At 47.2% G+C, this 104,355-nt stretch overlaps 6 protein-coding genes across 9 annotated transcripts; 2 read left to right on the top strand and 4 right to left on the bottom strand.

Moving 5' to 3' along the window:
• Nucleotides 1-296: 296 nt before the first annotated feature.
• CMTM4 (CKLF like MARVEL transmembrane domain containing 4) lies at nucleotides 297-28,439 on the top strand. Its single transcript, XM_058813654.1, has 4 exons — nucleotides 297-492; nucleotides 17,706-17,882; nucleotides 27,148-27,246; nucleotides 28,117-28,439. The coding sequence occupies exons 1-4, from the start codon at nucleotides 307-309 to the stop codon at nucleotides 28,285-28,287; spliced, it is 633 nt and encodes a 210-aa protein (XP_058669637.1). The 5' UTR covers nucleotides 297-306; the 3' UTR covers nucleotides 28,288-28,439.
• An 11,393-nt stretch (nucleotides 28,440-39,832) lies between these two features.
• Nucleotides 39,833-55,243, bottom strand: CMTM3 (CKLF like MARVEL transmembrane domain containing 3). Its single transcript, XM_058813622.1, has 5 exons — nucleotides 55,018-55,243; nucleotides 46,005-46,160; nucleotides 44,236-44,331; nucleotides 42,919-43,036; nucleotides 39,833-41,484 (listed from the first exon to the last, which is right to left on the bottom strand). The coding sequence occupies exons 1-5, from the start codon at nucleotides 55,126-55,128 to the stop codon at nucleotides 41,456-41,458; spliced, it is 510 nt and encodes a 169-aa protein (XP_058669605.1). The 5' UTR covers nucleotides 55,129-55,243; the 3' UTR covers nucleotides 39,833-41,455.
• A 451-nt stretch (nucleotides 55,244-55,694) lies between these two features.
• LOC131563420 (chemokine-like factor) lies at nucleotides 55,695-59,419 on the bottom strand. The gene is made up of 4 exons (XM_058813465.1): nucleotides 59,138-59,419; nucleotides 58,896-59,054; nucleotides 57,670-57,765; nucleotides 55,695-56,088 (listed from the first exon to the last, which is right to left on the bottom strand). Exons 1-4 carry the CDS (start codon nucleotides 59,297-59,299, stop codon nucleotides 55,984-55,986), a joined length of 522 nt encoding a protein of 173 aa, XP_058669448.1. The 5' UTR covers nucleotides 59,300-59,419; the 3' UTR covers nucleotides 55,695-55,983.
• TK2 (thymidine kinase 2) lies at nucleotides 59,212-70,771 on the top strand. 4 transcript variants are annotated; one of them, XM_058813463.1, is made up of 10 exons: nucleotides 59,212-59,392; nucleotides 60,235-60,272; nucleotides 61,003-61,077; nucleotides 62,416-62,469; nucleotides 64,372-64,461; nucleotides 65,723-65,796; nucleotides 68,253-68,341; nucleotides 68,634-68,713; nucleotides 69,876-69,956; nucleotides 70,351-70,771. In XM_058813463.1, the coding sequence occupies exons 5-10, from the start codon at nucleotides 64,378-64,380 to the stop codon at nucleotides 70,453-70,455; spliced, it is 513 nt and encodes a 170-aa protein (XP_058669446.1). In that variant the 5' UTR covers nucleotides 59,212-59,392; nucleotides 60,235-60,272; nucleotides 61,003-61,077; nucleotides 62,416-62,469; nucleotides 64,372-64,377; the 3' UTR covers nucleotides 70,456-70,771. The 4 variants fall into 4 exon arrangements, with proteins under 4 accessions (XP_058669446.1, XP_058669444.1, XP_058669445.1 ...); XM_058813461.1 differs by having other exon boundaries at nucleotides 59,383-59,524; XM_058813462.1 differs by lacking the exon at nucleotides 59,212-59,392 and adding an exon at nucleotides 59,575-59,686.
• Nucleotides 70,772-72,576: 1,805 nt separating this feature from the next.
• LOC131563688 (spermatogenesis-associated protein 2-like protein) lies at nucleotides 72,577-79,465 on the bottom strand. Its single transcript, XM_058813805.1, has 2 exons — nucleotides 79,142-79,465; nucleotides 72,577-76,796 (listed from the first exon to the last, which is right to left on the bottom strand). The coding sequence occupies exons 1-2, from the start codon at nucleotides 79,463-79,465 to the stop codon at nucleotides 75,378-75,380; spliced, it is 1,743 nt and encodes a 580-aa protein (XP_058669788.1). The 3' UTR covers nucleotides 72,577-75,377.
• A 7,445-nt stretch (nucleotides 79,466-86,910) lies between these two features.
• Nucleotides 86,911-93,789, bottom strand: LOC131563418 (monocarboxylate transporter 1-like). The gene is made up of 4 exons (XM_058813460.1): nucleotides 93,576-93,789; nucleotides 90,064-90,207; nucleotides 88,740-89,600; nucleotides 86,911-88,346 (listed from the first exon to the last, which is right to left on the bottom strand). Exons 1-4 carry the CDS (start codon nucleotides 93,787-93,789, stop codon nucleotides 88,093-88,095), a joined length of 1,473 nt encoding a protein of 490 aa, XP_058669443.1. The 3' UTR covers nucleotides 86,911-88,092.
• Nucleotides 93,790-104,355: the final 10,566 nt, after the last annotated feature.

The raw sequence follows: 104,355 nt of genomic DNA, 5'->3' as shown, positions 1-104,355 counted from the left end.
CTTCTCCGCACCGCACCGCGGCAGCGCTCCGCGCCTCTCCGCACCGCACCGCGGCAGCGCTCCGCGCCTCTCCGCACCGCACCGGGGCAGCGCTCCGCGCCTCTCCGCACCGCACCGCGGCAGCGCTCCGCGCCTCTCCGCAGGGCAGCGCGGCCCCGCTCCGCGCGATGCTGCCCGGGCGCTCCCCGCACCGCAGCGCCTGAGGCGAGCGCGGGGCGGCCATGCAGCCCTCGCTGCTTTAGCTGAGCGCGGCGCTCGGCCCGGAGCCCGCGGCCACCCCCCGGCGGCACCGGCAGCACCGGCACCATGAGGAACGGCGATGACCTGGAAGGCTTCGACGGCGAGGCGTCCAGCGCCTCCATGATCTCTGCGGCCAGCAGCCCCTACCAGCCCACCACGGAGCCCGTCAGCCAGCGCCGCGGGCTGGGCGGCCTGCGCTGCGACCTGGACTACCTGCGGGGCACCTTGGGCAGGCTGAAGCTGGCCGAGGTGGTGAGTACCGCGGCGGGGAGCCGGGCGGTGTGAGGGGCGGGCCCGGCCGGGCCGTGCGGCGCTGCCGGGGCCGCGGGAGCGCGATCCACCGGGGCCGTGTGCCCAGAGAGCCGCTGCGGGGCCGGCACAGCGCGGCGCGGCGGCTCCGTGCCAGCACCGCGCCTGCCGACCCCGCTCCCTGCGGCCCGGTGCCCGGGGCAGCCTCCGCCGCTCCCCCCTGGGACCCGCCCGGTGCTGGGTGCGGAGCTCGCAGAGCCCTCGCTCGCCTGCTTTGCCCTTAGCGGGCACAAGTTCTCCTAAGTGCACCGAGTAAAAAGAAAGAAACCCTTAAAAAAACCCCGAACACCAAACCTGAGGTTTTGTATTGGGAAATTAAACGTGAGCTGGGTTCGTTCGTGTACTTTGGACGCCTGGGCTGGTTCAGTTTGATGGAGCCCGTGCAAGGCTCGGACCACCCCAGCAGTGAAACGCGTAATAAACACCGAAGCATTTCAGCATTTTCTGTGCTGCCAGTGCCTTCATCTGATCTGCTTTCCATTTCTCTATAATATTTATGTTTTTCAAATCAACAAATGTGTTTTTCAGGATCTTAGGAAAAGAGGTGCTTTATGCAAATGATAATCACCTTGAAAGAGATTTTAAAGTAATTTCTTACAGGGTGCTGCAAATTCTTGTAACTTAAGTTCTTTGAGAAGTGTGATGCTAGAAACATTTTAATATTTCGTATTTATAACTTTGGCATTTAAAACCACTGCTGGTTAGTACAAGGCAAAACTTGCACATACAGGTTTCATGAAAAACACATTGGAACTATCCTGGCTTCAGCTGCACACAGGTTTATAGAGGACTCTGGTGATGAGTTCATTTTTTATGAATGCCCAGTACAATCCAGGCTTTGGAAGTGTGATTTGTTTCCATCTCATCTCCTCGGCGCAGGGCAGGATCTGTGCTCTGCGAGTGGTAGCAGTGAGCGTGTGAGCCCAGTAAAACACCCGGGACCAGCAGTGTGTGCAGTGTGTGTGTTCAGGACTGGAGCCAAGGGATCTGTCATCGCTGTGCAACATCTACCTGTCTTCGAGCTGTTAAAAACTGTCCATGTGGTGGAAATCCTGGGCTGGTGCTGCCTGATACGCTGAAATAATCCGCCCTCGGGATTTTTGTTTCAGTTCCTACTGCAGATCCTTTCGGCAGCACGCTAATAACCATGGCAAGTCTTGTTAAAAACTTGTCATTAAAATGACTAATTACTGATTGTAACCGAATCCTTTATTATTAAATCTGACTTGCTTGGAACAAATCCCAAAGATGCTTGGAGTACACCTCATAAGTTTTTAAGTCATGTAAAGAAAGATGGGGGAAAACCACGCTCTGCTGGGGTTAGAGAGGTTTCCTTGTCCCTGGACAAAGACACAAAGACACTGCTGCTCTCAGTCCTTGAGGACATTGGTACTTGCAGAGCAGTGTTTTGAGAGGAGCTGAGCTGTGCTTTGTGCCAATTTCACAAGAATGATCTGAGCTATTGCATGTGGTTCCCAGGGGTGTATGAATGCAGAGGGGCAGCAGTTAAATAGAAATAAGGTTGGTTAGTGTAGGGTGGAAGGCTGTGCACCACCTCAGCCCGGTTACTTGTACTCAAAAAAACTCCTCATTCATGGTAATGGAAGAGCAGACTTCTGACATTTGCAAACCAATGGAAAACTGAGCAGTGTTGGAAAAGAGAGAGAGCACGTTCCACTGTGTACTTAGGTTGCTTATTTGTCAAGTATAATTATTGCAATTACAATATTCAATAATGCCTTTACAAAAATACTGTAGGAACCAAAACGTAACAAAGTCTGTGGTGTAGAACTCTATCTCTTAAAAACAAGAAGGAACTCCTGGCACTCAAATAAACATTACAGAAAGGAAAAATGCAAGTATTGGTTAAGATAGAAGTCTCTAAGTGTATTATAGTAAAAAAGAATGTTACAGGAAAGATTACAATGCATGTGCTTCATTTAGCATCAGGATTTATCTTAAAATACATTTGTGATTGACAGGCAAAATATCAGCTCGAGGCAAACATTGCTGCTGCTTGTTCTAATCTTTGGTTGAAGGGCTTCCCACAAACTGCCCTGTGGTGCTGAGGGAAGGAAAACTGCTGCTCTTTGTGGCTTGCATGGCCCTGCTTCCAAATGCCCATTTTTGACTGTCAAAAACAGAGGGAACAGGGAAAACCCACATCACTTAAAATAGGTGTAAGGCTCTGTTAATTTGTTGTAGATTTATCTTTATGGATTCAAATAAAGGGGTTGTTGCAAGGGGGTAAACCATGATGACATTGTAGGCATATGGAGTAATGTAAGTGCTGCTAGAGGGGACAATAGTTTTAACTCATTAATATTTCAAGACAATATGCCCAAAGTGTCCTTTGGAGGGACACCAGTGTAATGGGTTATGATGATGTTTCATGTGTGTTATTGTGCAGCTTATTTCTCAGCCTTGTTTTGGTTTTTGCTAAGTTTAGATTTGGTTGCAGACTGGAAAACTACAATTTGGGGGTTCCATCTCCTCTTTATGGGCAATGGTCAGTAATAGCAGTGAGGGAGCAAGGGAAGGGGCCCATGTGGAACAGCTTAGTGTTGAAATGACTTCCCTGATTTTGACAGTGCTATTGCCAGGCAGGTGAGCGTTTCAGAAAGGAAGCCTTTAGCTGTGTCTGTGTTCTGTTGAAATAGCTGTGTGTGTGTCAGGATCTGTGAGGGAGCATCCCTCCACACTGGGGCTGCAGCTGTGGGCTCCTTGCAGCAGCAGCTTGGAGGAGGGTGGGGAGTGTTGGACCAGGTCAGAAAAGGAGTGTGCAGGGCTCCTGACACCTGAGGGTGTCCCCAGGCAGGGGGAAAGTGACACAAAGTGACACACAAAGGGCACGAAGGGAAACTGAAGGGGAGAGTACTTAAAGGCAGCTTGCAGCCTTCATGTTTGCTTTGTGCTTTTGGTTTTGTTCTGATGGGACTTTGATCTCAGAAGGGACGTCAGGGACAGCCCAGTGCATTTGTGTGCTAACCAAAGAAATGTTTTTCCTTTGGAGAGGTTGTCTCCATTGACCTCCTGGCATTTAAAAGGAGCAGTACCTTTTCTCATGGAAGGAGTGAGAGGTGGCCGTCCTTGGAGAGCAGAGCAGGAATGTTCTTTAGAGTTTATTCTCGTTTCTTTCTGGCATGAATTTGTTTCTCATGCTTTTGAGTGCTTTAATACTTCCCACAGAGACTGCTGTACGATGATGAAATGGGTATCACTGGAAAACTTTGCTATGGATGTCCTCAAATGATTAGTTTTATTTCAGTACTTTCTCCCCATTCCCTTGAATCTCCTAAGGACAGTCTCTCATGAGTGTGCTTGCTGGAAAGAGATGTTTAGTGTGGGGAGTCAGGAGGGGCCCATTCTGTCATGCCAAGCAGATCAGCTGGTTGGGAGGTACCTCCTCCTCTTTGCTGGAAATACTTTCATTTTAGATGAGACTGTCTGCTTTTTTTCCTGCCTCTTCATTTTAGTTTTCAGCTTTTCCAAATGCATTATTATTATTATTTTTTTTCCTTGGTTATTGTAATTCTGCACCTTCAAGTACCTTACTGTCATTAAGGCTGGGCACAGACACGTTTCCTACTGAGATTCCCATGGCTGGTCGTGGCTGCCCTTTGCTGCTCGGTGTTTTTGGAGGTGGGCTGTGCATAGGCTTGAAGGGAAGGAAAACCAGGCAGGATCCTGTTGGAAACCTGGTTGGCTCTCCCTGTAGCCCTGCCAGGTTTGCCTGATTTAGAGTGACATGTATCACCTTGGGCAGCTGTGCCGGTGGCTGTGAGGAACTGTGCCTGGTCAGCTCCCGTGGCGTGGGCAGCAGGTAGGAATGCTCCACCTGGGACCACAGAGCAGCAGGAGCAGAAACCCCTCAGCTTGTGCTGGCTGGGAGGGTGGATGGCACTTGTGGTGGTTGGTGATGGCTTCTGTGGCTCAGACAGCCCCAGACATTCTTCTCCTCGTGTGCTTGTTCCAAATGCTACAGAAATCCATCAGAGATTCCTTTTAAAGAAGATAATACTTCTGCTTGGGAGGTCTCTGAGCTGGAGATGCTGATGAGTGCACTGGGAAGTCTCACTGCTTTCTTGCTCTTGTCTTCTTGTCTGTAGCATTTGATATTGCCAGGGGAGGCAGCAGTTTGAGCTAAATGAAATCTGCTGGGAATAGCAGTTCAGATGTTCATAGTTTTCAGAATAAAAAGTTCTATCTTCATTGGTGGAGAGTAGCTGTGCGTTGAAAAAAAGTTGTTTTGTGGCTTGCTGTCATTATACATTTCCAGATTCAGAAATGGGTTGCAGAGGCCAGGACTACAGTGGAGCTCAGGGCTGTCAGGTTCTGTTGAGATGAAGAAAACAAAATTTAAAAGTCAGGAATGCGTGCCTACATGGGTAATAAGACTGTTGAGAATTCTTGTTGTTAATTATATTGGAAAATTAAAGTAATAACATTCATGTTCCAAGGAACAAGCTAATTGCTGACTATTGGAATCTGGTTGAAAGCTATTCTGAGGTGTTCATTAATCTCATATTTAGTTACTGCTTTCTTCTTGTGTCTGGAGCCCAGCATCTCAGCTGGAGGGGAGGATTGGATGGAGCCCCCAAGCTCCCCCCGTGTGTGACGTGTCCCTCCTGAGGGCCTGTGTGACTTGGCCCTGCAGTGCTCTGGGTGTGATTCCTGATGGGAATGGGTGGCTGGAGCAGGGAGCTGCCATCTGCAGTCAGGGAACTTCGCTGGCTCAGTGTGAATGAAGGGAGATGGCTTTGGCACTGGTTGTGGTGGAGTTTGGATTTCTGTCAGTGGGTGTTAATTCAGCATGTGCTGAGCTTTGATTTTCGGTGGCATTTGTAGCTGCTTGTTCAGAAGATGTGGGGTACCACACCTTCCCACGTGGTGATCTCTGGTATTTGCTCTTAGAAAAAGGCTGTTATCTCATATTGACAGGAGCAGATTCGTAATGCACAAATATGCTTAGAAATAGTTTTCAGGTGTCTCTTCAGTGCCTCTGAAACTCTTGGCTTTTCTTCAAAACGATTTATCTTTAAATGTTGTGGATCTGCATTGGTGTGTGGTGGCATTTTTATCCTAATATTTACTGTGGAAGAATAGTAAGATAATTCTGTTTAGCTTAGCTTTTTATTGTTTCTGTGAACCCAAGAAACTAAAGAAATTGCTGTGTCTGTCTTCCCACAGAAAGGTGAATGGGTTTTGGTTTCTTTCATGGTGTCTCATAACTACCATCTGGCCATGGCATATCTTCCTGCCAGTAAACTCCCGATTCCTGCTAATTTCCCTCCTAAGATAGTGGATAGTTTTTAAATTCCGATTTCTGAAGAAATTCCTACTATGTCTGTACCAAGTATGCTGTATTTTTTTCCCTTCCATAATGAACCAGTGCAATAGTAATAGATGCACTACACTAATGCAGTTCTCATGGTATTAATAATTGGAAAGCTATCTTTACTTCTTGTAATGTTTCTGGTGATATCTTTTGTTGATGAGGCTCCCTAGTGATTTAATTATCATCTTGAGATAAGAAAGACAAGGACTAGAAATTTAAGAGGTTGTAACATAATCAGTGTTGGAGGAATCTGTTACTTGTGGTGAGAGTTAGTGCATTGTTTTGCAAAATCAACTTGCACGCTTTCCAGTAGCCACCATCATCCTGTGCTCAAAGTTGCATTTCATCAAAATCCCTCTTGCTTCAGGACCTTGACAAATAATTTTGTACTGAAATTTTGTATACAAAGAAAACTAAATGCACAGTGAAGAGACATCTTGATGCCTCAGGATTTTAGCTTTTATATTTTTCAAATCCTGTATTGCATTAGTGTTTAAACTCCATTTAGAGTGTTCGTTAACTCTCTTCATGTTTTGGTCACACAAAACAATTCCTTTAGGCCTGAAACTCAGGGACACCCTGCAGCCTCAGGCCCTGAAAAGTACAAACAAAAGTGAGTTAGAGGGGAGGAAACTGGGGGAATATCACTTCATTACCTGAAGCTGCAATTGGAGGATTAACCCCTGATGTGTGAATGGACCAAACTTACAATTCTCTGAAAAACTCCATTGTCCATCTTGGGTGTAGCCCCTCCCCTCCCAGAGGCTTTTGACTGCCCAAAATGTGCCTTTTGAAGGTCTTTAATAAAAACCTACTTTTATTCTCTTAACCTTCTCCAGCCCCTGTTCTAGGCAGCCACTCCAAGGCATCATCTTACCAATGGGTCAGCTGCTGTTGTTCTGTAGTGCTAAAGTCACCACTTACTAGACCTGCAATTAAGAATACATTCTTATTTTTTTTTTTTAAAAAAAGTAATTCTCAGATGATTTGAATAGTTGCTTCCAGAACGTGGAAGTGATGTTTAGGTTTCCCTGGAACTTGTGCCATCAACTCCAGACTATGGGAGGAGGGAAGCAAAAGCTGGACAACATCAGCCTGCTGTGGAATAGGTGTGAGAACACCTGGCCATGAGTAGAGAGCAGATGGGTCAGAAATATTGCTGGCAATGGGCAGAGAGGTCCTAGAGCTGGTGTAGCTCTCCCCAGAGTGAGGGGCCACTCACAGCCCACAGAGGGGGCTCGGGTGGGCAGAGATCCTCTGATGGTTTAATGTCCCTGTGTGCAAATTGAGCTGGGAACGGTAACTCAGAGTGTCACATTCCTGACTGTGGTGTCTAATGAGCTGTAATCAAGGCTCTGCTGTGTAATGCTTTAACTTGTGGAAGAATATGATGCATTTTCACCCAGACAAGCGTTCCAGCATCCAGTTAAACTTCTGGTAATGTGTAACTTGACATTCAGGTGGTGATGCTTGCATGTCTTTAAATTTCCTTTCGCTCATATCTGCATTCCCCGAGTGTTCAGGCTGGAAGTGAGCTGACCTGGCTGGGGATGTTTGCTTCATTCAGGAGAGCCTGAAAGCCCAGCAGGAGCAGGAAAAGGAGCAGGAACATGTCCTGTGCTTCTGCTGTGGCTGTCACTGAGGCTCACCCAGGGCCTTCTCAAATGCTGCACATCTGCCACTGATACAGCATTGCTCAAAACAGGTCTGGCCGTTTTTTTCCAAATTATTTTATGAATTGACTACAGCCATTTCCATATTAGGAATTTTCTGTACTTTTGTACATTTTTGAACTGAAGTACTTGTGGCAAGAAAGCAACGAGCATGGTTGTGAATATTATTAAATGCTTAAGTTCTCCAAGTCTTTAAAAATCTGTAGTAACTTCTGTCTCAGGAAATTATTTTCATGCTAGAAATTACTTTCATGCTAGAGACTGATACTGCCACTTGAATGTCGTGAGTAGATTACTTAGCTTAATTAGTGTGATGGCAAGCTCTTCTGAACGAAACTAATTGTTGCATTTAATGCTTAGAAACTTTTATCTAATGTAGAGGAAACCTTTTGTAAGCACGGTGATATTTGAAGCAGAGATGCTGCTGTAATTAGTAACATTTGGAATTGCTGTGGTGCAGCTGTGTCAGTCTGTCCTGCACCCCAGTGTCTGTCTGTCCTGCACCTGTCTGTCTGTCTGTCTGTCTGTCCTGCACCCTGTGTCTGTCTGTCTTTCTGTCCTGCACCCCTGTGTCCGTCTGTCCTGCACCCCCTGTGTCCGTCTGTCCTGCACCCCCTGTGTCTGTCTGTCTGTCTGTCCTGCACCCTGTGTCTGTCTGTCCTGCACCCTGTGTCCGTCTGTCCTGCACCCCCTGTGTCTGTCTGTCTTTCTGTCCTGCACCCCTGTGTCCGTCTGTCCTGCACCCCCTGTGTCCGTCTGTCCTGCACCCTGTGTCCGTCTGTCCTGCACCCTGTGTCTGTCTGTCCAGCACCCCTGTGTCCGTCTGTCCTGCACCCTGTGTCCGTCTGTCCTGCACCCTGTGTCTGTCTGTCCTGCACCCTCTGTGTCCGTCTGTCCTTCCCCCCTGTGTTAGTCTGTCCTGCACCCCCTGTGTCTGTTTGTCCTGCACCCTGTGTCTGTCTGTCTGTCCTGCACCCCCTGTGTCTGTCTGTCCTGCACCCTGTGTCTGTCTGTCCAGCACCCCCTGTGTCTGTCTGTGCTGCCCTCCGTGTCTGTCTGTCTGTCCTGCACCCCTGTGCCTGTCTGTCTGTCCAGCACCCTGTGTCTGTCTGTCCTGCACCCCCTTGTCTGTCAGTCTGTGCTGCCCCCCGTGTCAGTCTGTCTGTCTGTCCAGCACGTTCCCGGTGCAGCTGGCGGGGCTCTGTGTCCTGGCCCCATCTCCTGTGCGAGTTCTCCTTCCCCAGGGTGTCTGGGCTCTTTTTGCCTTTTAAGGCATGGCATCCACGGGGGCCGTGGGGTTACAGCCTTGGGAACCTTGGCATTGCAGGGACATTTTGCACCATTTCCTTTCAGCAAAAACAAACCCAAAGAACTGCAGTGGATTCCCTAGGACTGCTTTAAGTTCTTGACTAAACAGTCAAGATTAAAATTCTCATTAAAATTCCTTTCTTGTCTTAGTATTTGTGGGATGTTTGATGGTTACTCATAGTTTGGATTAAATGGGATTTTAAAGGATACAGAGAGATTCTGATAGTGATGAAACAGAACTTCCACTTTTTAAAATAGCCAAACAGGCTAGTTAAACTAGAGGCTGTGCAGACCCAATACTTGACAAATTTTATAATTATACCTTCTTAAAACTAATAAATTACTTAATTTATCTATTTGTTACCATATTTACTGTGTTTTAATATTGTTTTGACTGGACAGGTTTCCAGCACAGGCTGGCCTGTGAACATGGATGGGAGCATGAAGCCAGTTCAGAAGTATTGATTTTTTCTTTTTTAAGAGCTGTACAGAGAATCCTCATGGGTGAGGCAATAGGGATTATTTGTACTTTATTTAAAAATCACACAAGTAGGATGTCAGTGATGTGCTGTATTCCAGCAGTGTGTGTGTGTGTGGGTGCAGCCCTGAGACAGGAGCAGGGCAGTTTTATCTGCCCATTTTGTTTAAATGGCAAAGGTGTGATAAGGTCTGCTTCCTTACAGCCTGACTTAATGGAAGGTGCCAGAAGTGGATGGAGAGGGCACTGGGCAGGGAGAGGTGGGGGCTGCACTGGAGGGACCTCCTGAGAGCAGAAGAAACCTTTTGTTAAGCACAGTGATAGAGCAGAGATGCTCTGCCCTGAGTGACCCACACAGGTGTTACTGCCAACTCATGAGTGTTGGTACAAAACTGGGGACTCTGCTGGCTTCAGTGGCACTAACTATTAAATTAGTCTGTGACACTGACAGGGTTTGGCAGTGATTTTTAAGGAAGGTTTTATTTCCCTGCTTTGGTGCCTGAAAGTGAGGCATGCTAACGGAGCACTTCAGCTGGATTTAGTCTCCATTTTACCTGTAGCCAGTTTTTACTTTGTGTTACTATTGTGGTAAAATCTGCATGAGTAGGACCATAGCAGCAAATGGGACTAATGGGAAAATATTTTATTCTTCCTTCTGCTCCCACTACTTGCAGCTGGCAGTGGCTGAGGAAGATGCAGATGACTCAGTGCATACAGAATTATATTCAGCGTGGCACCAAAGAAATGTATGATGGTTTCTTTGACCTATTTTTGCCTGTCTTGTTGAAGAACACGATATGCAAATGCTGGTCGGATTGTGATAAAATTAGACTTGAAGAAACCTAGCTGGGTAATGCTGCTCTTGAAGAGCTTCCACTGGCTGTTGTGTGAGTGCTTGGTTATGGTTGTTATCAGCACCTGGAGCCCTGCTCTGAGGCTGCAGGGGTTTGTGTGCAGAGCTCCCGGGGCTGGGGGTCCCTCTCTGCTCCGGGCAGGCAGGGGCACTGAGCAGAATTGATTGTGCTGCTGACCTGGGGAGCTGCAGCTGCCTTGAGCAACCTGCCCTGCCTGGCACCAGGGAGCATCACTGACAGGCCAGCTGTGGGGCTTGGGAGTTAGAATGGCTGAAAAATCTGCTTGTAGGTGCTGCCAGAATGAGCACGAGACAGTGAAGGGGAAAATTGAGCCTCTGGTATCGAAAAACAGGCAAAGAACCATCTACCTCCTTTAGTTTCTCTGTTTGATGACACTCACTGTGGCCATTGGCACAATTCATGTACTGTAAATACAAAATAAACCTTTCCATTTATGAGTTGTTCACTTTGCTGGGTTGTTCAGGAATAAAGTGATTAATGCAGAATATGAATGGGAAAGTTAAAAATAAATGAGACTCTGTGTTGAGATTTTGTTCATGATTGTCTTGAAGGACCTGTTGCTTATGAAAATATTTTGATTTGTGCTACACAAGAATTTTAGTTTCTGGGGACTGGAAGCACAGGTTCCTGTGGAGAGGAATTGGTGGGAGAAACCAGTTATGTTTGGCTTTGTTTAAAGCACGGCTCTCCCTATGGTCTTCAAATGAACCTTCCTGTAGGGTGGGGTTGCTAAAATACTGTTAATGGGCTTTTGTTTATGGGACAGGTGGCACTACATTCATTTTTGTCTAATCTGGAAGGTTTGTTTGAATCTCATTCAGATTTCAGTGGGGAAATGTCATGTGCCTAAAAACAAAAACCTCCTTGCAGTGTGCCTTGGCTTCAGATGCTGTTCAGTGGTTGGTTTGGTCAGCGGCTTGTTGGATAAAACCTAAAATACATCTAAATCAGACTTGCGGGGGGGTTCATTGCTTTTGTTTTCTTAGGAAGAACTATATTTGTTTTATCTGTCAAAACCTGCTGTGTGTTTAATGGTACTTGAGCTGGAATTGGTTTTGCATTTATCTAGCAGATAAGAATGTTTGTTGTATAAGTGTGTCCAAGCAATAACAAAACTCTGTACTAATGCAGTTAGCAGGAAATAAGTCACCACATCATGTCTGTAGCTTTTTTTGTTCTAGATTCTATGATTAAGTTCACTTTAAGAATTGATGCCTTTCTGGTTTAGCCAGTTGAGAATTTCCTCTGTTCACTGTAGTTCAATTCATTTTTTTTTTAGAATAAGCCTTCATTTTGATGTCACAAATGCTTTGGAAAAACCATCATTCTGTTGTTGATTTTGGGTGTTGATTACCCTCACTCTAAAATATGACCCTTTCTCCTAATACACCATCAAAATGTTTCAGGTCTCAACAATATGTTCTGTATTTAGAATTGGTCCTCTGCCTGCACTGAGAAGGGGAAGTCTGCAGTAGCTGAATCTTAGGGTTATAGAAAACTGCTGGAGGTGGCAGAAGATCAGCTGATTTAGTGAAGATTCCACAAATTTATTGCACTGGAGTTTTTCCACATTACAGCCAAAAGTGAACTAAGAAATAATGAAAACTTTGCAGCACTGTGTACAACACTAGAGGTGCAGTGATGATCTGAAACTCATATTTTCTGCTTTTATTTCTACCATCACCAGCAAAACCAGATCGGAGGTGAATTGGGAGGCCTGGTTGAATTTCTCTGGGTTGGTTTGGTTGTTTGTGCCTTCAGAGCACAATTTAGTTTTAGGATGCTGAATCACTGGTGGTGCTTAAGCTTCCCTTTCTGGTAAGTGTTGTTTTCCTAAACTTTCTGTCTTGCAGGGAATTTTTAATGCTCCTTTGTGATTTAAGGCCCCTTGAAGCCTCTTACCAGAGTTAATAACACTTTTCATGGAGCCTTGAGGATGCAGAGCAGGAGGGAAATCAGTCATTTTTTGCTTAGGGTGAAAGATGGTTTCCTGCTGGAGGAGCAGGACTGCGTTTGAGCCGTATGATCCCAAATATTCATATCTGTGCCAGCTGTTTCAGATGTGGGGAATGCATGTGCTTTGCAAGGAATGAGACCCACTTCGTTTCATGCATAAAGTTGGGGCTGCTGGGCCAAGGAAATGAGAACAATAAATCTAGATTTTAATTCCAGAAAGTTCAAAGTCTTCAGATACTTTGAGCGGTGTAAAAGCAATATATTCCTCCCTATTTTGTGCATGTGAATTCTGCTGTACCATTAATTTAAACAGTCTGGATGTAAAAATGTCTTGCTAGTGTGACATTCTTTCTAAAATTCTGTGGGTATTTTTCAAGCAGAAAAAATGCTGACCATTTTGTGGTTTTTTGGAAATCATGTGTAATTATGTCATTTAACCACACAATAAGGCTTTCCATGGTAGTGTTTTAGATAAACAGGAAAACTCATTTTTTACTTTGTTTTCATTGCAGAACTGTCTTTTTTTTATTTTTCGTGCAAAGTTCTTTGATTATTTTCCTCAAAAATAGAGCACAACATATTCTGACAGGAAAAATAAACCATTAGCAACCTCCGAAAAGTTCTTTTGCAGCGTTGGTACCTGTCACAGCAGGTCTTCTCCATTTTGGGAAAGGGAGTGTTTGATGTCTGATGTGCCTGTGTTGCCAGGAAAGTGATGTAAATATGAGCCATTTACATAGCCCTGGGGCGGATGATTTCTTCATTAAGGGCCCTCCTCCTTTTGCAGGAAAGTTGGGATGGATTGCTGTGATGGTGGAGGCTGGTGTGGCTGACTCCGAGGACACTGGGTCCGGGAGCAGAGGCTCTCTCAGGAATTGGTGGCCCTGAATTGTGGTGGCTCCCGGAGCTGCTCTGGGGGCTCGGTGCAGGAATCGCCCCATCAGTGACCCTTGGCACTTTATTCAGGGCTAAAAGCACAAAATGGGGAGCACATCTCCTGTTTAACCCTTTGCCTGGGGCTTTTTCCTCCTTGTGTGGGCTGTGGTGGTGGCAGAGGGGGATGCAGGGCAGGGATGCTCTGTCACAGCACAGCTCTGCAGTGCCCACGCTGGCAGAGCCTGACCTTTCCTCAGCTCACCTGAGCACAGCTCATTCCTGCTGAGCTGCTTTGTTCACCACATCCTTACCAGAGAAAGGTGTTTTACTGCAGCTGGCCTGGGATAGCTCTGCATGGACCTGAGCATCCAGAATTAGCAGATGTTTCTGTTATGACAAAGTTTTAATGCAATATTCACTGTACTTACTCTAAGAAGAGTGGAAGTGGAAGAGAAACCAAAAGCAACTGCTAAAAAAAGACAAGGATTTAAAAGAGGGCTATACAAATGTTAGAGTGTTGGAGGAATTAGAGTGGAATAGAGAGCTCTCAAAGTACTTGGTGCAGAGAAAAAACAGATGGAAAGGTTTGTTTTGTCCATCAGAGAAAACTTTCTCTCTTGCCTTGGCCCAAGAAAGCTGTAGCTGTGTTATTTGTGGGGGAGAGCAGTAATTCATGTAAGAGGAGATTTCCACCGCATTCAGCTTCTCATTTTTCCCTGGTAAACCAGCCTTGAAACTTCTGCTTGTGGAAAAACATGTCAAATCTCATCCCCCCAAACTATGAAAAGATGTGTGATTTGAAAGTGGGGGTTGCCTCCTGTGTTGGACAAATGTCATGGTGTATTTGTTGGCCAAGACCTGTGCTCTGATATTGTGCTGTTCCCCTGGTTTTGTGGGGTTTTTTAGGCAGCCTTGGAGCTGCAGCTGTGGGAGGCAGAAGCGGGCTCCTGGCTCTGGAGTGTTCCAAAGCAGGGACGGAGCTGCAGCGCTTGGGGAGCTGGGTTTGTCTCTGCAGCTCCGTGCCTCGCTCACCTGGAGCAGTGCAGGCTCGGCTGGAGCGTGGAGGCTGCCCGGGAGGGCTGGAGGTTCCTGATCCTTGATTTCCCTTCCCAGGAGAGAGTGTGTGCAGTGGGCATGGCAGGGCAAGGCAGCAGGCTGATCTCCTGTGGGCTGTGGCAGAGCCAGGGACTCGCTGTGCTCACAGCCCTGCCAGCCAGGGGTGCTCCTGTTAATTCACGGCCTCATTTGTCTGCACTGCCTCACAAGTTACTGAATTCATCAATTACAAACCACTGTGATAATGAATGTTAGCACATGGCTGGGATTTTTAAATGATCCCTCTCACTGGATGAGCCCTGGCCCTTGAGAAGCAGCTTCGGTTCGTGTGGCAGCATGTGCACAACACTTCTGAGATCTCTAAGTCATGGGGCTGTGGAATCAACCTTGTGTATTTCACTTTCATTTCTTGTGTTCTGAGCAGTTTTATTGAAAACAAAGTTAGGTTCCTCTCCGGGTGAATGGCAGTGAAAGCGATAGTAAGTATGTTTTATTGAAGTTTCATATAACTTGTAACTGCAAGCTGGGAGGATGCTTCAGGCAAGTTTCTAAATGTGTAGGAGGACAAGATTATCCTGATGTTTTAAAGAGAATATATTTTGTATTGAGGATTGAGATTTCTATTGTGATTAGGAAAAAGGAAGTTTCTGATGAAATGATTAATGTGGATTTCATGTTTTGCCATGGCTTTGCTGTGAGAAAGGAGTGGCAGGAGGGAGTGTCTGTGGCACTGGCAGCATGGACAGACTTTGAGAAGGGGAACATAAATTTTTATTGCAAGAAAAATGCTAACAGATCTAGTTGTAATCTATCTGAAGTACCAAAGAGATAGAAATAAACATTTTGTATGGGGCTATTGTCCTTTTCTTGTCTCTCTCCATCAGACAGGGGAGCAGCTGAGGATTTCTCCCTGCCTCTCTGGTGAATTTATCCGTAGACTTGGGCTGCACACCCCAGGCTGCTGCTGCTGCTGAGCATCCTAAACTGATGGCACATCTTTACTTGCATTTGAAATGCTTTGGGTTGAGTCACACCTAAGTGTACACAGCTAAGGGTTTTTTCTTATAAAAGTGTGTCACAGGTAAATGTATATTATAGTTTCTTAAGGGATAAAATGAAATCTAAATATAGAGTTGCTCTGGAGTTTATTAATTCTGGGCTTGGGAATATGTGAATAACACGGGATTATTTGAGTTCATTGCTCCAAGTGCCTCTTCAGTACATAATTAATTTCTAATGCTGCTTGTAGGAAACTCTTTGGTCTCTTTAGAGCTTTGCAAGCCAAGGAAGGGTGTATTGGCCTTGAAGAAGCAATGCTGCCTGGTGTGGAGAAGAGTCAGTGTCAAAGTTTATCAGCAAAACCAGAATTGGTGCCCTGTGCAGCACCTTATGTGCAAGAGATTTTGGCTCCTTCAGCCTAATGTGGGTGGCACAATTCAGAGTTGTTCATGTTTTCAGAAAATTAACCTAATATTTGGGGCTTGTACTGCAGTATTTCTAGAGAATATTGCAGAACCATACCTTTTAAAAGAAAACAAAAGATTACAAGTGTCATAATACATTAAAAATAGTGTCAAGAAAAACAGAAACTTTATTATATTGGAGAATCTAGAAGTAGAAATTTTGCTGGCTAACATTTAGCATTAATGTGTGATGTTGATTCTTGAAAGAGCAAAGATTGGTTTTTAAAGCTTTTTTAAAAATTGCATTCAGTGTCATCTTCAGTTTTGAGGCTTGTGTTCACACAGAAGATGAACTTCATGACATGCTAATACTTTAAAATGAGGCTGTGTCTGGACAGTAATTTTTTGGTATGTGTGTCATTGCTGAAATCATAGCTTGACTTTGATTCTGCTTTGATTCTGACTATTCCATTTCACACATGATCTTTCTTTCTGAGGCTATTCAATGTCAAAGATAAAATCTGAAGTGTTTAATCACTGAGTATCCATTGAGAATTTGTTTGATGTGAATTGTCCTGCTCTGTTAGCTGACAGAAATTAGTGTGGCATCTGCTGTCTTTAATGAACATGTGCTAATTGAACTGTGAGAGGCTTTCCAACCAAGTGTGAGTTTTTTATTAAAGCAGTTTGGTTGAGTTTTAATCTGGTTTTAAATTTACATTTTCTGCTGTATTCTGAAGTATGTGGCAAATGAGCATGAGGGGTATTGTCCTTTTCTTAGAATTACTGCTCATGTTAGTGGCAAAAATGCTTTCTTGGTTACTTCTTTCAAAATCCTCTTTCTTCATTTTGCAAGTTTTGTTGTGGGAGGCAAAGACAAACCAATGGATGAAGCATAAAGAGTGTTGAAGGAGGTGCATTTGCAAAACACTGACATTGGCAAAGGAGGATTTAGCAGAAATTGGTTTTTATCCTGGCTTCTGTCAATCTTCTAAACTTATGTTTGTGCAACACATTCAGATTGTTGAGTATTTGGCTCTGAGGAAAGAATCTCCCTTAGTTCCTCATCCTCAGATTGAAGTGCTTAGTGCAGCCTCCATAGAATTTTGTGGCACAGCAAGAAGAGAATTCTTTCTAAAAAATGTCAGTGGGTGGATGGGGGTGGTTGTCCTGCAAACCAAAGCAAAGCATTCTTAAGGCCTTCCTTGCTTGTCCTGGAAAATGCAGAAACCCCAACAAAACAACAAAAATCCCCCAAACCATCCATGCAGTTGCTTCAGGCGTGGTGTGAGAGCTGTGTGCCCACGGTGTGCCCGCGCTGTCCCGTGGTGGCAGCCGTCCCTGCTGCCTGGTACTGGCCTCTGGCGGGATATATTTTAGTTTTGTCCACTGGGCAAACTTTATTTTCAAGTACAGCAAGTGTTAGGGTTTTGTCCTAAATGGTGAATTCAGCTCTTGTTGAAATCAGAGTGCACACGTGTTAATTGATCCTCTGAATTTAGAGTGACCTGTCATTATCCCAGTTCCCTATTTGTGATTGCAGCACCAGGGGATTTTCCTTCATCTCTTAGCTGCTTGTTTTATTGTGCTATAAAGGAATGATAAAATGTGTTTTTATATGAAATACAGTGTACTGATGATGATAAATGTGAAAAAGGCAGGCATTTTTGGAGAGTGGTAGAAATCCTGAATCCGTTCTGTTTTGAATCGATTTAGATCTCAATTGGTAGTGAATTTTAAGTAATAATCTTTATTGACATGTCTTTCAAAATCACACAACATTAATACTCTGTAATTGTGTTTGAGGTTGACAAATGCATTCCATCTTCTCGTTTTGGAATAGTGTCTCATGAGTAAAAAATGTAACAAAATGTTTGAGGTGCTGTTTGCATGTTAAGCCAGTGGCCTGCAAGGGTTTCATGCTTTTTTTGGGGTGTCTTAGTCATTTTGATGTTAGAATCCTTGTAAAAGTGCTCAAGTGTTCTTTGTTGAATGGGACAAATCCAGAAAATCATACATTACTTTGCTTTTGTTTTTGCTCCCTGCACAGTGCCCTGTTGTAAACCGAAATCACACATTCCTGAGCGTAAACCGATCGTGTTCCCAATGGAAATGTCAGGAATACTTGTGGCTACTTTCAAAATGTGCAAATCTATTTTACTTTTTTTTCTCCCCACTTGTTTTTCTTCGCAGCTTTTGGCGCTGACGGCGTTCATCTGCATAGAGACCATCATGGAATGCTCCCCCTGCGAGGGCCTTTATTTCTTTGAGTTCGTCAGCTGCAGCGCTCTCGTGGTCACCGGCGCTCTCCTGATTTTGTTCAGTCTCAGCCTCCACACAAGAATACCCCAGATCAACTGGAATCTCACTGTAAGTTCATTTGAATCCTCACTGGGTTAAAAAATAGCTGCAAATCTGGTTTAAGTTTGGTCTTTGGGCTTTGCTTTCTCCTGTTGTTTAGTATGGTGTATGAGTGTTCTTTATGCTGGGTAAAGTATACATTTTACTTACATTTATTTTGAATGCTATCAGCAGAATGAGCTGTGAAATACGGCAAGTTAAACTGCACTAATAGAATTAAAATCGTGTTCTGGTAGATTGTCTTTGGGAGGACAAACTTCTGCTAATGCCAGCAATTATGCTGTGTGGGTGAAGTGGATAAAAATGCAGCCTGTAGTTATTTAACTTTGACAGATGCTGATTTACAGCAGCATGTTGTTCTCTCTTAACCTGGGGGTTTTTTATATTAGGACAAATTTGCTACATATATTTTCTTACATAGACTAATACAATCATTGGGCAGTAGTGTATAAATTAAGTGCTTTCTGTGAAAATTGGGTGTTTTGTATTGCCTACACACCTAACTATTAAACATTGACTGGCAATGCTTAATCTGTTCTCAGATATGAGGAGTTTTAGGAAGAGAACTGCTGGTGGTGCACATTCCTTTTGTACATGTCTCTATTTTCCTGCTGTATTCTGAGTTAAACTTTCAGAGTGGGTTGCATAAACACAGGTCACAAAATCAGCATGTTAAGTCACTAGCAAAAGATCTGTCAGCTTCAAGGGCAATATTTATACCAACTTCTTTGGACAGTACAGATACAGTTGTGCCAGTGTTCTGTGTTATAACAGTAATTTTGCAAGTACTGTCAGAGTCCCAGAGGTTTTTAGGCTTCTGTGTGGCTTTAAAAAAAAAATTTAAAACGTAATTTATTAATGTAGCAGTTTGCTTAGTTTCTCAGCCTAAGTGACTTGGTTAAATTGAGACTGGAATGTGGAATCAGGTGATCCCTTCTACCCTGGGGCTGCACAGTCAGTTGATGAACTCCTTCTAGGAGTGCTTGGTGGATAGATAAGGTGTTGTGTGCCTGAACTGTCCAGAAATGATCCCTTTGTGGTGGCATCAATTGTGCCTGCATAGCACCTGTTGGGAGATGTTTTGGGGAAGGGGTGGGGTTAAAAATCCAGTCAGTTGTGCTTTGGGGTTTCTTTGTTTTGTTTTACAAAGCCGTTTCAGTTTTTGAGCAGTGGCCGCGCTCTGCAGCCCCAGTGGCCCTGGAGCAGTGAGAGAGGTGGAGATGAGGCAGAGGGCCCTGGGGTCCCTGCAGGGCTTGGCTGCAGCTCTCACGGCACATCCAGAGGCAGCAGGAGTCTGCCTTGCCCTCCCAAGGCTCCCTCTGTGAGCTGGGCACTGGAGATGAGGCGCTGCTCCCATCCTGGCACCGGGGCTCCCCACAAGTGAGGAGGGAGCTGACCTGGCAGCTTGTTGCACTGATGAGACCATCCTGCTTCCCCGTGTTTCTTACAGATTTCAGCAATCTGATTGGATTTAATTTTTATTTATGATTATTTGATTTTAACAAACAGTTGGGACTGTTTCTCTGGCAGGAGTGAGAGATTACCTTCAGTATTCAGAGTGTTTGGGACCATTCTGTGAGTCTACAGCTGTTTCTGCTCCTGCAAGTACAGAGTGAGGGATCAAAGCTTGCTCATGAAACACCTGTGGGACATTACTTTGGCCAAGTTAGTAAGAAATCTAAGAATGTATAGTTCTGGCTGACTTTTTTTTTCCTTTTGCTTTTTTTGGCATTTTATTTTTTACAATTTAAATGTATGTTCATACATTATTTGCCTCTTTCAATATTTATTACTTCCCTGTGTTTTGATGGTTATTTTTATACTTTTGCAGCCTCTGTATATGACAGAGTTACTACAGGAGTTGCTTTCTGAACAACAGTCCTTCACATCCCTGAGTGCCTTAGGAGAAAGTCACTCCTGCTTATGTATAAATTCATCAAGATACATGCTTTTAAAAATATATATGACTTTATAATGCACATTTCCCTTATGGAAAGTCTCAAGCATTGCTTTTAGAAGCTGTGTGAGAAGAAGAGGCTGTTGCAGTGCTTGAAGGAATTCAACTGACTTAAATTTAGGAAAAAATCTTCCTTTAAAAATAACTATTCTCCCTAGGAACCATTGCAAACATTTGCTTTCAAATGATCCTGTGTATTAGAAAGTACCTGGCCATCATCTGCTATTGTCCAACACAGGATTTTTTCCTTTAAAAGTTTATTAAAATCAGAATTCTTTCCAATGTGTTGTGGATATTGGCAGATGTCCCTTGTCCCTGGCTAGAATAAAATGTGGATGAGTATGGACTAGGATCTAACAGATATGCAAAGGTGCTAAATTTTTAAAAAATGTATCTTTCTAGCCATTTGGGAAAAAGATAGTTGTTTAGATACTAATTAGAGACTTGCCAGTCATTTTCATATTTTCCTGAGGTAAACATGCAAGAAACAGGGAGCAGGTGAGGGCAGAGAAGAGCCTTGTCCGGGTGTGTTGGAGAGAGGCTGGTTTGCTCCTGCAAGATGAAAGAACAGCCCCTTGTCTGTGTTGTGCAGCACTATCAATAATATGCAAAAATGCAAAAGCTGGGGAACCTGTCAGTGGAAATTTCCATTTCCTTTGTGCCTCAGAGCTCAGAGGGAGCCCATTCTGCAGGGAGACAGGAGTGGCCCAGGGGAATGGGGAGCACAGCAGCTCCTGCTCCACCCGGAGCTCGGGCAGGGTTGCTTTCAGAGAGAGCTAATGAATTCTGCTGTAGTTTAGTCTTTGCCTAAATTATCTTTTTCTTTTTTCTAAAATTCATGATTTGCATCTCATGTGATGTACAGGGAGATCTGAGGGTCTGGTATCCAAAGGGTGAGTGTGAGCTGGCAGCCTGCAGGAGCAGGACAGGTGCTGGAGTCCTGGGGCTGGGCTGGGATCCTGCACTGGGATCTGCTCCTGGGGCTGGGACTGGAACTGGGACTGGGATCCTGCACTGGGATCTGCTCCTGGGACTGGGATCCTGCCCTGGGATCTGCTCCTGGGACTGGGATCCTGCCCTGGGATCCTGCCCTGGGCTGTGACTGGGTCTGGGATCCTCTCTCCTGCTCAGGGAGACACCTCAGTGGTGCCAGGGAGCTGGGAACACTGGAATTTGGCAGTGTCCCTTGGATGGAAGTTTGTGTGACAAGGGAAACCTGATTACCTGAGTACCAATGTAAATCATTGCATGATCAGTCTGTAGAATGAGCTGTTTGTCAGTGTATAAGGGAAAAAAAATCTTCCAAGACATTTTGACCATTGATTTTTTTGCTTTAAATTATTTTCTTGGAGCACTCACTGGAGTTATGGAGTGTATTTTGGAAGTCCAGTTGTGGCTGCAGTTTTCCAGCTCAGAAGTGAGGCACAGAGCTGAGCACAGCACAAAATCAGAGTTCCTCTGGACTCAGCCCCAGGGAGCAAACAGGGACCCAGGTGTGTGTGTTAGAGCACACAGGGCAGCTGGGGAGTTCTGTGCTGCCTGAACACTGATTTCATCATCTCTGCAGAGCTGCTTGTTTTCTGTTTTTGCAGCAGTGAAACCTTCTGTAGCACAGCAGCTGACACTTGAAGGAGTCGGCAGAAAATTTCATGTGACAAAACTGAGTGACAAAACTGTCCTGTGCTGCCTTGCCTTGCACAGTATAATTACAAAGCTATAGCTCAAAGTCCTTAACAGGACAATCTTGATTTTTATTTATATTTTTAATTTAGTTTTTCCCCTTTTGTTTTGAAAAAAACATTTTGCTTTCCTTAGCTGTTGAATGAAAAATTAAGTCAGTCATCCTTGACCTTTATACTTACTTCTTTCAAAATAGCAGTACCTGTTAAGGATAGAAGTGAACATTTTATGTGTTTAACAACAACTGTAAGAATTAATTTTCTCTTGGCTCTTCATGGACTGTTCTGGTTTGGTGCAAGGTGTAAATGTTACTCTGTAATAAATGCAGCCTCGAGTTTTAAATACAAGAAACATTATATATTTTGGTAGTTATTGCAGGTGTGGTCTGTTGCTTTGTGACAGTAACTTTCTGAAATTTATATTCAGAATTTATATGGGCTCTTCTATTGGGGAAGCAGTGCTTATGTGTATCTTGTGTTTACCTAGGTAACTGTAAATATACGAGGGAAAAAAGAGATGGCAATTAATGCTCATAGGGTTTATTTGGTTCTTTCTACCTAGCACTTATTTTTGCTTGATGGACCATGTTTCCATTTTTAATTGTACTGCAAAATACTCAAACAGTGTTTAATAACAGAACAAAATTCTGGGAGTTTGACCAGAGGTGCTTGGTTTAGAGGACTGACTGGTGTGTTTGTAACCTTCAACTTGACACCTTCATATAGAAGCAAGGGAAGATGTTCCCAAACCTTGCAAATAAAGTACTGGTTAGAGGAAAAATTAAGGTCATTGTAAAAAAAAAATTTAAAAAATAATAATTAAAAAATATTAATAACCACACTCCCCCTCCCTTTAGTTTTGTTTAGGTTTCCTGGTTTCCCCTACCAGCAAACCTAAACAAAACTAAAAGGAAATGTTACTTTGAGCTCTGTCTTCTATGGAAGATAAATCAGGTGTCTGATTGTGGCACTGACTTCTGTCAGGTTGTTGAAATGTGCAGGCTTTGCTTCCAGAGTACATCAGTTTAGCCACTTGAATCTCCATCAAGATGTAAACTTTTAGATTTCAGAAAGCAAATGACAAGAGCAGGCACCAGTGTAAATGTGGTATCTCTGTTTACACGAGTTTCAGCTGCAATATGGCACAGTTTGCCTTTTAAACAGTACCTGGGCACTTGTGCAGGATGATGTACAGGATAGAAAGGCAGGAGTTTTGATTGAATGATTCCTAAAAGCTTTGTGTGAGGCTGTGGGGAGCTGTGGATGAGGATGTGTGGGTGCTGCTGGAGCCCGTGAGCGTCAGAGGCAGCTCTGGTGATGTCCCAGCCTGAAGGGAAGATCTCAGCAGTGCCCTGGTGCCAGTGGCCCCATCTGTTATCAGAGCTCTCATTGGTAGCACCAGTTCAGCTTTTCCATCCTCTGTAACCCAGGAGCTGAACCTGCCTGGACCCTCAAAAACCAGAGTGTGGGATGGTTACAGGATCATGGAATGGGGCTTTCAGCATTCTTCTGTTCTGTTCACACCAGAACAAAAGCGTTGCCCTCTTGTAGCATAAAATATTTTTCTTGGCATAAGCCCATCTTCATCCATGAGTTACAACATCTCCTCTGCCTTGTCCTGCCCTGAGTGGGACAGAGAGCAAATCCATGGCCTTGGAAACTCTCAACTGGACTGGCAGGACCACTGGGACTGAGCAGAATCCTTGCAAATAAACTAGCAAGTGACCAGGAGTCATTTGTTCACTTGAATTATTTTGGAAAGGAGAAAGGAAGCAGCAGCAGCCTGGAGTGGGTTTGATTCAGCTCAGGGATTTGATTCTGTTGTGGATGGCAGCTCTGCACAGGATTTAATGGCACAGCATTCTGTCTCATGAGGTTGCTGTAATTTCAGCAGAAATTCTTCTACCTCTGTGATGTGGTTTTACTTTGTCTATAAATATAATAGCAAGAGCTTCAGCTCCATCATGGACAGATTTGAAGCAGCTCATCTTTTTCCAATTAGTTTATTCTTCCTATTGTCACGATTATTCATTTTCTCTTACGTGGAAAAAACTTGCAGTATTTTAGGGAGTGTCCTCTGCTTCTTGCTGTAGTTTGTTTTCTTTTATTTCTCCTCTTACTTTGCCCAAAACTACTGAGGTTTTTTTTGCTTTTCTTATCTTTCTGCTCTAAGTAGTAGCTCCCATATTTTGGATTAAGGAGTCCATTGCTGTTTCCATCTGTGATGTTACCATTACATGTGTATATGACAGTGTCACTGCTGTCATTGCTCCTAACGCTCCAAAGTCTACTCTGAGGGTAGAAAATAATTTTCATTTTAGCTTTTTTCAAAACCCAGCCTCATTATATGAATGTGAATCAGTTGTAATTGCATTAGAAGGGTTTGACCTAAACGGGGAAAATGGAGTTGCAAAGATGAATAAATTGGAGCTTCAAGATAGAATCACTTGTTTAGATTTAAATTGTTGAATTCTCTGTGTAGAATTTGATATTCTTTGTAAAAATTAAACTAGAATAAAATGCCAGTGATGATGACAAGTTGCTGCTGTACTTACATCAAAGTCCATTAGAAAAGGCATCAGCAATTTAATTTCAGCAGGATTTTATATTTTGCAGGTCCATTTGCAGCATGGAGCTAGGTGATCAATGTGTCATGTTGGCCCTCTTGCTTACACTGAGCTCCTTTGGAAAGGTCCCCAAGGTGACAATTCTGAACCTCAGAGGTCAGCAGGATTAATTAATGAGTTCATCTGACCCCAGAAGTCACAGACCATCATGTGCCATCCATGTAGTCTTTAATTATGGTGCTAAGGAAGCACAGAATGTGTGTGTGTCTGAAAAAGCATAACCTGGGTTATATGAAGTGAAAGGGTAGAATATTAAATACTTTTAATATTTGGCTGTTTGTTCTGATGCTTAGGTCTCCTACATTTAAAATTAGCTTCATTTTGAATACGACTTCTGCCTTAACTTGGCAGCTGTTGGTTTTGTTTTGCTGTCAGTTTTGCTGGCTGTCTGATGTTAAGCTTTTAAAACAACCAGTGTTTTTGGTTGTTTGAGCACTGGAGTCTTCGTGCACACAGCTCAATCTTTTTAATATTCAAAGCAGTTTAGGTTCTTTTGATTCATACTGTGAGAAATTTTCTCCTCCTTTCAATAACTTCTGAGGCTCTTCTCTGTATCCTGTCCAATTTTTCAACATTCTTTTAAAAATGTGGATACTGGAACAGGGTGCAGTGTCCCTTGCAAAGGTAAGATTACCACCTGTTTTGTCCATAAGTCCAAAGGAGTGCAAAGTGATTTTTGTCCCTATTTGTGGTCATGGCAGCACCTCTTGAGATGCCTGCCTGCAGTAATTACCAAGTTCTTCTGAATTATTTCTTCTGGGATTTGTCTCTGTTCTGCAGGTCTTTCCTGTAGGTGCCAGATGTACTCTGGTAGTAAAATACACAACTTGAACCTTGAGTTGAATTAATTTCTGGTTTTTGAATTATCCAGGGGCTGCCCTCTCCTCAGTATGTAGTTTCCCCATTCTTGGAGACACACATATATTTACACAGAGACTTGCTGGAAGTGCTGAAGTGGGTCTGTTGCAGGTAGAGTGAGAGTTCCCCTCCAGTGGGAAAAGGTTCCTGCAGGTGAGAGCCCCAGCTCGTGCTGGCAGCTGCAGGAGCACAGCTGGAGGTGTAAACTCAGAGCTGCACAGGGGCACGCTTGGAGAAACTCTGTCAAGCCATTTATTTTATAATACTGCTATTTATATAAGTTTAAATTTCATCTCTGCAAAGAAAAAGTTATATAATAAAAACTGCAATACCTAGTTAATAGAATTTGGGTTTGTTTGATGTCCTAGGTCTCAGGCTGCATCTATCTCAGTGAGCTTGAGCAGGGGTAAGAAAAATATCTCTGTACGCAGGCAGGTGAAAAATTGGTAGGAATTTGTAAGACCCACAATTTGCTTTTGTTTCTTTACTATTTGATTGGAGTTTGGGTCTTACTGGGCTCGTGACACCTGGGGGGGAGTGTGGCCATGAGCCATGGGAAGCTCTCTGGTCCTTGGGAAGGTCCCTGCTGGAGATGAGGCTCAGGCCCCGGAGGTGCCTGGTGCAGTCTGGACACTCAGTGCTGATAACCAGCTGTGCTGAGTCAGCACCCCCAAAATAGATTGTGTTATGTGAGTAGCACAGTGCCAGAACCTTCTGCAGTGCCTGTCTGCAGCATTCTGTGCTTGTGGCTGGGACAGGAGATGTTTGGGGCAGGCTGGACAGCACTGTTCCCTCCAAAAACTCCTTGTGCTGTGGAACTGGAGCACAGCTGGGGACTCACACCCACAGGAGTCACTTTAGAATTACATCTTAAATCTTCTGAGCCTGGCTTCTCATTGCACTTCACAAGATGCCCTTTGGGGAAATAATAAAATAATTATTAAAAAATGGAAAAAGTGAAGGAGCTGTAACAGGAAGTGAGCCTGCCTTGCATGTGGGAGAAGAGAGTCAAATAGAACAAATTGTCCTTAAATTCTAATTGTTGTGATTGCTTTTATATAGTGGGAGTTGTCATATTCACTGTGGTTTTGTGGTTTTTTTTTTTTGTTTTTTTTTTTTCGGGTTTGTGTGGGGTTTTTTTGGGTTTTTTCTTTACCTCAAGGCTATAAGTAGCACAGCAATCTTGAACTGAGGGTTTTCTGTCAATCCGTTCTGTCTGTGGTAGTATTCACTTCTCACAGATTTGATGTTTGTGCTGAATTGTCCTTTCCTGATCCCTGCACCCTTGTCTCACCTGTTCATTCATGGTGGCTTTGTGTTTGGGAATGGTGTTCCCCAGTTTAGTGGGAGCATGCAGACAGTGCAGGGTCCGCACACATCAGATGTGAAAGGTGTCCTGATAACACACTGAGCACCTTGTCCTGAACAAATCTAGACTTTGTTTCTTCTCTTATTTACACCTTTGGGTATTTTTTCCCTCGAGTCTGATCAGTCAGTCTTGTATTGATGTAATCACTCTTGTGCAAACACCTGCCATTCAGAATGCTTCCTTTGGTTCCAGTGACATGTTCATGACCCTGTTTGAGGTGAGGCAGGGCAGCATCACCATCTGAACACCCGTGACAGGAATTGTGTGGAGCAAGTTGTTTTCCTTTGCTTGGAGCAAAGCAGTTTTCCCTGAGCATGATGCAGTGTGTGTGTTCTAAAATGTCTGTGTGAAATACCAGTTTTATGCAATAAATAGGTGAAAACCTCTGTTCTTACCCTGCTGGCAGCTGTTACTCCCAGCAGTGGCACAGGAGGTGCAGTTTTGTTCAGTGCAGGAGGGGTGGGAAGGCTGCTGGCAGGTGTGTGGGCTGTGCTGGATGTGAGCAGCGCATCCCAGGCTGGCTCAGCCCCGCCGGGCAGGGTGAGCCCTGTGCTGCCAGCTGTGCCCACTGCCAGCCCCGAGGGGATGTGCCAGGGCTGCAGGGTGCTCGGGTGCCCTGGCACTGCAGCTCCACTCCTGCTGCTCCTGTGGCACAGCCTCTGCCTCCCTGGGACACCTGGGCCACCAGAGGATTGCTGCACTTCTTGTTCCAACCTTCTGTGTCATCACTTCTGATAAAGCAAACAATCATCATTTAATAATGCTGCTGAATTTATTTTTTTAGGATCTGGTCAACACTGGACTCAGCACTTTCTTCTTTTTCATTGCCTCTGTAGTACTGGCTGCTTTAAACCATAAAACTGGAGCAGAAATTGCTGCTGTGGTAAGAATTTCAACTTGTTTCTATCTGACTCTCACCTTGTATTAAAATTAACTTTTACTCATTGATTGAATACACCTGTTGCCTTTGCCATCACAATTTGCTTCTACTTTTACAATTTGCTGTGAGATAGTTCTTATTTTAAGAATCCTTGGAGCTTAGTCTGAAGGCCTGAGGCAAGAAGAGCAGAAAAAAGACTTGCAGAGAACACTTTACAGTTGAACTCACCTTTCTCTTTGGTGCCTTTTCTTTGGTGCTCTATGTTGCGAGCCTATGGAAACGATAGAGCCAAAAAGTAAGAAGTTGAAGCTGCTTATGCATAATTTGCTTTGTTCTTGCTCAGTACAGATGATTTTTTATTCTTTGGAGTGAGTGTAGCAGCACTTCAGGCTTTTAAGTCTACAACAGTCAGTCCAAACAAATCACTTTTGTGTGTGAGTTGGCGACCCCTTATTATTGTTTATTTTCTTTTTAACCTGGTTTTTAAAATCACATGAGTTCTGCAGAAGCATTGAGGCTGATGCTCTGGACTTGTCACTGTTTGTGTGCACTCCGAGGAACGAATGAGCTTTTGGATAAAGAGCTGGTTTCTTTACAAGGGAGTTCTTTACCCTGAGAGTAAGAGTTGGTTTCTTTACCCTGAGTTGCACTGCAAGATTTAATTCTCATGTTGGTAGTCAGAGAACTCTGTTTTCTGGGACCATTGATCTCAGCTGCTTTTGCAGATTCTGTAGTTCATTGAGAAGAAAAAGTGTAATTTCCCAGGCCACGATGATTTATCAGCGCAAATAACGTGGGAAGCGGAACTCGTGAGGGCTGTGCTGTGAGGCTGCCGCTGGTGTTTCACCGTGCCCCGTGTGTCTGTGCCCGCAGGTGTTCGGCTTCCTGGCCACGCTGGTGTTCGCGGTGAACGCGGCCGTGGCGGTGCAGCGCTGGCGGCTGGGCCGGCGGCAGCAGAGCCGCCAGAGCAGCGAGTACGTGCGCGCCCGCAGCGAGTCCCGCGAGGTGGTGCACCGGCCCGAGATCCAGCGCCTGGACGCCTGAGGGCCGCCCCAAGGGAAAACAGCGCCCAGCTCCCTCATGGAACAAGGCTTTGGCTTTATTTAAGCAGGAAAAGGTGCATCGAGGCTGGCGAGGATGCCCAGCCCTGCACGCGTGCAGAGATGTGTTGAGCCAGAAGCTGCTGTCATGGAGGCAGAAAATGGTGGTGGTTCCAAAGGAAGATCCCCTCAAGGCCTCCGCATAGACATGGGCATATATTATATAGCTCCCAGAATATATAATGTATGTCTGTTCTGAAGTGTGTCACTGCTTTGGATTACCTGCACAGAGTTCCCTTCCCTCTCTGGAGATGCCCTGTTCCTGCAGCCGCCCCGGGCACGGAGCAGCCCTGCCCGGCTGCTGAGGGAGGATATGGAGCCCCCAGACGTGCCAAGGAGCCAGGGGCACTCAGCAATAACTCAGCCAGCGGGGCCTGTCCGTCCCAAACTGTGTCTGTCTGTCTGTCCTCCTGCCCTGAGCTCTGCCCAGCTGCCTGCCTGCTGGAAGCCGTGCCAGAGTTCTGCTGGTGCTGGGCAGGGCCCTGGCCGAGCCTGGGGGGCACGGAGGGGCTGCCTGCTCCTGTCGGGACACATTCCAGTGTTCATTCCAAAGTGGGAAAATAAATGTGTTTAGGAGATGGGGTGCACAAAAGGGGCTTAAGGGGCACAGTAGAGAACGAAGGGGTTGTCATCCTACAGACTTACATTCCGGCTGTGGCTTTCTTTTTCTTTTTTTTCCCCCTTTTTTCTTTTTTTTTTTTAAGGTTCAGCATTTCCAGAAGTTTTTGCTAGAACTTGCTTTCCCTCTAAGCCCAGGGTAAGCAAGAACTAGCAAAAATGTATGTGCTTTTAAAGTGTTCCTAAGGTTGCAATGTTGTGATTCATGTAAGGTAAATATTTCTTTTTGGAAGGATGGTTGTTCTGAAATTAAAACTTAATTGGTGGTAAGTGAACCTGATTTTTATTTAACTGGGTGTTTCTGCAGATTTTTTCCCCTTAGGATTCTTTGAAAAATGAATTTAGCTAATTGGAAAATAATATGATTGTATTGATTTGTTTAGAAATAGTTTTACTTAGCTGAAGTTTTCTTTTTTAAGTTTTCCTTGTACTTCCAGTGAATGAATTACATTTTCTCTACTCAGAACTCAAATTCAGCAGTAATTGGCTAGATAATGTCACAATATTATTAGGAAGATGTCTCTTGATATTTTCCTGTTTCTTTGGTGTTTTCATCTCTTCAGTGCATTATTTGGCATTTGTGTGCCTGAGCGAAGACAAGTGTGTGTGGGAGGAGATCTCTAGAACTAAACTCCTTTGTGGTGTGAGGAAAATGGAAATCTGTGCAATTGTTGGGCTGGTTTGCCATGTGTGACTGGGTTTGTGTGTCCTGCTGGAGCTGCACTGCTCAGCAGCCCCTGGAGCCTTAAGGACAATGGGCAGTGTGCTGGGTGAGGTATTTACCATGAAAACCAAGTCACACCAAACAGGAGATCAGGAGAAGTGCCTGGGCTTTTATAGTACTGGAGGGAGCTGGGGTAGTGGAAGTGTGAACCTAATGCTGCAATGTTCAAATTGAGCAGCAGAGAATTATTTTGATGAGTGAAAAGGTGACAAAGGTGATGCCTTTCCATCTTCAGTGTATTGACATCTATAGTGCATTTCACCTCAGTGGCTGAGAAGAAGATTAAAATTCAGAGTTACTGATGAGGTTAAGGAAAATTTGCATTTTCTTAGTGATTGATGGTTTACCAGTTCCTACAGTAACACTTTATTGTGCTTTACTGGATGCTATGCCAAAGGGAACACCAGTTTAAGAGGAGATGGAACCAGCTCTTGGTGCTGGGTCAGAGCAGACATTCCAGAGAGGGTTTCCTCACCTGGGTGCATTTCCTGAGCAGCACATGGCAGTTCCATGGCCACTGTGGTAGGAAATAACAATTTGTTATTGCCAGAGCTGCTGTGGCAGCTCTGCTGTTTGCCAGCACTGGCAGAGTTTGCAATGTCAATTATTAAAAGACTTTTTAAAAGTAGCACAGGCATAGCCAGTCAGGAATTTTAAACTGCCATCAAAGCAGTTTGGATAAAGATTGTAAAGAACCCCAAGCAAACCCAAACCAGACAAAACAAAAAACCAAACCCAAACATCCCACACCAAAATCAAGCCGAACCCACCTACTGAAATACAAAACAGAGTTCTCCAGAAGATCCGTGCTGTTGGAGTGGAGCTGCCATCTGCAATCAGGGAACAGGATGGTGTCCCCAGGGGTTTGTCAGGAGCTGTCCCGTCACTGGCCAGGGCTGGAGGAGCATTCCCAGATCCTCTCTGTGCTCCCTGAGCTCCCTGAGGCTGGGGCAGAGCTCTGGGAGCCTCTCTGGGTTTATGAATTTGTACCTTTCAAACCCTGCACCCGTCCTGGCCTAGCAGAAGGGTACCTGGGGTTTGCTGTGCAGTGAGGGCCCAGCCCCTGGAGCTGCAGGGGCAGGAGCAGAGTGGGGCAGTCACAGGAGGGGTGAGATTCCTGCAGCTGGGAGTGCCAGGATTCATTACTCACATCGTGCCCTGAGCCTAGCACAGCTCTCAGGTGGAATCCAAAAGAGAACAGTGATTTAAAAAACACTATCCGATTCACTTTGTGAAACAAAGGCAAATGTAAATGTGTAATTTCCTTGGTTTTGGGACCAAAGATGATTTTAGTATTGTATAGTATATTCTTTCTAAAAAATCTTAAGCACTTACTGCTCTGCAGAGACATTATTTACTATTTGGATTATATAGAAGGGAAATAAAGTAGCTGTGAGAGATGACTACATATGAAATATTAAGATCATTTGATGTATCCATTTCCCCTGAGTTAATTTTACACAGTGTATTGGAGAGGTACTTCTTAAAGACTGTTACTTAAACTGCAGTCACACAAAAAACCCTTAAGGAAGAGAAGAGGGTAGAAAGTTTAATTTTTTTTAAACTTGCTTAGAGAAGTGACATTAAATTGCTCCTCTCAGCCAGTTAGTCTTGCTTGTAATTGCTAGCACACAGGGATAATTTCTTTTTGTCCTTAAGGGTGCTGTTTAGCTCCATAAAGGGACTCAAACCCCACTGTAAATAGAACTAAATGAAAGCAAACAGTTGAGGTTGGTAGGAACAGGATGCTTGGAACAGTGAGGGTTTGGATGGGTGCCCTTTGGTCAGAGAGCGTTTGTGTGTATTTCTGGGTGTAGAAATGACTGAATTGTGCCCCTGTGCAGACATCCCAGTGTGTGTTACACAGTGAGCTCTGCCTGGAGCTGCTGTCAGTGCTGCAGGAGCCTCTTTGCCTCTCCTGCTCAGCTGGGCTTGGTGCCACGTCCTTGAGCTGTGCAAGCAGCCCCAGCGGGAGCTCCTGAAGCCACAGGGGAACTCACGTGTCTGAGTAAAGCCAATCCCTTCTTTCTTTCCCCCTTTTCCTTTCATTTGGAATATTCGTGCCTCATGGATCAAATGCTTTAATATTTAATTCTTGCTAAGCCTCTGTTGGTCTGTGCAGTGCCAGGAAGATCAGAATGTGTCCGGTATCCCTTGGTGTCAGCTGTGGTGCTCTTCCCTTTCCTGCTGGCTTGGTGTTCTTTCTGTGGTCTGTGGAATGCTGGGGCTGCTCTGAAATTCCTGGAGTGACCTCCCTGTGCCTTCTGAGACAGGCTCTGGCCCCAGGGAGCTGAGATTGCAGCGTGTGCTGCTCACTCATTCAGGAGCACGGCGTCAGCACAGCTCTGTGCCTTGGCAGCAGCTCCTCATTCTTCACTTTAAGGTGTCTTTCCATGCGATAAAGGAGCAGTGTGCTGCTCTTTCCTTGGCTTTGTCACTGTTGTGACAAACACTTCCCAGGGTTTGTTGGTCACTCTGGTCTCATGGCACGCTCTGGCATTGTTTCAGCTCTCTGGATTCCTTTGCTGCTTCCAGAAAGGGGAGGGAAAGGTTCCCACTCCTCCCTGGGTAGCAGTTTATGTTCCCCCTGTGAATTTCTGTCCATGTGCTGATTTCCCCTCCCACCAGGGCAGAGCCAGAGGTTCATGGAGTGCTGTGCACACAGCAGAGAGAGGATCTGCTGCCCTGGACTGTTCTGCCTCAGTTAAACACCAGCTTTTCATGAGCTTTAAGGTCCCTAAATGAATTTGGTCACCTCTCCATGCTTTTTGGGATGTGCAGGCACAGCAAATTCTTACCCAATCTGTGGCTTGATTAATGCAATTCTTTCTTCCTCCCTCTTCCTTAGGCCTCCTTCTGTATCTGCTATTTTCTTGTCTCATGTCATGTTGTAATAATTTCTACTTGTTTTCTTTCACGAGAGAAAAAAAAAAAACTGACCAAAAATCTAAAATAAGCAAGAATAATTTAGGGCATAATTAAAAAATGAAACCCAACTTAATAGCAGTTCAGATAGTGTAGGAAGTAATATTGTTTCTCCTACTCAGCTGGGATACTGATCAGCTTGGAGGAGGAGGAAGAACAGAACTGTCCTGCAAGCTCTGGAGCCAGAACTCTTCAGCGGCAGTGAGGATGATGAAAAGCCTGATAAGGGGTTGGAGATGTGAGAAGGACCCTTGGCAATCCAGAGCTCTCACAGTGAACATGAACAGTCAGAGCCCCAGTGGCCACAGCAGCCGTGGGGATCTCGGGGGGCTGGGAAGGGCTGGGATTGCCCAGGCTCAGCTTCCAGAGGGGCCCAGGCTGGGCCCTGCTCAGTCCCGCGGGGAGGGGGAAGCAGGGGCACGTCTGGAAATCAGGCACTTGGCTTGTGCTGTTTGCAGCATGAAATGATGGACTGGTCATTGGCTGCAGGGCCAGCAAAGCTCAGAATTACTGTGCAGGTACAGGTGTCTGTGTGTGAGTTTTAATGGCAACAAAAGCATTTTAAGCTTGATCCTAAAGTCAGTACAAAAATGCATGGAACTTTGTAGAAATTATACTTTGCAAAAATTATGCCCTATTGCTCTCTTTATTTTGACAGAGGGATTGGTTAAAATGAATTTATACACATACTCAGGAAATCTCTGAATGACATTTTAGAGGGTTTTCCTGGTATATTATTTTTATTTTCCCTGTCAGCCACTTGGCCACCTTGATAGATCTGCTTGACCTAGTCAGAGTGGTGCTGTCCAACTGTCCAACCTGAAAGGATTCCCTTGTTTTGGTCTTTTTTTTTTTTTTTTGGTTGTATTTTAAAAATCTGTCTATAATTTAACCATTTGTATGCTAAAAATAATCTTAAAAAAATCTACTTACACTGTGATTTTTGGTAGCCTTTAATTTAGAGTATACAACACAATCTAATTTTCTTTTGGGATATGCAGCTTTCAGAAGTGTTCTTATATATGCCCAGAAACGAAAGTTGTCTATTTATCATAGGAATGTGATTAGATAAAGTAACCTATCCAGAATCCCAGTGCAGCTCTTTCATATGTGCTGGATGGATTAGTTAGTGAAATTGCCTTTTAATCTCTATGGGTTAATAAATATTTTTTTATAACTAGCCACAGATATTCCTTTTTAAATTATACTTGGCAAACAGAAGATATTTAATTTTATATACAATATACATAGTTACCTTGATTGACATATTTATAACATAGAGCTTTGTGTTTACTATGAAGGTTTTATCTGTATCCCATGGACCTCATGGGTGAAACTTTAAAAAGTCAGTTAGCATTTATGGAAGGTTGTGGGAACTTTCTTCATGGCTTCACGATGAGGACAGAGGAGCATTTAAAAGGCAATAGCCAGATTGTTTTACAGAGTATCTTATTTTTTGATTGGGGCTGGTCCCTGCAGCTATTTTAATAACATCTGGATGTGAGTAACAGAATGGAATATGAGCATCTGCCTCTTCTGACTGTAACAGGCTATTGTCTAGAGCACAGGAAATTTCAGGGTATTGTATTGTTTTGCTTCGGACAAATGTCTCAATAGACCTATTTAATTAAAACCTTCATGTGTCTGAAAGAAAACATCCTCCCTTAACTAGGCTGATTTGTCACTTGTGGTACCCCTTTAATCCCAAAAGTTGTGTTGTCTAATATTTTAAGTGATGTTCCAGCTATCCTGATGTCTGCAGGTTAAAGTGGTCCTGGCTAGCACCCTTTTGTTACAACAATTGCTACCTTCATTTTTCTACTGTTTCTACTTTAATCTTGAATGTTTACCAGTTTCTATTGTTGGATCTTGTGGAGGGAGAGTCTCTTAGCACTACAGCTCATCCAGCTTTAACTCATACATCACAGTCCTGGAGTAAGAAAATATTTTGAAATATATATATTGTGGCCAATTTATTGCATTTTAAAATGACTTCTATACTTAAGACACAACATTTATGACATAATAGGACGAATGACTTAGCTAATCATTGTATCTGTCTAGACTTACTCTCTTTTGTGTTAGTGTCATTTTGAAACTATTTGTATATGTTGAAGTTTGTAAGGGTTCAGGAACCCACAGTAAAATAGTAAAGTATGTATTTATTTCTCATGATAATGCTCAAATTTGATTTGGAAGTTGACACTTTGTATGTCTTTTCACAGAATTGTAAACAAATACCGAAAAACTGCTTCACCTAGGGTGCCTTCCATGTGTGGTACTAACACTTGTCATTCACAGGAATAGAGATGTAAATTTATGAATCCAGCAAACACTATTTTTGTAATGTGAGTCACTGACACAGCTCTGGCCTCGCTGTGCTTTGTTCCCACCACCACCAGGTTTGTGGCTGCTGTGTCACTGCCTTCCCTCCATGTGCACTGGATCTGATCCCTGGGGAGCCACAGCTTGTGTCTCCTTTGCTCTGCCCCGAGCACATTCCTGGTGCTCCAGGTTCTGTTCCTTGGGCCTTGTGAGGGATGCTCAGGGTGGGGTGTCTGTGTCCCCAGGGCTGACCCTGGCTCCTCTAGACCGACTGCAGCCCAATCCAAACATTCCAAATTTAGCTCATAATTTATAATTTACAGCTTCTGAGGAGGGAGCATCCAGGCCTGACCAGAAGACTTTATCTCTCTGGGTTACAGGTGCTGTATTGACAGGTTTGTAATTGCAAACAGCTCAGAGGAATTACGGAAACACCAGGTTAGAATTCTATTCAGGCTGAGCAAAGGGGATGCAATTTTCCTTTTTTCATGAGCACAAGTGTGCTGTGCAATACCCTTGGTACTCTGGAGTACAGAACCCTTGGTGCATCTCTGAGTGGTGCCAGGGCAGCACCCAGCTGTGTCCTGCCCTGGCAGTGCCCCCTCACCCGGGGCCAGGCCAGGGCTGCCCTGGCACCAGAGCCTGCCCGGGACTGGGGGGTTCCAGCAGGCAGCACGTTCCCCTGGAGCCAGCTCACAGCCCTGCAGAGTTCCCATTGTCCTGCAGGGCTGGGGCTGCAGCAGCTGCTCCAACCGAGGTGGTGCCTGCAGCTGGGAGCACCTTCCTGCTGGCACAGCTGCAGCTGCCAGCCCTGCCTGGGACAGGAGTCCTGGGAATGCCTGACCAAGCTCAAAGGCAGGTACTCTACAAACACAACCTCCTTGTGTAGCTTGTTTCTACACCAGTAACCGTCTCTCAGTTGTTCAGTTCTTTCTTTGGTGTCTGTGCTAATCAAAAAACACAAGCTGAAGAATTGTAAAGTCTTGCAATACACAAAGCAGTCTTGGTTTTAAAATCCATGCTGTTGCAGCATAATTTAAATGGTGTATTTATCAGTTTTAAATGTCATTTTGCTTTTCCAGTCTTCTGTATATGGGCACAATACTTTTTGTAAATTTTTTTTTTTTATTTAGTTGTCTTTCATGTCTTTTCTTTCTGGTACTGGAAGATTTGAGCTCTCTGGGTTTTCACGGTACTCTTCTGATCATTCTTCATAGTGATAAAAGTCTGTATTTTTGTATGTAGGAGAAATGGAAGTTTTCTAACACTTATCCCAATCAATATAGTACAGAATCATTTGTGAAGGACTTCCTGTTTAATAAATGGACATATTAAAGTACTAAAACTGTGTCTTCATCTCTGAACATGGCCTGGGCTGGGGTAATTTTCTTCCAGTGGCTGGTGTGGGGCTGTTTTGGATGTGTGTTGGTAATTCAGAGATGTTTTTGTTAATGCTGAGCCAAGGCTTTTCCTGCCCCTTGTGCTGCCATGCTGGGGAGGGGCTGAGGGGACACAGCCAGGACAGATGGCCCCAGCTGACCACAGGGGCATCCCACGCCTTATGGCATCAGTATATGAAAGTGGAAGGAGGAAGGGGTTTGGAGTGATGGAGTTTGTCTTCCCAAGTCACCCTTCCAGGGGATGTGGCCCTGTGGCTCTCCTGGAGGTGCTGCACACCTGCCTGCCCATGGGAATTAATTCCTTGTTTTGTTTTGCTTGTGTGCACAGCTTTTGCTTTCCCCATGAAATTGTCTTTATCTCACCACAGGAGTTTTCTCACTTTTCCCCTCCCCATTCTCTGCCTGACCCCGGTGGAGGAGAGCGAGCCCTGCCAGGGGCTTGGGAGGATCCTGGGCTCCAAACAAAGCCAGGCAGCTGCCAAAGGCCCTTTGTGTGTGGGGGGAAACTCCCACCACGGCATTCCTGGCTGGGGCTGTCCCTGGGACCCTCCTGGGGGCAGGAGAAACCACGGCAGAGCCTTGGGGAGAGGCAGTGGAGCAGAGGGAACGATGGAGCAGAGGGAACGTGGAACTGCTCTCAGGCTGGGGCTGGGATTGCTCTTGGAGCAGTTCTGGTGTGCTGCCATGGCCTGCAGGGCTCCATCCTGGGGTCTGCAGCTGCCCATTTGGGACTGGAAAGGGATTTTGGGGCTGAAGTGCCCCAGGGAGTGGGGAACACTCTGCTGCCTCCCGGGCTGGGGCTGCAAGTGATGCTGGGGGGATTTTTGGTTTCCAGGTGCTTCAGGCACAAGGTGGAGGCACTGAGTCAGTGCAGGTGAGAACTGTGGAGAGGCATGAGGGATGGGTGAGTCAGGATTTGGGAATGTGGGAATGTGGCTGCAGCACTCCCAACACTGGGGAGAGGGACACAGGTGGTGGCACAAGGGAAGGATTCCCTGAGGAGCCAGAGGCTCTTACAAGGGGCCAGTTCATTTTCCCTGTGGGGGGCTGTCAGCAGCACTGTGCATTACCCAGGGTGGCATCCATGGTGCTCCTGGGCAGGAGAAGCTTCATCAGCTCTCAGATTTAAAAAAAAATAAATAAAATAAACAAAAATTGTCTGACTTTTAGTTACTGGATCTTCCTTCAGTCTCCCGGGAAGACTGTAATTAATTTATTCATGGATCGGGCTAACAAAATGTGATGGGCTGTGTCTAAAATCCATAAAAGAAAAGGACAAGTGTTTCCTAGTGAAAATTAACATTGGAATCTATTTTCCTCTTCATGGAAGTGGATTTAAAAATTGACTTATTTAAAAAAAAACAACCAAAACCAAACAATCAACAAAACCCCACAAAAGCAATAGCAATAAAAAAACCAAACTAAAACCAAATCCCACCAACCAAAAAAAACCCTAACAACCCCAACCTCCACCCAAACTCCTCCTCCCCAGAGCCCCAAACAAAACCATACTTAAATTTTAAATTTTCTGGGTAGCACTGTTTTACTTTCTGGCCTGGAAGCTTTACGAAACACTGAACACTGAATTCTCCCAGTAAAGGAGTGTCCTAGGGTGACTATCTGTGTTGCAGTGTGGATTCTTTGATGCACTCCTGTTTATTTATCCCTGACATTTAAAGATCCTGACATTTAAGCCAATACTCCACGCAAAAAGGTGTCTCAAGCATCTTGGAATGTTTGAGAAGATTTACACTCTCAGTGCTTACCTAAATTTCCTGTGCTTCCTTGATGCATCCTCTCTGAGGATTAAAGGAGGGCCAGGCAGGGCTGCTCTGCACATGTGGCATTTGGGCTGTTTGTATCCTGGTGCAAATCTGGAGTGAAGCCACTCAATGATTTATTATTTCTGACCAGAACTGTGCCCAGTGAACTTCCTCAGCAGAAGGAGCATGAGTGGAAGCAGGAGCATCCAGCTGTGTTCTGCTTTCCAGCACAGCAGGCTGCTCTCCACCACCACAGCAGCTGAGATGCTCTGCTCTTCCCTGGGATCCTGGGAGTGACTGCCAGATGGAAACTGAAGACTTGAGGAACTTCAAACAGTATCAAGTGAAAAGCACAGTTAGGTAATGGACAGTGTTCAAAGGATAACAGCCTCCTACTTCAGTCAGAATCTAAAACAGCTACTTGGAAAGGCATTTCAATTCCTTGGAAAGGTCTTTTGAACTCTTTAGTGTCACCTGTCCAAAGATCACTGCACAAGTCTGAACAAGTCCACAAGTAAATGGAGAAGCTTGGTAGGAGGGAGAGAGCCCTCCAGGCAGGTGAGAGCTGAGTGAACTCACCTGAGGTGCCACTTTCCCTTCCTGTCCGTGGCTTTGAGCCCATGGAACTTCTGGCATTGATCCTACAGGGATTCATCCACACCTGGGGTTGGAAACTCCTCCTCGGGCAGGCCCAGGAACTCCAGGTGCTGCAGTGAGGGCAGGGATTGGGCTCTGGGGGCTTTGGAAGCAGCTCCTCCATGGCACACGAGTGATTGTGATTGCAAAGAGGTGTCTGAGGAGGCCACTGAATCCACACTGCAGGTGGGGTGTTGTGCTTGTCTCCTGAATTGCAGAGAGTGCTCCCAGCACCCTTTTGATGTTGTCAGTTGAGGAAAAACAAGCAAACAAACAAAAAACCCAAAAAGCCAAGCTGACTTTTCCTCCACGTGCCCCAGAGCCTGAACTTGTGCAGTATTTGTGGCAGAATATGGGCAGAAGACTGAGTCAGCCCCTTCTACCCCAATCCAAACTGGCTTTGAAGTAATGATTTTAAATCTAATTTTCTGAAATGATATCCCTAAGATACAGAACCATGTTTTCTTTCAGTCATGGGAACAGATCTTTTTTAACAAAAGGGATCTTACAGAAGTGCTTGGCCCTGGGAGCAAACTGCTTTGAAATAATCTGAGCCATCAAGGACTAAAAAAACCAGTAAGGAATTTCTCTGGGCAGGCACTCACTGCAAGCTGCTAAAGCAGTCCTGAAGTAACTCATGAACATTTTGTTTGCTGCCTGTTTACTTTAAACCAACATGGAACAAATGACCAGAAAATCTCAGTATATTTTGGGTGTGTAAGGATGAACCCAAAGGGGACTTTGTTGTTTACAGGGTTATTGGTTGCCAAGAGAGAGCACTGAATCCACAATGTCTACTCAATAGTTAGAACAAATTCCTGGTTAAATTTTTTCATCTCATGCCCTAAGGAAGAGGTTTGACCTGTGGCTGGTCCCCAGGGCTGGCTCTGAGCTGAGCCCCTTCCCCAGTACAGATTTAGGATTCCTGAAGTCACAGTCCCTTGTGCTGGGCAGAGGCAAAGCACCAAAATCAGGTAAGCAGGCAAAATCAGGTCTCCAAGTAAGTAAAGACACCCAACACTTCTATTAAAAGAAGTTTAATCCAGCATGGTTTCTAAATATTAACCATGTCTCCAGCTGTGACATGCAGTACATTTTTTTACTTAAAAAAAAGAGAAATACAAAAAAAGTACAAAAATGAGCCCAGGTCCCCTGAACATCACAGTGTGTGCCAGTAAAATATGACAAGAGAAGGAAGAGAAACACGGGGTATCATACAGGAAAAGGTTCAAAGAAATCTTTGAGATTGTCTTTCCCACTTGTTTTGCATTTACTGTCAGTGGTCAGAAGCAGGAGATGTAGCAGTGCCTGCTGGACAGCTCTGAGCCTGAGCAGCAGCCCTGGTCCCTGCCAGCTCCCCTGTCCTGCTGGCAGCTGCCACAGGGACCTGGAGCCCAGGTGCTGATTTTATTCCAAAGGAAATCTGCTTTCATTGTTTCATCCCTGGTTTTCACTTACTCTGTTAGTACCATCTGCTCTCATTTTAATCACACCTGTTCTGGCACTGTATTCATTTTTAAAACATCCATGCAGGTTTCTTTGCCACAGATCTGTGTGATGCCACCTGTGAGGAGTGTGCCACGCTCTTCCCAAGCATTCCCAAGGGTTTATAAATGGACACAGATATTCCAGGGGAGGTTGTGCTACCTGTGAAAACAGCTTGTACATTCTGAGGGCTTTTTTCCTGGAATGCATCACCACAAGATAAATCACATCCTTCCAGGGGAGAAAAACCAACCCAAGCCACCCCACACTGAAAAGGGGGGCTGGGGAGATGAATTCATTGCAGACATTCTGTAGTTTGGGGCTGGTTTCTTGGCCTTTTCACAGTGGGGAGGGGGCACTGCCCTCCTGGGGCCTGGGTGCATTCAGTGTGGCAGCAGCAGTGGCCATGGCACAGGGCAGGACATCAGCACTGCTGCCTGGGGCACAAACTCCTGCAGGTTCTCCAGGCAGGTCCTGCTGGAGGTATTTGCCAAGCCTGCCTTCCCAGGGCTTCCACAAAAACAGGACAGGGCTGCCCAGAGCTGTCTCACCAGCTCCCCCCATCTTGGGGTGGAATTGCAGCAGAGGGGTTGTGACTCCATGCAAGCAGCTTAAAACAAGGGATACTGAGGGTTTGATGAGCCAGCTGCCCTGCAGCACCATTACACTTTGAGGTTTGTTCTTGCTGCAGATTTCCAGTTGTCACTTTTCCTTGTCACAGATAGGCAGGAGATACAAAGGCATTGAAACCAACTGTTAACTGCACTCCTTGCCCTCAGTGCTTGGGAGTATTCAGACTGGATAAAGAAATACTGTTAGTTAATCAAGAAAAATACAAACAGGCATCCAAACCTCTCCTCTTTGGCGTGTCAAGAAATATAAAAGCTCTAAGTGTTAAAGGTTTGGAATGATGAAAGCACATTAAAAGCTGTAAATGTTACAAATGCTGTTCCCACTTACTTGGGACATGGATGTGCTGGCTGGGGAGGGGCAACAGAGAATTGAGCTGGGTTGTTTGCACAGATCTGCTGTAGGATCTGTAGTTGCCAAGGAGTGTTCAATGGCAGTGGGAGTAGTCTCCTTTTCCACATCACTGCCCTGTCTGTGCTCTGGTGATTCCACAAACAGTGAAGTGGAAAGGGGCTGAAATGAGGGGATATTTCAATTGGCAGTGCATTCAGCAAAGAGGAAAGTGCTTGATCATCTTCCCTTCACGCTTGGTTGGTGTTTGGTTCTTCAGTCTGAGTCAGAGTCGGAGTCCTCATCTGAGGGGTGAAACAAGGAACAAGAGTGAAAATGCAAACTGGAAATCCCCCCAGCTGTGGCTCTGGCTGGGACAGAGAGGCTGTGCTGACAGGGTGTGCGCAAGGAACACAGAGGGCTGGGAATGAACACCTCTGTGAAATGACAGCTCTTGCTGACGTGGTGGGACCTGAAATGGTGTTTGAAGGAGTTGGAAGATGCTGCTGAGAGGCCCTGCTGGCATCCTTCTGCTCTGGGCACTGCTGTGTGCACCTCTGAGACGCTGAGCAACCCCAGCAGGCCCACAGAGCTCCACCCTTCTGGCCTCAGCACTCAGGAGCCCCTGGGTAAGCACAGGCTGGGGCTGCAGGGCTGAGCCCTCCTTGCACGGCCACAAACACCAACACAAATCTCTGTGACTGCACTTCTGGGAGTTTATGTATTTGTGCCTCCATCTCCAGGGAAATTAGATCCTATTTGTATCCTAATTCTGCACCCTTGCCACCTGATCATCTTCTGAGGGCAGTTCAGGTTTTAGCTTTTACAGTCTATTTCTTGTTCCTTTTATTCTTTTTTCCCTTTGTCTTTCTTTTCAGCCTAAAGCTTGAAAAAACACTTAACAGTCTACTAAAATCCCCAGAAGAGACAGTCAGTGCTGCTGTTCCCCTCCTAGGATTCCATACACACCTTGGGTGTTTGGTTTTTCAGGGGTTTTAGATGAGGTGTTTGGGGATATTTTTTGTTTGCTTTTAAGTGTGGAGCAGTCTTTTTAATCCATGTGGGTGCAATAAGGAGTCACAGGGACATGATGCCCCATTTGGGCTCCTGAAAACTACAGAACAACTACCCCTGTCCTGACCTGAACTGGCTCTGAACACCCAACACCTTTTTATCTTCTCCTAAGTGGATCTGTCTGATCTGAAGTAAACTATAATAATAAAAAAAAAAAATTGATAGCAACCTTGTTAATTTTATGCTGTTTGACCCTTGGATTTTAAGGTCATTTGCCCACAGATAGTCAAAGATGATAAGAGGCAATCATGACAAGGAAATGATAAAGAGAAAAGCACTATTTGGACACAAAAAGCTGTGGATTAATGGATGCTAATTATAAGTTACAAAAAGAAAAAAAAAGGTAGAAGTTTCCTTGTTTTTTACAACAAGACATTTTAATGGGGAAAGAAAATCTGTACTGCATGGTGATTTCTAAAATTGGATCTAGGGCTTTTCAAAGTGAGATGTGAAACTCTGAGAAACTTCACATTCCTGGCTTGCAGGTTATCTTCATAAATCACTGGAATTCCATTTGCAGCTTCCTAACCGAGCAGAGCTGTGGCAGACAAACCAAGAATAGAAACTGCTCTTACTGAGCAAGAGCTCCTGCTCCCTGCAAAGGGTGAAATGGAGAGGGAAATCTCACCCTGCAGCTCGTGTGACGAGCAGGGAATTTCACCCACCTTCTGTCTTGTGCCCCTCGGGGGAATCGGAGCTGCCTTGCTTGAGGAAAGTGACCAGGTCATTGAAGGTGATGTAGAAATCAATGGCAAACACGATGGTGGCTGCAAACCCAAACACCTGAAAGGGCAAAATAATGCTGTCCCTAACAACAGCTCCAGTCTGTCGGGGACAAACCAAACCCGACCAAACCCACACAGCAAAAACTCCATGGCTTTTTTGGCCTGTGCCTTTCCAAAAAGGCAGGGAGGAGAAATGGTTTGTGAGACACTCGTGTCACCTGAATTACAGCTGCTCTGGGAGCCTGAGAAGTGACCAGGGGTGTCTTTATCCCTGCCCCAGGCTGCAGCCCTCTTGGGCTCTGGGCCTGTTCTGGACATCAGCACCTCCTGTACCTCCACTGTGCCAGGGCACCTCTGCCACCAAGGAATCACCTCCATTTCTTGGGAAATAACTTTCCACTTGTTTACAAGGAGATGTGTCTATTGCTGTGTGAACGAGACAGATTAAATGATTCTGGAATTCTCTCTCCAGTGACAGAGCAGCAGAGTTGTGCCAAGCTGGGTGCTGGAAGAGGAGCCAAGGCTGAACACACTCCATTGCTCACTGCAGGGACAAAGATTAAACAAGATTTGGGTTTGTATTGTGGGATGGTTTGGGAAGGGCTGCTGGCCCACACCACTGGGCACTGATCTTCCCAAGCTTAAAAAATTGTTATGCAAATTTTATTTATGTTGCATACATTATTGATGCTTAGAGTCAAGTTGCAGATGCAGGGGCTGTATTGTATTTCTGTATTTCAAAATGCTGATGGGTGAAGACTCTTTCCTGGGCAGTCCTTGTGCAGGAGGGTAAAATGACACTGCTCTTGTTTCAACTCATCCAACTAAAACTAAGCAGAAGAGGCAGGAGGTTGAAATTACTTAATTTAGACTGGCCTTAGCAGTTACAGGTTTGAGTTATTTTTTTTTTTTTATCATCATCATCATCATTATTATTATTACTCCTTCCATTCAAGGATCTTGACACTCCTTGCAGGAGCAGCTAGTAAAATTAAAAAGCAGAACAGGTGCCTTCCCTAAGGGTACAGTTAACACTGAGGAGCTCTGTTAGGGTGAAAATCTATTCATTGGTTCGAGACATGTTTTTCTGAGTAAGTACCATTTCTTCTTTGCTTTAGGCAAATTAATTCTCAGTTAATTGAAGAAACGTCTATGACTTGCAGTGGGGTGATATTTGAACTGTTTATAAGTGCATCCATGCACTGAAGTGCACTCAGTTCAGCACAGCACCTAGGTGGAAAGCTGATGCCTACTCACCCCTGCTGCTTTCGATGCTCCATCGCCGTACTTGGAGACAGCAGCAATGGAAATGGCAAAGTAAATGATGGCAGCGGTGACACAGCGCACGAAATCCTGGGGAAGAAGCAACGGTGCCCTCTCAGACTGGTCAAGGATTTCCTCTAAACCCATCCTGGGAACCAACACTCAGCCCCTCTGCTGTTGCATCAGTGCCTTTGCTGGTGTGTGAGCACAGCCTGGTTTGCTGTAGAGGAGGAACTGCTCATCTGTGAAATAGTTCTAAATAAGAGAAGAGCTGAACCTTGGCAGAAACTTCTGCTTGTAAAGATGCTGGATAAATCCTGCTGCCACCCTGCCTGTGTCAGGCAGACCCTCCTTCAGCCTGGGAGGGCTGTGTGGGGTGTTTGCCTTGGAGCACAGCAAGGGCTTTAATGGAAAGATCATTTGAAATGCCTTAAAAGCCTTGTGTTAGAGCAGAACTGCTGTGGCCCCAGAGGCTCAGGGGGTCCCAGCTCTGTGGGAACAGGTGCCTGTCTCTCTGTGGATGCAGGGCTGTGTGGTGATCTCCAGGGAGAGCTGTCTGTGCAATTCCTCATTGAGGAACCAAACCCTTGGTTTAGTGCTGGAACAATTTGTACTTCTCATGTCCACCAGCCTGCCCCAGGAGCTCGTGCCTGGTGTGACCCCTGGGATTTGTCCTGCTGAGCTGTGCCCTGTCATACCAGCAGGGACATCTCTGCAGTGAGCTCTAGGCACAGAGCTGTGTCCAGGGCATGCCCAAATAATGAGGGCTGCAATAATGGCACCCTCAGCTCTGTTCACAATTAGCTCTCCTGCTTTTCCAGAACAGATGGAGGAGTAAGATTTGTCTCAAAGCACAAATCCTGCAAGAAACCTGACTCCTCTGAAGTCAGGACAAGGTCAGTTATCTACACTGTGTGCCTGCAATATGTTATGTTAATGGCCATAACAAACACACAAGTGCTTTTTTTGTCTTAGTTCTGGAACCAGATGCATGTAGAAAATGGGAAAATGATGGAACAGAGATTACCAGCTGAGAGCTGTGCACAGTCATAGCCAAAGTCACTGATATTGTTTTATCCACCAGTGGCCTTGCTGAAGTTATTTTTATACACTGAGAGCTCAAATTCAAATCTCAGTGCAATGAACTACTGATGGTACCAAAAGAGAATCAAGATTGATAAGATCAGAAAGGGTTTTTGAAGTACTTGTACTGCAAGGCAGCTGCTCCCTTTGCAGTGATATTTGAGACTGCAGGGCCATCCAGTGGCCAGGGCTCTCCTGCAGCCCCAGCACTGCCCCAGCAGCCACTGGGCTCCTTTGTGAGCATGAACTGGCCAGAGCTGCCCCTTCCCAGAGCAGCTCAGATTGTCTGTGGGTGTAACTCTACCCGAGAATTCAATCACAGCCTGACAAAGCCTGCCCATTATCAACAACACACCTGCTTCCCCCTCTGCAAGGGTGGCAGTAAGGAGCCCCCGGCAGGCAGACTTGGGCTGATGCTGGCCCTAGGCCATCTGCCTGGAATTGGGCACACATTCTGGGCTTTGATGAAGCCATGCCCGGTGTCAGCACTCAAAAAGCTGCAGTGCAGAGCAGGGCAGAGTTTAGAGTGCTCTGGGACCTTCTGAAGCAGAGACAGCAGGGACAAGTTTCTAAGAGGGCAGTAAAATTGCTACAGTCACCCTGAACTCCTGCCCAGCCACCTTCCCTCCCCTCTCACTGCACAATTAAATCTGAAGGTTTCTGTTGCACATCTCACTTACCGCCAAAGGCCAGTGGACTCCTTTAAACTTCTCATTAAGCCTGGAGGCGTAGGCAAAAAAAAGAAACAGTGCCAGCAGAAACTCTAGGAGTGGTGCCATCATGAAAGAAGCTGCTAGAGATGCAATATAGCAGATAAAGATGATAAATGACAGCACCTAAAGTAAAGGGAAAACTCCAAGTTATTTGCATGGAACAGCAGAGCCGTAGGCAGCTGAGCAGCTTTGAAGTGTTATTTTCCCTGTGTATTTCTGTCAGGGCTGCTGCTGCTGCTGGCATACCTTCAGCATCCTACTTTTTTTATTTCTCATTGGGCCAAATGATTTTTGTTGTTGAGCACAGAATAAATCTGAAGTAAGGGTGTTTATTTCCACGTGTGTGAAATTGCTTTTACGGAGCGCTGGGTGGATTTGCACCTCTCCAAGTCAGTAATTTGCTCTGGATTGTAAACAGCTCTGACAACATAATTCTGAAAACAGAGTGGGGTTGCCAAGCAAGCAGAGCTCTAAGCTTTCAACTGTGACAGCTCTCATTTGAAACCCAAATCAGTGCTCAGACAGCCTGAAGTAACTCAGCATGTATAATCTTGGAGTTGAAAGAATAAAGTCTGCTGCTGATGGATAGAAAAGGGCCAAGAATTAATTGTTCTGTGACTTCTGGAAGTGTCTGGTTCCAGTTTTCCAGCGTGGAAGCTGTTTTAGAGAGTAATAGGACAGATAAATCCCATAGATTTATCTCCATAATGTTTCCTAACTAGTAAATAATAAAAAATGGCATTTTTTTCCCCCACTCAATTGAAATACCTTTAGCATATGGTTCAAAATAGAAAGTTTCACAATGGGAAAACAACTGAAGAAAATGCATTTTCACCTAAACCAGGCAGTACCAGAGTGCTTTCCTGGACTGTGTTTGTATAAGAGGATGGTGAGGGAGCCATGGAGAAGCTCAAGACCATTTTCAGCTGCTGTACTGGGGGTTGGTCACCTCCAAAAAGAAGGTCCAGTCCCTCCTGTTTCACTGCCTTGCATGGGAACTGGCTGCTGCTTCAATCAAATTAGCCTGAAGTAACAAAAGTAGGCAGGATGCTAATTACACATTATTATGTGCCAGTTGGCACCTGGGCTGCTCTGACCAGCCTTTCCTCCTGGACACAAATCTCTGACTCCAAAAGCTCAGGGATGCTTTTGGTCAGCACAGACTGAGCAGTAGATTACAAACAGTTTTTTAACTTCTAATTCCAAATCAGGACACTGACATTCCCACTCACACAGCACTGAAAATAAATGGATTCTTTTCCCCCAGATGCATCTAAAGGCAGATGTAGCTTCCTGCAAAGGTAATCAATGCATTTGCCTCATTAAATTTCAGCTCTGTGGATTTCCTTGTTTGCTGCTACCATAGGTTCTTGGGGACCACCTAAGCCTCAGAAAAAAATCATAATTACACTTTACTGATAAGGCTCCTATAATTATTAATTGGTAATTACTCCCATGAGAGGTCATTCAACCCTCAAATACATGTATCAAAAAAAACCTTTTATGTTTAGGGGACAACTAAGCAGTTCAATCCCCCTGAAATAATTTCTTGGTATAACGAAGCAGTTCAATCCCACTGAAATAATTTCTTGGTGTAATTAATTACCAAGCCTTTACTTTCAGCCTGTGTTTTGGGGAAAGCAGTCAGTGCCTGAGCAGGATGCTAACAGCTGGAACAAACTGTTTTCATCCATTGGGACTGGCTGGTGAGGCTAGAGAGGATGTGACATTTTTAGTAAGGGACTATATTTATCTTGCAGGTCTATGCATTGTTCTTGTTTCACTGGTTCTAGAAACTGAGCTGGGATAGTTTACAGAGCTCATTTCTGCATGGGCCTGCTAGCTGGTAATGTCTGCCCCTTTGTTCATGTCTACCCCATTCTGAGGTGTTTACTGCTCACAAAGCCTCTCTGCAGGTTTTTCTTATTTTCATAAAGTGGAGGGAGTTCATTCCCTGTATCTCATCCTCAGTGTAGTATTTTCTTCCTATGAGCTAAAAGGGGTAAGAACTCTTTAAAGGGAAGTGGATTTATCAGAGCTTGACAACTCCTAAGAGGAGAGAGAACTTCCTTCTTCCCATCACAGCACCTATTCCCTTCCCACCCCAAAGAACAAACTGCACTTGCTTTGTGCATCTGCTTCACTTGCATTTCTGGAACACAATTTAGACACAGTTCCATGTCTTTTTGGAATAAAAAGAAATCACCATCTATACATGACATTTTCTTTTTGTTCTGGTGTTGAAAAAATATCTTCCTTTTTGTGGCTAAAGGCAGGTGTGTGATGGCTGAGCTGCAGAGGTGATGGGTTCAGGGCAGGTCCCACTGACCACAACCCTTCCAGTGGCAGATCTTAGACTTGAACTAAACCTAGTGATCTCTTAAGAGTGGATTAAATGCAGTGTTAAATAACCCATCCTGCTGGAGCAGTAAGGGAGGCAGAGAGGCAAACTGCAGATCTGTAAGGTGATGCTGCACAGCAGAGATGCCTTTGATCTCCATTCTCTTTGCCTCAGTAACTCCTGGGCTCTGACTGCTTTTGCACTGAGAAAAAAGCTTTCCTGACGAGGTGTAAAGTGAAAGGAAGAGCCTCTGTGGTCTGTTCTTATCAGCTTTATGGCAATTTGTGCCAGGGAAGGCTCCTGCCATCTCCTTTCAGCCCTGGGCAGGTGTGAGGATCAGACTCAGGGTGAAAGAGGAGCAGGAACACACCAAGGAGCCCCTGATCCCAGGGGCTGGGGTGCCAGGGGATCCCTGCTTCTGTGCCAGGGAGGCTGCTGAAGGGTCACATCAGTCTGAGCATTTCAGCTTTCTAAATGGTCTGACCCAGAGAAGCTGGGGAAATTTTAGTTGTTTATTTTAAAATGTGGTTCCCAGGCCAGTCACTTGTTCAAAGCAAGCCCTGCATGGGTGGTAGATGATAGCAGTGTCCTGCTGCCTGCTCCTCAGCCCTGAAGGTCAGGCACTGCATTTGCACCTTCCCACCCTCAATGCTGGGATTCACTCCAGCCTGTCCTGCTCTCCACTTGGCAGCATCCCTTTGTGGGGAGAACTGCACCTCCAGGCACGCTGAAAAAAAAAAGGCACCTTTGATTCACAAGAACCCATTGATTTCAGTAGATTACTGATGGTATTAGTAAAGGGGAAAGACTCTGAAGACTGGAAATTGGTCTGCAGTTAAACATCATTCCTCATTCTGGAGGCACTCGAGATTTTATGTGAAATAAATGTCTAAAAAAGAACAGACCAGATTTTGAGAATGAAGATTTGAAAGATAGTATTTTTAGATGCCTTCACTGGGGGAAGGCTGGAAAGCACAGGAAGGGGAGGGAGGCAGATCTTGGAAAGAGCCAGAGGATCAGGAGGAAGGAGGTGCCTGAGGTCTGTCAGGTGATGACCATGGCACTGCACCTTGGTACTGCACCTTGCTCTTTGGTTTTTGTCTTTTCTGTCTCCTGTCACTGCCCTGACATGGATTTCAATGCCAAACTTCCCTGGTAGCTTGGGAACAGCCCTGTGTAATACAAGAGCCCACAAATTGTAGGGTTTTGATGATGTTTCTCATTTCCTCTTCTGACAGCTGGAATGCACAGCTGTGGACTCCTGGAGCAATACTGGATATTACCTATAACTGTCTTTTCTCAATTACAGAAGTCAGCAGGTGCCTTTTCTGGCCATTTAAGTGCACTGCTACTAACTGAAGCATTTGATGTTATCTTAAAATTTTAAAAATACACCTCCCCTCCCACAATACAAACACTGCAGTGCCAGTCTGCACTCAGAAATAATGACACCTACCTACGTACTTATCCAGACTTCAAGTCTTCGTAAAAAGCATCTTGCAAACTGAAAGGTGCTCTAAAAACTCAACAGCACCTTTCAGAATATACCCTGACCCCTCCAAGGACTGTCAAATGTTCCATTGCACATCACACATTTGTGCACCTCTGCACCTCTTTTCCTGGAGCTGTGTGTTTCATGGTCACTTCAGAGAAAGGTCAAGCAATGGACCTTGATTTTTGTTAGAGCTTTGTATCTGTGCTTAAAAAAAAAAAAAAAGGCAGCTAGAGAGGAAGTCTCTGAGTCTCCATGCCATTGCAAGCTCATTGCTAGCACTTTCAGAAAGCACTGTAGCTTCTGGGAGGGAAAAAAACCAGCAATGTTACATCAGTTTTGTCAATTTGTATTTACACAGCTTTTTTCTCTTCCCCTCTCTTGGGGTTGCACCCTGAGCACTGAGAGCAGCTGAGTCTGAGCTCTTCCTGAGGCACTGCTGCTGACAGGCTGGTGTGACTGCTGCCAGCTTCACAGGGCAGGAATATCTGCATGCAGTGAAGGAAGCTCTAATGCAGCAGAGAGCAGGACAGGAACCTTTCACAGCTTGGCAAAAAAATAATAAAAAATCCTGGCAAAAAAGCAGCCTGATTGTTCACTAAGCACCTTTTATGTACACTCCCATTCACACAAAACCCTTCTTGGGTACTGTGTTTCAGAAAGTAACTTTCCCATTAAATCCCATGCAATTATTACTTAATATTGTGTTCTTAGGGTGGCCAGGCATTACAAAGTTACACTTTACTGCACAACCAGCTTGCAGTTCAAGGCCTAAAAAACAATGCTGACAGTGGTTAGAGAGCACAGTGTCCCTGAAGGGAGGGAGGCCTGAGCAGAGCTGAGGTCATGGAAGCTCCAGAGGCACTTGGAGGAGGGAGAACAGACCAGCTGGAACCCACTGGGAATATGGGGATGCTGGGAGGCACCACTGCCCAGCTCATCTCCTGCTCCCACCTCCTGCCCCTCATCTCCTGCTCATCTCCTGCCCCTCATCTCCTGCCCCTCATCTCCCGCCCCTCATCTCCTGCTCCTCATCTCCTGCTCCCACCTCCTGCCCTCATCTCCATCTCCTGCTCCTCATCTCCTGCTCCCACCTCCTGCCCCCTACCTCCTGCTCCTCATCTCCTGCCCCTCATCTCCTGCTCCTCATCTCCTGCCCCTCATCTCCTGCTCCCATCTCCTGCCCCTCATCTCCTGCCCCTCATCTCCTGATCATCTCCTGCTCCCACCTCCTGCCCTCATCTCCTGCCCCTCATCTCCTGATCATCTCCTGCTCCCACCTCCTGCCCCCTACCTCCTGCTCCTCATCTCCTGCCCCTCATCTCCTGCTCCCATCTCCTGCCCCTCATCTCCTGCCCCTCATCTCCTGATCATCTCCTGCTCCCACCTCCTGCCCCTCATCTCCTGCTCCCACCTCCTGCTCCTCATCTCCTGCCCCTCATCTCCTGTTCCCATCTCCTGCCCCTCATCTCCTGCCCCTCATCTCCTGCTCATCTCCTGCTCCCATCTCCTGCCCCTCATCTCCTGCCCCTCATCTCCTGCTCCCATCTCCTGCTCCTCATCTCCTGCTCTCATCTCCTGCCCCTCATCTCCTGCTCCCACCTCAATCCCCAGGAAAGAACAGCTTTGCCTAAGGCTTTATGAGTGGGCAGCAGTGTCACCTTCTGGGCAAGAGTGCATTTTGTTCTTGTATTCTTGTCAGACAGACAAAGTGCATCACTCAGTGGTCTCTGCTGTTCAGTTACTTCTCTGCTGCACTTGTTGAGGAGGTGAAATTCCTGCTTCCTCCAGAACTGGCTGCAGGAGAGGCCTGGCCACAGACCCTGAGAAGGGCACAGGGGCCTCTTCCAAGGAGAGTTTACACCGAGCATCTGGAGTTTCAGTTATGAAGGTCAGGTCAGAGGAGACTGAAAAGACAGAGAAAGACAGGAGAAGAGGAGAGAAACAGGCACAATGATTTCTACATCCTTTTATGTCACCACAAAGGTGGCACAATTTTACTTATTCTCACTGCATTTTTATAAAAACGAAAGAAAATGCAGTGCCACTGCATGCTGGCTTCAGGAGACTGAGGAGGTGCCAATAAAGCAGCCACAAGGGCTCGAGTGGAACAGGCAGGTGAGCAGCAGAACCCACAGCTGGGATCCTGCCCAGACAAGCTCTGGTGCCAGTGTGAGAGTGGCTGTTAAATGGCTCCAACACAGGACACAGGGAGCTGAAAACTCATCTCTTGAAGGGTGGAAAAGAGTGAGGATGAGATGCTGACCTTCAGCACAGCAACTTGAGTGGTTAGGAAAAATCAGTAGCTTAAAAAGAGTGTTAAAATGTGTGGAAGAAACTGTGGCATGGAAAAGGGGAGAGTAGAAAGGAAAGAGGAGTAACCTGTAAGATTAAAAATGGTGGTTAGAAAATGGAGGGAGCAAGGCAGTGAAAATAAACAGGATTATGAAAGATAGTGAAGCTTATGAATGTATTTGATGCTACTGCTTCTTTGTCTTTACAGATGTCCCAGGTGGAATAAAAAATTAATCAGGCAGGTTAGGGGAGGTGGACTGGATGTTCCCCAGAGGCCCCATACAACCCCAACTATTCTGTGATCCTGTAGAGATCAAAAGGAACGGGGGATAGGGGGAGGATATCTTTCTTATCTGAATAAAATTTGAGGTAATTAAGCCTCTACCTATTATCAGCTCCATCCCAGCCTGGCCTGCTCTAGATGTCCAGTTTGCACGGGTACTGCACCAGAGCAAATCACACCTGGACATCCAGAAGATCCAGAAGATCCTGTGTGGAAATGTTATTTTCGAGAACTGCAGAAATAAAGTGCATTTCTGGGGAACTGCCAAGATGCTGAATAATGTGACATTTGTAACAGTAATGAGCACCCCACTTTGCTTCTGAACAAAAAGCACTGTTCAAAAAGTGCATCCATGAATATTATTTCCATACATTTATGCAGAACCCAACCCCACCCCACATTAGCACTGTGTCAGAGGAAAAATTAAACATTCAAGATGTGAAATACAAAGCTAAAGATGAAACACAGATTTAAATCATGATAGATTTAACTTGGACTCATCTTCAATTATTTGGCACTGCATTTCTCTAATTGTGTACAGGCTGCATTTACTCTGGGGCCTGTGCTGTCTTCAAGGGTTTCTTCTGGCAAAGCTGAGACAACTGCAGAGAAACTACTGCTGCCTCTTGTGTGCCAGGAAACCACGTCCTGAGCACGTGGGCTTGGCCTGCAAGGAGCACAGGGACAGCTCTCTGCAGATGGGATTTCAGAGCTGCTCTCAGCCAGCCAAGCCCTCGGGAAGCCCCGAGTGGCCTGACAGAGGATAAACCCCTGTTTTGTCAAGACAGAGCAGTTTTTATTACTCCAAGGAGGCATCGTCAGTGCTTCTCTATGACAACAAAAGGGTGAGTCTGATCCCATGACCAGAACAGTACTCCTCCAATATGTCATCATTCTGAGATGTTAAAAAGCCAGGCTGCCTGAAAGCCATCATTTAGTGGCTGTAAGCTTGTAAAGGAAATTCCAGTGTGTGTTATAGGATGTAACAAAAATACATGCCAAAGGAGCCAGGTTAGCTGGGCTCTGCTATCTTCTAAATGTGTGGTTTTGTAAACTCCACATGTTGTGTGAGTGATGGGGTAGCTGGCATTTTTTTGGTGGAGCTGATAAAGCCCATGGCCTGCTGCTACCCAGCCCGAGGCTTTCTCCACCCCTGAAGCCATCCTGACCTGCTGAGTGAATGCTTTTCCTCTCAGAGCCAGCCTCACATCTGGCTGTTCCTGTCTCTCTGCCACAGGGCATTGCCCACAGCCTCACAAGCCCTCAGAGCTGGTCCCCACCAGCTGGCCACAGACAATCCTGCCTCCTTCTGTCTGCTCCTCATCTTTCTTTTGCTGGAATATCCTGGTTTCCTTCCCTGAGTCAGAACAGTGGACAGCCAGAGACACCTTGCACATCTGAACAGTGCTCCATGGACCTGACTGCCATTTGGGCTGTCCTGATATTTGACTATCTGCTGCCAAAACTCCAGCAAACTTAGTGTTTGAATTTATCATTATTTCTAGCAAAAACGATGTTGAACATCTAATTTCAATCAACGAGCTTCCTATTCAGAAGCTAAATTTTGGTGTGAAATACCCACTCCCCATGGGGTGAGCAATCTCCTTCCCTATCACATGGGTACTGTTTCAGCTGTCAGGTTTAAGCCTTTACCTGTAAAATTCCAGAAAGTCTCACACCACAGTCACTGCCCTGGTCCTGCTGCCACACTGTGCTGATCCATGCCAGGTGTCCCTGGCCCTGTGCCCACCTGGGCTGGTGCCTGTCCCTGTGGGCAGCTCTCCAGCCCAAGCCCAAGTCCCTCTGAGGGTCAGTGACAAATGTGCCTCTGGAGGGCTGGGGACAGTGGCTGAGCGACCGTGGTGTACAGCCTGATGGCACACATCATAAATTCATGAGTAAAGTCTTTCCTGACACACTCAGGACAGGCTGCCCCCCAACCTGGCACCAGCCGATAATACAAACCGCAGCCCCAGTGGTTACTGGATTACACCACAAAGAGCTTAAAACGAAATCAAAGCCCTTTTTTACCGAAAAGGGGTCCCAATAGTGAAACACACTTAATGCTCTGGAAGTCTAACGCGACAAGTTCTGGTCTCTAACATGCTCTGCCTGAATTACGCTAAATCCATTATGCTCTGAAACAGCCCTGCAGTTCCTCCATTGGGGTACGGGTTTCCCCATTTTCCCCTTGGTTGTTGCCTCTCTCTCCCCTCGGTTGTTTTCCCCGTTTCCCCTCAGCTCTTGCCCCTCGTCTGCCCTCGGTTGCGTTCTCCCATTTTCCTCCTCAGTTGTTGCCCCCCGTCTCCTCTCGGTTGCTGTTCCCCATTTTTCCCCTCAGCTGTGGACCCCGTCTCCCCCTGGTTGCTGTTCCCCATTTTCCCCTTCGGCTGCTGTTCCCATTTTCCCCTCAGTTGTTGGCCCCGTCTCCCCTCGGTTGTTTTCCCCCAGTTTTCCCCTCAGCCGCTGCCCCCTCTCCCTCAGCCGCACAGGGAGCGGCCCGGGACGGCTCGGTCCGGCGGAGCCCGCTCGGGTCCCGGCTGCCCCAGCCCCGGTGTCCCGTCCTTACCGACTCTGCGAGCAGCAGCTGCCCCTTGCGGGAGCGCAGGAACTCCCGGGGGGGGAGCAGCGAGCTCAGCCCGGGCGGCGGTGCGGTCCCCTCGGACTCGGGGTCCTCCATGGCCGCGGCGCGGGCGGGGTGGGCGCGGGCTGGGGCCGGGCTCGGCTCAGCTGGGCCGGGCCGGGCTCGGCTCTGGCTGAGCTCGAGCCGGGCTCGGGCTGGGCGCGGGCTCAGGCTCGGGGTAGGGGGTTGGCCGTGGAATTTTTTTTTTAATTTTTTTTTTTTCTCTCTGAAGGAGGGAAGCGGAAATCGTGACACTGCGGAAACGTGAAAAAAAAAGTTTCAGCATCCCCAGCTGTGGGGGGTGGCCCCAGCGCCCGCCCCCAGCCCCGGGACAATGGAGCTGGGCTGCGGGACCCAGAGCAGAGAGCCAGGCGGGCTCGGGTCCCGCCACCCCGAACACACGGAACCGCTGGAGATCACAGCCCAAACCCCGCTCAGGGCTGAAATTTCGGGATACAAATGCCTCGGCGAGCGCTTTAACATGAAATCTGCATGGCAGAAGAAAATCTTTCCAAAGAATGGTTACTGGGTCATTACATTTTTACTTTACTTTAAAAGGTACATTTACTCTAATGTACTTTTTTACACTTAGTAAATAAATAAGATTAAATAATGCACTTAAGCCCGTTTGTATTTTCTTTTTATTAGAGAAAGAAGACAACCATAAAAACAATTTTCATACAGGTAAAAACATAATTAAGTTTAGAAAAACACGACAATTTTCTCCAAAGCTTTAACTGGTGAAATTGCAATGCTGAAACTGCATTTGGAAAAGCACAAAACCTTATGAATGATACTTGCAGAAACATCAGTGCACAGGAAATTCAAAAGTGAGCACATGAAAACACAAACTCTTTAAAAGGGAGTGGGAAAACAGAATGGAGAACTCATTCTTTCACTAACATGTCATTCTTATTTGGGAGGAGCACTCCTTCCTCTTCCTCTATCAAATCTAATCTTCTTGCAAAGAAGAACCGCGTCGACAATGCAGAGAACAAGCAATATAAGACCCAAAACCTATAAGAATTACCATAAAATTAGTTCCCCCACTCAGTCTCGAACTTTTACTGTAGTGACTCATCAGTAAACATATACTTGTTTCTGGCCTTGAAAATGTGTGTGATTTGAGATACTGATAAATTAAATACACCTACATTTACATCCCATCAGGCTTTCAGAGAGCTGTCTGCAGCCTGCTCTGTTTGATGTTTGTGTCAGGCCTTGGAGGTAGCGTGGTGCTCTCCCTCAAAGCTAAGCTAATGCTGCACTATGCCAGACAATACTTTTATCCTAAATGAAAGCACTTCTGTCTCTTTAAGGGCTGCTTAATTAATGGGACTGGCCCTGAGAAAAGTCAAGGGAAAGTCAGTATTCCTAGAAACAAGCCCAGCAGAAAAATGCTCTTCTCCTCTGAAGCTCTGAATGGGAAACATATTTCCAAACTAGAAGAAAATGTACTAAATTATTTACAAAATACACCACCTCAGGAAGGTAACTGGAAAAATGTGTCTGCAGAAAAGCCACTGAGATAACTCACTCAGCTCCTGCCCTCCAGCCCCATCCCACGTGCACACTGGGGTTATTAATGCAAGCACTGCATTACCTGATCAGGGGAGTTATTTTCAGGAGAGCTCTTGGGAGGGCACAGCTCAAGGCACTCTGTGCCTCAGCAGAACAGGCTGGGGGTGATTCTGTCCCTCCCAGCACTGAAGATGTCACATGTTCTACCCAAACCTGTGTTCCCAGCTACCTGCTCAGCCTCCTGCTCCCACCTTTCATTTCTGTGGACTTCACAAGTGAGAATATAAATTCTACTCCAGCACAGTCACTCTATCAGAAAGTCTCCTTTTTGCTTAGGATGCCACTGCCAGTGAAACCATCAGCTTTCCCCCTCATCACCTCCTAAGCTGAGTTTGAAAGAGCTCTGTGGCAGCTTTTAGGTTTCTTTTGGTTGCTTGTCACATTTCAGCTTATCTTGTACTTCTAGAGACTTTCAAAACTGGAGGGCTTTCTTTCTCTCCTTATTGTTTACTAAGGTTAATTACATTAATTGACATTTGAATTAAAAATACCAGTTACTCAAACTATTAAACTGATTTCATCTTAAGAACACAAAATTCTTACAATCATAGTATGAACAAAACCCATTTTTAACTGACATAATCCCTCAGTTTGTGTCAGAAAAAACAATGTACACGCCAGGAGGGAGGTACCAGTGTGTCTGTTAAAAAAGTTTAAACTCTTTTTAGGACACTTAGCATTTTTTCTCAAGTAGTAACCCAACTGGGTAGTCCTAAAAGAGCTAGGGATTCTGCCACCCAGGATTTCAAGCTATGGTAGCAAATGTAGGTTACTTAAAAACTCTAGAAGTTTCAGTACTTCTCTGCAGTAATTCTTAAGTCTTGTAACATCTTTAGATTAATAGTGGTGTGAGGATTATTTTCTTTTAATGAGACACACTGGATGTAACTTGTTTGCTACTGCTGAGTGTTCTTCCAAGACAATTGTTCGCATGGTCCTACCACAATGTGAGTGTACTAAGAGGTTCAAATCACTGCACTCTAAGGACTGAAATTCATTAACAATGCTCCTACTTACTCCTCCAGCCAATGTCCCCTTGTTGGTCTTGATTATTATTGCAAACAAGGCCACAACGAGGAGGAACAACGCTGCAATCACCGAGTTGAAAATATCCTGAAACAGCCAGTGGAAGCAAAATATTTATTCTGAAATACAGGCCTGAAGGAGAGTGTGGAGAGCTCCCAGCACAGAAGGGATGGTTGAAAGCAGCTGGACGGCCATGAAGACAGTTACAGCAATATCTGTGTGAGAGGACACTGACACCCAGTGGTTTGATCACAAAAAGAGTGTTTGGAGTAAAAGTTCCTTGTTTTACCTTTCTTCTGTTGTTTTTGCATCAAATTTTTGCAACTAGGCTACATCTGAGAGACTGAAGCAGCAAATACACGTACAAAAGGGAGGTAAGAGGAGACCTTGTTAGCATTTGAGTGAAAGTGTGTGACTAATTTGTGATGTGAAGGTGTTACAGCACAAAGCAAACAGTGCCTGTGCCAGGAGGGGCTGTTATCGGATCCAGCAGTGTCCAGAATGGATGGAACAGAACACTCTGTTAGGAGAACCTGCTTCAGCCTCCACAGCACACTGGGGCTTGCCTTACCTGGACAGAAACAATCACTGAGCTGCCGAGCACGTCCCTTGGGACAGGTGATCCCTCCAGGTCACAGCCCTGCTGGTGCTCACAGCCATTGGCCACAACAGCCAGGGGACAGCAGGACCCACAGCCAGGGGACACTGGGGACAGCCATAGCCACAGCCAGGGGACAGCAGGACCCACAGCCAGGGGACATTGGGAACAGCAGGACCCACAGCCAGGGGACTCTGGGGACAGCCACAGCCACAGCCAGGGGACATTGGGGACAGCCATACCCACAGCCAGGGGACTCTGGGGACAGCCATACCCACAGCGAGGGGACATTGGGGACAGCCATAGCCACAGCCAGGGGACTCTGGGGACAGTGGGGGACAGTAGAACCCACAGCTATGGGACATCGGTACTCACGGCCAGGGGACATCGGTACCCAGCGTCCATCAATACTCACGGCCGGGCACACGGGTACTCACAGCCCACAGGTACTCACAGCCATCAGTACCCACAGCCATCAGTACTCACACCCCACAGGTACTCACAGCCATCAGTACTCACACCCCACAGGTACTCACAGCCCACAGGTACTCACACCCCACAGGTACTCACAGCCATCAGTACTCACAGCCATCAGTACTCACAGCCCACGGGTACTCACAGCCAGCGGCCAGAGGAGGAAGCGCATCCGCACGTCGATCCTGAGCAGGTAGAGCAGCAGGAACAGCAGGGTGATCACCATCTCCATGCCGGCCAGCGCCGTGTAGGCCCCGTGCGCGCCCGAGACCGCGAAGCAGATGAAGGCGGCCAGCGCCACCAGCTGCGGGACAGGAGGGGACGGAGGTCAGCGCCGGCCCGTGTCTCGGGCCTTGCCCGCCGGCCCCGGGCCGCCCCTGGCCGTACCGTGCGGGAGATCTTCAGCGCGCCCTGCGGCGTGCGGGGGAAGGCCCGGTCCACCAGCGTCCGCCCTGTGGCGGGCGGGCGGCGCGCCGCGGCACCGGGACTCCGGGACGGCGGGAGCCGGGGAGATCCCGGCGCCGATCCCGCAGGTGATGCCGGGGCCATCGCCGGCGCTGGAGCAGCCCCGCCTCAGAGCGCCGGGGCGGAGGAAGTGATGGCTCGGCGACGGAAGGGCCGGGGCGGGCCGGAGCTGGGCCGGTGCGGCGCGGGCCGGGCGGCAGCGGGGATGGGCAATGTGGCGGCGGGGCGCGGCCTGGGCGTGGGGCCGGCGGGGCGCGGGCACTGCCGTCCCCGGCCCCTCAGCGGGCGGGCCCCGCGCCGCTGCCCACCGTAAGTGCGGGGCGGAACCGCAGCACGGGCTGGGCCGGGCGGCCGCCCCTGGGCCCGGCTGCGGCTCCCTGCGAGCCCTCGGGATGCGCTGGAGCCGCTCCGCGGGAGCGGGAGCGGGGTCAGACCCGGGAGCGGCTCCGGGGGAGCGGGAACAGGAGCGGGGTCAGACCCGGGAGCGGGAACAGGAGCGGGGTCAGACCCGGGAGGGCTCCGCGGGAGCGGGAGAGGGGTCGGACTGGAGCGCCCAGCCCGTCCCTGCCCTCCTGCCGTGCTTGCCTGGGTGAAGGGTCTGTAAGCTCAGCTGGGCTGGGACAGGTTTTTACCGCTGTTTTGAGATGTAAGGTGCTTGTTTGGGAGCTGCTCTGTAATCCTGTGAGGCCAATGGGTGCTGCTCCAGCTGGTTTTTCCAAGACTTTTTTTCCCAGCTTATTTTTCCCCTGTGCAGACCCACTGAGGAGCAGCAGATGCAGCCAAACTCTGGTGAGAGTGTGAGCACTCCCCATCGGACTCTTGGCAGTGTCAGGGACAGTGCAGAACTTTAGCTAAATCTGTGTCAGTCGGTGCCACAATGTCTCTGTTACATGACCCAATAATTAATTACCTAAAACTGGGCTGGAGTGTCTCATATTAAGAGACTCAGTATAACTAAGTTATGGAAATTGCTTTGATTTAACTGTTGTTAAATAAACTGTTGTTTATTTCCATTCTAGATAAGCATCTGATAAAAAAAGATCCTAGGAAGAGAATTGTAAGTATTTGCATTTTGTTCAGAAAACAAAGTGAAAAGTGCAGCCTCTTTCAGTGTAATTCCATTGTAATTTGAGTGTGTGTGTAAAGGCAGCCGTAGGCCATAGCTGTGTCACTGTGTGGTGATGTGTCTGTCACTGGCTCATACTCTGTGCAAAACTATGCTGGTCTAGTTCTGAAAATTGTAGTGAAATTGTGGGAGATCTGTGCAAAAACTGTGAGGGCTTGTGTCAGGACAGGTGGCAGTGTGGGTTCACTCCTGCATGTGCAGCCTTGCCATTGCTTATATAACCCCCTGGGCTATAAATTATTTTAAGACAGTTGAAAAAAAATTCCCTGAGTTTATTTTAGCTGTTTAGGTCTCTGAAAATAAAAATGTGATCCCTGTTAAGGTTTAAGCTATCTATATAATGGATGCTGAGGTTATTATGACAGCTGGCACTTATTTGAGTTGGGAGTCAGGCTCTGAGGTGGGTTATGGCAGAGTGGGAGCAGCAGGTCTGGAACCTCTGGGGTCCTGGGAAGGGGAGAAAGCTGGGAGCAGGACAGGGCTGGCTGTGGGGGATGCAGGGAGGGAAAAAGTGATGTTCTGGGGGAGTCACAGCATCCAGAGGGATCCCATGGAACAATCTGTTCCCAGCATGGCATGCTGGAATGGAAGGGGGCATTTCTGACACACTGTCACTGCCCTGCCACAGCGTGGGGCTCAGAGTCTCTCTGCTTCTCACCAGATCTGTATCGAGGGCAACATTGCCAGTGGAAAAACAACATGCCTGGATTATTTTGCACAGACTACCAGCATTGAGGTACTGGATGCACATTTCTTTGTCCCTATCCCCTCACTGAGCTTGTCTTGGATCCAATGTGTCCTTGTGTGTGAGGAGGGAGCAGCAGGGGCCGGGCCAGGGGCTCGCTGGGGCACCACCCCAACTTTTTACACTCAAATTGCAGCAGAGAAATGTAGATCACATGTGGTATCACATGTGGTACTGGATGCCAAAATACCAGAAAAAACTGTGAATCAGTGTTTGTGCCTTTATAAAGTGACAGCAACCCACAGAGTATGGGCATGTTTGGACTTGCCTGTTTGCCCTTTCATGTCACTGAAATCTTAGATGGGTCTGGTGAAAGCAAAGTAAAGAATTATTATGTAAAAATACCTTGTAACAGAGATCCCAGTGAATAGATGGCTTTTTTTAATAAAAGGAAAATCTGTTAGAGCTGTTTCAGGAGATTTCTTAGACTGATGTGGTATTTGATTTCATGTTGCTTAGAACCAGGTTAGGGGAAGGGCAGTCTTGTTGCATTTTAAACAAAACCAAGGTCAAACCTTAGTGAACAATTGTTCTTGTACAACAGATATTAATGCTTTCCCCAACAGACCTAGCAACACATTTGGCAATAAGTTTGAGTCCTCATAGAAATGCTGGGTTGCCAGATGTTATTTTGTAATTTAACAGGAATTGTCCTTATGAAGTAATTAACTATTAATTCAAAGGATAACAGACTTTAATTTGCATACAGTGCAGCATTTTAAAGTAGCTACTTAAGCTCCTAGGCTGATGTAATTCTCTTAGGTCTGACTCTACAGTATTATTGTAGATTTAGACCCTGTTTGAACCAGGCAGGTCTCTTGTGATTTTACCTATTCAGGGTAGAAGATTTTCTGATTCATTTTGTAAAAGATTTGAATACATTTTGTTTGTTAGAACACAAAAATAAAATGAAAACGAATGTGGCAGCAGTCTGATCCTCGTCCTTTGCTGACAAGTGTTACTTTCTGAGAAGTTAATTTGTGAGGGGATGGACTTGTCATTGAAATGCTAAGCACTCTGCTAAGCTGCTCTTTCCTTTATGTGGTGCTGATTTTGACTCAAAAAAAATTTCTCTCCAGGCTTAGGAGGTGTTTAAAAATGCTGAGAAGACATTGGGTATTGACATGTCTCTATTTTTAGCAGTGTTCATTATTACCTTTTGTGTTACACAATTCAGTGCTGGATTTTGTCATGAGCTTTCCAATACAAGTCCTGAATGCTCTGATTTACTGCACAAGTATTCCTGAAGAGTAGTTGGTCACTTGTAGGGTCACATTAAGTATTTTGAATCTAAGATGTATTTAACATGGAGTAATTATTTTAAACCAGGTTTTGAAGGAGCCCTTGACCAAGTGGAGGAATGTTCGAGGTCATAATATCCTGGTAAGTGGCAGAAATGATTCCTGCAGTTACAAGTCTTGCTCTTTTAGCAAGATTTGTGTGATGGCTTTTTATCAGCCAGCAAAACTGCTACAAAAGGTGTGATCCAAATCTCACACAGCAAAAACTAAAGCTCCACAAAGCAAAAGAGCTTCTGCTGTGGTTGAGACATGCATGCAATAGAAACTCTGCATATAAAATGTGGTTTTGGCAAGGACTGGGTGTCCAGTGGGGTGAGTTAAAGCAGTTCCCAGGAAGGTCAGCCCTGAGTGTGGCAGTTGTTTCTAAATGTGCTTTTTTGTTGTGCCTGTTTCAAAGAAGGGAAGGAGGTGAGGTGAGGGGTGGATCTGTCAGTTAATGTTGTGTGACTGGAGATCTGTGAACAGTTCTGGAGCCCCCAACACAAGGAGGACATGGAACTGTTGGGCAGAGTCCAGAGGAGGCCATGGAGGGGCTGAGGGGACTGGAGCAGCTCCCCTGTGGAGCCAGGCTGGGAGAGCTGGGGCTGCTCAGCCTGGACAGGAGAAGGTTGTGTGGAGAGCTCACAGCTCCTTCCAGGCTCTGAGGGGAGCCCAGAGAGGGACAGTTCCTCAGGAACTGCAGGGACAGGACAGGGGGAAAGGGGACAATGGAAAGAGAGGTAGTTTATATTGGATGTATGGAAGGAATTGTTCCCTGGCAGGGTGGGCAGGCCCTGGCACAGGGTGCCCAGAGCAGCTGGGGCTGCCCCTGGATCCCTGGCAGTGCCCAAGGCCAGGCTGGACACTGGGGCTGGAGCAGCCTGGGGCAGTGGGAGGTGTCCCTGCCACGGCAGGGGTGGCACTGGGTGGGATTTAAGGTCCATTCCAACTCCTTAACCCTGCATGAATCTGTGATCCTGTGGCTGCTGCAGGTAAGGAAAGTTCAGCCCAGTGAGGAGTTGAGGGCTTCCATTGTCCTTTGGGTGGCTGAGGCTTCTTGGAGCTGCTCCCCCAGGCTGTCCCTGGCTCCCAGCTGCACACTGGCCTTGCTGGGATGGTCCCTGCTGTGAGCCCTGTGCTGGCCCCTCTGCAGGAACCCAGGGTGGCTGAGGCAGGGTCTGTGCTCTGCAGTCTGCACTGTGGACACAGCCCAAGCCATGCTTGCCCTGACATGTGTGAAATACCATCAGTGTTAGCACAGGCCATCTGGAACAGTAAATTGTCCCTCCTAGGAGTTGCTGATGCCTTTCTGATTGTTAGTGAAGGGCTGGGGCATGTGTTGCATGACAGCACAGCAGCCTTGGAGCAGTGGGAAAGTCTGATCTTGGCAGGGAGCAAAGCAGAAGGTGAGAGCTGTGGGCTGAAGCTTTGCTGCTGTATTAGAACTTGTCACCTCAGCCAAAAGACACTGAATGATGTTTTATTTTGAGTGAGATCCTTTCTCTGCTGTGCAGGATAGATGGTTGCTTTAAGTTCTATGTGAGTGTGGAATTGCAGCAATCAGAAAGTGGAACAGCTACCTGAGAGCTGCTGTGAGGATGTGTCCTGTGTTAAAGGACACCTTTGCTGAGGCCCAGACCATATTTAGAACCCTGTATGATGTCTGGATGCACTGGGTGCACTGAGGGTCTGTCAGGGCACAAAAATGGTGTAGTAGGTGGGTTTTTCCATTAGTTGGTTCTGACTGTTCTATGTGCAGAGTAACTAATTCCTGCTGAGATCAGCCAGCCTCCCACTCAGTGTCTGTGGGGACAGGGCTGTAATTCTGCATCTCCATTGTGGAGAGCAAATTATCACTTCATTTTGGTCAAACCTGATGTCAGCTGTTTTAGCACTTTTCTTAGAGCCATGCTGTTGTAGGGAAAAGTTTCCTAAATACCCAACTTCCTGTTGTGCTGTTTGTCCCAACAAATGTCCATCTGTCCTGCTTCCATCTCTGCCCCAGGGCTTAATGTACCAGGATGCATCAAGGTGGGGGATAACTCTGCAGACCTATGTCCAGCTGACCATGCTGGAGCAGCACACCAGGCCCATGGTAAGGAAACTTCTTTTCATTTTATGAGTAATTAGATGTGGTTATGAGTGCTAAATCCCTTTAACATTGTATTCAAGAGCTGGGATGCTGTGTGCATCCATTCTTTGTTCCTGCAGCGAGCAGGAATTTCTGAGGTGCACATTGATATGCTCTGGGACAAAACCTCTGCCTCCTGCCTGCTCACAGCTTCCCCAAAGTGGTGCTGCTCTTTGGGCACACCCTCCAGGGCTAGGCTTGCACAAATCTCTTCCTCATTTCATGTCAGTGACTTGTCTGGAATTTCATTATCTCAAATCTTTGGCAAACACCAAGTAATCTCTTGTTAGAATACATAGTACTGCTTCCTGCTGTCTAGTACAAATTTAGCCATTGCTTCTTCTGTTTATGCAAAATACTTCCACTACCATTTTCTATTCCTTTTTCAGGTGGTTGACATTCTTTCTTTCGTGTAAATTTTTTTTATATTAAATTTCACATCCTACCTTTTTATCAAGATTTCTTAATTCTTTTTTCCTTCAAACACTTTTTGTTACATTCTATGCTATCTTGATGACAACACCTGGTCTTAGATGCCATGCTTCTATTTTACTGATTGTTCTTATGTTCTGTTTTCTGAGTTTGTGTCAGGGCAGACTGTTGGCAGTGCCAAATATGAAAGTGGCACATATAATCAGTAGGTTTTTGCAAGAGGTGTTTTTCCAAGACAATAGAAATCCTGTTCTCTTGGAGAAGTTGTTCATTCAAGAATTCCGAGGATTTCCCTCTGAGCTTTTTTGGTCATTTGAGCCTTGCTGGAGCCGTTTTTGCTTTGTTAATGTGCAGAAGCCTGGGTGAGAAGCTGCTCTGCCAGGCCCAGGAGTGTCAGAAATCTCCCTGCTCCAACATGAAGTTGGGCCCTGTCAGCTGCAGTCACTTCTTTTAAAAGTCCTGTTTCCTTTCTTGAATGTGTCTGGTGTCAGCTGTGTGCTGTGACCAGCAATGCCTGGGATGGAGCAGTAGTTCCCATTGTCCTGCAGACCCCAAATGGATTGCTGCTTTTTTTACCCTGAGTTACCTTCCACTGCTCAGCTGAATGCTGAACACTTGGCTTTGAACTGAATAACAAATCAGAGTAAGATCAGGAGTCCTTGTTTGCTTTGTGGTTCCCACCCTCCTGGTAAGTTTGTTTCTCACAAGATCTGAAAATTGTATTTCATATGTGCCCTAGGAGTGTGAAAAGAAACAAGCATGAACTTGTACAGAGTCAGGTTCTGTGTTGCAGATTTCCCCCATAAGGATGATGGAGAGGTCCATTCACAGTGCAAAACACATTTTTGTGGAAAACCTCTATCGAAGGTATGGCATGTGGTTTTCTGCTTTACTTTCTTGGCTTCATTATTTTAAATAGACACCTAATCAAATGATAATTCCTTTGGTAGTGTGCATTTAAGGGGCCTGTGAAATGTGCCAGTTCTGTGTTTAGTGGCAGTGTGTTTGGTGTGGGCTGTGCTGCTGCCCACTCCCTGCAGGACTCTGGGAAACATTTTCCAGCAGTGCTCCTGAGCATTTAGCACTCATCTATTGAAGTTACTGGCTCTCCAGCTGAATACCCAAATCTTGCTTGAATCAAACATGTGCTGGACAGGTAAAAAACCACAAAGATAGAAAGAATAAGAGTGTGGGAAGTAGAGAACTGGGCAGTGTTAGCCAGCCTGGCATCCAGGGGTCTCAAGTCCTGGGCTCTTGCTCAGAATCAGGATTGACAGGATCAAAATAGACTGCAAGTCTTGGTAGGCTGTGAGTAAAGGAAGAACAATTCTAACAGTTACACCTAACTGCCCTAGGTGGAACTCACCTGTCCCAAACAAACTGAAATAGTGCAGGAATCGGGGTTTTGTTTGTTTGTTTTGAGTGCTGAATTTCTGACGAGGAGTGTATGTGACAGATGGGGTTTAGTGGGTTTTTCAGTGGCCTTGAGGGACTGGAACAGTAACAAACCCCAGTTTGTGCCACAAGGTGTCATCCATGCTGCACGAGCACCTCTCTGCCATGGGAAAACCTTTGGAAGTTATTCATCCCAGTCCACACACAGTGCAAGCAGCCTGGAATATCCTCATTTTTACTTGCTGTTCTTTTTTCATTGTAGACAAAGTGCTTGTTTTCCTAAAGACTTACTTGCTCTGAGGCTAAATCCGTTTGTGGCAATGCTGTGAGTTAATAATAACAATTTTAAGGCCATTTAAGATGTTTTGCCCTTTTTAAATGTTGAAAAAAGGCATTTGCTTTGTTTTGTTACAGCAAGCTAGGAGGGAGCTGATAGAACCAACAGCAAGCCAAAAGAAAATAATGTGTAAAAGGATTCTAAATAAAAGAAGGAATAGTTGAGGAATGTGTGAAAGTAGCTGTTTTGTGAGACATTAAGCATGGAGTGAGTCTGGCTGTGTTAGGTGAGTGTTAAGAGTGTGCACATGGGTGTGCTGTAGGTGAGCACTGCAGCTCACTGTCCCTCTGAGCCCATCACTGCTTAGGATGGAATCTCACTCTGCTCATGTTGGATTGAGGCAGTAAAATCCTGACTTGGTAGGGGCCAAATGCCAGCAAGCTTTGGAAATGTAAACACCATTTTGTGCCTTTTATATACCCTGTGTCTGTGTGGATCTTGAGCCAGAGTCCTCCCAGGGAAAGCAGAGATGTGCTGTCTGTAGGGCAGGTCAGTGCAGGATTGATTTGGATGTATTTGTATTTTTGAGTAGGAGCAGTGGAGCTTTTTCTTATTTCCAATTCTTTTCAGCCTTCCTATTTCCTTCCTCTATCCTGGAGAAAAGCAGCACAATAAGACTTTGGCTGATGTGGATCCCTGCTGCCCAGAATTGCTGTGATTATCAAGAAGAGCAGCAGTGAGCAGTGCTACCCCATTTCTGGCTGGCAGATCAAGATGGGACATGGCACAAACAGGGATTTTGCTTTTTTTCCATACTTAGGGAAATATCTGTATTACTTTTGCTCACTTTTGCAAGTGATCAAAGCAAGTTGCCAGGGGACTGGTTTAGAAATCTGTGGAATATTTTTCTTCAGTCCATTTAAAATGGCCTAACTGGTCTGAATCATTCAGCTGGAGAGCACAGGAGCCTCCCAACTCCATCTTCTTAACATTTTTTTGTACTGCAGAAGTGTTTAGGAAAGAGTATGGAGTATGTGTTATTGTCACCAGTTTTGCAGAGTGGATACTGTAAAATTAGTAATATTTGACACTCAGGAATGTGGTAATAAGTGAAAATTGATACACTAATAAAAACACAGTATGTGATTCTTAACATGTCCTCAGTAACTCCCTTTTACTTGAGTTGTCTGATACTTTATTGTTGTTGCTGAGATAACTTTGGGACATCTGTCTCCAACATTCTGTGCTGAGTTCAGAGTTAAGCATATTGAGTATTTTACTACTCTTTCCACAAATATTTCTTACAGTGGGAGTGAATTTATTGACACATGGACATTATATTTCTGCTGCCTTTTGCTGTGGCTTCTGTAAGGAATTGTTGGTGCTGCTCAGTAAATCCAGCCCTTCTGGTGGCATGCCCTGGGACAGATTTGATACAGAGAACTGAGCAATAAATACCATTGAGTACTTTAAAAAAAGGAAAAGATTTGGCCTTTCTGTTTTATAAACAATGGTTTATGTGGCCTTCAATTTGCATGGGCTTCTTGTCACAAATGTTGGAGTCAAGGGGGAGGGATTGTGGTCAGGTGAGCAAAATGGGAGTTTTGATCTCTGCATGCTGCTCAGATGTGCTCCTCTTGTGTTTGTTCAGTGGAAAAATGCCAGAGGTGGATTATGCTGTCCTGAGTGAATGGTTTGACTGGATCCAGAGCAACACTGATGTTTCAGTTGATTTGATAGGTAACATCTTGATGGGTCTGGAGGGCTGTGTTTGTGGGTGGGTTTTCTTTCTGGGAGAAGAAAATAATTCTTGTTTCTTGGGTCATAAATAATCACATTATTCAGTATAAAAGTGACCACCATCAGGCAGCTTGGGTTTGTGGGTGGTTCATGGGTTGGGTAGTGCCAAAGGGGAGGTCCAGTGGTGGTACCCAAGCCAGGGTCCTTCCCTTCTGTAGTTTGTGAAGTGAGTTTCTTATTTGCTTTTAAAGCTGATCCTTGAACATAGCTATTGACATTTTTGTTCCTGCAGTTTATTTGCAGACATCTCCTGAAGTTTGCTATGAGAGGCTAAAGACAAGATGCAGGGAAGAGGAAAAAGTCATTCCTCTGGTAAGGAGTTCCTCTGATACATGTGCTTACAAGGAGCTTTGAAAACAGAACAATTCCAATCTAAATACTAAAATTATATCCTGAGTATATTGCCAGAATGTGGTGCAGCTGTTTCCACTGCAAACTAAACCCTGAATACTGAATTTAGATTTGTTTTTAAGATATGTTCTGTCATGCATGCTGACTCTCCCAGGAGTTCTGCTGTAGCTGACTTGAGGTGCAGCATTAATCAACTGGTAATCTTCTCTGGGATGTAAAAGTCAATTATCTTTGTACCATGAAATGGCACAGAAGCACCCAGGTGTGGCCTTGCAGGTGCTGAGGTTTCTGTGGGCCCTTTGCTGTCTGCTCCCTCCAGGATGTTTGTGCATGAAAAGTGTCCCTGCGGTGGCTGCAAGGAAGCAGCTCCTTGAAATCTGTGAGCTTGGGAATCTGCTTTAGAACAAGCTGTGCTGGTGGAGCAGTGATTTCTGTGTCAGTTCTTGTGCCACAAGGCTTCTGAAGGAGCCTGACCAGGCATGAATGCAGCCCTGGGTGGGTGGCTCAGGAGAAGCAATCATCAGTTGAAAATCTGTGCTAAGAGTTAAATCTTGGGCCATGTGAAATTTTGAGAATAAATCCTCCTGTAGTGGATTCGAAGAGCCCTTGTGTTATTTTGCAGCTCTGCTGAAGAAGAGGGGAGCAGTTATGAATGAGCAATGTGAAGTGGTCTCCATGAAGAAAAAAGGCAGTTCATGACAGGCAGGAGAGCTTTTAGAGGAAATTGAGTTATGAGAAAGTGAACTGGGAATTCTAGGGAAATGTACTGACACAGAAAGTGCCTCCCATACATATTCTTTGCAGCCTTGCCCTTTTTGTCCTTACTTTGTTGTAAATTTTTTCTGTAAAATCTTGAAGCACATTTTACCTGTGGGAGAGAATCATGGTTGCTTGATCTCAAAAGGAGCTGAGAGCCCTGTGCTCCTGTAAGCTGTGTCTTTGAGGTCTCCCTGGAGTTAAACTTTGTACTAGAATTAATTTTTCTCAAAAACATTCTGATGCTTTTTAGTTTTTGTTAGTGGAAGATATGTGTTGCAGGCTTTCATATGTATCCCAGTGGATAAAGATTGCAATGTGTGTGTCATCCCTGGGCATTTGTATTATTCCAGTGCCTCTTTTCTAGGAATATTTAGAAGCTATTCATGAGCTCTATGAAGAGTGGCTCATTAAACGTGCACTGTTTGAAGTGTCCTGCCCAGTACTTGTGAGTATTATTTTTATTATAACCAATTAGGCATGTGGAGGGTTGTGCTTTCCAAATAATGGGAGCATTGTTTAGTGGTAAAAGTAAATAAATCTGCTTTTCTGATAACCTTTGGAGAAGGACAGCCTCAGACAAATGTGACAGCTGTTGGTGTGTAGCACAAAAGGGGGTCTGCCATCTCTGCAGTGGAGTTTGAGGGGCTGTTCACTGGGATTGCTTGCAGGATCAGCTGTGGAGCTTTTCAGGGAATGTCAAATTCCCAGCAGAAAGCAGCTTGGGCAAATCCATAGGGTATCCCAGTTTGGCTGCACTGGTAGTCCTGCTCTGTTCTGCTGAAAAGAAACCAAGTTTTGTGGTGTCAGCTATTGCCAGTGTCCATCCTCTTCTCTCCAAGGTGATTGGAGCTGACCATGACATGCAGAAAATGATAGAGAAGTATGAGGAGAACCGGGACCAAATACTGAACCCAGCTAACTGCACTGTTTATAGAAGCCTGTGACTGTTGTATCAGAAATCATCTACTCAAGTCTGAGTTGGTATTTTTAATATTTAAATATGATGGATATTGTTTTTGCACTATGCTTTGTAGAACGCTGTGGACTACATCTCTGAAATGATCAGGTACCAGTCAGGAACAGAATGTGAATCAATTTCCTTTGTGATTTTAGGTTTTCCATCAGCTTTACTGTGTCAGTTCTGTTCAGCTAAAACATGGCTGTTTTCCTCATTTCCCACTTCACTGCTGCTTCCTAGAAGTAACTTTCCTCCCCCCTCCCCCAAAGACAACCCTGTTGTTGTAATTTGAAATAAATGGTTTATTACAGTGTTCCTCTGAGGGAGGGCACCTGAGGTTTCTCTTAATGCCCCCCTTGGGGTGAATTGTGCTGAAACAACACCAAAGGGCCAGGGTGTGTATGAGGGAGGTACAGAGCTGTCAGCCTGTACCCTGGGGCCCAGACATCATCCTGAGTGTGAGCACAGGGCATGGACGGGCTCAGCACAGGATCACCAACCACAGGATCACCATGGGATCACCAACCATGGGATCACCAACCATGGGATAACCAACCACGGGATCACCAACCACAGGATCAGCCCCAGCCAGTCTGGGTTTAGGAGGGGCAGGTTCTGCCTGGCCCACCTCATCTTCCCCAGCCAGGTGTCCCTCCTGGTGGGTGAGGGAAAGGCTGTGAATGTGTCTCCCTGGAGCTCAGCAGAGCCTTTGAGCCCCTGTCCCATGGCATCTCCTGGAGAAGCTGCAGTCCCAGCTTGGGTGGGATGGCACCTGGCAGCTGGCTGGGCCCAGGGTGGTGGGAATGGGATCCATGCTGGGAGCAGCCCTGTTTAACCTGCTCTGATGGTCTGGAGGAGGGCACTGAGCTGACCCTGAGCTAACTGGGGTGACAGCCCTTGGGCAGGAATGGGAGGGCTCTGCTGAGGGCCCTGGCCAGGCTGGCTGGGTGTCCCATGGACCCTGCACTGCAGCTCCAGGGCAGGTCTGAGTGTGGCACTCAGTGCTCCAGGCGGGGTCACAGCACTGGGAACAGGCTGGACACAAAAACCCCCGAGGTATTTTCCAACCTCAGTAATTCTGTGATTTTCTAACAACTGAATAGCAGCAGAGAGGAGGGGTGCAGCTCTTTGGATTTTCTATTCAGGTACAAAAACAGCACAAAGTATGGAAGGCAAAGGTAAGAGTAGGTAGTGGAGAGATGTCACAGCAACAAGGCTGGATGGTTGGAATTTCGATGTTGGAATTTTGATGTCCACGGTCAGATCAATGTTCATTCTTGATCCCTTGGGGTGGTACCCACCAAACAAAAGGTTCAGAGGCTTGCAGACATTCCATTTACGTGGGAACAGCTGTGTCCCTCCCCAGGGAAATGATTCCTCCTGCCAGCTCTGAGGGCCATGCAGAGCCCTCGGTGGAGCCTCCCTGGCAGCAGGCAGGGCACTCCGAGCCTGGGTGGTCTCAGTGCCCCTCTGGCTGTGCCCACTGGTGCTCCTGTGCTGTGTGGGCACCATGGACCTGAGCAGCAATCTGGCTCCAGGAAGGTGCTGCCTCACCCTCTGCTCCTTCATTCCCCTTTCCAGGCACATCCAGAGGCACAGCAAGGCATTGACTCCTTCCTGCCCCAGAAGGGGGATGTTCATTATTTTATTATTGGAGGCTGCAAATGAAGTGCATCTAGTCAAAATAGCTTTGTTATGCAGATCTTGCCAGTTTGAAAGGTTTTGCTCTAATCCTGCCCACATGAATGCAACTTCATTGAATTCAGGAAGTTCTTTCTGCTCTACAGGACATTACAATATAGCTTAGTTCTGAAGAGAGCTGTGCACTGGTAGTCCCACTGAATTCAGTGCAAAAAAAAATTTTGTAAGCGATTGCAGAATGGCCCTGAGGGTTTTTTTTCAGCTGGCTTTTATAGAGAGCCTATTTTATTTGTGTTCATGAGAATCCCAGCCCTGCTCTGGCTGAGCTGAGGAACAGTGAAAATACAGGGTGCATGGGACTGTTTGTTATTCTTTTCAAATGGTTCTAAAAACATCCTAGAATTAATTGGTTTCTTAACTGGTTTGCATTCTTTGATTTTACTTCTTTTTATAAAGAAAAACACCGTTTTTTGGGGGTTTATGCCATGATCAGTTTATTATGACCTGTAAGTACTTGGAGAGTACAGAAAAGCAGTGGGGGTTTCATTCTTGGCCCTGTCAAACTGCTGAGTTGCCCTTCACTTGTGCTTTACCCTGTGGGTGCTGCCCTCGGGGGAATCCTCTCCCTGCAGCACACACACTGCTCTCACAATGATTTCCTGGGCAGTTTTAGGGAGTGATCCCACAAGTACAGAATGTGTTTTCCCCTATTGGTTTTGGTTGGTTTAGATGCAAGGCTTTAACAGCACTCTGATCACTTTGTACAGACGTTTGTCAGGCACTTTGTGCAGGATAGAAACATTCAGTTATGAGGCTTTTCAACAATATCTGATGGTGCTGCTTCTGTAGGGCTGTGGTTTGCCTAAAACCCATTGCACTGGAAGAACCACACGCAGCCAGGAACTGCAGCTCCTGTCCTGTAATCCCCACCTGATCAGCTGCTTCTTTTCTAAATAATGTAAGTTTTAAATGCAACTTAATAAATGCACAGAGAGAGCATTTCCTAGTGAAGTACTAAGCTGGTACTAAAGCTTGTGATCCCAGGAATGCCATTCTACTGCTCTGTTGTAAACCTTTAAAATTCCAGCTTAAAAGTAAGATTTTGTATGCTAAATAATTCTCTTACTTCTTGCAGCTTCATTGTAGGGGGATACCAGCTATTCTTGATACCTTCTGTTAAACTTTCAAAACTTTTACTTCTCTGAGAGTCCAAAAGAACAATTTCTTTGGAAATGGTTCTATATGTTTGAAGTTCAGTCATCTGCAGTTTGTTCTTAATTCTAATTTCACTACAGACATACATTTTGCAGAGCACAGAAAATGTCACTTTATGGTTTAGTACAGAGAATCTTACACCCAAAGGATGGCACTGTTACTTGTCAGACACAGCCCTGTGAATGCTCTTTGTTCCTAACACTCATTTCTCACACCACACCCAGAGCTGAAGGCTCTGTCCTGTCCCCTGGTGTTACCTTGAGCAAATTCTGTTTCTCCTACACTGCTGGAATCAGGGGGTGACAGAATTTCAACCATTAGTTCTTCAAAAAGCAAATCTTTATGTTTTAGTTCCTGAGGTTTTTCTAGTCTAATCCATGTGTGCTCCTCTGATTTTTTTCTGGGATGAAAGTCAATTATAAGCAATTAATACAAAAGTAGTGTCAGCTAATATTTTAACTGTACAAGAAAGGCATTTTCTAGCATTTAGAACTGAACTCCATATTAGCCACTGTGAAGAAAATTAACTCTACCCCAGCCCAAGCCAGCACACATTTCAGTGTGCTGAAATAGCTACCTGAAGCAGTATTGAAGTGTTTTTCTAGGTAACAAGTGCATCATAGAATCCCAGAATTTTTAGGGTTGGAAGGGAGCTCTGGAGGTCACCCAGTCCAAGCCCTGCCCAGGCAGGGTCACTATTGTGGTTTGAGAGCAAGTGAGTGGCCACACCAGGTGCCAATATTCAAATCTGAGCACCTATTGGTTTGACCACAGCATCCCAAAACCTCACTTCCTCTCAAACCACGACAGTCACCTCGAGCAGGTGACACAGGAACATGTCCAGGTAGGTTTGGAATGTCCCAGAGAGGGAGATTCCACAGCCTCCCTGGGCATCAGCTCCAGGGCTCTGCCCCCTCCAGGAAAACAAATTTTTCCTCATGTTGGGGTGAATTTTTCTGTGTTTTAGGTTATGGCCATTGCTCTTTGTCCTGCTGCTGGGCACCAGGCTCTGACAGCCCTTGGAGGAATTTGTACCAATAGCACTGCAGACTGTGCCCAAGCCCAGCAGCAATGTGCTCTCCTAAAGGAGTTCAGAGCTGTGTGACACAGGCTCTCAGTGCTGGGATCCCAGCTTCCAGCTGATCCAACATCCTGAGCTTTCCACACAGCACTCCCACCTGCAGGACATCCCTGGTCCTGCCTCTGCTGCTCACTGGGATCATCTCTGAGCAGATTTTTTTTTCCTGCCATTAAAATGGTGAAGAATGAGATTTTTTTCCCTCTTCATTTCAGTGAGATGAACCAGCCTGCAGAAAAATTCTGTGCAGAATTAAATGTCAGGAGCAGGGGCAAGGGAAATGGCAGCTGTAGCTGGACCTCTCTCTGCTGGTGCAGTGAACAGTTCCAGTGCTCAAGGCTTCTCCTGGAAATTGTGGTGGTGGCCACAAAATACTTTGGTAACAAATGGTTATATATTGGTTAGATATAAAATCTGTAACACAGGTCAATGTCTCTACAAAACCAAGTGTTTGCTCACAGAGCTGTTTCCCTCTGTAAAGCTAAAGGAATGTTACCAAACTTTCTAAACCTGTTTTCAGCTGAAGTCAGGAGGAAGATTAGCTCAGACACAGCTTCAAAGGAATGCAGAGTTAAGGAGTACAGTCCAGTAAGGCATTTCTAAACTTCTTCCAGTTTAGCAGAATTTACCTCGTGCTGGAAGAGTATTCCAGGAATAGGTCTGTGAGGGAAAAAAGAGAAGCAGGATGCCCAGCTGGAGAAAGCTGTCTGGCATTAAGAACAGCCAGAAGGAATCTGACTGATGAATTAAATGGATTTAAACGTATAGAAGTTTGCCTACCCTTTAAAAAGGTGACCATTCAGGTTTCCTTGCAAAAGGAACCATCAGGAATTTGTGTAACTCCTGCTATTTACTATCCCAAGGCAGGGATGTGGTTTGGGTTTTTTCAGAATTGTTGTGACAGAGCAAATCATCTCGCTGCCAATGGGATCAAGGCCACAGGTGAGGGGACAGTCCCCCAGGGGGTGACAGCCTCAGGTGTGCTGGCTCAGCGCTGCCTGCTCGGTGCTGTCAATGATGACATAGGGCTCCTGGCCGTCAGTCTCTTGGGAGCTGCTGTGCTCCAGCCTCCCTCCCCTGCCTCCAGCAGAGGCCCCTGCAGGCTGCCCCTGGCAGGGCTGCACATCCATGCTCTGGGGGGGGATGTAGGTGAGGTTGGGGGGCTCTCTGACGTGCCTGAAGCACTCAGAAGCCGGGTGTCCCTTAGCAGGATCCATGAACAGTCTCTTGCTGTCAGAACCAGCAGTGGCATCCTCTGTGTGCCCAGCAGTGCAGCACAGACCTGAAGGTGGCTCAGGGTGTGACAGTGCTCTCTTGTGCAGGTCAGCATCAGGCAGGTATGTATGTTTTATTTGGGAGCAACTGCATTCTCTAACGTGCCTGTCACTTGTTCCTGCCCCAGGCTGGCCACTTTCCTCTACTGGATACATAAGTTCTTCCTGAGCATCCTTGATCTGCAGTTCTGTGAAGGTTAAAGACAGCTCACAAATGTCCTCTTCCCTGGGCACGCCGCAGTTTTGGGCAAAGTCCTTGTAGGGCAGAGACTTCAGCTCAGAGGGCTCATCACCAGGGGCTGGGTCTATGCAATTTATGGCATCATTAATTTCTGCTTCAATTGATCCTTCTGGGACTCCTGGAGCTTCAAACTCCAAGGTGGTTTTGCTGTCACAGGCGCCGTCAGCAAACATGGCAAAGGCTGGGGGGCCGCTGGCTCCTGGGGACAGAGGCCCCAGTGCCCGTGCCAAGGCACGCTCCTCAGCCAGCCTGGCCCTGGGCTCCTGCCCCAAGGCCCTGGGGGAGAGGCTCTCACTGAAGATGGGTGTCTGTGCTATGACAATGTCACTGTACCTGCTCAGGAAGTCCTCGCTGTCCGAGCCCTTCCCCGGCAGGGTGTCCGCGCTTTGCCTCTGGGGCTGCTGGAGGCTGCTGGGGGATGCAGCAGCTGCTGACTGAGCCACGTCCCCTGGGATCCTCACATTCCCAGCAGCTCCACGGGATGCAGCACAGGGAACCGAACCCTTCTGCTGGGGGACAGGGCACAGAGGTGTCTCACTGCTCCCTTCATCTTCCAGACTTCCAGTGTCCCCTCTCTGGGGTGTGTGATGCTCCTCATCCTCCTCTCCTCCATGCTGTCGTGTTTGTGTTCCCTGCTGCAGGCTCTCCTCCAGACTGCCACGTGCTTCTTCATTTGCCATCTCCAGGATGGCCTCACACTCGATTCTTGCCAGGAATATCTCAAATGCAGTCTGCTTCGTTTCCTCATTGTTTCTCTTTTTGACAAGTGAAAACTCTGTTGCTGTAGTTGCAACATAGCCGATTTTCTCCAGGACTGCTTTCACAATGTCCTCTGGGAGCACTGGCTGGATGTAGTAGACAAAATTCCCAGTGAAAGTCTGGAACAGAACACAACATGGAAAAGCTGGTGAACACTGGGGGAAAGGGTGCAGGGAAATGTGAAACAGCTGATTTCCTAAAGATCACAAATACTTCAAGATTTGCTTACAGCTTTCACAAAGCTGTGTTCTACCAGTCAGAGTTTTGAATTGCAGTGAGTGAGCCTTTTCTAAAAGCCTCTCCAGCATGGTGGCTCTGCTACAGCACATCAGTTCCAGTGAAGTTGTGCCACTTTAAACCTGCTGGGGTCTTGGCTAAGAGTGCCAGTATTCAAAAATAAGGAAATAATAAGGAAATCATTTTAGTCAAAGTAGAGAAACTCAGAAATAAACCTTTTGTGTTCTACTGAACCTAAGCTTTGAAACAAACTGAGATTCATAGAATGAATCACTGAGGTCTTTTCCTAAAGAAATAGACATGACGCACTCACTGTGAATCCCATTTCTGAAATGGGGACAAGTCTGTAACATTTTCTTTTTCCATGGTTCAGACTCCTGCTGTGAACTTTGCTACCCTTGAATTAAACGGCCATTTTTAAAAAGCAGCTGAAGAGAGACTGTTCTAACAGAAGTATTGTTCAAACACCTCTCTTTGCACAAGCACCAATAAAATGCTGTGCAACAACTCAAAAAACTGTTCAATGTTTGCATGATTTTAGAGCTACCCCAGGCACGAGGCCTAGACTGTAACATGGAAGTGGTTTTTGTTTTTGTCAGAAACCCTGTGACAGGAGAGACTATTGTGAGCTGGGCATGACCAACTCCTGGCCAGTCAGAACAGAACACAGGTGGGAATGCAAGGCCAGGCTTTCCAGAAGTGGGGAACCTTGTTTTCAGGCTGCTCAGCTTGGGCCAGAGCAAGGCTGAGCCCTGAGCATTGGTGTCACAAGGAGGAGATTCAGGAGAACAAAACTGACCCCCAGAACGGGCACAGTGTAATCCTCAGATAAATCTGATAACAGTGCCCTGCACTCCCCACCTCCTGCTCCTTCTGGAGGGGGGCAGCTGCAGGCACTGCAGGGACATCAGAGCAGGTGAGGGGCAGGACATGGGAAATACTGTTCCATGTAGTTCAGTAGCTTTAGTCAAACCTCTACATGCACAAGGTACTGGTTTTTCCCCAACTTGTGCCTTGTGGTAGAATTATTTCAGGCCTGCAGCAGGCTGTCTTACACCTTGGGTTGCCCACAGTGGTCTTCAAAGTTTAATTTTAATGCAGCCTAGGATCCTTGTGTTAGGAAAAGCTGAACCCACCAAGTGTAGACCTGACTATCTGATGCTCTGCCCTGTTTTAGGGAGATGAATGAAAAGAACAGGAATTTACAGCTGTTTGAAAATCCACAGGTGAGACCTAAGTGCAGGAAGAATCAAAGAAATGGCTTTTTCTCACCAGCACCTGTTGTCAAAGCAAGGGCAGTAAGTTTGCATTTGGGTGTCTGGGGAGTCTGTTTAAAACTGGGATGTGTGAAGATGTCTGTGTCCTCTGGGCAATGAGACGTGCTCAGTGTGCTGGGGAAGCGGGGTAACCGTGAGCACCCGGCTGCAAAAAGCAGCAGCAGCAATTCCTCTTTCCCAGGGGCTGTCCCTGCCCGCTGCAGCCTGAGCTGGGATCAGGGACCAGAGCGGCACTGGCTCACCTGGCCGGGGGCACCGAGCCACCGCACACGGCCACGGCCAAAACACCCCTGCTTATGGGCACACCTGCTCACAGCTTAACGCGATGGACGGCAAAGCCTTGCGGGATGGCTTTTACCTTCCCTGCTGCCTCACCACAGCGAGGGGCTGCACTGCCGACCCCGCAGCTGCTCAGCACTCAGGGCCTCAGCGAGGACACGGCCAGTGAAGGCCAATGAACACCCCTGAGCAGCCGTGCACCGTGCTGGGCACCCTGGCCCGGGCTGGATCTGCTCCTGACCCCGCTCACCCCGAGCTGGATGTGCCCCTGGCCCTGCTCACCCCGAGCTGGATGTGCCCCTGGCCCTGCTCACCCCGAGCTGGATGTGCCCCTGGCCCTGCTCACCCCGAGCTGGATGTGCCCATACCCCGCTCACTCCGACCTGGATGTGCCCCTGGCCCTGCTCACCCCGAGCTGGATGTGCCCATACCCCGCTCCCTGCCCCAAGCAGGATGTGCCCCTGGCCCTGCTCACCCCACACCCCGCTCCCTGCCCCGAGCAGGATGTGCCCCTGGCCCCGCTCCCTGCCCCGAGCTGGACGTACCCCTGGCCCTGCTTGCTATCCCGAGCTGGATGTGCCCCCGACCCCGCTCCCACGTCCCGGTGCCGCTGCCAAGCCCCGGCCGGAGAAGCGGCCTCGCAGCCCGGGGGTCGGGCGGCAGTGCGGTACCTTGAGGGAGCGGATCTCCCGGCGCCAAGGGCACAGCAGGAGGTTGACGCAGAGCAGCTCCAGCAGCTCCAGCGCCTTGAGGAGGTCGCGCAGGGCGCGGCCGCCCCGCGCCCGCCGGCAGCGCTCGGCCACGCCGCGCACGTCCAGGGCCCCGCGGCGCCCCGGGCCCAGCAGCCGCCGCGCCCGGGCCTTGAGCGTGGGGTCGGCGCAGGCCGCGAGCTGTCCCTGCGCCGCGCGGGCCGCCAGGTGCGACACGTACTCCCTCAGCAGCGCCGGCTCCGCCATGGCGCCGGGCCCGCCCCGCGGCCCGCCCCGCGCCGCCATTGGCCGGCACCGCCCGCGTGCCGGGCGGCCATTGGTTCTCCCACTTGTCAGTGGGAGGGGCGGGGGGGCGGAGCCACGCGAATCGAAAGTGAAAGGCGGGAGGGCGGTGAGGGCTCGGGCTGCGCACGGCGCGGGGCGGGGCTTGTCGCGACAGGGGCGGTGAGGGGAGGGGAATGTCCTGGGATGTCTCTGCGTGTCTCGGGAATGTCCCGAGATGTCGGTGGCTCCCCGGTGCGCAGAGCCAATTCTTACACCGCCGGGCGGTGTTTCTGTACTCTAGCCTGGTTTGCACGAAGCAGGGAGCTCCTGGTGACCCACCAAAAGCTCCCTGGTCATCAAAAGTTTACATTGCACATTTTAACAGAGGTATAGGCAGTCATTGGTCACAAATTGTGTGTTGGTTAGCCCTCAGACCCCTCGCTGCTGGTAATGTCTGGCTGCGAGAGGTTTGTGCCTGCCCTGCCCTGCCCTGGGGTTAAATGGGATCTGTGCTGTGGGCTAACTGCCCTGCACTGGCTGGATCCAGCAGCTGGAACACACACCTGTGATCCAGGTGCTTTTCTGACCTTGATTTTTTGGAATCTGAATTTTCAAGTCACCACCTGTGGCCACCATGATGTTGTGCTCCTGTATGACTTCACAAATTGATAAATATTCTCTCATATGATGATTGTTATTTTATTTCACAGAAGTCTATGGCCATAATTTCACATAGAAATTATTTCTGTAGGGTAAGGAAGGGAATAATTTGTCAGACTGTACCAAAACCACTTAGATCAGTTGGATGTGGTTTCCATTCAGGAAATACATCTTTACTCACCTTGCTGTGCTAAAAAATTATCTGTTTGAATATTTCTGGAGTGATTGGCCTATTTTTCCTATTTTCATATTTTCCCTTGGTGATAAGTTGTCATTTTCAGTGTCCTGACTTCAGTAATTTGACTCTGCCCCTCTTGAGCTTGGACACTGACTTGTCCCCCAGAGCAGGAGGGACTTGACTGCTCCAGTGCTTGTTCCTGTGGCCTCTGACAAAGGTAAAATCCAAATGTAAGAGACTGAAGCACAGAGCTGCTTCCTCAGCAGTTGCTCAGTCGTGGGTGGTACCGGAGATGTAAAATAAAAAGCACAGAAGCCAACCCAAATATGTGTGTGTTCTTTACTAAAAGTTCTGTATAAGATCAGTATACTAAAAATTAAAGCAGAAGAGAGGACTACAGAAGTACAGGGTTGTTATCATGTAGCAAGAAATAGCATGTCCAGTTTTCTCTCTGATTTCACCCATGTAATAAAGCAAAGGCCTGTGTTAAGCCTGGGTTTTAGCCCTGGTATTAAAATCATGCAAGGGTTTAGGATAATATCTGACAGCAAGAGATTAATTTCTCAAGAGCAACATCACTCTGCCAACTTTGCTGAGACTTATCTAAGATCTGCAATATTTTCAAGAAATGAAAGCATGTCCTTACTGCATCATCACAAGGAATTTCAACACCAGCAGTAGTGGCATCCTAAGCTGCTCCAGCAGCTTCAGAGCTGCAAATGTCTCTCTGTAGTGTTTTACAGCTAATTTATTCTGTCTGGGGCTGTCTGTCTGCATTTACGTTATATTTGGATTTATGTTCCCCCTCCATGTTTGTTGGATTTCACTCAGTTGAAAAGATTAACAAGAGCAGAAAATGCTAAACCACTCCTGCAAGTGATGGTGGTAAGATATCACAGAAGGAAGCACACTCTGCCTTCAATTCACAGTTTGTTATTTAATTATATATGTTTGTAATGAACCACAAACCCCAGGTATTCAGTGGTAACTCAGAAAAATGCTACAGTTGGATGTGGATGTTTTGGCTCCCATATCCGTTGACAGCCAGCTGGGGTTATTTGGATTATTCTGTGATAACAGGATGACAGGAATTTATGGAAGGGCCCACACCACCAGAGGGAGCAGGCAGATGTGTGTGAGAAATGCTGCCAAACCCAGAGCACAGTGCCAGGGACACTTCACTGTAACTGAAGGAAGAAAGAAAGACTTGGATTAGTCTTCTACAATTTTACCAATGTATTGCTAACATGAGGCAATATGTAAATCTCCCATTCTCATCAGAAGTCTACTTAGTCAGCTTGTTTTGTAAATCACAGATACAGAGTTGGTGGAAGGGCAGGAAATCCCTGTTAGAAAGGTGAAAAGCCACAGCAAAGGGTTTCCATCTGTGCAGAGAAACTGAGCATCAGTAACTGGACTTGTCTGCCACGTGTGAAAAGCCCTCTGTGCCTGTCTGCAGAAGAGCCTGGGACTCCAAGTTACACCATGTAACTTGGAAGAGCTTAAATTTCAGGGAAAAAATCCCCTTTGCCTTCTGCTGTGGGTTCATCAGATTGCCCAGCCCTCCCCAGGAGCAGCCCAAGGGCAGCAGGTCCCAGAGCCTGGCCCTGTTCCAGTGCAGGGACAGCTGTGCAGGGCTGCAGGCACGGCCAGCCCAGGGCAGTGACAGCTGTGCAGGGCTGCAGGCACAGCCTGTTCCAGTGCAGGGACAGCTGTGCAGGGCTGCAGGCAGATGGAAGCCAATCCCATTCTGCAATCCCATTCTGCACAGAGCCCCCTGTGCTTCCCTCTCTGCCGACTGCCCTGCCAGTAAACCTGACTGAGGCACTTCTGTGCATCTCTGCCCCTCTGAGCTGGGGCAGAGGGTTGTTTCTCTCATTGCAGGGTGCTGTGCTTACCCCCAAACTCTTGAAATGAAAACTTTATGGAGAGGAGCAGTTCTCTCTGTTAAAAACACAAATGTGAAATAGAGCCTTACCTTCTAGCAATGGGTGCCAGCAGTTCTGCAGTGCAAAATGGTGAATTTTTGTTCTTTTGGGTATAGTGTACTGATAATATTGAAAATCTTGCTGAACTGCAAAAGAATTGTCTCATTTTAGCAACATACATATTTACTGTCATCTACTTAGCAAAAAATGCATGCTTACCTTATATGTTAAATGTCTCATATCAAATACCCTTTCTCTACTGAGTTAACCTGAAAAACATTTCTGCTGGAGCCAGACAAATTAAGAACCTATTTCCTCAGCCACACTAACTGCAGGGCAATTAAGATCTGCGATATTTCCTGAAAATTGGGATGTTGAGCATGTGTCTTCTCAGCAGACTGCAGCACACACTGTGCCCCTGTGTTACTGCCAGGCTCCCAAACCCCAGGCTGGGTGATGGAAATGGTTCTTGGGGAAGGGAGAGGTAAGAAAGTGAAATCAGAGTGCTACATAACTAGACTCAAATATCCATGGGGGTTTTTATTTTTACCTCCATTTCATCTTACTTTTATATTCATCAGGATAATGGCTTTAAATTCAGACTAGAAAATTTCAATTTCCCCATCAGAAAATAATACTTAAGAACACAAGCCTGTTCTGAAAACCCTGTGTAGGGCTGCTAGATATTTTAGAAAAGTCCAAGCATGTTAGGAAGTAGAATTGGGGGTTTTTTTACAGCATGTAGAAAAGGTGTCACTCCAGCCTCTACTGAACACATTGAAGCTTTCAAACATACTTGGTAGTATTTGAAAAGTTCTTAGACCTCCATCAGAGATTGAGGACCTGATGTCTTCCACTCTCCTTGAGCTCCATGAGGTAAAGAAACAGCCACTTCTTGCAGATTCCTATGAGCTGCATCTTTACTTTGTTTACATTTTGCTGACCCAAAGCCTGGTGAATTTATTTAAAATCTCTCCTCAGGTTTTGACTGATTTAATCAGGCTAACAGAGAGCACTTACTGGGCCTGTCAGCACAGCTGCTGGCAGGGTGGTTTGAGTGATGCTGGAGGAAGTGTCTCTGCAGCCATGGCTCATCTCAAGGCCTCTGTGGGAGTCAGGATGGGCACTGCACAGCTGTGGTCATCCCCATACACCCACCTGCAGCAGGAAGGTGGCAGCTAGCAGTAGCAATGTGGGTGGCACTGATCACCCTGCCATTTCTTGGAAGTGTTCAAAGCCAGGCTGATGGGGCTTGTAGCAGCCTGGTCTAGTGAAAAAGTGGCCCTGCCCATGTCATGGAGGGGAATGAGATGAGCTTTAAGGTCTCTTCCAACCCAAACCAGTCCATGATTCTCTAATTCTCTCTGCCTCTATCGCAGCCAGGGCAGACAGCCCCAGCTGCTGGCCATGGGTCTGACCGGCCTTTGCCAGCAGCTGCCCACCCTGCTGGGCCCCACCAGCATCTTGGCAGCGGCTGGGAACAGCAGCGTTTGTTTGCAGAGTAGCGGCCCAGAGTGCTTGGACAGAGATGCACACTCAGCATAACCCAAATCTCCCAAAACAACTGAATAAAGTCCCTGGGCAGAGCAGGAGCAGGCAGGGACCCAGATCCCCTCCTCATGCTTGTCACACGAATGAGCTCTGCAGCCAGGCTCCCCTCTCCCCAGGAAGGGGATTGTGATGTGTTGTGGGGAGGATTAGGCTGTTTCTGTTTCAGGAGGCTGGGAATGTCTGTCGGTGAAGGGCTGTAGGCCTGCCAGGCCTCTTGCAGAACCACAGGCACCATGGCCCCACAGAGTGGGGAAAACGGGCTCAAGGCAGCCATGGGTTTGGGGTGCATTTGGCAATGGAGGATGGCCCAACAGCACAGCAGAGGCAGCAGCGGCCTCCCAGCCCAGAACCACTGTGTTCAGAGGGCTCACAGAGGGAAGAAGGGAAAAGAGGGAGGACAGCTGAGGTCTGCCTGCCTTATCCCACTCCCACCATCAAGAGGCCTGGCTGCCACCAGCAGTCAGCAGCCAGCAGCAGTTCCAATCCAGCAGCTGGAGCACAGCCTGCTCCTCTAGGAGCCCCTCACACCCCCCCAGCTGCTGCTGAGCAATCCAGGCCGGCAACTTCAGATGTTTGGGAAAACAAACTCCAGGGGAATTAGCTCCCAAGTATTTCCTCAATTCTGCTCGCTATGAAGAGAATTTTATTTTGCTGTCCCTGGAGGAAGGAAGGCAACATGGCCAGGTACATAAAGGAAACCTGTGGAAGAATGGTGGGAATCTGGCCAGCAATACTCCCACTCCTCCCAACTCCTGGCACGGGGAGCAGGGAAGCACACATGTCCCCATGGATGTACTGTGGTCCTTTGCAAAGGAACCACATCCAGCAGATCTCCATCTCCTCCCGTTAGGCAGCACAATGGGTTCAGCCTGCAGAGCAGCCCTGGAGCACAAGGGCTGGTTTGGGCATCCACTGTCCACTCAGCCATCATCATGGGTAAAGCCAGGGCTCCCATCTCCTTTTCGATCCCTGTGCCTAATTTTAGCTCCTGTTTTACAGGTACATAACACTGAGAGAGGCTCTGGGAGCCCAGGTCGTGTACTTCCCAGCACTGTAGATAACTTTGCTTGCAGAAATAACATGACTAAATAGAGCTCTCCTGCTCCTGAGAGCTGAACCAGGAGCAGGCACAGGGGCAGCCCCTGAGGCTGTGCCCTGAAGGGGTGCCATGTTGGAATTTATAAAGTTAGAGGGTTTTTAGGAAATGGTCAAAAAAGTATAGGTTTTAGATTGAAGTTTTGTTAGTATTGTAAATACAGCAGAAAAGTTTCCTAAGCAGTAGAGCATATGTGACAAATAACAATAGGCTTCTGTAGAATTAGTTTATGGATGGTAACAAGGTTATTTAATGTGTATCTTTAGAAGGTTAGCATGAATAGAGCTCTGTTCTTTGTCTCTTATGAACCAGTCTTTGTTTTACCTACCATCACGTGTGTTTCATATGATTAGATAGAATTCTTGTCAATATGTGTTGTTCTATGTATGATTGGGTGAATTCTAAGCTGAGATGGTTTTATGCTATGCTGTAATGCCACACCTCCTGGGCATTCCCTGTAGATCAGCGAGCTGTTAACATCCTGTCTCCATTGTCTAACAATGTCCTGAAACTGATGTGCTGAAAATAAAAAAGCTCTTCACTAGTCTAGTTTGTCCAGTATTGTCCATATCTAAATGTAATTACCGCAACCCATAATTTCCTTAATAACACGTAAATTCCTAACACAATTAAACATATATTTTCCCATATATGCACCCCCCACATGCCACACCTGCCATAGCAAGGACTGTGCTCCACCCCAATCAGGGCACTTCGTTTCTGGCCTAATACAGGGCCAGAGCAAGTTTCTCCTCCCAATCCAACCTTCCACTCTTACCTGCATTTCCACAGCATTGGATCAGAGGAACAAGTCCCACAGGAGATCCTGGAACAAGGACAGGGTGGACACCCAGCTCCAGAGAGGGCATGGAGGTCACCAGTAGAGAACAACCAGGATTTACTACTGAAGTGTTCCCAGCCAGCCACATCCAAGCAGCAGGAAATTGTTTAAACACTTTTTTCCTTAGAAGCAAGGTTGGCTTCCTGCCCTAGCTAAGTGAGCCTCTTCCAGTGGCCCTGGCTACAGGAACACCCATGTCAGCTGTGGACACAGCCCAGACAGGACCCCCAATGACCACAAGAGGTAGGGACCCGCAGAATAGAGCTGAGCACATTCTGCATTTCACAGAACAGATGCTCTTCCCAGCAGGCATCACCAATGTTTGATATGGCAGAAGAGCCCAGGCCCTCCTGCAGCTCTGTCTGAATCCCACCAGACACCACCCCACACACAGAGGGGACCTTGTCTGTAGATACAAAAACTTGGATAACAGGGCAAATTTCCCAGAGGTTGGTTATTGTGATGTGAGCCCATCTCTCTGGGGGTCCACCAGACACCCCATCTATAAAAATACAATTACCTGGCTTTGCAATACCACAGCTCAGTAACTGTACATCCTCTTTTGCAAAATACTCCCCTGGCTTAATAATCTACAGTCTTTAAAAAAAAAACCCAACAATTCAGGGTGCTTTATGAGATATTTAGACCAAAAAAAGCAAAATGGGCCTTGCAGACAAGGGAGAGCAAGGAGAGCAGTTGCAATTCAGGGCTTGAAGCTGCTACAGACTCAGAGACCCCAGAACAACTCCCTCAAGACCACCTTCATTTAACCCCTCATTTAGTTTCAGGCCCATACAGGTGTGGTTCCACTCAGCTTGGAAGGAAACAGCAAGAGGATCTGCACACTATTCAGACCTTTAAGTGCACGTCCCTCCCCCTCACAATCAAGGCAGTTTTGAGGCTTTTTATAGGTTTCTAAAACTAGAGTGCATGAGGACACTATGCTGTTGCCATCCTACTGCTGAGCAAAGCCTCCTCTTCCAGCTGGAAGGGGGCATCTCACCCTCTCAGTATGTGTCCAGCTTCCACAGGGTGCTCGAGCAGCAAGTGTAGAGTCAGGCCCTACCACAGCCCCCCTCACCCTATCCTCAAAATTGACCCTAAATCTATGCGATCTGGCGCACAGAAATCTCACTTCTAAGAAAGAAGTTCAACATCTGATAGGTAAATTGTAAAAAAACAAGTTTATTTGAAAAAACTCAAGCCTCTTAACATGAATTCTGATCAACATTACTAGAACTTGAGAGCCATTTACCTGCTCCACGTACGTTGAGATATTTTCCAACACTAAAAAATAAAAAATAAATATGTACAAATTCTTTCCTCCCTCTTAGGTGTCCTAGATGTGAGAGGTTCAGCATCCACTGCCTTAAGATCTCAGTTGAACAGAAGCAAGTAAAAGAGGTTTCTCTAACAGATAAAAGAGCAAAAGCAGAAAAAGTCTCAGGGATGTACCATCTCCACTCACCTCACCGCTCTGCCCAAGGCCAGGCACCCAAAACACCTGGCTGGATGGGATGCTCTGGTGGAAGCCCAGCCCATGGGCGGGATGGGCCAGCACAGCCACCAGCAGCGTGAATGCCAGCAGCACAACCTGAGCCCTTTTCACATCACCTAGCACTGGGCTGAGAAGAGGCACTCTTGAGGCAGAGTGGGGAGGCAGGGGGGACTCCAACAGTCCCCAAGGAAGGCTTGGGCAAGCCCTGGAGTGGGTGACACTGCCCAACAAGAACCCCAGCCATCTTTCTTCAACCTGAATATCCCATGAGAGAACACCTACAAAAACAGCGATTTTAAAGAACTACAATAGCTAAAGTGTTTTCAAAACAAATGCCTAAAGACCACCTAAAGAGCCGGGAGGCACTGGGCATGAGGGTTAAGGAGCACCTTGCCCCATGCCTGCATCTCCCCTGCAGAGGACCTGCAGTAAGAAGTGTATGAAGCAGTATTCATCCAGGGCCGGCCCTGAAGCCCATTGTGCTTCAACAAATCCCGTTTTTTGCTTTTTATGGCTTTTTAACAAGAAAACTCCCCAAAACACACACATATCCCCCCGCCCCCCAACCCAAGAAGAATACAGAGCTAAAGCACAGTTTAGAGTTAAGGCTCGTTCAGATTCAGCTAGATATGGAGACTGTAAGGCACATATTAGTACATTCATGTTACTGTTAAACAGCCAGACTATAAAAGCCCCCTGCCCCTGGACACACGAGGATACTGCATGTGTAGTCCTGTTACCTTTAACACAGATGGAAAGACAATTCAGAGCCTGTTTAAAAATGAACACCCGGTTTAAACACTTCTTACAGCCCCCCAGCACCAGCGGAGCTCTGCCCTGGCTGCCACACCAGGGCAGCAGCACTTCCCCCACACTCTGGGGTTAAGACTGGTCCGTCACATGCGGCTCTCCTGCTCTTTGACATTCTTCTGAGGTGAGGAGGCTGCATCAGTTTTTTCCTCTTTCTTCTTCCCAGCCTCATCCATGTTGGTCTCGTCCTCCATCCTTTCCTTCTTCGCTTTCTCCTCCTTGGCCACCAGGCGATAGTTGATGCCCATCCCGATGAAGAGGTAGGTCCCGGCGATGATCAGGACAACCCCACAGGCCCAGTATGTGTACTTGTAGTCACCATACATGTCATTGAGTTTCCCTAAAAGACAAGAGTATACAGTTCAGCAAGAAGACCCCAAAGCAGCTCCAGGTCATGGAGATATTCCCAAGAGCAGCCCAAGCCCATCACCCTCACATTCAGACAAGGACCTGTCCCACATTCCTTTACTCCCTGCTCCCCTACCCTGTGCCACAGGTTCAGATCCCACTTCCTTGGCCATTCCTCAGTGGTCTACAGACTACTGCCCCAGTGCCATGGGCTGCCCGTGGCTCAAGGGAACCCACCACCACTAAGGGAACCCACCAGAGTCAAAGAACCATAAAATCATTAAGGTTGGGAAAGACCTTTAAGATCAAAGTTCAATCACCAACCCAGCACCACCCCACTAAAACCATGCCCTCAAGTGAGTTCTCCAGGCACAGCACATCCTACCTAGCACAGGGGGTCCCAGAAGAACAGGGCAGCACTCCACGATGGTCACCAGGCCAACAGCACTAGAGAACCGCTGAGCTCCCACCAGGTCCATCAGGGTCTCAAAGAGAACCGAGCTCAGCCAGCCAAAGGCGTAGCCAAAGAAGCCAGCATAAATGCAGAAGCCAGTATAGTTGGGGGACATGGGGAGCAAGATGTGGCAAACACCATTGTAAATAATAGCAATGGCAAAGAAATATTGGATGCGGGGTCTGACCCACTTGGTGTTTGCCACCAGTCCCATGGAAGGTCTGGCAAACATGTCCACAAAGGCCAGTATGGAGAGCAGGAAGGCTGCCGAGTCACTAGGAATCTTCTTGCTCTTTGCATAATTGCTGAGGAAGACCAAGGGAGCAAACACCCCGAAGAACATTATTACATTGCCTGACAGATAGAGCAGGAAGCCCCTGTGTTTGAATAGAGTCAGGTCCAAGAATTTGTTGATTGTCTGGAAGACTGAGCCCTTCTCTTGCTTGGCCTTTCCATCAGTGGGGTCCGTGCTGGTGTCACCATCATCCTTTTTCCCCGCTTTCCCAGCCTCCTGCTGTGCTTCCTTATTGGTCTCTTTCTTCTGAACTGGCTTGGGACCTATGGGCCGCATCAGGGATCCAGCCACGCAGCAGTTCAGCAGGAGGCTACCCAGGATGAGGAAGCTGCCACGCCAGCCAAATATGCCAAAGAAGAACTGGTTGAGGGGTGCCAGGGTAGAGAGGAAGACAGGGCTGCCTGCCATTGCCAGCCCATTGGCCAGTGGACGCCTCTTAAAGAAGTACTTGCCAATCATGGTTAAGGCAGGGTTCAGGTTGAAGGCAAGTCCAAGACCTGCAGGAGAGAGATAAGGGGCTCAAGTCTGGGATGCCTCCAGCAGCACTGGCAGAAGGGCTAGTAGGACAAGTGGGGTTTTACTTCTGGGGAGTTCACAGCTCCATTTCCAACTTAGAATCATGGAATCATTCAGGTTAGAAAAGTCCTCTAAGAAAATGGAGTCCAACCATCCCCCCAGCACTGCCAGGTCCCCATTAACCCATGCCCCAAGTGTGACATCCACATGCTTTTTGAACACTTCCAGGGATGGTGATTCCACCAGTGCCCCAGACAGTCCATTCCAACAACTGACTCACCCACTTCCCAGCTGCCATAAGCAGGAGTCAGCCCCTGCTGCCAGCTAAAGAGGCACCCAGGCAGTGACAAGAACCAGAACTCATGCAAATTCAGACATCAACTAATAATTACTGGGTTGAAGTTGCTCCTTTCACTGCCCCACAAGGGCAGAGCTGTCACTTACCCCCTATGACCCCAATACAGAAGTAGAGCCCCTCCACCGTGTTGCAGAAGGAGGCTGCGATCAGCCCACAGCCGGAAAGGCAGCCGCCTACCAATATGATGGGCCGGCTGCCATACTTGTTCACCAGGATGCTGCTGATGGGACCTGGGCAAACAAAGGAGATGCACCAGAGAGGAGTTATCTTTGCATGAGAGACCAAACACACACACAAGCACACTGCATCTTTACTGCCAGATGATTCCAGCTTTCACACAGCATTGTTTCTCCCAGGGAGGGAACTGGGGTAAGGGGAAAGGACAGAAGGTTCAGAGGCAGCTGGAGACAAGAGAATCACAAAATGGTTTGGGTTGGAAGGGACCTTAAAGATCATCTTGTTCCAGTTCCTTGCCATGGGCAGGGACATTTCCTACTAGAACAGGTTGCTGCAATCTAACCCAGTCTTGGCCATTTCCAGGGATGGAGAAGACACAGCTTTTCTAGGCTTCTCTGTGCCTGGGCCTCATCATCCTCATGGAAGAATTTCTTCCTAAATATCTAATCTAAACCAACCATAAGAGAGAGAAAATTGTTGAAGCACAGAAAGCTTTGACTTCTCTGAGCAAGTTGCCTTCTGTGGGCTGAAAGAGGAGCTGCCCAGCCACCACCTGCCCCCAGAGACAGGGCTTTGGGACAGGCCGAAGCCACCTGCCTCATGCTGCACTGGGGGCTCTGCCCTACTTGCAGCCACCCACTCGCCATGAGCTGGGGTCTCAGCCACAAAGCAACTGCACATCTCCTGACAGAGGTTTCTGATCAAGACCAGATGAAGCTCTGAGGAAACACCTTCTCTGGGAGCAAGTGGAGCTCCTCAGGGCTTGGGGAGAAGCAGCAGTGCCCCAGGAGAAGGGGTGCTTCTGTTTTCACTGCTATCCCTAATGCAGACAGGGGCCAATTGCCCTTTTAAGTGCTTCAGTATCAGGCGCTTTAATCCAAAGCAAGCAGTGATAAGAGACTGCCAAGCATGCTCTACAGACACTAAAATGTATTTAAATACACTGAATGAACATCCATTGAATATTAACAGACCTTGCTCTGCCATTAACAGACAGAGAGGTTGTCAACATGTTATTCATTGGTCCTTGGACGGTACTTGACCTTTTTGCCCAGTTTAAACAAAGTCTGGAGCAGGTTGCAGAAGCCTTGGTGCTGCAGAGTCTGCTCCCAGCCTCGCAGCATTCTGCTCTCTGCTACCAGAAGCTCCAGTGCAATGCCACCAGGGATGGGCCATGGCTCTGGGTCCTGTGAGAGGGGGCAGCAGTAGCACCTGAGAGCTGCCACATCACAAGGTGCACAGAGCACTCAGCACTTTGCAAAACCTGAACCTTGAACTCCGCAAATGTGATGCCCCTGAAGAGTCTAAATGCAGCCACAGCCTTTCTTCCGGGAAGTCCCCCTGAAAATAGCAGGCTCCACAGGGCAATCAGCAGGAAGCCACGCAGCTGGGCAGTGCCAGGTACTCTAGGGGCAATTCTCCTCATCCCCCCCTTTTCTAAAGGAAAACAATACCCATACCTGTTTTCTAGATTCACTGGAAGTGTTTTTGACTAAATGTTACCTGATCTAACTTGATTGCTCAAGCTGCCAAAAACACGTAAATAATGGAATCTAATCCCAACATGGGGCTGACAAAGGAGCATTTGACACCATGACATCCATGCATCCTGATGGTGACTGCACAGGGCAGCTGGAGGGAAATGTGCTGCTTCCTCACACCTAGCCCTAGCCAGGACAGAAGCTGCCCCAGCTCTGTGAGATTCTACTACTCCAGAGGATGAACTACTTTTTCAGCCTCCAAGCAGGCAGGTGTCCTAGGAGACAGGGAAAATGGGATGCACACTGGGACTGCTCCAGTTCAGACTCTGTAAAGGGTCTGGTTTCAGGCAGGAATGAATGGGGCAGCAGCAATTCCAGTGCTTCAGCAGCTGGGGGATGAATAAAAAGTTCTGAGATGGAAGCGATCCTCAAGGATCGAGTCCAACTCCTGGCTCTTCAAAGGACAACCCCAACAATCCCACCTTCTGCCTGAGAGTATTGTCCAAAATGCTCCTTGAGCTCTGGCAGCCTTGGGGCTGTGGCCACTGTCCTGAGAAGCCTGTTCAGTACTTGAACACCTTCTGGGGGAAAAATGCACCCAGGTAGATCTGGGGTACTTTCAGCATCCCTTCCACCAGCATATGACCAAGCAGACCAAGACCAGCAGCTGCTGGAATTTAATGGCTACAGCTCAGTGAAAGCAGGAGGGACAGAATCATCATGGAGGGAGGGGGACATGGGGACAACCACTAGTCTAGTACTGGAGAAGGGAGCTCTTACCCCTGCTGCCAGGCAGCTCCAGACAGTGCCCCCAAAAGAACCAGCTCTGAGCTATTGGGAGAGGAGGAATGGCCCAGATTGGGTCTCATTAAGGCAGTTACAGGGTTTACAAGCTTGCTACAACATTGGAGCAGGGAAACGTGCTGGTCGCTTCGCTAGCTGAGCGAGGACAAAGCAGAGCCTGCAGAGGAAAAGCCTCGTGCTGAGCTGGGAGCTGATGTCAGCTCCTTTGGATGCACAAATCCAACAAGGCTGCAGGCAACCTGCCGGCTGGGGACTGGCAGCAGGGACAAGCTCCCATTTGCCTCTGAAGTGGCCACAGCAGCAGGCTCACAGTGTTTCTTTCAGCCCAGCACAAGACTGTGTTTGCAGGCACATACAAGACCTCAGGCTCTGGAGACCAGGAACACTGCATGCTGTTTGCCCATAAAAACATGCATGAAGGACTCAGCTAGAGAGTTAAAAGTCTTCAAAAGGCAGCTTCTGAAGGACAGGGGAGGGAGTGGAGCTGTTTTAGTTTATGTGGGTTTGCCTTATTCTGCTCATGTCTCTGCACTTCCAGTGCACACTACCATTCTCAAACAGCACAAGCTGCCTACAGCACTGCTTGGCACCAGCAAGCAGTAACATGTGGCACGAGGCTTCAGTGCACTCCAAGCACAACTGTGCTGACAAGAAACTGAGGACAGATGCCTACATACGCCCACTATTCCCTGAATTGAAAAAAAAAAAAAATAAAAATCAATGTCTTATCTGAAAGTGCCCCTAAGAGCAGAGTTGCCACATTGCCACATGTGGCAGAGCAGCTCCCTGGCCTTCAGGAGGATGCTGGGAGTAGACACAGCATCTGCAACTCACTGTAACAAGGACAAGGGCAGAATTACACAAGTCATAATTCTCTGGAAAGATTTTAAAGCTTTGCAGAGGACACATTAACCCGGTTTTTGCATTCTGGGCATTAAATGGAACTTTCTGAGCAGCCTCCTTTAAGAAAACTCATTAAGGGAGGTTTTGCTCTCAGATAAGGAGAGAATTCAAAGTGTTAGCAAAATTTTGGTTGTTGTCACCACAGCCAGGTGGGAATCACCAGTCCCAGCAGGAGAGTAGCATCTTGTGCTGTGATGCAGGAGCACAAGTACCACTGCCTCCACCCCACTTACCTCCTGCATACATAACAGCCAGCATGATGGAGGAGATCCAGGACACTTTGCTGCTGGAGGCATTGAAGATGACCTCAATTTCTTTGAAGAACACTGTGATAGATTTGGGGAAGGCATAGGAAAAACCAATGGAAATGAAGGCTCCGACGACCACAGCCCATCCCCATCCTCCTTCAGGAGGAGTGTATCCTGCAGGGCCTCCGATGGGGGGCATCTTGAATCAAGTCGGTGATGACTCAGTTGGGGATCAAAGATCTGCAAAGGACAAAGCATTTCCTCAGCTGAAAGCACAATCCCTGCTCCTGGCACACAGCTGCACGGCTCAAGCTCTGTTTGCAAGGCTGGCATAGCACCGGTGTCCCCACCACCATGGGGAAAGTTGATCCGTGAGGTGAGAGCAGCCCAGGATCACCAGCACAGTGGGCCACTCCAAAGCGCACGCTCAGATTGCAGCTGGCCTTTAAGAGCCCAGTCAGCAGTCAGCACACATTTTCAAGTGACAAATTTAAGACGTGACACCCTGACCCAAGCTGGAAAGGACAGGCAGTGTCTGTGACAGCAGCCAGGACTTATCTGCACAGGCAGAGCTCCCAAAGCATCTGGGTTGCTGGAGTGCAACCCCAGCACTGCAAAATCCCAGGAAGCCCCAGGCCACCTAGAGCTGGAGCTGCACACCGAGGATATTAAATGCAGAAGTACTGAGGGGAAGTAAGTCCCCATGCACGAGCTGAACAGGACACCCCTTTTTCTGCTGAAAAAGGGCAGTTGGGTGTCACAGCACACCCACCATCCCCAAAGGTCAGTGGCTATGGCTAAACTTAGCCTGAGTGCTGACCAAGGAAGGCTCCCATATGCCACCAGAGAAGGCAGAGGTGGATCCACACAGAGAAGTCCCAGCAGAGCCTGGTTCCCCTGCAGGGCACTTCTGGACCCAACTGCATCCAAACTCTCCTCCTTGATCAAAAAGGCTAAGGCGGGTTTCACAAAGCACCCAAGTATAAAAACAATTCACTTAAAAATTTCAAAACTAGAAGTGACTAGAAAACAAAAGGCAGATGGAAGCCAATCCCATTCTGCAATCCCATTCTGTACAGAGCCCCCTGTGCTTCCCTCTCTGCCGACTGCCCTGCCAGTAAACCTGACTGAGGCACTTCTGTGCATCTCTGCCCCTCTGAGCTGGGGCAGAGGGTTGTTTCTCTCATTGCAGGGTGCTGTGCATGCCATTGCTGTTGAAATGAAAACTTTATGGAGAGGAGCAGTTCTCTCTGTTAAAAACACAAATGTGAAATAGAGCCTTACCTTCTAGCAATGCGTGCCAGCAGTTCTGCAGTGCAAAATGGTGAATTTTTGTTCTTTTGGGTATAGTACTGAGAATATTGAAAATCTTGCTGAACTGCAAAAGAATTGTCTCATTTTAGCAACATACATATTTACTGTCATCTACTCAGCAAAAAATGCATGCTTACCTTACATCTCATCATGTGCATATGACTCAGTAATGGTATAATTTATATAGCAGTAAGAACCATATAATTACTTCCCATCTAAGTATTAATTGTAATTGTGTCAATCTTTGGAGTGTAGAAATGATGATTACAGTTGAAAATTATTTAGTATTTACAGAAAATCCAAGTGCAATTTTAATAATTTGGATGCTGCTTCCTTTTAAACATCATTATGTATTTACTGTACTGAGCTTTACATATCCTTTAGTGGGGACAGAAAATGAAGTCCATTTTCTCTGTGTAAAAAACTTTTTTTTTTTTTTTGTATGTTAGTGAAAATGCCTCTAAGAAATTTCCTGGAGATGAGCCTGTGATAACTCTGCTCCCCTGCCACAGCTCCTTGGCTCCTGTCCCTGGTCCCAGATGGAGCCCCAAGGGCTGGCTGGAGCTCCATCCCTGCTGTTGATGTGCTGGCAGCCAGTTCTGCTTCCTGCCAGCACCCAGACTCACCCTGGGGTTTGCCATTAGACACAGAACTTAAAAATTACTTTAAAATGTAGAGTGCGTTCCCTGCAGTAACACATTTCAAAACAACACAGCAAAGAAGTTTTCCAGGGGAAAGTCCCAAGGAAAGCACAGGGTTGAGCTCTCCTTGCTCTCATGTGGGTTGTGTGTTCTAGGCCAGACACACAGAAGCTTTCAGACACGGAATGGGACTATTTTAGAAGAGGAATGGGACTATTTCAGATGAGGAATGGGACTATTTCAGATGAGGAAAAGGACTTTCCAGGCAGAAGTGAACAACAAGATCCCAACTCTGTTTCATTTCAGAAACCTGTCCTTGGCCGCCTGCTGTTGGATGTCGGGACTGGCTCCTAGTGTGAATCTTGCAGCATTTTTTTTGCTTTCCACACAAAGGAATGGGGGAGGCAGATGCTCCTGTCCCACCCATGGATCGTGCCCAGCTCAGGATGAGCAGACCGAGGCTGGGGGATGCGCTGTCCCTCAAGCCCAGCCCCCGCCCCGGGAGCTGGGCCCAGCGGGCGCCTGGGGCTCGGCCAGCGGCTCCGGGAGGGGAAAAGCGGCAAGGGGTGCCCATGAGGGGCTGGGTACCTACTGCCCTGCCCGTCCCAGAGCCAGTGCCCGTTCTGGGAGGCCCTCGGTGCCACACTCGGTCCCCTCTGGCGGGGCTGGTGCAGGGGAGGCTCCGGCGAGTGCAGCCCCGGCCGGCCCTGGGGACGAGGTCTTGCTGTGCCCCGGCCCTGCCGAGCCTGAGCTGAGCTCCCACTGCCCTGGCCCCGCTGTGCCCCGGCCCCGCTGTGACCCGGCCCTGCCGTGCCTGAGCTGAGCTCCCACTGCCCCGGCCCCGCTGTGACCCGGCCCCGCTGTGCCCCGGCCCTGCCGTGCCCCGGCCCCGCTGTGACCCGGCCCTCCCGTGCCTGAGCTGAGCTCCCACTGCCCCGGCCCTGCCGTGCCTGAGCTGAGCTGAGCTCCAACTGTCCCGGCCCTGCCGTGCCTGAGCTGAGCTCCAACTGTCCCGGCCCTGCCGTGCCTGAGCTGAGCTGAGCTCCAACTGCCCCGGCCCTGCTGTGCCCGAGCTGAGCTCCAACGGCCCCGGCCCCGCTGTGGCCCGGCCCTGCTGTGCCTGAGCTGAGCTCCCACTGGCCTGGCACACCGCCGGGGACCCACGCACTGCCAGCCCAGTGTCTGGCCTCACTCGTTGGGTTCCTTTTCCTGGTCCCTTCTCTAAAGCTGGGAACGCTCCGAGGCCCCTGAGGCTCTGTTACTGAGCCCAGCCCGGTGTCTCTGTTTGCACGGCGCTCCCAGCGCTCCCAGAGCTCACCCGGGAACACTCACAGAGTGCTCCTCACGGGAAAAGAGCCGGGATTGTGTCTGGGAGTGCAGCCGTGTGCGGAGCCGGCCTGCAGCACCCTCTGGGGTCGCTGTGCCTCCCCCTGGCTGCAGCGAGGCCGGCGAGGACGCGCAGCTCCCGCCTGCCCAGCCGTGCTGTACCTGGGGACCCAGCGCCACTCTCCTCCACCCGTGGTGCGTGGTGGCTTTTGAGGAAAACTTGCAACAGGTTTGCAATGGCCGGGAAAGCCTGGTACCAAAGGAATAATGTGAATATTATTTTTTTTTCCTTTTGTTTCTAGTGGTACTGATAAAAATCTTTTTTTTAGCCAGTGCTTTGCCTACTGAAACACACAGACAAAGAGTTATTTAAAAATGCTTTGTTGTCAATACACCGAATGAGCTGTACAATGACACCTGCAATGACAACAAAAGGCTCTTCTTTTTCCATCTGTTCTAAAACATGCAAAGTATCATAAAATCAACAAGTAGGCTTGACTGGATAACATTTATCTTCATTATGAGTGGCTAATTTCAATGGATTCTGCAATGCTTCAGAAAGGTCAGATGCACTGCTTGTCTCGGCTGCTCTTTTATGCTGTGTGATGCCATGGAACACTTTGAAGCACAAACGGGGAAATTTACGTAAACTTGCAAAATTCATTGTAAAAAAAAAAATCCCATTGGGATTCACAGGGGTGCCATTACATCCCTGTTTAAAGATATAAAATCGGTAAAACTTCCAGAGGCTTTATTCTTCTGTTGGTCCGAGTTCTTCAGGAGAGGCGCAGGAAAGCGGCGCTGTCACTGCGGTGCTGGGGCCCGAGGGGCAGCGGGGTGTTTGGTGTCAGCGGAGGGTGTTCGGTGTCAGCGGAGGGTGTTCGGTGTCCCCTCGGACACACGCCGTGCCCACACGCTGTGCCCACACGCCGTGCCCACACGCCGTGCCCACACGCTGTGCTCACACGCTGGGCTCACACGCTGTGCTCACACGCTGGGCTCACACGCTGTGCCCACACGCCGTGCCCACAAGCCGTGCCCACACGCTGTGCTCACACGCTGCTGTCCCGCTCCCCACACCGGGAGATGACGGCCAGGGCCGGGCCGGGCTCCCGCAGCCTCCCTGCGGCACGGGCTGCCCCCTCCTCCTGCCTGCTACAGATGTTTCCAGGTGTTTCAATTCTTTGGCAAGGGTCCGTCAGGGAATATGGGGGGGGATCATCTGTGGGAATATATATCTGTGTTGCTCCTGGCCCCACACATTCGTCGTAGCTGGAAGAAAAAAAGGAATATTCATTAAATTCCTGGGAAAAAAAAAAAAAAGCCACAGTACATTACTTCAGCATAACAGAGGCAAGTAAAGTGAGAAGAAAACGAGTGTCTGGTGTTTTCCTCAGCCCACATCCTTGCTGAACCTGCCATGTCAGACAACTCAAGCGTATAGCACTTAAAACCACCCAGAGGTGCAGTCACCAGAAGTGCAGGGCAGCCAGGGCTCACTCCCGCTCTCACCTGCCTGTGAGAGCCAGGCTAGAAAAGCCCGGGGGCAGAGGAGGTGCTGCTGCTGTTTCAGCTGTGAAATGAGGCACGGAGGTGATGCAGTCTGCAGCAGACATCGCTGTGCTGCCCTGGCTGCAGTCCCTGGAGCTCAGCCCGCAGCCCTGGGAGGGAGCTGAGCGCTGCCAGGGCGGAGCTGCATCACTGCACACGCTGGGGCTGCTCACTCTGGGCTGGCACAGTGCCCCTTGCGCCCCTCCCAAAGAGCAGGGACAGGCCAGGTGCTTGGGGGGTTCCATGGGGTGCACCAGGCTCTGTGGTTCTGTCTGTTCCCTCCTCACTCTGCTCTGTGCTCCCTGGTACAGGCAAGAGCCCTGAAGAGTCACAACAGCATGATCTTAAATGTTAGACCTGCTTTGTGGCTGCTGTTTACCCATTCCAGCATCATTTTAACTCCAGTCCTGAAGAAGGAAATGTCTCCTATCAAATACCCTTTCTCTACTGAGTTAACCTGAAAAACATTTCTGCTGGAGCCAGACAAATTAAGAACCTATTTCCTCAGCCACACTAACTGCAGGGCAATTAAGATCTGGGATATTTCCTGAAAATTGGGATATTGAGCATGTGTCTTCTCAGCAGACTGCAGCACACACTGTGCCCCTGTGTTACTGCCAGGCTCCCAAACCCCAGGCTGGGTGATGGAAATGGTTCTTGGGGAAGGGAGAGGTTAGAAAGTGAAATCAGAGTGCTACATAACTAGACTCAAATATCCATGGGGGTTTTTATTTTTACCTCCATTTCATCTTACTTTTATATTCATCAGGACAATGGCTTTAAATTCAGACTAGAAAATTTCAATTTCCCCATCAGAAAATAATATTTGAGAACCCAAGTCTGTTCTGAAAACCCTGTGTAGGGCTGCTAGATATTTTAGAAAAGTCCAAGCATGTTAGGAAGTAGAATTGGGGGTTTTTTTACAGCATGTAGAAAAGGTGTCACTCCAGCCTCTACTGAACACATTGAAGCTTTCAAACATACTTGGTAGTATTTGAAAATCAGAGATTGAGGACCTGATGTCTTCCACTCTCCTTGAGCTCCATGAGGTAAAGAAACAGCCACTTCTTGCAGATTCCTATGAGCTGCATCTTTACTTCATTTGCATTTTGCTGACCCAAAGCCTGGTGAATTTATTTAAAATCTCTCCTCAGGTTTTGACTGATTTAATCAGGCTAACAGAGAGCACTTACTGGGCCTGTCAGCACAGCTGCTGGCAGGGTGGTTTGAGTGATGCTGGAGGAAGTGTCTCTGCAGCCATGGCTCATCTCAAGGCCTCTGTGGGAGTCAGGATGGGCACTGCACAGCTGTGGTCATCCCCATACACCCACCTGCAGCAGGAAGGTGGCAGCTAGCAGTAGCAATGTGGGTGGCACTGATCACCCTGCCATTTCTTGGAAGTGTTCAAAGCCAGGCTGATGGGGCTTGTAGCAGCCTGGTCTAGTGAAAAAGTGGCCCTGCCCATGTCATGGAGGGGAATGAGATGAGCTTTAAGGTCTCTTCCAACCCAAACCAGTCCATGATTCTCTAATTCTCTCTGCCTCTATCGCAGCCAGGGCAGACAGCCCCAGCTGCTGGCCATGGGTCTGACCGGCCTTTGCCAGCAGCTGCCCACCCTGCTGGGCCCCACCAGCATCTTGGCAGCGGCTGGGAACAGCAGCATTTGTTTGCAGAGTAGCGGCCCAGAGTGCTTGGACAGAGATGCACACTCAGCATAACCCAAATCTCCCAAAACAACTGAATAAAGTCCCTGGGCAGAGCAGGAGCAGGCAGGGACCCAGATCCCCTCCTCATGCTTGTCACACGAATGAGCTCTGCAGCCAGGCTCCCCTCTCCCCAGGAAGGGGATTGTGATGTGTTGTGGGGAGGATTAGGCTGTTTCTGTTTCAGGAGGCTGGGAATGTCTGTCGGTGAAGGGCTGTAGGCCTGCCAGGCCTCTTGCAGAACCACAGGCACCATGGCCCCACAGAGTGGGGAAAACGGGCTCAAGGCAGCCATGGGTTTGGGGTGCATTTGGCAATGGAGGATGGCCCAACAGCACAGCAGAGGCAGCAGCGGCCTCCCAGCCCAGAACCACTGTGTTCAGAGGGCTCACAGAGGGAAGAAGGGAAAAGAGGGAGGACAGCTGAGGTCTGCCTGCCTTATCCCACTCCCACCATCAAGAGGCCTGGCTGCCACCAGCAGTCAGCAGCCAGCAGCAGTTCCAATCCAGCAGCTGGAGCACAGCCTGCTCCTCTAGGAGCCCCTCACACCCCCCCAGCTGCTGCTGAGCAATCCAGGCCGGCAACTTCAGATGTTTGGGAAAACAAACTCCAGGGGAATTAGCTCCCAAGTATTTCCTCAATTCTGCTCGCTATGAAGAGAATTTTATTTTGCTGTCCCTGGAGGAAGGAAGGCAACATGGCCAGGTGCATAAAGGAAACCTGTGGAAGAATGGTGGGAATCTGGCCAGCAATACTCCCACTCCTCCCAACTCCTGGCACGGGGAGCAGGGAAGCACACATGTCCCCACGGATGTACTGTGGTCCTTTGCAAAGGAACCACATCCAGCAGATCTCCATCTCCTCCCGTTAGGCAGCACAATGGGTTCAGCCTGCAGAGCAGCCCTGGAGCACAAGGGCTGGTTTGGGCATCCACTGTCCACTCAGCCATCATCATGGGTAAAGCCAGGGCTCCCATCTCCTTTTCGATCCCTGTGCCTAATTTTAGCTCCTGTTTTACAGGTACATAACACTGAGAGAGGCTCTGGGAGCCCAGGTCGTGTACTTCCCAGCACTGTAGATAACTTTGCTTGCAGAAATAACATGACTAAATAGAGCTCTCCTGCTCCTGAGAGCTGAACCAGGAGCAGGCACAGGGGCAGCCCCTGAAGCTGTGCCCTGAAGGGGTGCCATGTTGGAATTTATAAAGTTAGAGGGTTTTTAGGAAATGGTTAAAAAAGTATAGGCTTTAGATGGAAGTTTTGTTAGTATTGTAAATACAGCAGAAAAGTTTTTTAAGTAGTAGAGTATATGTGACAAATAACAATAGGCTTCTGTAGAATTGGTTTATGGATGGTAACAAGGTTATTTAATGTATATTTTTAGAAGGTTAGTATAAATAGAGTTTTGTTTTTTCTTTTTTATGAATTAGTATTTGTTTTACTATTATGTGTGTTTTATATGATTAGATAGAATTTTTGTCAATATGTGTTGTTTTATGTATGATTGGTTGAAATTTAAGTTGAGATAGTTTTACGTTATGCTGTAATGTTCTACGTCTTTAGCATTTTCTGTAGATCAGTGAGCTGTTAACATCCTGTCTCCATTGTCTAACAATGTCCTGAAACTGATCTGCTGAAAACAAAAAAAGCTCTTCACTGGTCTGGTTTGTCCAGTGTTGTCCATATCTGGACGTAGTTGCCGCAGCCCATGGTTTCCTTAGTAATGCGTAAGTTTGTGACACAATTAGAGATATATTTTCCCATATATACACCCCCCACATTTTGGTGAATTGCTGGAACCCATAAAGTTAGAGGGTTTTTAGGAAATGGTTAAAAAAGTATAGGCCTCAGACCGAAGTTTTGCTAGCATTGCAAATACAGCAGAAAAGTTTCCTAAGCAGTAGAGCATATGTGACAAATAACAATAGGCTTCTGTAGAATTGGTTTATGGATGGTAACAAGGTTATTTAATGTATATCTTTAGAAGGTTAGCATGAATAGAGCTCTGTTCTTTGTCTCTTATGAACCAGTCTTTGTTTTACCTACCATCACGTGTGTTTCATATGATTAGATAGAATTCTTGTCAATATGTGTTGTTCTATGTATGATTGGGTGAATTCTAAGCTGAGATGGTTTTATGCTATGCTGTAATGCCACACCTCCTGGGCATTCCCTGTAGATCAGCGAGCTGTTAACATCCTGTCTCCATTGTCTAACAATGTCCTGAAACTGATGTGCTGAAAATAAAAAAGCTCTTCACTAGTGTAGTTTGTCCAGTATTGTCCATATCTAAATGTAATTACCACAACCCATAATTTCCTTAATAACACGTAAATTCCTAACACAATTAAACATATATTTTCCCATATATACACCCCCCACATGCCACACCTGCCATAGCAAGGACTGTGCTCCACCCCAATCAGGGCACTTTGTTTCTAGCCTAATACAGGGCCAGAGCAAGTTTCTCCTCCCAATCCAACCTTCCACTCTTACCTGCATTTCCACAGCATTGGATCAGAGGAACAAGTCCCACAGGAGATCCTGGAACAAGGACAGGGTGGACACCCAGCTCCAGAGAGGGCATGGAGGTCACCAGTAGAGAACAACCAGGATTTACTACTGAAGTGTTCCCAGCCAGCCACATTCAAGCAGCAGGAAATTGTTTAAACACTTTTTTCCTTAGAAGCAAGGTTGGCTTCCTGCCCTAGCTAAGTGAGCCTCTTCCAGTGGCCCTGGCTACAGGAACACCCATGTCAGCTGTGGACACAGCCCAGACAGGACCCCCAATGACCACAAGAGGTAGGGACCCGCAGAATAGAGCTGAGCACATTCTGCATTTCACAGAACAGATGCTCTTCCCAGCAGGCATCACCAATGTTTGATATGGCAGAAGAGCCCAGGCCCTCCTGCAGCTCTGTCTGAATCCCACCAGACACCACCCCACACACAGAGGGGACCTTGTCTGTAGATACAAAAACTTGGATAACAGGGCAAATTTCCCAGAGGTTGGTTATTGTGATGTGAGCCCATCTCTCTGGGGGTCCACCAGACACCCCATCTATAAAAATACAATTACCTGGCTTTGCAATACCACAGCTCAGTAACTGTACATCCTCTTTTGCAAAATACTCCCCTGGCTTAATAATCTACAGTCTTTAAAAAAAAAACCCAACAATTCAGGGTGCTTTATGAGATATTTAGACCAAAAAAAGCAAAATGGGCCTGGCAGACAAGGGAGAGCAAGGAGAGCAGTTGCAATGCAGGGCTTGAAGCTGCCACAGACTCAGAGACCCCAGAACAACTCCCTCATGACCACCTTCATTTAACCCCTCATTTAGTTTCAGGCCCATACAGGTGTGGTTCCACTCAGCTTGGAAGGAAACAGCAAGAGGATCTGCACACTATTCAGACCTTTAAGTGCACGTCCCTCCCCCTCACAATCAAGGCAGTTTTGAGGCTTTTTATAGGTTTCTAAAACTAGAGTGCATGAGGACACTATGCTGTTGCCATCCTACTGCTGAGCAAAGCCTCCTCTTCCAGCTGGAAGGGGGCATCTCACCCTCTCAGTATGTGTCCAGCTTCCACAGGGTGCTCGAGCAGCAAGTGTAGAGTCAGGCCCTACCACAGCCCCCCTCACCCTATCCTCAAAATTGACCCTAAATCTATGCGATCTGGCGCACAGAAATCTCACTTCTAAGAAAGAAGTTCAACATCTGATAGGTAAATTGTAAAAAAACAAGTTTATTTGAAAAAACTCAAGCCTCTTAACATGAATTCTGATCAACATTACTAGAACTTGAGAGCCATTTACCTGCTCCATGTACGTTGAGATATTTTCCAACACTAAAAAATAAAAAATAAATATGTACAAATTCTTTCCTCCCTCTTAGGTGTCCTAGATGTGAGAGGTTCAGCATCCACTGCCTTAAGATCTCAGTTGAACAGAAGCAAGTAAAAGAGGTTTCTCTAACAGATAAAAGAGCAAAAGCAGAAAAAGTCTCAGGGATGTACCATCTCCACTCACCTCACCGCTCTGCCCAAGGCCAGGCACCCAAAACACCTGGCTGGATGGGATGCTCTGGTGGAAGTCCAGCCCATGGGCGGGATGGGCCAGCACAGCCACCAGCAGCGTGAATGCCAGCAGCACAACCTGAGCCCTTTTCACATCACCTAGCACTGGGCTGAGAAGAGGCACTCTTGAGGCAGAGTGGGGAGGCAGGGGGGACTC

This window comes from Ammospiza caudacuta, chromosome 13 (assembly GCF_027887145.1).
Source record: "Ammospiza caudacuta isolate bAmmCau1 chromosome 13, bAmmCau1.pri, whole genome shotgun sequence".
In the NCBI taxonomy this organism is placed as follows: Eukaryota; Metazoa; Chordata; class Aves; order Passeriformes; family Passerellidae; genus Ammospiza; species Ammospiza caudacuta.
The sequence above is the reverse complement of the archived record's forward strand: the minus strand, read 5'-3'. Positions and strand labels throughout refer to the sequence as shown.

Coding starts and splice junctions, on each gene's coding strand:
- LOC131563418 (XM_058813460.1), bottom strand. CDS start 93,789: ATGCCCCCCATCGGAGGCCCTGCAGGATACACTCCTCCTGAAGGAGGA. Junction 90,208..93,575: donor GGCTGTTATGTATGCAGGAG/GTAAGTGGGGTG, acceptor TTGTTTGCCCAG/GTCCCATCAGCAGCATCCTG. Junction 88,347..88,739: donor TCTGGGACCCCCTGTGCTAG/GTAGGATGTGCT, acceptor CTTGTCTTTTAG/GGAAACTCAATGACATGTAT.
- CMTM4 (XM_058813654.1), top strand. CDS start 307: ATGAGGAACGGCGATGACCTGGAAGGCTTCGACGGCGAGGCGTCCAGC. Junction 493..17,705: donor GGCTGAAGCTGGCCGAGGTG/GTGAGTACCGCG, acceptor TTTTCTTCGCAG/CTTTTGGCGCTGACGGCGTT. Junction 17,883..27,147: donor AGATCAACTGGAATCTCACT/GTAAGTTCATTT, acceptor TTATTTTTTTAG/GATCTGGTCAACACTGGACT.
- LOC131563420 (XM_058813465.1), bottom strand. CDS start 59,299: ATGGCCCCGGCATCACCTGCGGGATCGGCGCCGGGATCTCCCCGGCTC. Junction 59,055..59,137: donor CGCTGAAGATCTCCCGCACG/GTACGGCCAGGG, acceptor CCTGTCCCGCAG/CTGGTGGCGCTGGCCGCCTT. Junction 56,089..57,669: donor AGGGGACATTGGCTGGAGGA/GTAAGTAGGAGC, acceptor TAATTCTTATAG/GTTTTGGGTCTTATATTGCT.
- CMTM3 (XM_058813622.1), bottom strand. CDS start 55,128: ATGGAGGACCCCGAGTCCGAGGGGACCGCACCGCCGCCCGGGCTGAGC. Junction 44,332..46,004: donor GAGTCCACTGGCCTTTGGCG/GTAAGTGAGATG, acceptor CTTCTTCCCCAG/GATTTCGTGCGCTGTGTCAC. Junction 43,037..44,235: donor GAGCATCGAAAGCAGCAGGG/GTGAGTAGGCAT, acceptor TTGCCCTTTCAG/GTGTTTGGGTTTGCAGCCAC.
- LOC131563688 (XM_058813805.1), bottom strand. CDS start 79,465: ATGGCGGCGCGGGGCGGGCCGCGGGGCGGGCCCGGCGCCATGGCGGAG. Junction 76,797..79,141: donor GGGAGATCCGCTCCCTCAAG/GTACCGCACTGC, acceptor GTTCTGTTCCAG/ACTTTCACTGGGAATTTTGT.
- TK2 (XM_058813461.1), top strand. CDS start 59,428: ATGTGGCGGCGGGGCGCGGCCTGGGCGTGGGGCCGGCGGGGCGCGGGC. Junction 68,714..69,875: donor AGGAAAAAGTCATTCCTCTG/GTAAGGAGTTCC, acceptor CCTCTTTTCTAG/GAATATTTAGAAGCTATTCA. Junction 69,957..70,350: donor AAGTGTCCTGCCCAGTACTT/GTGAGTATTATT, acceptor CTTCTCTCCAAG/GTGATTGGAGCTGACCATGA.